The sequence below is a fragment of the Lathamus discolor genome, chromosome 2 (assembly GCF_037157495.1).
Source record: "Lathamus discolor isolate bLatDis1 chromosome 2, bLatDis1.hap1, whole genome shotgun sequence".
Taxonomy (NCBI): Eukaryota; Metazoa; Chordata; class Aves; order Psittaciformes; family Psittacidae; genus Lathamus; species Lathamus discolor.
This window is the reverse complement of record NC_088885.1, coordinates 153546817-153690995: the sequence shown is the minus strand read 5'-3', so window position 1 is coordinate 153690995 and position 144179 is coordinate 153546817. Positions and strand designations below refer to the sequence as shown.

General features: G+C 40.2%; 1 protein-coding gene across 5 annotated transcripts; it reads right to left on the bottom strand.

The window, feature by feature from the left end:
* Positions 1-46249: 46249 nt before the first annotated feature.
* KHDRBS3 (KH RNA binding domain containing, signal transduction associated 3) lies at positions 46250-134655 on the bottom strand. 5 transcript variants are annotated; one of them, XR_010610300.1, is made up of 12 exons: positions 133646-134156; positions 108474-108592; positions 95815-95931; positions 92728-92874; positions 87247-87386; positions 81709-81819; positions 80144-80336; positions 69066-69148; positions 54393-54451; positions 50850-50999; positions 49414-49470; positions 46250-46987 (listed from the first exon to the last, which is right to left on the bottom strand). XR_010610300.1 is itself a non-coding variant. In XM_065669010.1 (10 exons), the coding sequence occupies exons 2-10, from the start codon at positions 108519-108521 to the stop codon at positions 50908-50910; spliced, it is 990 nt and encodes a 329-aa protein (XP_065525082.1). In that variant the 5' UTR covers positions 108522-108592; positions 134367-134655; the 3' UTR covers positions 50386-50907. The 5 variants fall into 5 exon arrangements, 4 of the variants coding, with proteins under 4 accessions (XP_065525082.1, XP_065525079.1, XP_065525080.1 ...); XM_065669010.1 differs by lacking the exons at positions 46250-46987; positions 49414-49470; positions 133646-134156 and adding an exon at positions 134367-134655 and having other exon boundaries at positions 50386-50999; XM_065669007.1 differs by lacking the exons at positions 46250-46987; positions 49414-49470 and having other exon boundaries at positions 50386-50999.
* Positions 134656-144179: the final 9524 nt, after the last annotated feature.

Here is a 144179-nt window from a genome sequence, read left to right as displayed (position 1 = left end):
TCTCCCCATTAAGGAAAAGAGGGCTTCTTAGCACTTTTATCTGGGAGACAAAGCCATCTTCAAGAATGACTTGTAAATCTATATTGCACAAGACATGAATGACCAGTGCACTTTGCACAGACGTTTTGCTCTCACATCCTTTAAGCATGTCTGAATAAAACCTTTCATCTTTCTATGAGATCTGTCCTGTCATAAAATGTCACAGAAAGAACTTCAAGATCTTGAAAGGAAGGCAGTATGCAAAGTAAAAATATAATTATTGCTTATAGTTATAAGCATGTAGATTTTCATTTAAATTCCTGGGGCTTTCATAAGAAAAGGTGGTAGGAGGGAGGATTGGCACGTAACATAGTACAGGAAAGATATGAATCATAGAATCCCAGGTTGGAAGGGACCTAAAAAATCATCTGGCCCGACCTTTCTAGGCAATGAACTTCCAGCATGATCTCCCAGCACCCCATTCAGCTGCATCTTAGAAGTGTCCAACATTCGGGAATCCACCAGTTCCCTGTGGAGATTATTCCAATGGCTCATGGTTCCCATTGTGGAAAATTTCCCTCATATCCAATCAGCATCTCACCAGGAGTAACTTGGGCCCATTACCCCTCATCTTTTCCATGTGACTCCTTGTAAAAGGGAGTCTTCATCTTTGTAGCCACCATTTAGATACTGGAACATGGGGATAAGGTCTCCTCTGAGCCTTCTTTTATCAAGGTTGAACAAACCCAGCCCTCTCAGACTTTCCTCACACACCTGCCCAGTCCTTGGATTACGTTTGTGGCTGACTTTGTATCCAATCTTCTCCACCAAGTTTCGCTGTTCTACTTACAGAGGCAAAAGGGAAGATCCTGGCCTAGAGCATCAAACATCAACAGCAAAACCTATTTACTAGAGAGGGAATTTCCTTTTTGTTTTTCACTTTCTCTCCATACTTTTTTCTTAATAAAACATCAGACAATAAAAGCACAATAAATACAAAACCACATTAATAATACTCCTCCACCTCAGAAAATTATGTTCTTCAAGCAATTTTGGATTCCCACCTGTCTTTATGATGATACACTGAATAGCTGGTTTGGGCTGAATCTATCGTACAAGCTATTAAAAAGCCCATAAATCCAAATCTCATCTTAAAATATGCATTTACCCCAGGAACTTCAACAAGACTAAGGGGAAAAAATCTCTTCTTCTTTCTCTTAATCTATCTCAAAGTCTTTACTGACATGCATTCTCTTTTCTCCACTGACTTTACTGACAGGCAATTTTGATAGGTTCTCTTTTTTACCAGCTTTCAATATTTCATGACAGTTGTCAAGCCAGCATTGACACAGTGATAGGATTTGATATGACCACCAATACTTTAAAGTAAACTTTCTTTTGGAACTGATAGCTGCTATCATTTTAAACAGATACGCAGTTCTGATGTATTATAACTTCTGTGTGCAGAAGCTGAACATGATGCTAGGTCACTGAAACCTTTGTTTTGTTTTTGGGCTTTTCCTCAAGAAAGCAATTGTCCTTTTCATTCTTTCCTATGTATTTGTTTATTTCCCCAGTGCTACTATAGTAATACAGATCATAGAACAGCTTGGGTTGGAAAGGAGCGTAAAGATCAGCCAGTTCCAACTCCCAGCCATGGTCAGGTACTCCAGCATGACACTGAGGTGACAAAGATAGATTTCCACAGTAGCTGGGCCTCAAGGCAGACAAGGTAGAAGCTATCATCTGTGAAGTACAGTGTCTTATAGCTCCTGTCCCTCATGGCCTGGTGTCCTCATGGCAAGAGGGACATGACAAGATCTGGGAACTCCCAATGGCAAAATACTGCAGACCTTGTCTGAGAGGCTAGATCACCCCATACTGGCCAAGTTTCCATTGCCTCATTTAAAGTTCCTTTTCAGACAGAAAACCACATTCTGGCACTCACCCATGGGAAGTTTGTTCGCTCCCCTACATAGCCTCATTTTATAAGTGAAAACATGGTATTTAAGAGCAATGCATCTGCCCAAAGTCAAAAAGAAAGTCTGTGACAGAACAGAGAAGCAAAACAAAGACCTTCAAGACATTCTTTAGGGACAAAAGTAAGACATGGGATCTCCAAGAACAAGGCAGTCCTGAAACATCCCTCTTACAACAGCTACAGCAGTATAGCGCTGTGACCACTTCCCTGGTGAGCCTGTTCCAGTGACCCACCACTCTCTCAGTGAAGAACCTTTTCCGCATGTCCCATCTGAACTTCCCCTGTCACAGCTCCATTCTGTTTCCTCATGTCCCATCCCTGCTCACCAGAGAGAGGAGATTAACACCTCCATCTCATACCCACCTTGAGGAAGATGTAGGCTGAGATGGGGTCACCCCTCAGCCTTCTCTTCTCCAAGCTCAACAGCCAAAGTGAACTCAACTGACCCACCTGTGTGCTGACCTCAAGGCCTTTCACTGTCTTGGTGACCCTCCTCTGGACACCCTCTAATAGTCTGATGTCCTTATCCTGAAGCACCCAAACTGCAGATAATACTTGAGGTGCAGTGTCTGTCTTGTATTATGGAACACATTTTCTGCAGTCAGACCATGGGCTGATGAACATTCCTAGTGGTAACAGTTAGGATCATTTGATGCAGTATGTCTGACACTCTGACACTACAGTTCTGCATTGTCCATACCAGCAGATAAACAACTTTTGTACGTCTGATTCAAAATGTTAACATTTAAAACCAGCACCCTGAGATCTAATTCTCCCCTTACACTCAGTGATGCACAGAGCAAGTTCTTTCACTTTCTTCCACCAGACCAGTATACATCAGGGTGTAGTAAAAGGCTACTAACAAATAGCTCTTGCCACCTTTGCATAGGTCTTAAAATACTTTGTTCATATTTTTTAAGGTGCTCAAGCACACCAGCTCCAACAAACAAGATTTGCAACTTGGAAAACAGTGGCCTCTGGAGAAAACATTGTCTTTTAAGAAAGTAAAAATCTGTTTCCAGCAAGCCATTATTACCTTGTTCCTACTGAATGCAACATTAGGGAGCTGTCTGAATATTAGCTCTACAGTTACTCATAATAACTAGATTCCATTTAAGACTCTTACACAGCAGACTTGACAATAACCATGTTATTACTGCACATCAACACATCTCTATGGCAATACCTTTTGTTTGGGTACCAGAGCTCCTCCTCTTGTTTAATGCATCCTACCTCAGATTGCTTTCATAAAATAAGGAAAATGCAGTTATGTAGAAGTTGAACACAGAAACACTGCAATGACTTACATGCAAAGTCTATGCCACAGATAATGAATTACACTCCAGAATCTAAACTACAGCACTACTGTAATTTCCTTCCCTCTTCCATTAAACTGCATTTGCTTAAGCCAGTGTAGCAGCAGATACCCTGTGCACATGAGTAGTGTTGCATTAAAGTCCTTCCCTCTTTGCTAGTCACAGACTAACAGAAAGTGGAATGGCAGGCAGCTTATCATTGGACTCAGTCAGGTAGGAATCACTTGAGCTACCTTGAGCAATCTGTACTATAGATATCTGCTATGTCTGATCATGACAGTGCTGTTTCAGATATCCTGGATATCCCCTCTGGCTTCTCACAGCTGGTCATGAAGTCTGTCAGCCCATGAAGGCAGTCTCATTTCAGATGTCCTTCAGACACCTGAAGCCATCTCAGGTGGCACTAGCTGAAGCCATCTCAGGTGGCACTAGAAGCCTGTTCATAAGCAACTGAATCAATCTCTATCTTGAATCCAGCCAGCCTCATCGAGTTCAGTTGGTGCAGAGTCACACAAGGAAACAATGACCGTCTTTCACATTTGGCTAGTCTTCTCTTTTAAAGCCATATTCACTGCCCTCTCTTTGCATGATCAGCAATTTTGTACTACAGCAATCTTTTAATGGTCCTCCTTCCATGGGTGTAAAAGTGTAATCCCCAGCAACCTAAAAACCAAAATCATTTCTACGATTTTATGAGGTGCCTGTTTGGAGGAGGTCAGGAGAAGGGGCTCTAGAGTTGATTATTAGCAACTGGAAATTTTCAGCTACTTTACTGCTTTTTGCAGTTCTTAAGTTTAATGTATCTGCTTAGGGAGGGAGGTAGTTGTATGAATTATAACCTGACTTTAAGCTTAAGTACACAATGTGAATCACTTGATTGATGGCCCATTTGATCAGCTGTGCAGTCAGGGTCCTTCCTCTGCTGCAAACTTAATTACATGGCCATACCACAGCAGATATTACAGCATCCTAGGCTGGCAGGAGGATTCAGGGTCAGTAGTTGTACTATAATACAGCTGGCATCCTGCCTATCTATCCCCCTCACTCTGCCTTTCACTGTTCATGTAAGAAATCCAGGTCTGGGGTCTTTCTTCTGTCCTCCATCATTTTGCTCTTGAATTTAGCAAGGCCTTTAACATGGTCTCCCCACAGTGTTCTTATAGCCAAATGGATATGCTATGGGCTAGGTAAGGGATGAAAATTTTCAGTGCATCCTGTACTGAAACAGCCCAAAACAGTGATGAACCCTGCTACGAAGTCCAACTGTCAACCAGTTACTACTGGCTTTCCTCAGGGATCAGGATAGTTAGGTCATCTATTCAGAATCTAATCACTGTATCCCATTCCTATCCTATCCTATTCACTATATAAATAACTCTCCTTGAAGGACTGGAATTTCTATTTAGCAACAGATCTCCAACTCGGACTCGACATCACAGCATCTAAAAAATGACAACTTTAAGCTGTATGTCTTGAGCAACAAGATCTAAAACTTGATGTCCTTCCACTGCTCTCAGTTTATATCAGCTTCAGGGCTTCTTCAGATTTCTTTTGATCTATTTACCAGAGCCATCCAATGCATTTTGAACTGTCTCTGCATTTGTTTCATTTTGCTTTTTACTTTCATCTTTATAGCATCAAGGACGTTATTTCCAGGTTTATTCTTGACATATACCCAAACTATTAGAGACATCACTCTATAACACCATTATGTCTTACCCTAGTGTTTTCCTTATTCTGTCTTCTCTGCAGTCTTGAAATTCTCTGCATACCTTCAGCCAACTAGTTTTTAAGTCAGTCTGTTTTATCATCAGGTTTTGCTGTTCTCCACCACTGCTATCCGTATACCAATGTAATGTGCTCATTAGTCCATATATGCTGATTTCATGGTTATTCCTGCACATACAGTGAATCAATATTCAGGAAAGAACAGAAATCACTTTATGCAGTAGATTTAGAGGTGGAGGAGGTTCAAAGTACTGTGGGAGGTTAGTTATCAAGAACAACCACCTGGGAGCAAGAACCTAGAGCAAAGAATGCTTTCATATTTTATACAGGAAAAATGTACCATGAAAATGAATAGTTTGCAAACCACATCACATCCCTCCCCCTCTCCATTTCCCACCAGTGATTTTTCCCCTCCCTTTGACAGCAAAGATGTTCTCTACTTTAATGGTCCCTGTCTGGTAAAATTACTCAGGAACTGGGTAGAGCTCCTCAGGTTCAAATGGGGAGTGGAGTTTGTTACTACCATATTCCCTTCTCTGCTCTTCCAAGACAGACAGGAACAGACCATATCTACAGGCAGAGACTGGATACCTGACCACGAGGCTAAGATGTGTTTCATTGATGGATCTCCCAGACACTGATGTTTGTTTTGGTGTTTAAGCTTGAAATTATGTAAACCAAATATTATATAACATTGTTATTTCTAGACGATATATGTATAATATACACAATACATTATATGCAATTTGTTGTGAATGCCTCAGATACAGTGTTCTATATCTATGATGTGTGTTACCTGAAATTCGTAGCTATTTATATGCAGGCATTACAGAAAGTGGTTTTTATAGTTATCCAGAAATGTGTTTATGAAGTTGGTTATTACATAAACCCACCAGCAACAGCTTCTTGAGGAACCCAGTTCTGTCACAGTATGTTAGGGAAGATCTGGAACACTGTACAGAGCTCCTCGGGAGACATCAGCCTCGTGCTTCCTGACTGCATTTAGACAAGAGGTAGGGGCTCAGAGGGGTCTGCTCTGGGCCTGAGGAGATTTGAAGAAGCAGAGTTCAAATGCCAGCAGCCTTCAATGGCACCTGAAAAAGAGTTGTGGGAGTGTGATTTTGGAGCTAGACACATCAGTCTCACTTAAGACTTTGCACTACTTGTCTGCATCTTGTCTATATCCATGCTCAGATCAAGCCCCCCAGGCTGGGAAGCTGATGGATAGCTTTATTCCTGAATCTTTCACTGATACGCTATTTCCAGGTTTGGTCCCATGGTTTCTTTTCAGGCTGCACTTTCCCAGCCACTCCAGTATTACTGAATAGCCATGTTTTGAGTCAAAGCTCAGGTAGCAGTTGCCTGATGTCACTGGATGAAGTATCTATCTCCAGAAATAAAGTTCCATTGCTTCATCCCAAGCCTCTTTGTAATCACTGGAATTTATCCCACTTGCTAATGTAGAACAGGGAGGGATGAGTAACAGGAAAACACTTAATATAATAGATTATTGCTCCTTGGGGCAATTTGTCACAAACAGTTGGGAAGGTTGTGATCCACGTTCACTCCTGCGAGATCACAGCATGGGAGGGGACGAGAGGCAGCAATTTCTGGCATGAGGAGCAGGGAAAGGGTGCAAAGAGCAGGATAAGCAATTCTCAGAAGCTCTTTGGAAAAATATAAACAATCTGGTAAGAGGGAGGAGGTGTGGGAGCTGAGCAGAAGCAAATTAAAAGGATAATTAGAAGAGGGGAGAAAAAAAAGGAGTTGCTGAGTACATTTTAGCTGGTGAAGCCAGGGATTTCAGATGTATTCACAGCAGACAGATGGTAAAAGAAGGGGGGAAAAAAACACCAACCAGCAGCACACCCTATAATCAGTTCCTTAGCATGGATATTAGGGGAATTTAGTTAAGGATAGGGAATAAGGACTTGGCAGCCTTAATACACAATTATTTTGCTTTGTATCTTTGCAACAGTGGGAGAGGGATCAGAGCAACCAGAGACAAAAGCCACAGCTCTGGTTTGCTGTGGGGTGTGAGCTGGAGCAGTCTAATCCTCACCATTCACCTAGACTGGTATTTTAATTGTAGTTTTCTCATTTCCCTTTGTTAGTGGTTGGGACTACCTTTTTTCTTGGACACAAATGCCTCTGGGTTTAATGCCTGGGAGTTTAATTAATGAACATATGAGATATAGAATCATAAATGGTTTGGGTTGGAAAGGACCTTAAGATCATCTAGTTTTAACTCCCCTGCCATTGGTAGGGATGCCTCACACTAGGCCATGTCACCCAAGGCTCTGTCCTTTTGCCACATCAGTACATCTATGTCTATGATGCATGTTACATGGAATTCACAGCAATTTTTATGCTATGGAAAAACACTGAAATATAAGCCAAATGCCCCATATCCCCATGCTCTGATAACATCAAATAACAGAAGCTGCAATAAGCAAAACAGGAAAGAAGTAAAACCATCTCCCCAGCATGCTGAAGAAAGTACATGTCTCCCCAGTGCAACAGGGTAAAGGACCTGGATTTACAAGCAGCTCTGACTGTACTACACCTTCATGTCATGGAGCAGAGATCAATGCAGCGAATTTCTTTGGCTCAGCACCACAAATGCCATTGTCTTACTCTGGATGCATAAATGGCCCATACAAGCCAGCCTGGAGATCTCTACACAGTACAGTCCAGAGCCTTGGATCAACATCTTAACCCTCTGAGGCTAGGTGGGGTGTCAATTTCATGGAATCATGGAATGGTTTAGGTTGGAAAGGACCTTATGGTCAACCAGGTCCAACCCCGTGCCATGGGCAGGGACATCTCACACAATCTGGGTTCCTTCTCTTTTGTAGTGGCTGAACAGGGATACTTCATATACCATCAGCTTTCTTGAGGTAGGTACTTCAAGAAGTAATTCAGTTTAGGCTAGACCTGTCTGGCCTAAAACTGAGCTCAACCAAGATGAAGAGTCCTCCTGCAGGAAGATACCCTGAAAATATTAAACATCTCATTTAAAAATCCAGTTTCCTCCAAAATTACAAGCAGAACTCCCACTGATTCAATTAAAAGAAGACTCACGTGCTTATAGCCCCCAAACCTGCTAATACATAAGGACATCTGACTCATGAGGACAGTGACCAGAGGCAAGCTGTTCACACACTTTCTTATTCACGGAATCATGACAATGGAAAGGAAAGATAAAACTAAATTGACTTTAAATATAAAAGAATTCTGATGGACGGCTAAAACGTTGGGATAATTTTGTGGATTTTAAAAATACCGAATATTTTCATTGCCTTGCTAACTGGGGAGGTTTATGACAGAGGTATTACTCAAAGGAGCAAAGGGTTTGGGACTTTTAATGTTTCCTTTCAAAGTGAAATGGAAATTAAATAGGAATGAAAAAAAACCCAAACACAAAACCACCACCACAACTTTTGTGATTCCTCAGGGTGATCTCTCTTATGAAGATTTGATTTTTACGTGTTGTAATATGCACATTATCATAGAATCATAGAATGGCTTGGGTTGGAAAAGACCTTAAGATCGTCCAGTTCCAACGCCCTGCAAGTGCTGTGTTCTGGTCTATTTCTCCATAGAATAATTAGGGTTGGAAAGGACCTTAAGATCATCCCGTGCCAACCCCCAGCCATGGGCAGGGACACGTCACACTAGACCAGGGCACCCAAGGCTCTGTCCAGCCTGGCCTTGAACACTGCCAGGGATGGAGCATTCACCACTTCTTTGGGCAACGTGTTCCAGTGCCTCACCACCCTCACAGTAAAGAACTTCTTCCTTATATCTAACCCGAACTTCCCCTGTTTAAGTTTAAACCCACCACTCTTTGTCCTATCACTACAGTTGCTTATGAAGCCCCTCTCAAGCATCCTTGTAGCCCCCACTTCTGATAGTGGAAGGCTGGTTGGAATCACACTGTGTTTTGAGTGGATTGGTTCGTTGCTGCTGAAGTACTGCAATCTTTATTAAAAAAAATTAGGATTTTCCTAGATGTGTATGTCCCACCTGGATGTGAGATCAGGAGGGAATTATCCATCCTAACCATGGATCTCCCACATTTCCCCTCACTCCATGCTGCTCATGAGCTGTGAGTCTCTGGACATGGTATGGCTACAAGACCACCAACTCCAGGAGAGGGCTGCAACCTTCCCTGCCCTGGCCAGGGGGCAAGTAGAGACCAGGTAGACTCACCTTCTCCATGGTCTTTGCAGACAAAGTCCATGCTGTGCAACAGCTTTCCCAGAAAATCTCAGAGGAGCTTCCAGCCTCCCTTCTCCCTCCAGGCCACCAGCACCAGTCCTACAATGAGCTGCATTAGACATCCATTATAGGAAACTTCTTGCAACAGATCTGATGTATTTTTCCCACAGCCTCCTCTTCTCCCAGCTGCTGGATGCCCCAAATCCCTTTCTGTGCTACCCAAAGTAGGGAATAAAATGACCTGGAGGACCTGACACAGAAAGAAATGTCAGGATACAGTGGATAACACTGTATTCAGTTTATTCACTTCCTTTCAGAAGGATTTCTGAAGAATAAAAGCCTCCACTTCCCCCTGGCACCAGGCCTGGCTTTGCAACAGCCTATTTCCGTATTTCCATCTTGAAGGGTGTGACTCCTTGATAGATCAGAACTTACATCACTTCATCTCCCACTTAACTGATTTGATGAGGAAAGTGGAACTGCTACAGTGGCAATTTAAGTGTATTAAAGAAAAAAAAAAAGCTAATGCAAAATTTTGATTCACCAAATTTAAAGTCCATTTCCATTACATTTAATAAGTTCAGCCTCTCTTAGTTCATCTGTACTTATCTTTAAGTCTGCATGGCTGGGTGGCATTAGAAATAAGATTATTCATAGTAGGGTGCTCTGCATATGAACTTTTCCTTAGCTTTCAGTCTTTGCTCAACTGTAGATCATTTCATAATCACATGAGTGGTCGGCTTTTCTGCTCTTGTAAAATCAAATCTCACACCATCAGCCGGAGACCTTTCAGCAAATACAAAGAAGGGTATAATTAATTCAAACAAAGTAATCATTAAAGTATGAGGCTAGTCTGACGCATGCTTTTTTATTTCCCTCCAAGCATACACGAATTATGAGATCCAAATCACAGCTCTTGCAAGAGACTAGTTCATGCATTTGTGTAGGGAGAAGGGAGGAACTTGCTACATGAATTCTCACCCTTTCACTGTAAATCCATGCACAAGCTATTTGGGTTTTAAGGCCTGAATCGTGATGTAGTACACCACATCAAGGGGAAGCAGGCGAGGAAGTAAGCTCAAGGAAAAATCTAAGGGTTGACATTAACATGATGGGGAGGAGTATGTTAAAAGGCTGCCTCTGGGATGGCAGCAGGTGCTTAAATTCTGAAGGATATAAGGAGTGATTGGGGATGGAGGAAAGTGAAAGGAAAAGCTTCCGTACACTTGCAGCAGCAGCAGCTGGTGCTTCCCTGTGTGTGGAGTCAAGGAGAAGGAGCAAAGCCCTTGGAGCCAGCATGGGAACAGGCACTGCTGGTAGTTGCAGCAGACGTTCCTTAGCAACAACCTGGAGCAGATGGAGCCGGGTACCACTGCAAGAGACTCAGCAGCAGCCCCTCATCCCCCACAGCCTCTGCCCTGCGCACAGGGAGGTGAGACAACACAGCAAGGTCTACCAGAGAGCTATTCTCCAGACAGAAACAAAGGAGATCACCTCTGCTTGTGCCAAGTTGGAGCCCAAAGCATAATGAACAATTTAAACCAGTTTCATAAGTACTAACAACACTGGTATAATGACATAATAGTGATAAGTAATTACAGAAGTGTTACACATGCATATTCTTTTATTATGGCTGAGTAAATTGGATTTCTAGGGATGCTGAGAAATCTTGGAACATGCCTATGACCAAAAATATCTTAAGGTGATCCCGAACCACACTTGGGGGAGACAAAAGAGGAGGAAAAAACCAAGGAAGATACCAGGTCTTAATCTGCATTTGAAGTAAAATGTAAGGTGATGGATGATCCACAGTTAAAAAGGTTATTTGAAAATGGATAGTTCACAGATGCAGACGATTTCAGGGAAAATCTGCATTGGCAGATGGATCTATCACCAAATTCAAGAAAACAGGAACCTTTCTTGGGTTAACTCATTAATCTTGTACATGCAGAATGTGAAGAATCATCAGGTTAAACACAGATAACAGCAGAGGTAGAGCTGCCTGCAGAGAGTGTTCATAAGCCTGTAACAGATATCACTAAGTTACATAGATAACCCTTTTTTCTTCAAGATCAGGTGTGCAGAACTGAGCACTCGGATCTCTTGCATTATGTTATGGTATATGCAAATATTATCTTATTATCATTAAAGGAAAATAAATTCTGCCTGCCTGCATTTGATTTGGCAACATGCCCTTGAGACTTGGTTGTAATCTGTATGCAGAAGCAAGGGGGAATAATAGTACAAAGGCCATAAAACTTCATGGTCAATAAAGAGCCATAATTGTCTCTAGGGGGAAGGACAAAAGCCTTCTCTTCAGAGCTGGTACATAATAAGTGGTGGATTTCTTGAACCTTCTCAGTGGCAGGATGTTGTCTGAAACACATCCATGGCCAAACTAGGAGTATAGCAACCAGATTTGTACCCTAAATGCCCTTTTTCTATAAATAACACCATTGCTGAAAACCTGATAGATTAATTGATTTATCTTGGTTGATTACCTTGGTAAATCAGGACCTAGGTGAACATCTTCAAAGACATAGGAATAGCTCTGTAGCCAGCAAAAGCAGATAAACACTTGATTATGTATTCTGGTGAGTCAAGCTCACCCATATGGAATCTCATCTCCTGTGTCTCCATTTCCCTTCTGCTAATCTAACCTCTTAGCAACATTTTAGCAATTCCTGTGGGTGATACAAGCAGTGAATAGAAATTGGAAAACTACAGATGAGTTTGAATTTACTTCCATTAAAGCCAATGGATGCTTTATCCCATTAACGTCAAGGACACTAGTCTGAGTGATAATGGTGTTTAATATTACTTATTTGGCAATGTCTGGCCAAAAGAATAAGTCCTTTCTTTCTGTAGTTGTACAGATCAAAAAGAGTGTAATCAAAAGAAGGCTGAATTTTCTTATTAGAATTTGCTGATTAGCCAGAATGGTCCAATTTTGAGGAGATGGTTTTAAGCCTGCCAGTTTGCCTATTTCAAACCTTTCAGTCCATTGATCATCCAACAGCTTACCACAGTTTCTGATGATTCACAGTTTTGTGACAGCTCCAAACAGGACAAGATGAGAGCACAGAGCCACTTTGTGGATCCTCAAGAGCCAAAACTCCCTGTCTGCTAACTAGTGCAGACCACTGTGCACTCAGGGTCCCACGGGTTTCCACAGCTCCTGTTCCCCACTGCCAGTTAGGGCCCAATGCCCTTTCACAGGTAATTTTCTATTGTTATTTTTCCTCTGAGAAGCAATAAAATCAAATTTCAAAGTATCAGATTTTATATGAAAGAATTCCCCACCAAGACCCCTTCATCCAAAACCATTCACAGGATGAATTACACTTCTCAGCTAAAAGGGTGGAAACCTTCAGCCAAAAGGTACTAGTCATACATTACTCAAATGTAAGCCCACGTACAGATCCAGCAACACCTTTAAGGTGATTGTGCTGTATTTATGTATACCTGCATCAATTTCCCTACAGTACTGCAAATCAGCAGTGCTAGCGTTTCATAAGATACTATTCCTTAATGTGAAGTAAGTTTGATTCAAATTGATGCAGGAGTGTTCACGCAGGAATTTGCAGTAGTTTCATTATGGTGATCAATACTGTGTCTTCACTTAAACAACAGCTACAAGTAGTGCCAGCAGGCAGGTAAGGTAAAATAAGGCAAAAAAACAGTGGCATTATTGCTGTTATTTTAGTAGCGTGGCTGCAATCTTTCTCCAATCACTAGCCACAATTACAACTTACAATCTTCTTGCTATCATCAGGTAACTGTTCTCAGTGTGGTACTGGCATGGACTGAGGTTAGTGAGCAAGGCCCGTATAGAATCATAGAATGGTTTGGGTTGGAAAGGACCTTAAGATCATCCAGTTCCAATCCCCCTGCCATGGGCAGGGACACCTCACACTAGACCATGTCACCCAAGGCTCTGCCCAGCCTGGCCTTGAACACTGCCGGGGATGGAGCATTTACCACTTGGGCAACGCGTTCCAGTGCCTCACCACCCCCACAGTAAAGAACTTCCTTATATCTAACCTGAAATTCCCCTGTTACAACATCCCTGCCTCAGCTGCTGCCAGCATGTCCATTTCCCTTTTGTTTCATTAGGCAATTTCAAATAGCTTCTCCCACACCTTTTCACACCCTCAGCAAAAGCCACTCCTGACATTTCCAAGACAAGAATACACAGTTTTGTGTTCTTTATCATTTTCTCTTCCATCAGGGCTGATTCCTTTTACTGGCAGGAGAGCCATCATCATGTTTCATAGAATATACCCTTTTTTTATGCAAAGCATTAGCTAGAATGAAATTTCAACACTGATCCTGAGAAAAGGACATTGCAAATTGTCTTTATGGTGAGATAAATCCAGTGTAGCATGAAGAAAAAAATTTCCAGTGCATTTCCCATTCTGATTATGTATCTACTTGGAAATCCAGAAAGATTTTTTAAATCACCCATCTACTGGGTTCAATGCCATGGAAATTGCAAAGAAGTTTTGCTTTGCAGGGCCTCCTGTACTATGTCTTGTTGAACAAATCTGAATGTGTCTATGTACAGAGCAGAGAAATTCAATTGTGACACTTCTCTGTGTGGATTGTGTCACTTTTCATCCTAAACTGGCTTTTCCAGGCTTCAGTTCAGCAGGTTGTGTCACCCAACTCCAGAATAACTGTTTTGAAACAGATTGGGTCTTTCTTTACTCCCATAGTAAATCAGTTCTGTCTGGGGGTTTGAGCTTTGGTTTGGGTTTTTCATTAAAGGATTCATAGGATCCTTTTTATAAAGGATCCACATCTTGTAGTATTTACTATAGTCTTATTGTGCAAGTATTCTTTCAAGTATATACTTTTGTTTTTCACTCATACAAGTAATAACATGGGAAACAATTGCTTACTTTGCTTTGTGAAGAAGATTCGTCCTTATCTAGAAATTCCACTGTTCTGGCTAATCTCTAAAGAGGAAATTCCCCTCACAATGATACAGGCACCAAATAGCATGTGATGCGTTTCTAGTGCAATCACTGTCATTGTCACCAAGCATACAGACGGTGACCTGGGGGACAAGAAAAATCTTGGTGCAGATTTCCCTGACAAACCCTTTGGCTTCCAGGTTACTTTGCTTTGACATGCTTCAAATATTACACAATGTCACAGTGTCGTGGTTTAAACTCTGTCAGCCACGCAGTCTCATTCACTCACTCCTCTCCACTTTCCTTGCCCCCCACCCCCCCCCGCTCCTGGATGGATGGGGAGGAGAATCAAAAGAATGTAACTCCCACGAGTTGAGATAAGAACAGTTTAGTAACTAAGGTATAACACAAATCACTGCTGCTACCACCAATAATAATAATTATAAGAGAAATAACAATAGAAGGGAATACAATACCACCTGCCGATACCCAGCTCGACCGAGCAGTGAACCAGCCCTTCCGGGTAACTCTCCGTTACATCCTGGGCATGACATGCTCTGGTATGGAATACCTCTTTGGTCAGTTTGGGTCAGGTGTCCTTTCTGCTTCCTCCCGGCCTCCCCCCCTCCCTGGCAGAGCATGAGACTCAGAAAGTCTTTGGTCAGACCAAACATTTGAGCATTAACTAAAAACATCGGTGTTATCAGCGCTGTTCCCAGGCCGAAAGTCAAAAACACAGCATGGCACCAGCTACTGAGAAGCAGAAAAAATGACTGCTACTGCTGAACCCAGGACACACAGTCATTACAGGATACACTGAGGTCAAAGCAAACAACCGCAGAAGAAACTTACAGATTTGACTCTGCCTTAGAGGGAGAAGGAATCGGATCTCAAAACCGCCCTTTAAAAAAGGCTTTCCAAGAAAAATAAAGCCCAAGCTGGAAGAGATCATTCTTGGACATGTTTTTTTTTAGCATTCTGATACTGTATCGTTATTTCATTCCATGTTGGTTTTGATACTGAAAAATCCCATTAGATGAAATTCCCTGTGTTTCACTTAGCACTAATAGCTAAAAACAGCAGTCTTTCAGTGTGCTTTCATGGCATTTCTTTAAATATACTTTTATTTCTAATTTTAAAAGCTGTCTCGTGTTAAATATTCAGATGTTCTGACACACTTATTCCAAGCCTCCTGCACTTCCCCAGAACAACTGAAGGACTGAGATGCAGCTTTCGTGCAGCTCATGCAGTTGCCTTCCAGCTCCCCCGTGTCAGCTACCCCTGTCCTTGTTTATCGTTTCTGAAATCAGTATAATGCCACCTTCATGGTACAGGTGTAGATTAGCAGCTGCCTCTTAATTACTTGTGTAACAGTTATCATCTCTTGTGCATGGCAGAGACAAGGACCAACATAAAGCCAGCACGCTCAGGTTGGAGGATAAACCATGTTAATCTCTCCAGTCAGCATGTGACATGGCCTGGAAGAAGACTTCACATAGAATCATAGAACAGCTAGGGTTGGAAAAGACCTTAAGATCATCTAGTTCCAGCCCCCTTGCCATGGGCAGGGACACCTCTGTGGTGGTTTAAACCAATCCACACAGCTTGTCCACTCACTCCCCCACTTCTTGCCCTCCCCCTGCTCCTGGAGGGACGAAGAGGAGAATTGAAAAGAATGCAACTCCCACGGGTTGAGATAAGAACAGTTTAGTAACTAAGGTATAACGCAAATCACTACTGCTACCACCAATAACAATAATGATAAAGGAAATAACAAGAGGAAAGAATACAACACCTCAACACCAGCTGACCAATAACTCGCCCCACTCCCCCCAGCCAAGCACCGACCCATACCTCATCCAACCCTGCAGTCCCCCTGCCCTTCTGGGTAACTCTCCGTTACATCCTGGGCATGACGTGCTGTGGTATGGAATACCTCTTTGATCAATTTGGGCCAGGTGTCCTGTCTCTGCTTTCTCCCAGCTTCCCCTCCTCCCTGGCAGAGCATGAGGCTCAGAAAGTCCTTGGTCAGACCAAACATTTGAACAGCAACTAAAAACATCGGTGTTATCAGCACTGTTCCCAGGCCGAAAAAGGAAAACATAGCACTGCACTAGCTACTAAGAAGGAGAAAAAACTGCTACTGCAGAACCCAGGACAACCTCACACTAAACCATCCCACCCAAGCCTTCATCCAACCTGGCCTTGAACACCGCCAGGCATGGAGCACTCACAACCTCCCTGGGCAACTGATTCCAGTGCCTCACCACCCTAATAGGAAAGAACTTCCTCCTTAGATCCAACCTAAACTTCCCCTGTTTAAGTTTGAACCGGTTACCCCTTGTCCTATCACTACAGTCCCTAATGAAAGAGTCCCTTCCCAGCATCCCTATAGGCTCTCTTCAGATACTGGAAGGCTGCTATGAGGTCTCCACGCAGCCTTTTCTCCAGGCTAAACAGCCCCAACTTTCTCAGCCTATCTTCATACCAGAGGTTCTCCGGTCCCCTGAGCATCTTCATGGCCTCCTCTGGACTTGTGCCAACAGTTCCATGTCCTTTTTATGTTGAGGACACCAGAACTGCACACAATACTACAAGTGAGGTCTCATGAGCACAGAGTAGAGGGGCAGGATCACCTCCTTCGACCTGCTGGTCACGCTTCTTTTGATGCAGCCCAGGATACGGTTGGCTTTCTGGGCTGCGAGCGCACACTGAAGCCAGCTCATGTCCATTTTCTCATCGACCAACACCCCCAAGTTGTTCTCCACAGGGCCGCTCTGAATCTCTTTGCCCAGCCTGTAGCTGTGCCTGGGATTGCTCCGACCCAGGTGTAGGACCTTGCACTTGTCATGGTTGAACTTCATAAGGTTGGCATCAGCCCACCTCACAAGCGTGTCGAGGTCCCTCTGGATGGCATCCCTTCCCTCCAGCGTATCAACTGAACCACACAGCTTGGTGTCATCGGCAAACTTGCTGAGGGCGCACTCAATCCCACTGTCCATGTCAGTGACAAAGATGTTAAACAAGACTGGTCCCAACACCAATCCCTGAGGGTCACCACTCGTTACTGGTCTCCAGCCGGACATTGAGGCATTGACCACAACTCTTTGCATGCAGCCTTCTAGCCAGTTCTTTATCCACTGAGTGGTCCACTTATCAAATTGTTGACTCTCCAATTTAGAGAGAAGGATGTCATGTGGGGCAGTGTTGAATGCACATAAGCAAGAGCTTCTCACATCTGACTTGTCTGGGTACCACTGTGGTTGTAGATCCATTCTGAGCTCTCTTCTGGACAATTTACACATGTAAGACCAGTCAACCTTCCATATTTTCCACTGAAATATTACTACACTCTCACTCCCTTTCCTTAGAAGAGAACTCCATACATGTATCCAAGCCTCTCACTATCCCAATACTTTCCCCATCTGCACTTCCATCACCAATACAATGCTCCCTGCCGCATCCTTCCTTACCAGCTGTTTTTCACCATTTCTCTCAGCTCTTAATGGCCAAGCATGCATTTAGATAGAAGTGCATGTGTTCCTACCCCTCAGCTCAGCTATAGCTCTTTGAAGAAATCATCAGGTGCAGATGCCTTGTTCCTTTGTGTTTGCTTGTGCACTATCAATGGCACACCATGCATGACAAAGGCTAGAATAAAATTCCAGGCTCCAAAGCTGCCCATTTATCTGTCTTTTGACTAAGAGTAAGATTACTTAAAAAATAAAGCAACATAAATTCTACTAAGTAGAAGGAGATTACCTTTATTTGTTGCATGTCTAAGTAAACTGCATAAAAATAACAAGAAGACTATGACAGGAGATAACCAAAGATGGTAAATTTAGGCTGACATGTTGGCCTTAACTTGAACTGTTCAACAAGAAAGTATACAGTAAACCCAGAGATTCAGTCTTAAATCAGATTCTCTTGGGATGAATCATTGTGCTGCATGCTTAATATATTTTCAGGTACTACCTGAGCTGTTAGATGAGACAGGAACACTGGGAAAATAGAAATGCTGAAAGACCATCACTGGGGATCAGAGACTCTTAGGACCAGATGCTGTAATCCTAAATTGCAGCAACTGAGTCCCTGCCCATGCAACACAGAAGTTAAATGCCAGAAGGGATACAACAGATGAGCCATTCAGACAGACAGAGGGAGGAAAAAGGAGGCCAAGCCTTGGCGGAGTGGACCTGGTAACAAAAAGAACAAAGGTCAAAAGAAAAAGGACACAGCAGTTACTCACACACGTGGGAGTTATGGTAGGGAAAGCATCAGCAAGCTTGAAGAAGAGTTCACATGAAACACGTGGTGGTACCTTCTGTTAGTCATCTTGAACAGTCTTTTGGGTGACTGTGAGTTTCTGCAGTCCAGGTTGAAGCTAAATGTTCTGAGATTAAAACCATACAACAAAATACCTTAAATTGTAAAATGCAAAACCATAGCAAGTTAGACTTGGGACACTTGAGGAAAAAAAGTCTCATTCTCTTGACAAGTCAGACTGCTTTCCAACCAGGTAGCCAATGTAGGCGTTTCAGCTCATATCTGAACCCAACTGAATCCTTGTTGCATTTTTCTTTATTATTTAATAGATACAAATAGTCTGTGAAGCTCAAGGGGGAAAAAAAGCTAAATGAATCCTTCTAAACATGATTCCCTTCACTTGACACACTGGGATTAACTGTAGGCCACAGTTTTCATTTATAATCTATGTGAAAATATACTCAAAACGCAAATAACGATGTGTTCTTAGCCTCAGGGTTGCCCCTTGTAACCGATGTAATTGTTCCAGAAACTGCTTCCCTAGCCCTAACAGTTGGATACCTAACCACTGGGACACTAGTAGTGCCTGGATCATTTGGTTACTGGAACTGGTGGCTTTTATTTCTGGCGCTGGGAAACAAATGGAAAACTTGTGGATGATTTCTCAAAGACACAAAGTCTCACACTGAACACCAGTGAAGCAGCCATTTGTCATCTTATGGTTCCCATCTACCTCTGAAAAAGAAGGGGTAGAAGTGACCCATGCCGACTAAGCCATCTATCTTCCAGCCTCAGGGACAAACTGTTGTGGTTTGGGATTGGGCAGCTCAGCACCACACAGCCATTCACACACACCCCCAGTGGGATGGGCAAGAATCATAGAATGGTTTGGGCTGGAAAGGACCTTAAGATCATTCAGTTCCAACACCCCTGCCATGGCCAGGGACACCTCACACTAGGCCATGTCACCCAAGGCTCTGCCCAGCCTGGCCTTGAACACTGCCAGGGATGAACCATTTACCACTTCTTCAGCCAACCAATTCCAGTGCCCCCTCACAGTAAAGAACTTCTTCCTTATGTCTAACCTGAACTTCCTATTTTATGAATTTCCTCCATGCATTTTATGTTTTCCATCACTGCTCTCTGAGAGGGATGATCAATGATCATAAGTTCTTTTCCGTTCTTGTGCTTCATGACTGCATCACAGCATCACTGGGATGTTACTAAATCATGCTCACTTCTTGCAGCAGAATGAGTCCCATCTGAAGAGCCAAACACTTCTGGTGAGTGTTCACAACACACATCACAACTTCCTCCCAGCATCTGTAAGAAACAGTAATGCCAAATAGTCTTTTAAATCAACTGAATTTCTTCCCAGTCCTATTTGGAACATGGCAAAACTTTTACTACTTGAGTAGATTATTAAAATAATAGGATTATTAAAACAATTTTGGTAGGTAACTTTGTACATTTCGACAGTATAAGAAGCTACAATCAGTTTAAATGTGATTTAAAACCAAGCCACAACTGTAGATGAATTCCCTTACGAGCGCTAACACATAAAGGCTTATTAATTTTTTTTATTTAATTTTATCTTTCCTTTTTATCAAAAAGTTTTTAACAGCTTTTTTCCACCTATTTAGGGCCAGCTCTGATTCCAAGGTAAGATGTTAGGGAATACTGTATCACTGTGTAAAAAATACCAAAACAAATTGGTAGTTCAGCATGACAAGACAACAGATCACTGCCCAGCTGGGATGCCAAGAGGAAAATCAAAGCAAGCACTGGTGTTTGTAGGCTCCTGCACAACGTGACAAATGTACATTGTGATCTCAAGAGAAAGGAAGATGAGCTCAGGAAGTGTGTAATGAATGGCGCTGTGTCTTTGAGAGTCAGCAGCACAAGGAGCACCTGTGGTTCCAGCAAAGCTCTGCTACCTTAAACACTACATTGAGCTGTTGATAATCAATAGCAGTAACTCCTGTTCCTGTATATTTTACAGGGAAGACTCCACACAGGCCTCCTACAACAGGTTTGTGGCTGACAGGAAGCCTTGGAGCCCCTTCCGAGAGTCAGCACTGAATAGCAGAAGCTATTAGTTGGGATCCAGAAAACCCAGAAAGCCAACCATATCCTGGACTGCATCAAAAGGAGCGTGACCAGCAGGTTGGAGGAGGTGATCCTGCCCCTCTACTCTGCTCTTGTGAGACCTCACCTGGAGCATTGTGTGCAGTTCTGGTGTCCTCAACATAAAAAGGACATGGAACTGTTGGAACAAGTCCAGAGGAGGACCACGAGGATGATCAGGGGACTGGAGCACCTCCCGTATGAAGATAGGCTGAGGAAGTTGGGGCTGTTCAGCCTGGAGAAGAGAAGGCTGCGTGGGGACCTAATAGCAGCCTTCCAGTATCTGAAGGGGGCCTATAGGGATGCTGGGGATGGACTATTCGTTAGGGACTGTAGTAATAGGACAAGTAATAATGGGTTAAAACTTCAACGGGGAAGTTTAGATTGGATATAAGGAGGAAATTCTTTCCTGTAAGGGTGGTGAGGCACTGGAATGGGTTGCCCAAGGAAGTTGTGAATGCTCCATCCCTGGCAGTGGTCAAGGCCAGGTTGGACAGAGCCTTGGGTGGCACTGTTTAGTGTGAGGTGCCCCTGCCCATGGCATGGGGGTTGGAACTGGATGATCTTAAGGTCTTTTCCAAACCCTAACTATTCTATGATTCTATGATCCATCTTGCTTCATCTGCCAAGAAGCAGCTTTATCTTCTGCAGGCCTGTGAGAAGTGATCCCCCATTTCCAGTGCAGAGAAGCAATAGGTATTTGGTGGATGTCTACTTGCATCCTAAGGTGGAGCTGTTAAGAGTTCTGGCGCACTGGTGGGATGTGATTTTGGTTAAAAAGGGAAGGAAGAAGGAAAGAAGGACAGGGTGGCATAATTCATTTGTACCTTTCCTCTTGAGCTATGCCAATGCCATGAGGCCCCTGCCTGTCTCAGCCTCCCCGTGCAAAGAGATAAAGGAGCTGTCACAAATTCAGTTTTACCCTGTAAGAAGTGTCTGTGTTCCACTCAGAGGAAAACATGCACCATGTTACTCAGCTGATGACCAAAAGGGAAAGAGGGGTGCCCGAAGCGCCCTGTGCTGCAACTGACCCTGGGAAGGCGCAGGGGAAGTGGGGAAGGAGGCTGTACCTGACAAAGAGCAGTTTCTCTCCCCATTCTGTGCAGCAGCATGACATAAGCTCCTGTGATTGAATGGGGGCCTGCACATAGATATTACTAAATAAATCCAAATCTCTTGCACAAACATGAAAGCTGAGAGTGTTTAATTCAGGCTTGAGTGCTGCTTTCTTCTCCGCACCAAGACTAGACCACTGTGATATAAAAGAAGCATTGACTCTATTAGGTTTTAGCTATTTACCATATTAATCATAATCCAGCTCACCTTTCAAGAAGTAAATAACATCTTTAAGATTATCAGACTCAGTTTCAAGCAACATTTTTCTTATTAAGCAAGCACAGAGGACTGGGAAAAATCAATAGGCGAGTTAGACTAGCCTCCACGTAGAGGGTGTTTGTTATCACCCATAAGTCACTGTGAAAGATGACAAAGCTGCCACATCATGGAGAAAAGTAATTTTACAAGGCTCAGGTGGGTTCGAGTTTCCATCTTCTTCCCTCCTGTAATTCAGTGTATCATGTGTTTCCACCACCAGCTAAATGAATCTGCTAGCCTGCTGCACAGAGACGGTCACCACAGTGACAGAGCTCAGTGTGCTCATTTCCATTCTATAGACCATGTTTCTTTACTTTTGCTCTTTAGCAGTAAAGGACTCTAATTCTTCATGTACAGTGGTGTAAGCTGGTGTGACTGGGTGAGTATCCACAGCTGCAGGAGGTGGCTGACTATATCCATCTGTGGGAAGGATGGGATTCTCCTTCCAGTTAGCAGGAAGAAACTTAAAGAGAGACCACCACCACATTCATCACCTGGGGGACACAGTCCACCTGCCTTATTGTCTATTCACCCCCAGTAACTGCCAACAGCAATGTAAATTCAGTGACATTGGTGTAGTTTAGACTCAATTTGTTATGTATAAAATGACATTTTAGTTTCCAGACAGTCTGATTTTTCTGTGCAGTTTCGTAAATATGAACTTTACTTTAAAAATTACCAGTAATTTTTTTTGGGGGGAAAGATGTTTATGGGTTTTATTTGCTATTAAGGGAGGAGGTTGTTTTTTAGTACAGTGGAAGTTCACCTTAAATCCTTTCTCGGTAAGAGCTATTATTCAGTTGTTTTATAATAAGGCTTGCAGCTGCAGTGGGAAGATCAGTCAGAACAAGAGGAGGTAAGCAGCCATTCTAGATACATGTTTCTAATGCAAAGAAAAGGTGATATAAGGAAAAACAGAAACCGAGAAGGATTAATCAAATCGCTTATGGTTTTAGAGCATGGCTGTACCAGAGGGAGAATCCTTATTATCTGCCTTCCGTTTAGTAAACTGCTTGTAGTAGGAGTTACTATATATAGGCGACAACAAACATGTATGTGTTGGATGTTAAGGACAATGAGAAAAACAGTAATAGCACTAAAAAAAAATACATGTGTTTGCAGTAGTACCCACTGTGGCACTAATTTCAGAAACACAAAATCCTGCTTTTCCTTCTCTGCCACTCCAGCTACTACATAGGTAGAGTAAACCTCTGTTCTACCAGTGACTTTCAAACATTCACTTCTGCTACCTAGATTAAAGGGCTATTATTTTCTGTGTCTTACTACCTTTGTTAAATTTGACTCAAAATATGATCAATAGGGCCTCTAATATGCACATATTTACATTATTAGAAATAAGTCATGCACATAACTCAGAGCTGAGGGTTTACTTTGCAAGATGTGTTCTCCAGGCAGTTTCATACCCTTCACCTCTCCTCTACATATACTTTGATAACCAGTATTGAGTGACTCTCTAAAGTGAATACTGTAACCTGTACCATGAAATTAATCAATATTACTTGCTATCCTTGATATTACATTCTGGGGACATTTCCCTGTACAACTCTGGAGCACAGGGTTTTTTTAACTATGTTTTCATATTAGTAGCTGCTTGAAATGAAAAACAAAACTTATGTTCCATTTTAATGATATAAAAATTGGTCCTTATTTGATGGAATAGAACTTTTAACACAGAACTGCACATTTCATGAAAACGGAATTACTTTGAACTGAAATTCTATGTATTGAGCACATTTCCTGCCAGTGCACTGAAACCAGTATAGTTTGCAATCCGATTAAGATCATTTTAAGCCAACATCTGCATTTGGTATCAAAGCCATAACATCTGTATGAAAGTGTGGTTGATGCACACCACAGGTAGGCTTCCACTACAAGCAATCACTACACAAGAGTGAATACATGGTCACCTGGAAAAGCAAGATGTGCTTCTCCAGGTCCTCTGAGAGAAGGATAGGTCTCTGCCTGAAAACACCTACCATCTGATTAGACAAAATCCCATAAGATATAGGCCATTTGATTCCCATAAGATACAGGCCACTTGATTGTATCTATCAATCCTGATAAAGCCATATGTGATTGTTTCTCAAAGACAATTTGTGTTTCCACCTTAGGCTGATCTCTTGGCTTAGAGTTTCTTGTGAAACATCACTTGGGAGCTCAGCACTGTGTTGAGAGGTAGTATCTTCAGTTGGTATTCAGTTGGATAGCTCTTCATTTTGGTAACTGAAGTTACCAAACTTCAACCGTGTAACTTCAACCACGGAAAGTAAGAAGTCCCCCTGTCCCTTTCTTACTCATTATATACCACCTAATTGCTGCAACAAGCTATTTGCCTAGGCAGTGGGGCATTTTCACTACACAGTCCTGATTCATCTGTGGAGCAGGTCCAAGATATACATGCAATACATACATGTATTTCCATAATCAATGACTGGAAGGTAATATATATTTACCAACAGCACCAATTCAGCTGTCACAGAAAATGGCAGCTCTAGTGATTCCCAAGCTGCGCTACACATTTTAAAAGAACACCCAAGTTTAAGAACTAAGAGTAATTGTGGTTCCTTTTAGGTAAAGAGGAAAAGGGAGACACTGCTGTTGGGTTACAATATGGTTTGATAGTTATGCTACATGTGCCTGGGATTCTTTGGCACAGATTGGCCTATACCTGTACTGTTAAAACTCCCCCAGCCTGCAAAACACAGTGGGCACATCCAAACTGCTAACAGGGAATGGTCCCTGGTCTCTGCTGATTCCTGAACTCTGTCCAGGATGCATTTGGGAAAGTGCCAGCTGGCTGGGGCCGCAAAACTGTAACAGGAACCATTTAACAGGACAGGCGATCAAGTCCCTGGGAATGTTCCCTGATGTCATTCAATTGGTTGGGATAGATGTGGTCCAAAAGTCTAAACTAAATTATCACAGAGACAGTAATTCAGTGGTGGTGTTTCACTGCCATATGCTGGCATCTTTTGGGTCTGGAGAGAAAACAAAGCCATCTTAGGAAAAGCTTTGCCAAAAGAAAACTCTGAAAGACGACTGCAATAAAAGGGAAGAAACTTCAGGCATCACTCTTGACACTGCAAGTGGAGTGAACATGAGCAAAGGAAGAAAAGACAACTCCATAGGAATGGGGCATGATAAAAACTCACAGGTGATTTCGACAGAAGGGAAATATAGTGAAGAGCTGAAGAAGCAAAATACCGAGTTACTTAAGATGTGCTGTTTCATTTCAAAAATACCCTTTTAATGCTGTGTTTGCAATACTGGATTACAGTTAACTACAGCATGTTCCATAGGGAGAGCTCAAACCAGCTTTCATTTAAACCACATTTCAAGATCTGGTATCCCAGGGCTGTGTCCTGGACACGGTTATTGTGAGGAACATTTATAAGAAACAGAAACACTTTAAGAAGTCTTACCAGGAAAGTGTGACACATACATGCTGGGACCTTGTAAAATTCAAACTTTCACAGTGATATTGCAATTGTAAATAATAAATCCCTCCTCAGGATGAACAAATATGAATGTTTTAGAAAGCAGTACCAACTAGTCCTCCCCCAGGCATGGATATAGCAATGGGGAAAACGAGATGAAGTTCTCTACTTGCCACTGTTATTTGGGGTAGCACATGCACTGGACTATGGAGAAGATCATACTGTGACATTCATTTTACCAGTGACCTTAGATCCAGACCTGCCAGACTTCTAGGGCCAGAAAGTGTCTGGATCATGGGAAGCCACTGCATCGCAAGGAGGTGATCAAGTAGTGCAAAGGCCATTTCTTGCACTATGGGTCTGCACATTATAAACTCCAAGATATCCTCTCCATAAAGGCTGATTTCCAAAAGTGGACAAGGAAGGCAAATTCCCTTCATGTTTACTGTGACACCAGCTGGGGTATGACAAATGTCTCATCCTACTCTAGTTAAATGGAAAATATCTAGTGAACACCTCCGAACACAGCCTGATGATGCAAAGAGGACTTGTTATAAATACTGTCTTGCTGAAAATGTACGTGTAAGACACTATGGCCACACAAAATAACTTGGTTACATCTCAACAAGTTCTCCTTTATCTGGATAAATACAACATTGGCTTGAAATGACTGCATCTCAGATATGCCTCAGCGCTCAGTATCATCTTGCTATAAGGACAAGTTGTCACAACATGATATATATACACCCCATTAGCTTTTACCAACTTCCATTCACTAAATTGCAGGAGATGGATAAAGGTCAATTGGTGGCTGAGAAAATTGAGTTTAATCACAAGCCACCTAAGTGAGGAAAGACATTACCATCTGGCATTATATAGTACATTAAACTGAGTCTTCTCTGGCCTGTAAAGGTCATTGTACATTGTATGGCAAAGGCTGTGCTGTGGAAATACTAATTCATTTCTAATACTGGCTGCTGGTTTTCCTGTAGAGGGTGTCAAGTGCCTCTTGGGAGCATTTACTAACACTCATTCCCAGTTCAACCATAACTGCAATCTCATACCATTGAAATTAGGTGGATTTCTGAAGTGAAGTCCAGCAAAGCTGGAAAAGGACTAAGGATAGAGGTAACAATCATTAACTGCCACTGAATGACCAGACCACCTCCATCCAAGCTGGGTAATACGTTTGCATCTCTTATCCAGAAAGCAAGATAACCCCATCCTCTTCCTTATGTGATTCACGGAGGGAAGGACAAGTTACTGTAATTCACAGAGAAGGCCTGAGCACTTGGTGCCACAGCCACAGGGTTTTAAGTGGTTGGTTCATATTATAGTTTCACTGACTTAAATGTAAGTTAAATAGCTCAATATTCAAATTACATTAACAGACTAGAACAAGTTCAGTGGAGGCCACAGAGATGATCAGGCCTGGAACACTCCTGAGGAAAGGCTGAGAGATGAGCATTGGTCATCATGAGAAGAGGCGGCTTTTAAGGGACCTTACAGCAGCCCATGGAATCCATGGGAAGGTCATCAAGAAGATGGAACTAGTCTTTTCACAATGATGCGAGGTGAGAGAAGAGACAAGCTTGAGAGCGTCAGACTGGATATAAGGAGAAGTTTGTTTTTCCCCCATGAGGACATCCAGGCAATGAAGCAGGTTGTCCAGGTACTTTGTGCCTTTTTCATCCTCAGAGGTTCTCAAGACATGAATGGATAAAGCTCTGAGCAGTATTATAGGGTTCCATAACTGACCTAGTTTGAAGAGGTTGGCATAGAGATCTCCTGAGGTCCCATCTGACCCAAATACCTGTTGATCCTACGAAATGGGTACAATTGTGCTGGATACACCCTTCGTGTGACCCATTTGGGAGAATGGACAGATGGGAAGGCCTGTCGTTCTCCACATCCAGCACAGAAATCACTGTAAGTCAAATGTAGTTCCAGCAGCTTCTTCAAACACCTCCCAATGAGTGGACCAGCTACTTTCCCTTCTGAAGATAGCTGATAAGTTTGGTATTTGCATACATGTCCAATAGCCTGTTTGGTTTGTTATCTTCAGTGGCATGAAATGTATTTGGATCATACACGGTTAAAAAATACATAAAAAGTCCAAATCTTCCTAGTGCCTGTTAGTTTGACAGATGCACTTCAAGGAAACCCAGAAAGAAAGAGAAGTATGAGATTTGGAAGGATGTGGTTGAGAGGGCTCTACTGCAACAGACTGCTTGGCTCACAACAATGGGCTGCAATGACAGATGAAATCCCTGGCAGAGCACTGGCAAACTTCTGTGTTTGCAATTCCCTCAGCTGTAAAATGAATTCTGGAAGGCTAATCATCATCTGTATTATACCACTAGTATGCAGGAATAGCCACGATCTGTGACAGTAGATGAGAGAAGTTAATGGCGAAAGTACTTAAAAAAAGAACCAACCCCAAAATAACCCCCCAAAACCAAACTTTCATTATTTCAGAACTGTCTATTTCCAGAAAAACAAACTTCAGGACTTACTTTAAATGGTACTTACAGTAGTTTAAACATCACTGTTTATGTTCAACTTGTCACAGCTTTGCAAAATGCTCAAAATGAGAATACAAAGCAAAGAAAGCCACAGAACAAATCCAAGAAAAGAGATGAAAAAGCACTACCAGGGCTTAAAAGGAACAGAGGGAAACAAAAGCCAACTCGCTCCCAGTGCAATCCAAGCTCCTTTTTGTCAGATTTGAAGGATTTCATCCAATTACCCCATTAATCAGCTGATAAAGCAGACCCACATTCTGACATGAAGCATAAGATAATGTCAACATTATTTGCAAACTGCTCCATTACAGTGACAGCCTAATGTTTAGGACTGTCAAATTACTGTCATTTTATTAAAAGGACCAAAAGAGCTGGCTTTGCTAAGCACAGCTCCCAGTCCCACCAGAGCAGTGGAGCTGCTCCCTCTTCCCCTGTGCTGCTCTGTGATGGAGCACAGCACATCCATTCATCTGCTCAGACAGCTCTGAACATGCTAGCTAATGAACAATGCAGGGAATTCTAAATACCAGGATACCTTTTTATCCAGATCACCTGCTGGGTTTTGATAGGTTTTGTGTTGGGGGTGGATTTCCACCACCACCACCAAAGCCTTCATAAGTATTACCAAACAGCTTGTTCTCCTAACAGCTATTCTCCCTGTAGCATATGTGTTGTTAAGGCCAGACTCTGCTAATCTTAATTTGAAAAGTTTTCTCTGCTATGTCAGTTCTGGCACTTGTGAAGTGACGTGTCCTGGGTTCAGCAGCAGCAGTCATTTTTCTGCTTCTTAGTAGCTGGTGCAGTGCTGTGGTTTTGACTTTCATCCTGGGAACTGTGCTGATAACACCGATGATTTTCGTTGCTGCTCAGTCATGTTTACTCTGGCCAAGGACTTTCTGAGTCTCATGCTCTCCCACAAAGCAGGGGAAGCCGAAAGGAAGCAGAGACAGGACACCTGACCCAAACTGACCAAAGAGGCATTCCATACCACAGCACATCATGCCCAGTACATAAACTGGGGGCAGTTACCGAGAAGGGCTAGATCACTGCTTAGGTCAGGCTGGGTATCGTTCAGCAGGTGGTGAGTGGTTGTATTCTCTTCCCTTGTTATTTCCCTCATCATCATTATTATCGGTGGTAGCAGCAGTGGTTTGTGTTATACCTCAGTTACTGGGCTGTTCTTATCTCAGCCCGTGGGAGTTACATTCTCTCCATTCTCCTCCCATCCCTGCAGAAGCAGAAGGTGGGAAGAAAGAAGGAGCTGGGGGGGGGGGGGGGGCGGGGAGGCAGGGGTGCAGAGTGAGCGAGCAGCTTGCGTGATTCTGAGTTACTGGCTGGGCTTAAACCACGACAACATGCTACACAATTTTAGGGAAGATACCATTGGACCACCTTCTAGATTAGCACTGACTAGTCAAATAGAATGTAATATCCTCATCAAAGAATGTAATATCCCCATGAACTATCCCTTTCTACTGTAAAATGAGGATACTTGGTAAACAGATTTCTACTCATTCTTTCCATAGGCTTGCACACAAACACCCTAAACTTTATTCTGACATTGTTAACAAGGGCATAACAAGAGCTGGAAGCTGGAGGTTGCAAAATTCAGCCTGAAAACCAGCACTGAATTCCTAGACGTGACACAATGCTGACACATAGAAAGGAAGGATAAGCCCTGTCTCCTGTGGCCTTTGAAACAAGGTCTGAGATCGCTTTACCCAGCTTTGGAAAGAATGGATACATGAGCCTTCTCTGCTGAATGGCTATGGGCACTAGTAGCAGGAATGGAATTTCTTGTGCTCAGTGCCCTCAATGCATTCATGACACAGTGGTTTAGCTAAGGTTTAATAATCTCTTGCAGTAGAATTTAACGTGTCAGATTATCACCTACAAAGGTCAGAAGGATTCAACTACATACATAGAAAAAAAGGAAGAAAAAAGCATCAGATGTAGATCTATTGCACTTCACTGGTTTGGGTCCACAGAACTATTACACTTGGTGTGCCCTTTGCCTCCAGTGTTTGTTTTTACAGTTAGTAATAAGCAAACTGCAGGCAGAGTTAGTTCAAATCAGAGTTTAAATGATCATTTAAACTTCTCAGAACAAAGAAAATAAACCCAGGACATGCCTCTCTACACCTGGGTGAACATACTGCAGAAAAACACATTAAACAGCAAGTCCCATAGTAACATACTTCATAGGAGAGGGGGGAAATAGAAGTTAAAAGCTTTGGTTGTCCCTGGAAGATAAATATTCTTAGCTAAAATACTCTCACCCCTCAGTCCAGCTCAGGGTCCAAACCAAGAACCATTCATCTCATTGAGTCTTAGTAGCTAATTTCCAGATAGGAAACCAACATTTGTAGGATTAACCACTGCAAACCAGAACCAAAAGAAACTTCAAGAAATTTGCACAAGATACTTATGCCTCCTTTCATCACTTCTCACCTGTTCATCTCATATCTAATGACTTTTAATATATTTATGTGTCTGCTTTATCTGGATTCATTATCTGATGTCCACCATTTAGGGAAGAACTCCATCGCATTCTCAAAGCCAGTCATGACCATCTCGTGTCTTGTTCATGAGACGCAACCCTCCTCTCATGTCAGATACCTATTCCACATTGCTGGGATTCCTCCAACCCCTGCTTGCAGCGGTCCTTACTTGGAGAAAGCAAGGCTGCTGAGATTAAGGGGGCTACGGAGATTACAGAGAAGGAGAATTCCATATGCACAGAGATCCTTTGTGTGAAGAGTGTGCTTTTTTAGGTGAGCTGCATGTACACAAAGACCAATCCTGAGGGTCTGGGACATCAGCATCCTTAAAGCTTGGAGAAGACTTTTTCAAGTTGGCTTGGCTTATACTGACAACCGTGAACAGCTCGTGACCGGATCTTTCTCAGCAATAGGAAGGAGCAACCCTTCATAGAACACATCTAGAGTCAGCTACCTGCATGTCAAGGTCACTTCTTCATTGTCCTCATTCTATGTTATGCAATATTGCTGAGACAGTGCACCTTCCTTCTCAGAAAAGATATACATTTGGTGTAGAGTTGTTTTTTGGAGCGTTTTCTTTAACATCTCATTTGCATCATGGCTTGCTTGCTTATTATTTCATTTTACCAGGGCACTTAGGTCAGATGTTCTTTTGCTGTAACTGTGGAAATCAGCCTGAAAACTGCAGCAGGAATAAACACAAACTCAAATTAAGTATAACTCATCCCCAGAGCAGGCAAAAGGAGCACATCTGGTAGAATCTTAAGGCTATTATTTTTTTCAATTTCAAATACAAATGACCTGCAGTACTCTGAAATTTAATTGCAAACATTCAGTCTGATTTACTAAGCCTGAAAGTCTAGCTCTTCAAGAAGAGATCAGTAAATTATTTCTCTGGGTGGGGGGGAGGCAGAAAGAACTTGTGCTGTGCAGGAGTATAATTTAAGGACAGACTCCTTCCAATCTCCAAACCAGAGCCCTTAAATCTGCAGATGTCTGAGAAAGATTTTAAAGTCAAATAAGGCAGAAGATTAGGAGCTCTTTACTCCCAGGAAATTTCACATGCTTGAAGAACAGCAATTGCTTTGTCTTCTGCTGAAATGCTGCTATCTCTGGGGTAAAGAGAAGCAGCTGTGTAATACCACATAGTGATGCCACACAGGAACTTGACAGGAAAGGAACGATGGCACGTGAAAGCACAGCAGCATCAGGAACTTCACTAGAACAACTGTGCAGTCATTACCCTTTCAGATTACTGGGATAGAGATGGGAATCAGGCTTCCTGTACCATAGGGCCTTTAAATACTCCTATGTGGTACAGTTTGATATCTTATTTGAAGCCTGGCAACCACCACCTCACAGGGCCCATATTGCTGCTGCGAGTGTTGTTCTAGTGTCATCATGGGAGACACATTTTCATTCAGGAGCAGCATTTGGTTACAGACTGAGTTTGCTGGGACTGGTTACAAAAGCTGTGCAACCCCTGGAGTCAACAGGGGCCTGAACAGAGGTAATAGATACCTGGCTCTGGATGAGTGTTAGAAGGTTTAGCAATATGGTCCACTTGCTACTCAAATGGGAAAGTGCAGGGTGAACAAGTAATGAAGTGGCTGGAAATGTAGCAGCTTCTCCAGAGGCTTAAGGGATGGTGATGAGTTGGCCCGTGATTTTGCTTTTTACCTAAGTAAAGCACTGCTAAAAATGAAAAGGCATCCAAAGAAGGAATACTGAAGCAGTTCTTGTGAGGCTCACAACCTGCTGCTATGAGCAGGCTGGTGATCTGTTACCACCCTCACAAGTTTTAAGCCAACGTAGAGATGCCAGTTCTGCCTTTACACAACCCATTTGGATGGCAGGAGTGCACCGCCCTGTCACTAACCTATGGGCCTCTTCAGAGGTGGCCTTCACACACAAGATTTAGGCTTATGTGATGAACTGAGATGAGGTGAACAGATGCTTTTGAGTCCCAGGATGCCAGACCTATACCAGCCATAAACCCACCATCTACCACAACATACAAGTCAGACCTCCTCCTCTCATCCACTGTCTATGGACCCAGGCTCTGCCAGCCCTAAGTGCTGAGGCATTCACATTAGCCATTTCAAGCTTTGCGTGGTAAGTAATGATTATATATCTTAATCATCATACATGAGATAGTAGCAGCCCAAATGAACTTCACCTTTAGGTCGATATCCCTTACATGTTTTTTCAGTTTATGTAATCCCCAATGTATTATTGCAGCAGAGCACCATGCGCTGCCACAACAGTACTGGAACAGCACAGAACTGATCCTGGAACACAGCATGCCAGGAAGTAAAAGGAACTCGTGATAAGGAATCATTTCATCAAGTTATGACGGAGACCCCAGAAATAAAACACGGCCCCAGCGCAGGACCCGGCTGAGCCCCTCAGCCAGGCGGGGGGCACGGGGGCAAAACAGGTTCCAGGCAGGGCCAAAGGCGGCGCAGGCAGAGGAGGAGGCAGCCAAGGAGGGAGCAGCAGCAGCGGGACCCGGAGGCAGGGCGGATGAGGAGGAGGGCGGAGGCGCTGCAGGCCCGGAGCAGGGATCCCCTCAGCCCTGCAGAGACCCCTCGGGAGCAGAGACCCCCCCTGCAGCCCGGGCAGGGCCCCACGCCGCAGCGGGGGGGGATTTCCTGCAGGAGCTGCGGCCCTGCAGAGCCCCGGCGGGAGCGGGGGTCCCTGAAGCGTGCGGCCGGGAAGGGCCCGCACTGGATGGAGCAGGGGATGCACGGAGCCACAGCTCCCCTCAGAGAAGGACCATCATGGGAGGGAGCCCATGTGGGGGCAGGGAAGAGCTTGAGGGGTTGTCCCGTCTCGGGTGGGTGTGTGAGGAGCCCACCTTTTACCACACTCCGCACCCTTCCGCGAAGCCACAGGCCCTCCAGAGGTTGGGAAACGAAACACACATTAATTTCATTGCAAACTTCCCTAAAACTGGTTAAAAGGAGCAAAAACCTTGGCGAGTTCTTGTTCTTATAAAAGATCCGAAGTAGAGGAAGGACAAAGGAAAGAAAACAAAGAGAAACCAGATCACCAACCAGCGACGCCTTCTCCCTCAATGTATGGAACCCCTTCCAGTTATGATGCTTGTGGCCAGCAAGCCCATGTGTCCCATAGTGGATGGGCACCCACCGTGTACTTCAGCACTGTTATCATTTATAGGGTCCGGGGTCTCCTGGCCCCCTCCCACAGGCATGACGTGTGGAGAAAGGACTTTACAACCAACCAGCCAATAAGGCTGTAAAGTAGGTATGTCTATTCAGCGCTGGGCGGCACGGGGGTCATCCACCAAAGCCGTTTGTCCTCTAAATAGGTAACATTGTGGTTACATGTTCATGAGATCGCCTGTACGTATTCATAATCTGTCTCCGCTTCGTATGATAATTAATGTTTCCATAAAACTCCTCCCACCGTGCTTGCGCAGTGCCTTTTCATGGTGGTCGTAGGGGGTCGTAGGGGGTCGTGGGGATGAAGGCCAACGGCTCCTCTTCGTCACTGCAAGTAATCTTTTGGTCTCGCGCAGGCTCAGCTGCTCCTTGGATCGTGCGCAGACCACAAAGCTGGTTTCAACCCGTTCTTTTCTTTTGCACGGTCTCAGTCTCTCCTCGGATTGGCTGATCTTATCTCAAGAGTTACAAATATAGCTAACTTATAAGCTTTAAGTCCCGCGCTTTGGTAACCCTTAGGCTGCACTAACAATGCGATTAAGGTATATCATCACTAACTGCATTAATAATGCGAATTAAGACTAATTACCCAACCAGCAACAAGTTTTCAATCTTAGGATTCCCCTATCTCAGGCACACTCCTCACACGCTGCACATGTGCCAGGAGAAGTTCTGGAAGATTCCAGGCAGTGTCAGGGGTCTCTGGTGAGCCCCGGACCCGGTACCCGCTGTGCCTAAGGCACTGGGGGAGTTGTGCAGCCGCTGAGGGGTCTGCAGCGCTGGCTCCGGGTTGATGTTGGTGACCTCGGGGCAGGCACCGCAGGAACCATCCCGCACCGCGGGGCAGCGCATCCCTGCTCTCACCTTGTCCATGACTGGCACCACGCTGCTCACCAACAACAGGCGCTCTGCCTCCCACAGCGCCTTCTGCCTTTGAGTGGGTTTGAGACACAAACAAAGAGTCTCTTGATCATCACAGTGTGAGGAGGAAGGAGTAGTAAAGACAGCGATGTGGTGAACTGAGCACTTTCCCATTCCTCATCTTCTGTTCTGCTTGGTAGGAGGAGGTGAATAAACTGGGAGTGAAATTGAGCCTGGGAACAAAGGAGGGGTATGGGGGGAAGTGGTTTTGGATCTGTTCTTGTTTCTTATTGTCCTACTCTGATTTATAATGAGAAGAAATTCTTTTCCCCAAGTGAGTGTGCTTTACCCCTGTTGGTAACTGGTGAGTGATCTCCCTGCCCTCATCCCAACCCACAAGCCTTCCACCATATCTTCTCCTCCTGTCCAGTTGAGAGGGCAGTGATAGTACAGCTTGCTGGGCACATAGTGGCCAGCCAGGGTCAATCCACTGCAGTTATCTCCTCGTCTTTATCTTGACCTATGAACTGAAGGGATCTGCTTTTCCTTGATAAATACAGCAGCCCTGATTTGAGCCCAAATATGACCCTAACGGCAACATTTTTAACTCTGCTTGCCTCAAGACTGGCAAGTTGCATGAGTAGCTGTCTAAATCAAAGCTGTACATCTTTTAAGGCTTAATCTCTGTACTAATCAAACTGTATTATGCCCAAGGACTTAAAATTCTGACTGTTGTTGGGATACAGATGGACCAGGAGGCTTGTCCTGCGATATAGCTGAGGCTTGTTTAAATTTCAAAGCTAATATGAACAATACATCCACAGACACATGAACTAACAGAATGTTGTGTTCCACCCACCAGATGTGAAATGTTGCAGGTGCTCGATAGAAAGTAAATAATAAATTGCAATTTGCTTGGGTATTTTTGTGGTAATTTTGGGTTTTCTTTTCAATACTTAGAAAAGCTTTGAAAAATAAATGCTGCGTATAATTGAAAATGTTTTCTGCTCTCTAGATGTACCTGTGGTAGAACAAAAGATCTGCAGCAATGATTAATAAGTAGCACTGTTTCTCAGGTGCTATCTGATTAACAGCATTCCCACTTGAAGACTCCACTTGAATTAGCAGAACAGGGTATTGTCACTGAATGATAATAATGGGTCTGGTGGTGGAGCAGCAGAAGGAAGTCAATTCTTTCCTGCTAACATATGCTGATTATCAGGAACTTATTTATAATCAGCTCACTTACAGTCTGTGTTTGCGCAAGAGAGAAGATAAAGGAGGGAGCACAGACTTCATCTTCAGTGTGTTTATTCATTACTAAATTAATTCTATTACTGTATTAACAACTGCAATTGTTTCAGAAACTGTCCATGTGGGTCAGTAAGGAGGTGTCGGCTAACCTCAGGCAACCAAATGAGGCTTCTAGCATAGAAAAGTGCTCTCATGTTCCTCAGGCTATCCAAATCGTTGCTGGCACAGCTGTCTCTCTCTTTCTTCTATGCCTTTCTATCATAGGTGTCTATAAAGGAACTTAGGAAAACTACAATCCAGACTTAAGATCACATTACGTGAGTCCAATATCCCGAAAACATGTAAGCGTCCATATATACTGGAGGGATTTACACTCTCTGATGCTGTAAGTTCACATGTGCTTATACCATCCTTCAAAACCACACTGAACAAACTCTTGTAATGGTCCCAGAGCCTGTTGGTTGAAGTTAAAAAGGAGATGCGATCTTTCTTCTGCCATGACCTATTTGAGAAGAAAAAGTAGCAACAGGAAAGCATGTAGTATATTTTTAACCTCCTTTCCATGTAGTTTTACAGAAGGGAAAGGAAGAAGGACCTCTAAAGGTTTAGCTTCCTCTCAAGTACCTTCAGTCAGGTAAATATTAACTAACTAGTCCAGTGTACAAAGTAATGAAGAATACAGGAAGATTTGGAGGAATATATTTTTTTTAATGAAACACACATAATTAAATATAAAGCGAAAGAATGCTGATATTGATGCATGGATGTCATGTCCATCATCAAGAATAAGGACCTGCAGAACTACAAGCTGGCTGGCCTAACCTTGAGAAAGTTACGGAGCAAACCCACTCCAGACACAAATTTCCATGCACACGAAGGAGAAGGTAACTGGGAACACCCAACAAGAACTTAGCAAGGACAAGTCATGCTTGACCAGCCTGGTTGCCTTCTGTAGTGAGTGGCATTGAGGTAAGTACATGACCTGGGGAGAGGTCATAGAATCACAGAATCACAGAATCCCAAGGGTTGGAAGGGACCTCAAAAGATCATCTAGTCCAACCCCCCTGCAAGAGCAGGGCAACCTAGAGTACATCACACAGGAACTTGTCCAGGCGGGCCTTGAATATCTCCAGTGTAGGAGACTCCACAACCCCCTTGGGCAACCTGTTCCAGTGCTCTGTCACTCTCACAGTAAAAAAGTTTTTCCTGATGTTCACATGGAACCTCCTATGCTCCAGTTTACACCCATTGCCCCTTGTCCTATCACTGGATATCACTGAAAAAAGCCTAGCTCCATCATCCTGACATTCACCCTTTACATATTTGTAAACATTGACAAGGTCACCCCTCAGTCTCCTCTTCTCCAAGCTAAAGAGACCCAGCTCCCTCAGCCTCTCCTCATAAGGGAGATGTTCCACTCCCTTAATCATCTTTGTGGCTCTGCGCTGGACTCTTTCAAGCAATTCCCTGTCCTTCTTGAACTGAGGGGCCCAGAACTGGACACAATATTCCAGATGCGGCCTCACCAAGGCAGAATAGAGGGGGAGGAGAACCTCTCTTGACCTACTAACCACTCCCTTTCTAATACACCCTAGGATGCCATTGGCATTTTTGGCCACAAGGGCACATTGCTGGCTCATGGTCATCCTCCTACTCATCAGGACCCCCAGGTCCCTTTCCCCTTCGCTACTTTCCAGCAGATCAACCCCCAACCTGTACTGGTACATGGGGTTGTTCTTCCCCAGATGCAAGACTCTACACTTGCCCTTGTTAAATTTCATCAAGTTTCTCCCCGCCCAACTCTCCAGCCTGTCCAGGTCTCGCTGAATGGCAGCACAGTCCTCTGGTGTGTCAGCCACTCCTCCCAGTTTTGTGTCATCAGCAAACTTGCTGAGGGTGCACTCAGTTCCCTCATCCAGGTCATTGATGAAAATATTAAACAGCACCGGTCCCAGCACCGACCCCTGAGGTACTCCACTAGTCACAGACCTCCAGCTAGATTCTGCCCCACTGACCACAACTCTCTGCCTTCTTCCCTTCAACCAGCTCTTGATCCACCTCACTACCTGGTCATCGAGCCCACACTTCCTTAGCTTATCTATGAGGATGCTGTGGGAGACAGTATCAAATGCCCTACTGAAATCAAGAAAAAACACATCTACTGCTCTACCATCATCCACCCACCTAGTTACTTCCTCATAGAAGGCTGTAAGGTTGGTCAAACATGACTTCCCCTTAGTAAAACCATGTTGGCTGCTCTTAATGACCCCCTCATCCTTGATATGTCTAGAGATGGTGTCAAGAATAAGTTGTTCCATCACCTTTCCAGGGATGGAGGTAAGGCTGACCGGTCTATAATTACCCGGGTCCTCCTTCTTGCCCTTCTTACAGACTGGCGTGACACTTGCCATCCTCCAATCCTCAGGCACCTCTCCTGTTTCCCACGACTTACCGAAGATGATGGAGAGAGGCCTAGCAATGACCTCGTCATGTACTTTCAAGTGTAGCAAACTTGAAGTCAACTGAAAATACAAAAAGTGATTGGATGGACTCCATTGGAACTGGAAAACTAGGCTGTAATGAAAAAATAGCTGGACATCTAAAAGGGAGGGCTTAACCTTGAGGAGTTCCCTTGGACAATGTCCCGACCAAAGGGGAGAGTCCCCGACTTCAGCCCCACTGCTCTGAGGAGGAGCGACTCCAAATGGCTCCCAAGGGGCTCCATGGCTGCCCTGGTGGGATCTGAGCTGTGGTCAGATCTCGTCATGTACCCCCATGGACTCAGGACCCAAACTCCTGCCCTTGCACCTGCCGAGCACCACCATGCGTGTGGGACAAGAGTCATGATTCAGCTGTTTTCCTTGGAATGGTGGTAGTCACCTCTTGCCTCCAAAGTTAAAACGGATCACAGTCCTGATGAGCCTTAACACTCACTGTGGATCATCATTTCCCAATTATTTTACTGATCTTACCATCGCATGCTTAATAAAACTTATCATAAGGCAAACTTTGGAATGTGAGGACAACAGTCATCTATCAACAGATTCAAACCTCCACATACACCCTTTCTTTAATGTTGAGGCTTCCTGCCACACTTCCTGCTGGCTTCTTGGGGTGCAGTCTCACCATTTGTGGAGCACAGACCATCCTTGACAATGTCCAAATCCACTCTTAAAGGGTTAAAGCACCATTGCTGGGGTGTCTTTCAGTCTCCTCCCAGCAGTTCCACTACTTTCCAGATGTGATCGGTGGGCAGATGGTGCCACCCTGCTTGGGGTACCCCTCACAGTGACGCTTTCCCCCAAAGCTCATTCCTTTCTGAACCCCTAGCCCATCCCAATCCGGAGCATTCCAGGGTGCTGATCATGCTCCATGGCCACTGGAATTCTCTCCACAAGAGACTGAACGGGTGCAGACCACAAGCATGTGTGTGGGACAAGAGCTGAGCATGCAGGAGAGTTCTTCTGGCATCTTGTCTGTGGGGGGAAGCTTCCACGGACCTTGGTCAGGGCTTGGTCAGGGTGGGTGGACCTGACACAATGCACTGTAGGGCATGCGTTCTATTCAGCTAGACCATCACAGTGGCTTTACTGTGTTCCAGAACCACCAAATGGGTGAGGTTGGAAGGGACCTGTTGAGGTCATCTTGTCCCCTCCTCTGCTCAAACAGAGCCACCCAGAGCAGCTTGCCCAGGACTGTGTCAATACAGAGAACTACAGTTTGAGAGTGCCGCGGTTGTGTCCTCTTTTTCTTGTTTCTACTTTTTGTTGTTTTCTCTCCCAATTGATTTTCTCATGTGTTTTGAGTGACCTGGCAACAGGAGGCATGTCCTGAATGTCATGCTTTAAACATAGACATCTTAAAAACAAAAGTTTTGAGAGAACTAATTTTAATACATCTGTCCCAAATACATGCTTTCCTGCAAAACAGCTTTTCTGGGAAAATTTGAGTTTCTGAGGAATATTGCACCAATGATAAACTTTAGGTCTGATTTGGCTCTTGTTCTGTATGGTGCAAAACTATCTGCATCACCTCTTTCTTAACACTGTTTGGAAGTTAGTGAATTCTTTAAATGTTAAGAACCACGGAAGTATGAAGTTTTAGATTTCCATTAGCAGAAGTGCTGCGTATTTTCTGATTCCTAGTTAAAAGATTTCCTGCAGGTATTCCAAATGAGAGAGAAACTTGCTTCTACAGCTCTTGATATCTGGATAAGTACACTGGAGGTATATATTTTCCTTCTATGTGGCATTTAGTGCCACATAGAAGTGGCATTACTAGTGGGGGCTTGATACTGATATTTTAGACACTAGTGTGAAACAGGAAATCTTTTATTTCCTATTGTTCTAAATATTTATGCATAGAAACTCATCTGCTTTTCCTAGTTTCTAGACTTCCCTTCAGCCAATCCTGTTTAACTTTCCCCTAAGCAGCAACTAACATAACCATAATTCCCTCTTGTACAAGTCCTCTCAGCCAGTATTGTAGCTAATCATTAGATTTAAGATGCTTACGGGCAAACTAAATCATGTAGCCATGTCTAACAAACATCAAGTATGCAAATGTCCTGATAAATACATGTGCTAAGAAGGCAATGACCCAGGAATATCTGGAACAAAAGCCACCGTAAGACAGTCTGCCCTTCTTTTCTGCTTACAATGAGCAGTACGTAAGACTCTTGCTGAAGGAAGGAAGGAAGGACAGAGAGAAGGACAAACAGCAAGTAACAAGCATGGCTACATACACATCTCGCTTACTACTACCTATTTGGAATAGTCCCCTGTATACCAAGATATACCTCTGTACCGTGTAGCAAACCATACCTTGTACACAAGTACAAGGTATGCTATTGCTATGAGAGCAGCCCTCAGCGCTTTTCTCCAAGTACCTATTTCTTTCCAGACCCTTCAATTCCTGCTGTTTTCAAAGTATCAACAAGGCTGGATTTGGAACAGGAACGTGGGTGGGATTCATCACGCTTCACTTCAAGCATCCAAATACATTTATCACCCACATGAGTCAAGGGGGAAGAGCCAGGTCTTTCAGAGGCTGTGACGTCTCATGTCAGTGTACTTCTGTGTCAGAAAGATCACTAATCTTTGAGCTTGTTTCTCAAAAACAATGGGCAAGCAGTCAAGTTTGTCATCTGAGTTATAGGTACATAAATCAGAACTGAGAAATCCAGTCTGTTTCTTTAGAGACTTCTGTTAACTTAGTAAGTAGACGCTGTTCTCAAAAAGCACAATTTGAGTTCACCACAGCAGTATACACTGAATGCTGCTTGCACGAGGAACAAGAGTTGTGTTGGTACGTCAGCATCAGTAAACACTGACTTGCATTGCTTTCATTGTGAAGACAGAAACAAATGCATTATATATGTAATATATACACAGAAGTGGAGAATCCATCCTTGTTAAGAAAATGTATTTTGGTCATCTCAACCCACACAGATTACTCTATTAGCCTCCAAATCAGGAAAAACAGAGCTTTCTTGTGATGGTTACAATTATACAGTAATCACTGATCCACAACTTTCAAGTGCAGACAGTTGCTAGATCATTCAGTCTAGTCTGCTATATAGGAAAACAAAGAGAAGCCCATTTTTCTGTATGTAGCTTGCTGCTGTGGTTAATCACTCTCATCTGAGCCTAATTTCTCATCTAGAACTGCAAGCATTAGTTCTTACTTTTCTCCCCCTACTAGGTTAGAGTCATTTAATACTTGTTATTTCTCTCCCTGTGCAGGCAATTATAAACCATAATCAAGCCTTTCAAGTTGCTCACAGTAAGATATCATCTTCTGTCCTTTGAATTATCCTTCTGAAGAGCCCTTACCAAATACATCAAATTCTGTACACATGCATGTAAATATTATTCAGGAGTACTTGAAGTGACCTTTCAAAAGAATATTGATTGTGGCATTTACAGAAGTTATCTGCTTATACCTTTGAAGGATATCACCGAAAATTGATGAAGTTATTTCTACGGTGTGGGGGATTCCAATGCCAGACTAGCTGGAAACAGGTTAAAATGTTAGTTATCATAGACCATAGCTGTGACCTATGTTTCGCTTACCCCTCAGAGCTAAGACACATCATTTCAACTTCCTAAGACCAGATATACCTAATTCAAGAGTGAACTCCAGGAAATAATTGGAATAAGTCTATGCCAAACAAGAAATAGGCTATGCCAAAAAAGAGGACATTTTGAAGATTAGCAGCTATTGAATGACTTCCCAATCTAGCCCAGGGAGTATGGGGGCTTTCCTCTTCCATTCCCGAATTTTAAATCCAAACTAGCCTTTAGTACTTAGATTGCTTTTAACACAGAAACACAGAATGGTTTGCGTTAGAAAGGACCTTCAGATCATCCAGCTCCTCAGGGACACCTCACCCTATCCCAGCACCACACAGCCACTTGCTCAAACCCTGCTGCCCCCCGCAGGCGGGATGGGGAGGAGATCAAAAGCATGTAAAGCCCATGGGTTGAGATAAGAACAGTAAGAACCAAGTAATATACTACTAGTACTGATAATAGGGGAATAACAAGAACAGAGATATGAAACTTAAAGGGGAAAGGGAAAAAAACCCAAACGATAAACACAAGTGATGCAAAATACAATTGCTCACCACCTGCTGACCAATACCCAGCCTGACCTGGGCAGCCATCTGGGCCTTCCAGGTGACTCCCCCCACTTTCTACGCTGGATACGATGTGCTGTGGTACGGAATACCCCTTTGGCTGACTTGGGTCAGGTGTCCTGTCTCTGCTCCCTCCTGGGTTCTTGTGCCCTTCCTCACTGGCAGACCATGAGACTGAAAAGCCCTTGATCAGGGTAAGTGCTACTGAGACCAACCAAAGCATCCCTGTGTTACCAGCATTGTTCCCAGACTAAAGCCAAAACACAGCACTGCACCAGCTACTAGGAAGAGAAATAACTCTTTCCCTGCTGGAACAAGGACACTTCCCCATCACCGATCCTGTTTCTTGTTGTGTAATGTTTTCCAATTTTCATTTCCTCCAATCTGTAACAAGTGTAATGATAAAGTAAATGCAAGTCACGATCACCGCCATAGAACATACAGCAAAACTTTACTGCAATCCCTTACGCATTTATCCCCCTGTTCCTTGGAGAGGTGGAACTGCCCTAGGATCATCTCTGCTTTCTTTATACTTCCTTCATACTGTCAGTGTTAGAGGGACTCTATTTCTGATGTAACAGTAATGCAGTCTTCAAGTGAATGATCAAAAAACCACACACACTTTTCTTATTAATATGCTGTATGAGAAAATCATCCCTGGAATATTTTAAATATCTAAGGGAATTTTGTATTCAAACCATTTCAAGATAGAGCCTTAAGTGCTCAACTGAAACTTACACTAAACAGAGTAAGGTTAATTTCCACATGTGGATAATTCTGATTCATCAGATGATTTCCAATGTGCATGTAGGCAGCATTCACCATAGCTTATACTCAGGCTTCTCATTTGCTTTCAAGCCTGTAATTAACTATCCTGAGAGGTCTACTGAATTTATAAAGCAGCATTTATGTTGTGATATGAACATTGCAAAATGATTTAGTAAAAGCCCAAGGTCCATGAATGTATGTTTAGCAGTGTAATTTGTAGCAGTCTTGCTGGCTGAAGCATTTTCATCCATGGAGTATTGAACTGGTATTTGCATTATCAGAAGAATGATCTTAGAGACAAAAGCATTCTCCTTTCTTAATATATCCTTGAGTAGTGGATTCTGTGAGATAGTCCACGCTTTCTCTCAGTGAGAAACCTACGGTAACCAGCTACCTCCATGTTAAGAAACCCCAGCTTTTAATAGAAGATTGAAGAAACAAGGCACTTTATCAGATTAAGTGTTTTCATTTTCATGAGATGTTTAGGGGCATCAGGATCTTCCACAAACAGCAATAGCAGAAGTCACCACTCACTCTTTTGTCATAGAAGACAATGCACTATTCATAGGTTGCTGCTTGAGTAAGCATTGGAGCAGTCCACTACAAGGAGAAAAAACCCAACCAAAACAGCCTATGGAGGTCAGTAAAACACCAACACCTTCCCTTTATCTTCACAAAGGGTCAGCATGTCACTTCAAGTGAAAACTTGAATTTTCAGTAAGAACATAACTTGAGCTATTTTAAACCAAATAGTTCCAGGCACAAAGAGCTGGTGAAGTGTTGAGCTCTGCAAAGGCAGAAACTCAGCTCCAAGGACTCATTTACATTTGATTTCTCTCAGGGTAATAGGAGCAGAGCCTTGTTTAGTCAGGAGCTGCAGCTCAGTAGCTGTTTCTCTTGAAAGAGCATGAGTTATTTTTGATCCCTGGGTATAAAGATTCCTGTCAAATTTTGTCATAAACCTTTATTAAATCTAAATTATTTTAATTCCATAATTTTCAAGTACGTCTTTGACTGAAAAGAAGTTTCCATTAAGCCCATTCCCTAATTTGCTATTTTCAGGAACGTCGACATTTCATCCTTTAATGCTTTCCCAGTGAGGAACCCCAAAAAGAACACACAGCAAAGCAGTTTTACTTCTGCCCTCGGCTACAATTTCTAAGCAGTTTTAAAAGCCAAGTTTGCCAGAGATGTCCTCTTGACTAACAGTGCAAGATGAAGCCTGAAGACAAGGGTCAATGTACTGCAAAACTCATTGAGGATCTGAGGCTGCACATTTATCATCTTAGCGATATGTGCTGTAACACTAAATACCTTCAGTAATTTCCATTACCAAAGGGGGTTTTCTCCCCATTAAACAAATGTAGTTATCTTGAGCAAAAACTGCTGAGCTTGTGAAAACAGCTCTCAGCCCCTTCAGCCAATTAGTCTTTATCATAAAGTCAAAGATACTCTGATTCTTGGTGTGCATTTACTCAGCCACAATACTGAGATTTTGGACATTGGTAACCTAGGATCCTACTACAAGTTGGGCATTCTACATCAGGAGCCTGCTACAAAAATCCGCCTGTAAGACTGAAGTAGTTCAAAAAGACTGCAAATTTGTGTGGAGAAATCAAAGCAGAACCATTCAAGAGCAGATCTGATCCTATCATCAATCACTATATATATGTATTTTAAAGTTTAACACTGCATTTTGACCTTTAATCTTCAGTTCCTTTGCCTAGAAGAATGAAGTTCCAAGTTGAAATGTATACTTTGCAACATCATTTAGAAAGATAAACGACCTCAAGTTTTAATTCATGTAGTCACAGAATGTTATTTCATACATTTATTATGTACCTAAATGTGGAGACATCCACATAGCAGGATAAGCAGTATTGGAAAGACTGTGATGTAGCTTGGAAAAATTCATATGAAGCAGCAGGCTCATGTCCTTGCTCAAAATCTGTACTCAAGGCAATGTCATGTAGAACTGGTGTCAGACAACAGAGCATCAGCACTACATCCACAGTGTAGGTTGAAGTCATCAGTGACAGCACAGACAGGATGCACGTATGTATATGTGGTCTCTTGAAGTGAATGACCAAGTTATTCCAATGGGACCCAGACTTCACTCAAAACACAGTCACAAGAAATAAAAATCTCTACCTAGTGGCAATAAATCCCAGCAGAAATGAAATCCTGGCTTCAAAGCATAAGAACAGTCAATCCTCAAAAGCTTTCAGTGAAATAAGCAAAGTACTTGCCAGAGAAATATGTGGATAGTCTGCAGTCAACCCGCTTTGACTGGACCTTAACACATCCTGTGTTAGGCCACTCAGTAACCAAACAAGATCTCAGGAAAGCTACTAGGTTTGCTGGATATTTCAATGTGACTATAAAATACAAGTCATACCAGCAAAATTTGACAGCAAGAAGCTGTTGTTCATGACTTCAGAGTGGAAGCCTTGATACTTCACTCCTTAAATAGTTCATAGCACTCCTCAAATGAGATTGTGTTGGTAATCCTGGTGTCCAGTCCAAATTACAGCAAGTGAAATTGCATTCTGCTTATCTGAGTTCCCCCCACAGCATCCAGATACAGTTTTATACTTAGCTAGCACCTAAAGTGTTAGGTGCAGTTCTACACCAGAGGTTCCTGCCTGTCAGCCTAATTATGCTTTTACTTATTTTATTAATTTAAATTAAATTCATTAATTTAATAAAACATTGCAGAAATGCAGTTTGAACGCAGAGAGACCATGGCAGGGAAAAATCTTCCCAAATTGTGAGACTGACTTATAAAATTACCTTAAATATTTGAAGGTTAAAAATACAGATTTTTTTTACTATTAAAAGTGATTCCTTACTCAGGACACACTGAACAGCAGCAGGGTTAACAGCAATCTGCAATAGTCAGTGTATGGTATTAGGAGTTAGGAACACATGTCATGGAAAAGGCGTAAAGCTATTCAGTGTGAAGCTATTCGGTGATATTGCTTATTTACAAGGCAAAATAAGCAAGACTGAACCAAACTACGCTTTTCTTGGTATGAATTTGAGATTCAGTGAATAAAAACCTCATTTCATGGAAACATCACTGAGAAATCGTTCACTCGTACTCTGCAAGCAGTATTTAGGAAAGAGAACACAAGAAATTAAATTATCAGAATTTTATTTCTGTTACAAATTATCACAATCACAATTAATATAAAACAGAGCACTGAGGAAACGTGACTATTAGATACAAGATTGGTCAAGGTGTAAAAGCCTCATCCAAGACTACCACTAGAAAACCTGTGGCTGTGTATTAAACGTTTCTATGCATCAAACACAAAGTGAAAGAGAATAAGCAGCAGAGTATAATTGACAGGGATTAAAACGCCTTCATGTTATGCAAGTTTCTGAAGGAAATGGAAGTTAGAGCATCATTTTTACCCAAGAGTCTTGTTTTAAGTAGACCTTTTTACAATTAGCTATTAGGAAAAGCTTCAGCATAAGATACTAATCTTCGTTTTAACTTATCCATGTTGTTCATACATTAGATAAGCTACTTCCCAAACCATTTTGATTCTAGTCATGAGACTTCACACGCTCTCTTACACTTGCTGCGTAAGGCTAAAGAAGTCACTGGAGGAACATGAGGCTGCATTATTGCTTTGTAACAGGAACTTTGATGAAAAGTCTTTATTGAGCTCCAAATAAAACGTTGCTGCATCACTCAACAATCAGGATTTTACATGTACAATTCTTTTAAAAGTGTACACTGTTACACACTTTAAGGCTTTATACAAGAAATACAGGAATTTCATACTCTGTAGCCCATCTGAGCGTTGTCTGGGCACACAGGTAAGTTCAATGATCTAAGCAGTCCATAACTGTCATGGCAGAAGTTCCTGAAAAAGAGGAAAACATCATTTATTTGTATACATCCCAAGAACAGCACCTACGGATACTCTTTAAGATTGTCAGAATGTAAGCAGTAGGACCAGGCAATTACATCTATATAATAAATGTATGTAGATTTATGGAAAACATTGCAGAAGCTACCACTGAAATTCAGTGCAAATGTGATAAAGCAGTTCAATAAAGACAAATTAATGATATGATTAAAATCATTAACATTACTTGTTTAACAAGTTACATACAGTAGTTGACCAGTGTAAGAATACAAAACCCCAGTGAAATGGCAAAACAATTCAAGGTTAATTTGTCACAAAAGAAAGGCTGCCTTCTACACTGATGCATTTTAAGTCTAGCAACCTTATTATTTTTCCTTCTGTTCAACATCTGATGGATTTCATTTCAGAGAACATAACATGCACTCGTGTTCTGCTATTGCATTTGTGGGGTTTGGGGGGAGTTATTACAGGTACTGCCAAGAGAAGTTCTGTACTGCAAATACATAGTTTCTAACTATCTAACACCAGTAGTTTGAACTGATGTAGTTTATTGTACACACATGTATAGAACATGAGAATTGATACAACTTTTTATAGGTCATAAAAACTCATTTTCTTAGGAAAAACAATGTGGAATGCTTGAAGAAACAGTACTTATAGGATCTGAGAGTCATTTGGGTTGGAGAGATCTTAAAGCTCATCCAGTGGCAACCCTCTGCCATCGGCAGGAACACCTTCTACCAGACCAGGTTGCTCCAAGCCCCTGTGTCCAACCTGGCCTTGAACACTGCCAGGGATGGGGCACCTAGCAGATTCAAAATTAATACCACTATTATGCTCAATACATGGAGACTTTTAGATATATCAAATTCAGATCTTGCCAATCACTGAAAAAAAACAAAATTGGACACAAACTTTCACACCAAGACAGGACACAAGTACCTAATGGGAGCACCACATGCATAAAGGGATGCACACCTGGCATACAACCGAAACAACCACTTCAACCATAGGAGGAGAGTGCTCTCAGGAAGGTGATTTTCATTTACACGTGACCTGCAACATCCAGTCTTATGCACCCTGTAACACAATGCTGCACTCAAACAGCATCTGCATGACCTGACAGCACACACTTTCCACGCCCCCCAGAAAGGGAACCTGAAGTAACTTAAGGGTTTATAGGACTTCAGGGCAGAGTAGCGGAGAAGCAGCACAAATGCATTATGGTATATCCATCCTCCATGTAGTAGACACTAACATGGCATATAAAACCCCTAGAGTTGAATAAATATTACAGAATGTTTGAATTCACACCTGATTCACTTATTTGTCTACTAGTCATCCTTGCTACTAGATATTTCAGTTTCAACCCATCAAGTTTCATTGTAGATGGTTAATATTAAACCTCATATTTGCAAATAAAAACTTGTCATGTCTGAATGTAACTGATCATGTGTGATTTAAGATGGGAGGTATTTATATACTCAGTTTTGCCATAGCAGTCCCAGCAGCTGGTATCAAATTTTTGCCGTTTGAGCCAAAGAGGGCAGAAATCTCTGAGTTCTCCTAACCTCAAAAGGGGCCTACGCTAAAGCAAATCATTATAAATCCATTTTGGATGGACATAAAGCTCCTTTAGTCTGTAACAGCAGTCTCTTAAACTTACTGTGGCATACAGGGGCAGTGCAATGTATGCAGTATTTCAAAGTAGAGAACTTTTAAGTCATGTCAACTAAAGGCACTGAGATCATGAGGTTCAAAAGAAAAGCTACCGTTCCAAGTAGAAAATAGAGAAAAAAACCCTGTTCTATTAAAAAGAAAAACAAACCCCAAAAAAACCCCACCAAATCCCACACAATCTGAGCATAAATACAATGTTTCTTCATATATTGAATCCACTGGAAAATGTGGAGCTAGCTATTTCTTCAGCTAATGTTTCTCAATGGACTTGTTCTCCATCTGTGCCAAAAATCAGTCTGCTCCTTGTGCAGAAATGCTCGACTTATAAAGTAATTCTACAAAATGCTTTCTTCAGCTTTGGGAAACCCTATTAGAAGTATTTGCTGACCAGATTTGAGTTTCAAATTCCCATTTGAACACTACCAGCATAAAAATCACACCCGTTTTCATTCATCTTCCTCTGTCCAATGAAATACTTATTTGGTTGACATGTTGTCAAAGCTACGTATACCTCTCAATAAACAGCCAGAGGACATTGTCCACACACTGGGACAGTTTAATGCCCTGTTTAATGATAGCTTTTCACATCAGAACTGAACAGAGCCAATGATTTCTGCTGACCTACAACTTAGTACCTGCAGTGATTACATAAATTAAAGGCTTGTGTATAAAGACTTAAGGACCAGATCAAATGCTCCATTACTCATGTGATAATTTCACAGATGAGTGAAAATACCTACCGAAGCATCAGAAGATTCAGGTTTTTGTTCTTTTGGCTGTCCAAGGCGGTGGGTTTCCTGACAAGAGAAGAAAAAAAGATGTTTTTACTAATTTTAAAAGGCTTTCAACTAATAACTAAAGAAAACAGTGTAAGTCAAACTATAATTAATAGAAACTTCATAAACAAAGAGCTTTAGGTAGCATCTGTAATGTTTAAGTTACTAGAATTTATGGGAAAAGAATAAATTACAAGCTATTGGTTATGAGGTTTTACAGTTGTTTAATAGGGAATAGTTTGACCAAACTAGCTAAGCTAAGGCTTTTTAGACTACTGATACAAATTAAACCTTTTAAAAGGAGAATTTAGGGGTCCTCAAAGTCTTTCCTACATTCTAAAAGGAAACTTTCTAAGTTGCAGCCTCCCTGCTTTTATTGCTTATATTAAAGATAAATTAAGTGAGATTAAAATCTGATTTGATTTATTTACCTTTGCAAATGAAGACCGTTTTAAGGGTTACACATCCTCTGCCTCTGACGAAAGCGACCTCAATTAGTCAAGTCAGAAAGTCTTTAAAAGCTTTGTGTTTATTGCTTCCAGCACGGAACGAGGTGGTCATTAAGGTACCAAAATGCTCTTAAAAATTCCAAAGTTGCACTAGTGAAAAAATGCTCAACAAGATGAAAAACTAATCACAGCTTTCCAGAAAATTCAGCTATTTTAAACCATTTTTAACAAAAAAAAAAAAAAATGAAGATTTTGATTTAATGTGGCACTCAAGCAGATCCATACCATTTGGATACTTTAACCAGCATTTAATCTACTGTAAGTATATATAGATAACATTTAGGTTTATACCATTGTTTTAAAGAAGTGGTACAATGTTTAAGGTGAGCCTTTTATGGTGATCGCTGTTAAACACTTCTCCCTGTTTACTACTATTTATGGAGTTTTATTATCAGATAAAGCATAAAATTAATCTCACACACACTGATTTTCTTTCAAAAGTTTATTTAGTATCAAGCAAGGGCAAAACTTTGCTTAACACTACAGAACATTTCAAGACTTGAGTTACAAAATACCACATTATTTGCATTTGGAATTGGCTTCCCTTTTTACGCATGTTTGCAAAGAGAGAATCTAGCAAATGGCTGAAAAGAAAAGCTAAAAACTAAACTGCTCAAAACCTTTAAAATAAAAGGTTACGCTTCTGTTAAAAGAATGGACTAACAGATTTAGTAAACCTATTTTTCTGTTTAACACTAGTTAATCAAAGGTTATTTTTTTGATCACCTATTTTGTCTCAAATACAGTTTGGAAATAACAAAGTTCCTCGGTTTACATTTCTTTCTGTCCAGGTTGTTCTTTCAACAAAAGATTTTAAGGTTCAGTCCATCCATTCAGGTTTTTTTATGAGCTTTGAGTTAATAAAAAGGGATTGTTCATAGAAAAAATTACTTTGAACAGTATACAGGACTGGTGGAGATTGGATATTTCACAACATCAGACAGTACAATCAGTATCTGGCATATGGCTGGTCTCTGTAGACTCCTTTTGTTGTCCTCGCAGGAGGTGCCTTGTGTCGTGAGTTGGTCCATTCTTCTTGACCTACAAGAAGGGAAACAATAGTTAGACCCCTTCCAGTGTTCTCAGATGACGTATTTATTTTGTCCTTATTCAATTGTGAATTAAGTAGCAATATTTCATTTACAAAGTCTAACAATTGACCAACAAAATCTGGGTACAACACATAAGCTACCCACAATGCACATAACATCAGGGAGTGAGACAGGCTAATAGCAAAAACATATAGGGCTCTGGCATTCAGATGGACCTGCTTGTTGCAGAAACACAGGAATGTCAGCTACAGTAGCAGACCTAGAAGTAATTATGCTCGGATTAAATGAATGGAGGATATAAATTATGCATAAGCAAATAAGCTACACTAAGTTCCTTGCCATCAGTGCCAATTTAGGCTTAATTCAGATACGCAGTCCAATAGAGAAAAGCCTCCAGTATCACCAGAAACACCTGTAGCTTCCAATAATCTAGGGGTAATACCCAGCCTCACTGTAAGCATACACTTGCTCTAAAATGCAAGACATACAAAGGCAGACTATACAAGTATTAAGAGCAAGGAAAATCGCTTCTTTGAATTGACAATTAAAGAAGTTTTTAAACAAACTACATTTAACACTTCATAATCCTATCGCATTTTAGTGGTAATAAACATTACCAGAAAGTAGCAAAGTGTTGTCTTAATTTAGGGTCATACTCTCCCAGGTATTTACAACAAGAGGGAAAACACAGGACCATATGAAAAGCATAATGAAACAGCACTTGGGTATTTATATAATAAATTAGATATATGATTTATATATATATATATAAATAATACATAATAATAGATATATCATCCCTGAAGAAAAAGGCAAAAGCCCAAGTGTGCGCACACACAATAAAACCCCAAAATAACAAGAAAACCCCAACTAAAAAGCCAGCCACAAACACCACCCCTCCCCAGATAAAAAGCAAATACACCTGAAAACAGTGCTAGGTATTTCCTTATGTACTTGGGAAAATTGCCCTGCCCTAAGCAGAGAGGTGTCCAAGTGAAGCCAATGCAATCTGGAAGCTAAGGCTGGAATCCAAACTTACTGTAATCTAACACAAAGGCATCACTTAGTTTTTCTAGCCCATCAGAATAAATAAAGTTAACTTCAAAGAACCCTCTACTCTGAATGGTAACTTGCTCAAATAGTTGATAGCTGAAATTAGGTGACAGGAATCCCCAAGTCAAGGGTCCAATTTCACAATTTCTTCATAGAAGTCTCGTCCTAACTACCTTAGTTTTAAAGCTGTAGGTGTTTGCCTGCAGAGCCCAAGTTATACATCACACCTTTGTGGCCAGAACATTTGCCTGAGAAGTAAAAGTTCAAACTTGGTGTAAGACTGGAATAAGTAAGCTTGTGCCTCCAGCAAGTTGCACAGGAATCTGGTAACAGCAGCATACATGAGAAGCAACCTCTTGTGCTGCTTCATCACACGGAAAGCGAGGCTTGTATTAAGCAAGGAGAACCCTAGCCTAACAATAATGGCTAGGGGTAAGAATTAAAAGATATCCCAGCTTTTAAGTACCACTGCAAGGAACCGTTTAAGTGTAAAGTTGGTTACAGTTTAAGGGGAATACTTGCTCCTTTTCAAGCATTTGGCCCTATCTCTGTAGGATAATGTCACCTTTTTATCAGCTTTCATTTTGGTGCCACTCAGGGATCCAAATCCTAAAAATGTTGATATTCATCTCTCTGGACTGGCAAGTGAGCTTCTCAGGAGGAAAAATTTAGGTACTTCCCGGGAATCTCTGTCTCCTCTTGGCCAGCACTAGGCAGCTATCTGCTCACTATGCAGACTTATGAATTTCTAGCTCGAGGCACCTACTGCTCTTTACATACTGTAAGTATGGTTGTTAGTATCTAACTCCGCATTTAAGGATGCACTTGAAGGTCAGCTATTTAAATAGAGTGGATAACCATTTGTATTTGCAAGAACTTCCATGGCTGTAACCCATAATCATTCTTCAAGATATTTATAGTCTTCCTCTCAACTTCAGTAAATACATCACTTAATATTCCGAGTGGCTGTGCTTCGATAAATACAAAAACAACTTTAAATGCAAAAGCAATGAAAAATCCATATTTTCAACCTTAAATACCACAGCCCACATAGGCTGATGGGGAAACCATCTACATGAATCAATTTCATATATTTCCTCCCCATCAAATTTACATTCACAAAATAGTCTTAGGAGTCTTGGGCTTATAATGGAAAATATTTTAATGCTGAAATAAAGATTTAAGCTATATATATCTCAATATATATATCAATATATCAATTGATATATATATATATATCAATCAACACCAGTTGAAAGTGCTGGGGGATAGAGGAATTTCAAGTGACCTCTTTTGATGAGCAGACTTTCCCTTTAAGCAAAATAATTAGACTAAGCAGACAACATTGAATAAACTTCTGTATGAGTTGCATTTATCACAACTTAGTTGAGGTCATTAATTCCCAGCAGGAAGCATTTTAAATGGAGGTCAATAAATACACCATGGAAAACTAAATAGAGCTCTAAAATCACTGAGGCACCCATAACCCAGAATCACAACTCCTTCACGCTAGTTACTAACACTCCTCCAGTGTTTGAGATTTGAGAGATCTAGATTAGATTTCTCTGATCTCTAGCCAGACATTTGACATTTATCCCTTAAGCAAAGGTGCCTTTCAATATGCTTTATGCTCCTAATCCATAACAGATTTCGTTTAATTAAGCTGTCACTACCACACTTCTAGCTTAAAAAAATGTGATCTTTAGCACTGGCATATGTTTTTTGCTTCATTACGCATTGTTTTGTCTCCATATGGGTAACCCGCTGCCCTCATGTCTGTTAGCTACCTAAAGTACCTCCATAACCTTTACATAACGACTCCCTGCTCGATTTCCCAACACTGATGCATGAAAGTTAACTAACACAAAAAGACCACACGAGTCTAAGATGCACTCAATTAGGCCCTGACTCAGCTCAGAACTTCAGCATGTCCTTACCTTGTACTAAGTTTCTTACCATTAGCAAGTGTGGCCAGTTGTGCCACACTAGCAGCATTTGCTTTCAGCCACAAACAGCTCCTGAAAAAAAGCCCTATCCCAGTGTTTTTCCCTTAAATCTCATTGAACATGACAGGAAAAGGATACTTGATTCAGACTCTGATCTTCTATTTCTTTGATTTTAGTTTCACACAACTATGTTCATGAGAGAGCACAGACATCCCCTTCAGTATTTTTCTCCATAGCCACACAAAGACCAGTGTGGCAATGCAGGGATCCCTGAACAGCTGTTAGCCAGTGCAGAGCTGAAGCTTGCCTTATAGAACTTGTTCTTTGATTGTATCTTTCCAAGAGTGTACTACTGTAGTCATTCAGCTTACAAAGCTACTCACCATAAGATTCATATGTTTCTTCACTCAGTCCATGGCCATAGTCATAGTAATCTGCTCCACTGTATGAGAGGAGGGAACCAGAACAAGAAAAGCAGTTACATTTTAAGCAGTGCTTATCATTACACATTCTACCTTTGAAAAGAAGAAAGCTTAAAGGATTATAGACATGTTCTAAGACAAGACAGGTAAGTATGTATGTGACAATGAGAATGTAGGCGCTATTTGGTCATTAATTAGAAGAGAAACTATATTTACTTTCATTAGGATATTTTTCCATGACTGAGCCCGTGGTTCACAGTGTAAATGTGGATGTGGGAATTTTATGTTTAAAATCATACAGCTGGGAAAGCTGAAGATCTTATAATTGCCAGCAAAGGAAGAGTAGAAGGTGTAGGTACCGAACCAATTCATCTGTCAAACTTCTTTTCATTACCTACTGTTGCCTAGTATTTTGCCTTTGCATCTTTGAATTCACTGATAGAAATGCAATAAAGGACATAGCAACTATACAAATCTCTGATCAGTAAGTTAGTTAAGTGTCTTCAAGACAAATTCCTAAATGTAAATGCTATCGTTTTAACAGGCAGGTAAGTAACAATAGGAACTGAGTTAGAAGCAGGAATTTGAGATTGTTAGGATTCAAAAGTCTGAATGCCATTAACCATACCAAAAAGTCATTAGTTTCATGACAGCATTTATATGTGTATCAAGACCACTGAACAGAAACTGAAGAACAAGTCCTGTTACATACTGCCTTCCCATTATGCTTTCGTATTTCATGTAAGTCTAGCTATGTGTAGTTTTTTTTACACAGTTGACAGAAGTCTATTAGACATGTTTGTGGGACATCGAAAGCAAGTCTAATTGTTTCTTTCCTCTTCTAACCACAGCCAGACCCAGGGCTGATAATACCAGGAAGATACTCCAAACTGATGCTATAAAGTCATTACCTTGTGAGTGAGAAGGAAATAGCTAATATACGATTACTTGCAAGTAATTACTAATATTGACAAAATGTTTCTAGCATTAGATTGATTGCTAACAAATTAAAAACCTGAGAGAAAAAAAATTATAGCCTGAACATAAATTAGCAATAGTTTGTTGCACTTGGTTTATTGGGTGTTTTAGTTCATTTTAACTACAAAGTTTTAAATCCCACAAAATAGTCAAGGCCAGAATCATAGGATGGTTTGAGTTGTAAAGGACCTTAAGATCATCCAGTTCCAACCCCCCTGCCATGGGCGGGGAAGCCTCACACTAGACCACATCACCCAAGACTCCTTGAACACTGCCAGGGATGGAGCATTTACCACATTTCTGGTGTATATCTAATGTGTGTGCAAATGTGTATCTGAAAAGTGTGGCTGAGTATTCATTATTGCTACTATTAGGCTTCCTAAACAAAAACTTAGCCAGAATGCCCTATGAAGTGCATATAAAAGGTATCTGTATAAGCCTTAATGTTATCTGTGGTTTGTCAGTCCCGTGCTGGGGACCCCAGAATAACAAGGTCAAAGTTTGAAGCATAAGAAATAACAATTTTGCCCTGCAGCAGCTTCATTCTGACAACCAACATAAAACTGACATTCACTATCCTTCCACACAGCACTTGATTATTTAAGGCTGTCATCAAGTTTAGAAGCCTATAGCAGCTGAGCCCTATCCCTGTATCTGTTAAACCTGTCAGAATGAGTTTTGTAGAGTTTCATTTCACAGAAAATAGCTACTAAACAACAACAAAAAAAGTCATTTTACAGCATATAAACTGCAAAACAAATATATATAAGAAAAAATCTCTTATTTATACTGGAAGCCTATCATCTCATGACCCATCTCTGTTAACAAACCCTTCAGAATTAATAATCCGTCCAAAAAGCACACGTTACAATGGGAAGACAAGTTGCCTAGTGCAATTCAATATGTTGACTGCTTTCATTTGTGCTCTGCTAACAAAGCCAACATTCTCAGTCCAACTGTATGTTAAACAAATGCAAAATTTCAGGTAAGACAGCTTAAAGATTATGACCCAAAGAAAAGGGTACATGCACATGGGTGTAAGGAGTTCTGGGTAAAAAGGAAACCTTGAAGATTGCTTTATTTCTAACAGTCTGAATAGCTCATGGAGTTCATAACCAAGACCAAAGGTAATTGTGCTTTTAGAGGAATTACAGGAAAATCTGGTACTGTATAGTAAGCTACAGCTTACAAAGCTTGTTTCCTTTCCAAAGCATTCGCCCACTAAAAGGAAAGCCAGTCAAAGGAACCCGCAATACCAAGCTTCTTCCCAGACTGTACGTTTGAAGTCATTAACTGAGATAGCCAAGGTCAATTCTGTTGTGAAGAATTAAGTGGTTATATTATGTAATTCTTCCTCTGGACAGAAGGCATGATGCAAAAGCATCCTTGACATTTATAGGAATTTTATATAGGTTCTCCAGCAGCTTAGCATTCTGACCAACTATTCAAATGGCCTCCTTTTAATGGATTTATTCTGCAAGGAAAGCCCTTTTCTCCCTATTGTTTTCATTTTGGCTCACAGAAAAAGAGAACAAAGCATTTTCTTTACCTCATGTGCCTCCCTCCTTTCAGAACAAGGGAAAGGCATTCCATGGTTCCTATCCTTTTTAACTCAGCAAGACTAAACCTGGAGTCTGCTTTGAATTCCTGTGTTTTCTTATGTGAAATGTCTTGAGGCCATTTTCAATTATCTTAATTTTTACTTCTGCAGTTATTTACTTTGTAGATGGATAACCGCATTACATGCTCTAGTCAGGTAAGTTTTCAAGCATCTTCCTAACCATCAAGTAAACAGTACGAGTGCAGTCAACACTGGAGTACTGGCTGCAATTCACACCATTTGTACATAGAGCCCTTGCTTTTATCTCCTCATATTTAACTTCTTTTGAATCCCCATTCCAGCACAGTGCTGACACAAGAGAAGACAGAGATGGCAAAGTAAAACACACTTGGATTTTCCATGTCAATATAAAAACTTAGAACCACCTGATGATATGGAAGGATTAGCAAACAACAATAAATTTAGGTCTAATTGCCGAGGGCTGGCCATTAATCCTACAATGTTTAGAGGAAGTGTGAAGCGAGGCTTAAGTAGTTTAAAGCCAGGGGGAAGCACCTCTTCTGTGCTCAGGAAACAGCCTGAGAAGAGCAGCCTCAGATTTTAACACTGCAACACTGATAAAGTAAATCCTTCGAGGAGCTTTTTTATCTGGTAACAGAGAGGACTGGGAAGCTTCCTGCCGTTTCTCTAGAACCACTGTGCTGTGAGAAGTGTCTTAAAATACTGTAATTTAGAGGTATTCAACATAAGCCTTCAAAGGTCTTATGAAATGACCTGAATTTCTCAGGCTTTTCTGCTAAGCTGATTGTTTCTGGAAATATCTTGACAAACCATACTAAAACCCCCCATATCTTTATGAAAAACAACCCCAATAGCAGGAACTGCTCTTGACATGATGGTTAAGTCTTAAGAACTCTTACTTTTTATACTGTATTAACTATTAGCTTATTCTTTCCAGACAAGTTAGAATATTCTCTTGGCACAGGTAACAATGGTAGAGTTTTGACCTAACACTCACAAAGGTATCAGAATAGGTCACTGGGCTACTTCTGGGACACTTGTAGAACTATGTCAAAAGCATAGTGCAAGTGGTCAGTGGCATTTCCAAAGAAAGGATAAAGGTGGTCAAAATACAAGGTGATTAATAAATGCAATTGCCATGGCTCTTTAGATGTGATACAGGCATCTTTTAGCATCAACATTATGCCATTGCTGTGTTTGAAACAAAAGTAGTATGGCAGGGAGCCTGATGGCAAACGGGAGAGCAAAAGGTCTCTGAAAGCTCTGAGTTTACTGGATAAGTTCAGACTTAAGCACTGACAAGCCTGGTTACTGGATTTAAGCACTGAGGAAACTGAAAGTTTCTTCATCTTCATGGATGAAAAACAGGCTTTGCAACCAGTTCAGCTTCTTGTCATGATAAGTAGAGAAAACCAGAAAACAACATGTGCTCTCTTTTGCACCTGGGCATCACTTTGTGACTGATCCCTTTATACAGAAGCCAGGGCAGTTTCAGAAAGTGATGAAAACCCCCTTCCAAACACCAAGGTTTCCTTTTGTGCTAAGAGGAGCTCCACAAGCATCACCTTTGTCTTTCTACACACTGGTCACATAGAACAGGAAAGCAGAAAGTACAAATGAGGATCTCTAGCAAGAGGAAAACCCTGACTGATACGATCAGCTCTGAATAGAACCCTCTCACAATGACAAGCTTCTTTCTCTCAGGGCTTCATGCTCAGCTGCTTCTGGTATCACAAAGCATCCATCAACAATAAACAGGAAGAGTGTCCCAAATGTTATTGTCAAGACAATCACTGTAGTGAAGCTTCTTATCATGCCATAATTGTCTTGAACACCGAGTTAAGTACATTCTTAATGCTTTTGTGGATCATTAGAACAGCTTCTTCTGTAACCCAGCACATAGCAGGATAGCATAAAACCAGGTTATCAAGAGGAGATCCACATCTTTCATCTTGCAGATGGATTTTTAGTTAATGCCCAGTTCTGCTACTTCCTAGCATGAGGCTTTGGTACATACTCTAATCCCTACATCTCAGTTTGTATCTGTAAAAAGAATGATCTTAATGCAGCTGACGTATATGAAAGCTTTTTAAAATAGAGAAAAATGATGCAATCTTCTCCCTAACATCCCACTGTACTCATACAGACAATACTCATAACACATCCATTACCTATTAAAGATGGCCAGAGTGCCCCCTCAAGGATTCCCTTAGCTATCACTACATGGAAATTACTTTGTATGGCATAAATTGTAATAAAATTCACTTCTAAATAGTGAAATGCCCTCAGAGGCATCTGCATTCTGGTGCCCCCTACCCGGCACAGAACTGGATCTACACATTTCTAGCAGAACTCTACACAGCTCCTTAGAGCTAACAGTTTTACCATCTGAAATGTCATTACTGCTGTCTAAACTCATTTAGTCTTTTTCCCCCACTCCACCCATGTCTCATCATTCAAAACAGGAAAGGTAAATGGCAAGTAGCAGAGGTGACTGAAGCATAAAGCACAAATAAGGCTTCTCAGGAACAGCAACACCAGTGACATAGAGCTTTACACTGAAACTATGAACAGAATCATAGACATACAGCAACAATCCATTCCTAGAGATCAGAAATGCTAAATGTCAACATTTTGCCACAAAAGCAAAAGGAAAGAAAAGCACCAGCACAAATGAAAGAAAAAATAAAGAAAGCACCAGCAGAAACCCTAAAAAATTCAGGCTGTGTAAACATCAGCATTTTGGTTTGGTCTGTGAATTAGAGCTGAACCCCAGCCACCCTACCTCACATTTGCCTGGTTTGCAAAGCAGTTGGGGAAGTGAACTATACTGCTATCAGGAAACTAAACTGGAAATGTTAAACTATCCAGGTGTGTACCAAATGTGTTCCAACTGCTAAAGTGAGAACAGAGACGTGAGGCAACATTAACATTAGAAAAAGACACATTTTCTCCCCATGCGTCAACTGTGCCGCATGTTCTCTTTAAATAACTTACATTCTAACTTAAGAGTCATCATAGAATAGTTAGGGTTTGAAAGGACCTTGAGATCATCCAGTTCCAACCCCTCTGCCATGGGCAGTGTCCTGGGTTCAGCAGTAGCAGTCATTTTTCTCTTTCTTAATAGCTAGTGCAGTGCTATGTTTTGCTTTTTTGGCCTGGGAACAGTGCTGATAACGCCGATGTTTTCAGTTGCTGCTCGAATGTTTGGTCTGGCCAAGGACTTTCTGAGTCTCATGCTCTGCCAGGGAGGAGGGGAGGCCGGGAGGAAGCAGAGACAGGACACCTGAACCAAACTGACCAAAGAGGTATTCCATACCACAGCACGTCATGCCCAGGAGTTAACGGAGAGTTACCCAGAAGAACTAGGGACTGCAGGGTTGGATGAGGTATCGGTCGGTGCTCAGCTGGGGGGAATGGGGCGAGTTATTGGTCAGCGGGTGCTGAGGTGTTGTATTCTTTCCTCTCATTATTTCCTTTATCATTATTATTATTATTATTGGTGGTAGCAGCAGTGATTTGTGTTATACCTTAGTTACTAAACTGTTCTTATCTCAACCTGTGGGAGTTGCATTCTTTTCGATTCTCCTCTCCGCCCCTCCAGGAGCAGGGGGATGTCAAGAAGGCAGGGGGAGTGAATGAACGAGGTTTGTGGTTGGGTTTAAACCACGACAGGCAGTCAGTCAAAGGAACTTCAGACAATCCACTGCAATACTGCAAAGAGTTGTGGGTATTGTTCCATTGAATTCTTGGTTATTCCTTGAGTTCTGCCTAAGATGCTGTTAGATAACCGCCGATGTTCCTTGTCACAGATTGGAGTACACAACAACACTGCCCCTAATACCTCATCATCCACAAAAACTGCACAGATGGTAAATCACTATTCCATCATTAGAAGCACTACTAAGGCATACATCAACCCTATTGTCTTTGTAATTTATTGAAGGGACAAGACAACTTTCACCCATTTCCTATAAATTTGATACCCTTACTCATCAGCTGAAATTGAGGAGCACTATCAAGAAATGTATTTGGTTAAAGATAGATTATATTTGATTGTTTCCAGGGCTGTATAACCAGAAGAATGCCAGATCTTAAAAGCAATGCACTACCACATTGAGATCTTTCCTAAAACACCTTACATTAGCATGGTCCAAGCTTTGCCTCTGCAAGTGCAGTAAGTCAGATTTCTCGTGTCGAGGGCAAAGGCAATCCATTTTGACTTGGCTCCTGGCGTTTATGTGGGCTCTACTACTTCTACCAGTGTGTTGCAAGTGCATTACATACAATTATCACCTGACAATTACACCACGATAAACCTCAAATTCTGGCTGTTATTAAACCATGCTTCTCACACCACCTGAACGATACCAAAACTGTGCTTAAAAGTACAATTTACAGCTCTCTTTCTACTAGAGAAAGAGGAGAAACGAGACCATTTTAAGACTTCCCTGCAGCCATCTCCCTTTCTTAATGTTGCCCAGTTAAGTAGATATTTCCTTACCAAAGAAGCAATACTTTTATTCTCTTGAAAGCAAACCGAGTACCACAGGATAGTTTTAGAGAGAAAACCACAATTTTCATTACTATTAGTAAGCCAACATAGCATGTTGACTGTTTCGTAAACATTTAGGCATAGTTATTACATTTAATAGGAAAGCCATGAGGAAAACCATGCATTTTTTTGCATCTAAAAAGCATTTTACCAAGTATAATTAGTAAAAATGAAAAGGAATGCTAGCATTTCTGAAAGGGATATAATCTACTAATGTCAATGTGATGAGGATTCTTAAAAGTCTTTTCCAAGACTAAGCACACCATGACATACAATACTCATTAGGGTTTTTTCCACCACTGCAACTACCTTAGTCTTACTCCTGTTTACTGAGGTTTCAAACCAGGTTTTTGTAAAGAAATTTAAGGAATTTAAACATCTGCACTTGGCACACAATTAAACCTGTATGTGCTATCGAGGCACTTCTAAATCATGGAATGATTTGGGTGGGAAAGGGCCTCATGATCATCCAGTTCCAACCCCCAGCCATGGGCAGAGACACTTCACCCTACACCATTTCACCTGAGGCTCTGTCCAGCCTGGCCCGGAACACTGCCAGGGATTGAGCATTCACCACTTCCTTTGGGCAACCTGTTCCAGTGCCTCACCACCCTTACAGTAAAGAACTTCTTCCTTATATCCAACCTGAACTTCCTTTGTTTCAGCTTAAACCCATTATTTTATTTTGGCACATTTTAACAGGTAAAAAAAAAAAAAAAAGAAAACATCTGAATATGAATAACTACATCTGAAAAACGTGGCAGAAAACCTCTTCCTACAATATAAACATTCAAATGAAGCAGGAAACCACATGGCAGCGACTTTCAGATCAAAGATACATTAGCTTGTTTATGCTAATGTTTTTGAGGTTTTATTGGCACAGAATTATAACCTCTGATAAGCTCATACACACCAGGTGTGCACAAGCAACAATTACAGAGTACTAGCCATGTGCACTCCCCTCCAGGAATCAAACTGCTGTGGATTGATTTGATGTACAAGTCAGAACACAAAATACAAACAGCTACTAGCAGTAAAATTGAGAGAATTACATCTTGAAAAGCTACAGTAACAGACACTGCTTTGCATATAATGCATATTTATACATCCTGGAAATGCATGATTGCTGACAAACCTAACAATGTAAATTTAAAACACTGAGCATCACAAACAAAGTGTTAGCAATTAACTTTCAAATACCAATAGCAACATCTCCATATGCCAATCTCAAATCCATACACTCAGCTCTTTATGAAAATCCTCCTCCTATAAACAGCAATGTCACCATCTTTTGTATGGCTGCTAAGCAGTTTCAGAACACACCTGAAAATTTGAGTTCCTAATGGAAAATGAAGGTTTTGCCAAGAACTAAATACTGGCAATCAACTTCCCTCAAAACTGAAGGGCACAAACCCAGGGATTTAAAGATTTGAAGGATTTTAGCAAACCAATTTAGTTCTGTTATTTAGGCATCAGTTGAACAACAGCCACTGCCAGATTTCAAAGCGTTTTCTCTTTTCAACCTGATATCCAGTTACTTAGTTCTTATGTATGTATTACAAGCTACAAAGCTCAACCTTGCATAGTCTTTGATGAAGTTTAATGGCTTAAATCACTGTTGAAACAAACAGTAAAGAATGCAGCCTCACAGCATGGTGTGCACAACAGTGCATTTTCAACATGCTTAGGACTTACCACGTAGGTAGTTATCTTTTTATGCTTTTAGATAAATGAGTTGAAATAAAGTCACAGCATGTACTTCTCTCTCCCAGGCATATTAAACAATAAACAGAATAAATTAGAGGCACCAAATAAACATAGGTATACTAAAGAGAAGTTGCCAGTTCCCTCAACTCAGACTAGCTTGACCAGGTGGCTCTAAGGCTTACAGGCTACTTGCAGTTATTTGAGTGTATCACATTTTGGTATGATTTGAGATGGTAGCAATTATATTCGATATGCAAGAGCAGCAACTGAGAAACAGTGTTTAAGCCAATGGCACAGTGGTGGTTGCCAAAAGAAATCTATAGCATTAACAGGCAAATGTGGACAACAGAAAACATTGCAGGAAGCTTCAGTCAAAGCCAGCAACTGCCTTGAGTACTCATCTTGCCCCTTTTATATCACTGTTTAGATTAAATTCTGCAACAGAATAAAGGTGAGATCGCCCTGACTGAAGATCTAAAACAGTTTTATAGTTAAAATTTAACACTAAATGACTACTGTATGAAGGACTTGCCCCTAAACAGACACAGGCATATAGTTGTACATACTATTCCTCTTATGGTCAGGACCGCTGATGTATGATGTATGTAAAACAACAATGAAGCTAGACAAAAGCTTCTTGTCTCTCTCTAGGAAAAATATCAAGTTTTAAATGCTCACAGACAAGCTTAAAGAAGTTACTTGAAACTCCTGAGTGCCATGAAACAGCCAGATGGGACTCTCTCCACTTATTTTTTTGTACTACAGTAACTGTGTTAGTCATTCCCTTTTGATAGCGAACTTAAAAGCACACAGTAAACCTTCAGTGCTGTTGGAGAGGTAACAAACCCAGCCCCCCTTTCTCAGCAACCTTGTCACATAATCTGAATTTCAGTAACAAACCTCATTCTCTGGCATGTTAACTCTCTGCAGCATCTGTCACTGCTATGAATGGTTGATCATAAGTACCTCTGTAGTCATCTCAATGCTATTAAGCAGATGGCAGCGCTAAATCCGAATGATGTAGTACATCTCCCTGGTGGACTTTGTTTCCATACACTACCATTATTCTACAATTCCTCAGTGATAAATCTTATGTGTTCTAGAGAACATTAAACACTGAACTGACAGTGACAATTGATTTATTAGCACCCATTTCCCTTCGCTGTATTATTGTCTTCACAAACACTTGTGTGGATCATGTGTGGAGCCAGTAAGGGACAAAACCACTTTTGCTCAATTTGAAACATATTTCAGAGACTCAAAATAAATAGATTTTTTTCTTCATGCTGAAAATGTTTAAACTTATCTATAAATTTAAATGAAGACCCAACTAAATGCTCCTGATTCCTCCACAATAATCTTCTTTGAGCTTTCATAGTAGAATTGATGTAGCATTAACATCAGGCCATTAACACACTACTTCCTGCAGTAAATCCAAGTGAAGAATTACAGTTCTACACAGACTTGGGGAAATCCTGTAAGAGTCATCTAGGTTGTGAAAGGATGCATACATGCTGGTGAGAGAAGCTGACAAGTCTACATGCATCTGACAGGCAATCAGCACTAGGAATCACAAGTAAGGTCTTTCACACTTCTGGTATACCATGAACTGCAGAATTCCAAGGAAGTCTGTTGTGCGACTGCCCATGTTAAAGTACTACATGTGTCTATGGAAGAAGTATTATGAAAGAATTGCTGACTGCATGTGAAAATTTGCCCTGCACAACTGTAACATTCAGTCTAACCTTGCTGCTCCCCTTAGCTAGGCCTTGAGTACTAACCATAAATGATCACAGCTTTTGACAGCTCTATTATGGTAAAACTGCCTCAGCTACTTTAGAATCATAGAATACCAGGTTGGAAAGGAGCTCACGGATCATCTGGTCCAATCTACCTTGGCAAAGCATGACCTACACTAGGTGCCCCAGCACCCTGTCTGGCTCAATCTCCAGTGTCCGACACTGGGGAACCCACCATTTCCCTGGGAAGATAATTCCAATGGCTGACTGTCAAAATTTTCCAGTGCCCAAACCAGAATATCCCAAGGAGTAACTTGTGCTCATTACCCCTTGTCTTTTCCATGTGACTCCATGTGAAAAAGGAGTCTCTATCTCCTTTGTAGCCACCATTTAAATACTGGAACACAGTGATCAGGTCTCCGCTAAGTATTTGCTACCCTTAGTATTTTAGGATTTGAGAACTATTTTGTTTTGTGCTATTATAACAATTCTGAAAGCCCAGCTGATGAACCATCCCACTTTACCCTGGTATAAATATCTAACAATCCTCCGCAAAACACTATACACAATTTAATTACGTCTCTTCTAAAAATAAATCAGTTAAGATGTTTAGTCAAGCTTAGTACAGCTCCAAGGGATATTCTGAAGTCTTTTTGTCCATGAAAAATAATTCTGTTAAAACACATCCTCTCTTTGAGGCTTTGTTCCACAAAAACAACTGCAGACAAGAAAATGTTTTAGAGGAAAAACATTTTTTTATAGGATTACAGGGCATTAAGATAGATGAGAACTTGGAGAACACTCTGATGTTTCTCTCCCTATTAGTGCTGCGATAGGTTTTATCTGAAGCATCAGACTGCCACACTTAAGCAAGAATAATGTCTCACACAACATCAAATAAAACACCATTAAACTTTTAAGTAAACATTACTTGGTAGCAGCAGGCAGTTGGGTTGTAGAAAGGAAGTTTTTGTAGAGGCATGTGAAATCTCAACTACCGCAGTGCACACAGAAATAAAGAGTTTGCTGGGTTTTGTATCTGAACATATCACCCATCCTAGTGAATCAGATTTGATTGTTTCTGGGAAATATTCTAGAGATGGCAAAATTGCAAACAATAAAGGAGGGTCATGCTCTGTTGTACTGAACAGTCAAAGTTGAAGCACGTATTCCCGTAAACAGGTATCATAGATGTAATGCAATGGCATCTCATACATTTAGAAGATTTCTAGAGGCATTTCCAATTCTGAAATTTTCCACCTTTAACAGAAGAATCAGTATCAGCAAAAGCTTTTAAACAAAAATGCGTATTTCAACTGTCTTTACTGTATCACACATACATTGTACACAATGCACATGTGCGAACATTAACAAATTTTATGAAGTGCAGGAAAAGGGTTCACATACTGAAAAGCTATTGTGAATTTGATGAGCAAACCCTCTTTTCAGTTTACTAGTTACTTCTCAAATTCCTCTTTAATACATAATATCACAATCTTCTAGATTAATAGTATTTCTAGTATGCCTTGATATTAATTTATTAGGATTACTACTTTCAACTTAAAAATAAAATAAGTTATTTTTCCTACGCTAGTCACACAAATGATGTATTTTAAACATGTGAATGCCCTCTATGTGCAAATGCCTTTTCCTTCCATGCCTTATGAGGCAAAATATCCTGAATGATGTACAGCCAAATGATAAAAACACTCTTCCCTAATTTCCTTCACAGTAGTAAGGGCATTGCAATGCACCTACATGATAAATCTCTCAGTGGTTACAGAACAACGGATTTTGCAATATGGGTTATTTGCTATTCAGATTCAAGATAGGAATGCTGTTCTAGGTAGCTCAGATGGCTGTTTATAGTTATTACTTTCTGCCTGCCAATACAACCCCAAAAGATTTTTGCCAAGCCAGAAATTATGCCAGAAAAATCAATGTCAATACCCCATGAGAAACATACAAGTGAATCATTTCTTGTTTTCTTTTACCATGCAACACTTCATAAAGTTTGGGGAACGGAAGGATGAACTAATCGTTCAGAAGCTCACAAATTCAACACAATCTAGCAGTATATGTATTGTGGTAGAATACATATATAGGTAATTATACAGGTAAAACACAAAGAGCGATAACTTTAGGAAGTATCTCCTTCCAGATGGCTAAGCATACATAGTATATCTAAGATTACACATATCCTTATGTAGTAGTCCTTTACAAGAGCAATTTCAATTTTCAGGAGATGTGCTTTTGCCAATTTCAGTTCAAAGGAAAATTAGTGAAAACCTTAACATGGAAAAAAAACCCCAGATCCAAGTAATGTTTAGTTTTGGCTCAGACAAATGACTTTGTAATGAAGTCCAAATGTTTGTGTGCAATAAACCCATTTACCAACACTAGAAGCAGTAAAACAGAACAGAATTGCCAACATAAAAGTTGAGGACTATTTTGGTAATTTTCTTTCTGGAAAAAGTCCATTACCAACAGCTGCTCTCTAAATGTAACATTCTACAGAGCCTCATGTTTTGTAGGTCCTACACTGCTGCTTTCTTAAGTCATACTATTCTTATTTGGTAGCTTGCAAGACTCTGTTAGGAGCCAAGTATCAGACATAAAGGTATTTTCATTCTGTTAGTTCTCAGCAATAATGACACTTGAACTTTCCACTAAGCTTTTTCACATTAAGTTACTGTATACAGGAAAATATTAATTTATAGAACAAAATTTAAGCTGGGTATATCAACATTATAGCAAAGCAGATGTCAGGTGTAAACAGCTTTGTTCTCAACTTTACTGTGATCAGTTCTGCACCATTTCAGATAAAACTACACTATAGAAATCTTAAATATTTAGCAGAAGGTAAAACACTAAGTAGTACCTATTTATCAACATCACAATAGCCACCAGGATTACAGAATCATAGAACAGTTTGGGTTGGAAAGGACCTTAAGATCATCCAGTTCCAACCCCCCGTGCAATGGGCAGGGACACCTCACACTAAACCATCCCACACAAGCCTCTGTCCAACCCAGCCTTGAACACTGCCAGGGATGGAGCATTCACAGCTTCCTTGGGCAACCCATTCCAGTGCCTCACCACCCTTACGGTAAAGAGCATCCTCCTTATATCTAACCTGAACTCCCACTGTTTCAGTTTAAACCCGTTCTTCCTTGTCCTATTACCCTTTCCTACTGTCATTTTCCCAGTGGGCAAAGTTTGAAGCTCCAATCACCCCAAACCACCAAAGCAATAATGCAGGACTATAGTAATTTTAACAATTTTCTCAACATTCTTACTTCAGTCATATTAAGTTCATTGCCATACAAGTTTCAAGAAGTTCTCAATGACATTACAGAATCTGCTACTGATCAAACCAGGAATGATAGGTCTAAGCAAAAAAGAGTGACGATAAATTATAGCTCAGTAATAGGTGCACAAAATTCCCTTTCCAGACATGCACATTAGAAGAACCCAACAGTGGGGAAGCCAAGCTTCTAAATGTGTCATGTGATATTTGCCATTAAGTTCAAACTATCACCTAACACAAGTAATTCGTGCTACACAGCATTTCCCCATAATTAGAAATGCATTAGTATTCCTTGTAATTCATGGAGTTTCCAAATAGCAGCTCTCTTTAAGGAAACAAAATGTGAAGAAAATAAATCACAAGTGCTTAAAAACACTGCTGAGAATGAAGTGGGAGAAGGAACACAGAGAAAGATTCAGATTTGTCACAAAGACAGTTCCACAGAGGAGTAAAACAAAAGGATGCATTTTTTTTTACAGCCAAGTAAAGGCAAAATACTGGAATACAGCCATGTTTAAGCAGCAAGAAAAAACACAATCAGCTCTTGTGTTTTAGATTTATGATTTAGCATCACTAAAACTGATTCAAGTTCTCATTTCTGTTTCTCTCAGTAACTTGACTGATACGTGATACTAGAGAGAAATCTTATAAAAGGCTTATTAGAGATAACATTTAGTGATTTCTTTCTGGTAAAGATGAAAGAAAAAACTAACTTCTCAACTATAGAATCTTTCAAATATAGATACAGCAGATTAAGACTTACCTTTGTGCTTGAGTGCTATAACTGTTATCATAGGAATCATAGGTTTGTTCATCATAAGCAGTTCCATAGCCATCATCATACTCCTGAAATGACATAAAAGAAAGGTAGTATTAACCACAAGCACAGTCCAGAAGCATAGTAACCTAGATCTAAATAGGATGGAATACTCTTCTGAAATGTATGAAATACATACACCATAGCGTGGCAAAATGTTAGTGATAGTAATAGAAACTACTCCCATTTAGGAGGCCACACACATCTAAGACTATAGGTTTTAATTACTGGCAGTGTGCATTGAAAAGATTTTTTGTTAACACTACCTTATGCAGAGATAGCAAAAATACTTCACATCTCCATATACTTGAATTTAAGCTGTGTGAGCCACCAACCTTCAGGAAAGCTCAGGGGAGCATCTCAAGAATCAAAACATCTGAATAGATATTGTGCAACTGACTTATTTCTGGTCAATAAATGCAATGCTCTACATAGATAACAGATGGGAAAGAACTTCCCTAGAGATAACACTAGTAAGAATTATTGTTTTACTTCTCTGAATGCCCTCTATATAATTTTCAACCTGAGGGAGTTTAATATGCATTAACAAAATAAAAGCAAGCATTTCTTACTCCTCCCACATTATCCACACTATTTAAGTATCCCCAGTAGTAACACTTTTCCCAGAATAGCACTGGATTTAAATAAAGTTGAACAAGCCACTAACACCAGCTACAAACCACACAAGTTTAAGATAAAAACCAAGTGACAATGATACCGGGTTTTTCCCAAGAAAGATGAACTTCAGAAGTCCAAAGAACTGTCAGCAGTAAGTTTCATCTAGTAACAGATGAACATATGGGAAGTAGAAACAATGCTTCCTTTGTACTAATTCCTAGGAGATCCTAATATCCAAATCCTATCCAAATATACCAAAGACCCCTAAATACCCATTAAGAGGTCTTGTCCAGTATTGCCTGATCAGAATGACTTAATGAGAAGATACTTTGAAGATATAAGGACCAAGAGAAATTAATATCAGGCATTATCACATGCTTTCAAAATAAGTGTGTACCAAATCCTAGCAAAGTAGGTAAGAGTCTCATGAAAGAAAAAGCTCTTTACCAGGAAAGGGAAGCTTCAAGAACCTTTCAGTGATGACAAAACAAAAGCTGACTAGCTGCATCAATTAGGTAGGGATGACAAATGATGCATTGTCGAACCCCAGCAAGACACATCTCCTACATTTGTAATTGACAGCTTTCTAGACATTGGAAGGAAAGCTTTCTACAGCAGAAGTCAATGACATCCTCAAAACAACTGACAGGAAACTGAATTTGCAGAGAGTCTTTAGCATTTTTTTGAGGAAAACCAGGCGATCTGCCCATCAGCTGTTTCACAACCACTAGATCAGTGAGCATTATTGTTTCCAGGCAGTGTTTAGTAGATGGGTGTCTACAAATATTTGCCAGTACAGATGAGTGACAGCCTATTCACAGAGCTGGAAGAAGAAATGAAGATTCTTTCAATTGTCTGTTGTAAAGAGATCCATGGATACAGTCCCACTTGAAAAAGAAATGCATTATTTTTTCTTTCAGTAATCCACTGTCCTGAAATTAAAAATTAAATCAGAGTCCTAGTATTTTATTTGCCCATCTGATATGGATATAGATTTCTTGATAAGCCATACACTAAACCCACAAAACCACTGCCTCCTGGCAGTTATTACAAACAAGCACTTTATTACTTATTGATGCAATGCACAGACATCTGTTAACAATACAGGCACTGATCAACAGCAGAAGCTATCTGAGCCAACCTACTTGCTCTGCTCCAGAACATTTACATGACATTTTCTCTCCTCTCACAGAATCTCCCAACTGTGAACCAGCCATCCCTAAGAGGAGCTCCCAAACTCCAAACCATGCACACCCAGCAGTGGCAACAAATGAAGCAGAGAACTGAAGGTAACCTTCCAACATGGTAGAAAAAAGCTTTGCCATGAAGGAATCATTGCTTAAGCAGTCAGTCCTATTTACATTCACTAAGAACTGATCATGAAAGAAAAGGGGAAGACAGACTACTCTGAAGTTATGGTGTATCTATAACTTCTTGAAGACAAACGAACAAAGTAAATGTGAAACAGGAAGACCCTTAGTAAGACAACTAGCAGAATAAAATAGGTTTTCATGAGGTCCATGCTGTTATCAGACTTGAGTGTTTCTAGTATCGGCATTTCTTTTCCAAAGAGGTGTTGCCCAGAACTCATTACTGTTCACCATGTTGTGTTAATAAATTGACTACTGCAAAAATTAGGCCCTGCATTATTACATTGTTGAAGGTGGCTTTGATTGCTTTGAAGGGTAAGATGTCTGGTTTGTAGTTTATATGTGGGACTCCTGTCACTTGGCATTAAAAAGATCAACTTGTGCTGTTGCAATTACTATAATCTGCTTAAACAGATCAACTCTTCCATTTTATTGCTGTATTTACATTTATAAAACAAAAAAAATGCATTAAAGTCACAATAAACATGGGGAACATGCTGCAAAAATCAAACAAGCTTAAAGAGCTGCTCTCAATGGCTTGTTCTGTTAAGAGATAAGAGATTTTAATTCCAAAACACTTGTTTACTGTGCACTATTCCCTTGAAGTAGCAATTAGGCAGGGACAGCTGAAGTATGCTTCAGAGCTTTCCTTGAATTATATCTGACACTATTTTCTTACAGTATTTAAAACCTCTCTTTCAGGTTACAAATAAGGTTGGTCAAGGCAGAATGTTTTACATTTCAGATTAAATCCACACCGAGTACTTTCTGTAACAGAACTCTTGTGACTTCAATAAATGATTTAGTACCGGGGTGACATATCCTTGGCCATCTTGCCTGCTTCTGTACTGTAAGACATCATGCTAACTTAAAAATACCATGCTTACACAGATATAATGAAAATGGACAAGACGGAACCTAAATATGGCTATCCTGTACTAAAGTACATCACAGCTTCACTGACAAGTGTTGTTACACAGACTTCAGGGTATTATACAAGAATGACATCTTCATACAAGTATTTTAACTGCATCTTTCCTGCTGATTTTTTAGGATGTTTCAGTTATTTATAAAGGAATTCATTTTTGTATTTAAAGCTGTAGTCTTACCCGGATGACATCATTTGTGTTCCTACTACCATAAAACGCGTATGATGGACTTCCCTCTGTACTCCAACTATGGAAATCTACAAATAGGATTTCCTGAAAGTACTTCATAAACAAAGTTTACTGGTGAAGCTGTATTTCCTCTCCTGCTCAAAAAAACCCCAAAAATAAACCAAAGCCCAAGCAAGATCATATTCTCCTCCCATGAATGGGAGCATTGTTATTCATTATTCTACTTTTCAGGCTAACCTAGAAAACTAAATCTCACAGATTTAGTCTCATCAAGAGCCAAGTGTGCTGTACAGTTTGTGCTTACAACAAAAACGTAGAACAAAGTAAGCTGAAAATGCTGAAGTCCTCTTAAACTACGGGTATTTTCCACACAACATACAAAACATCAGCAAGGAAGATAAAGAGCCATCGAACTGACCTTTTCATTTTGGTCTTAAGAATCTTCCTCCAAAGTAACAGAAGAGGTAGAATTACAAGACACCCTCTGAAAATATTAAACTATTCTGTAAAATCTCAAACTTTATTAGCACCAATATTAAGCCAGCCTATAAGCCAGAATCACACTACATTTCCTCTTAAAGAGAGCTTCTGCCTGGAGTCGTGTCATTGATAGTGCCTGCAGTTGATATAAATCCACAGAGCAGCACTGGTAACAGTAATTGTTCAGTGGGAAGTGCAGAAATTGTTCATGAACAAAACCAAAGGCAATGTGTAAATATGCACCCTTCAAATATATTAAATACTAAGTTACTAGCACTGGTCAGAAGGTGATAAAAGCAATGCAAGCAATCTTTGCTAAAACCTCTTCAATACCCAAACCATTATAAATCACACTAAGCCTTCCTCATCAATGTTTCTTTCCAATAATTAAGTACTCTAAACATAGCCTTATTCATGGGGAATAGGAAGTAGTGGCTTTAAATTATAATCTCCTGACAGTGACAATGACAGACTGGTGTTTGGGCCCTCTTTAGGGGAAATTAACAATGTTCTGAAGAGAACAGGCCAGAATCAGAAAGAAAGAGGGTAAAAAGTTCATTTTAACAAAAAGGCCATTTGCAGTGCTGGAAAACAAATCCTGAAAGCAATAAGAAATCAATTTTCCAGCTCTCCCCACCTAAAGAAATCCATCCAAGGGAAAAAAAAAATAAGGCGGTTATCACTACAACTAAAAGGTTGTTTCTTTTCCTCATCATTCTCTGAAATTAATACTTGCACCAGTACTTCATCACAGAATACTAGAGGAATGACTTCTTTTTAGACAGACTACTACACTCAAAATGCTTGTGCAGAGATTAGCTTGGGGAAAGAACATGAGATGACATCAATGCAGTGCAATGAAGTGGGCTTTTTTCTGGTAAATTACAATTGTAAAGGGAACAGCCGTTTTGTTGTGTAGAAATAACATCTCCCCATCATTTAATCAACAGGGAATATGGGGCAATCAAAACAAATATGGGCAGCTAAAGTCTGGAGTGATAACATTAAGGACATTAGCAGGAAACATGCACAGACTGTAAGCTCTCGTTTTGTACATTTTCGTCCATTTTCATCTAGACGGAGCCTAGTGTATATTCAAGCAGAACAAATAAGGTTCTCCTGGAATGAGAGATGCACTTTCACATCTTTCATGTACCTCAAAAAACAACCCAGAAGAATTGCTAATGAACATAAGCAACAACATTTAAATCAAGTTACAAGCAAGGCAAAACAATTCTGTCTTTCAGCATACAGCAGAGCAGTGTCGGTATCAGGAGGACAACTCATGCTCATTCAAAACTATGAAGTCAGAATGTGGTCAACTTAGATAAACAGCTTAAACTAAGATTTAATACGCACATTTTCAATGCGCATTATAGGTGAACTTTCAACTTTGAGACAGCCAGCTGGAAAAGCTTTTCAGCTTTTCCTCCAAAGTATTCTACTGTTTCCACAGCCAAAGTCACCTGAGTTCCCCCCCAAAAATGTAGGTTTTCCATGTTTCTTTCCACCTCATCTTGAAAACTCAGGAGAAAGCTAATGTAAAAGATTCAAAATAAACACCCTAAATTAAGGGACTTAAACCTTTTTTACATTTTATTCTTGTTTGTTCTATTCAGCATGATAAAGAACATTGGAATTGGCAAAAAAGCCAAGAAATGATGGTTTGGTAACAGCTTGCTTTCCAAAAGTCCTACCTGAATTCACCCTGACTTTAGGAAGTCTTCACACTCCTGAGAAGCCAGAACTCAGTAAATAAATTGCTTAAAAGGTGTAATACCTAAGTGGAAACCACAACATTATCTACAAAGGGGAACAGAAACACAATCTTTTGTCTATTCTATCTCTTGTTCTCAGAAAATTAAGCTACCTTAAACCCTTCTCCAAACCCTCAGTTATTTTGAGTCACATTCCAAATAACTAAGCAAATAAAAGCATTTGAAATCAATGTTGCCTGTTATTAGGGAGCCATCAACATTCAGAAGACCAAGACAAATTAAAACATGGTGTGACTCATGCACAGTGAATTACAATTATACAATTACACTTGAGCTTTATGCAGGGAGAACTTAGGTTATTTTCAAGTCTTATGTCATCTGGACTGGCATTGCCTAATATTCTGCTGCTTCAAGAAGCATTAGGAGTTTTCTATTAAGAAGTGTGGGCATATTTTATATGGTATACAAGGATTTTTGATCTTTTCCCCCAAAAGATCATTCCTTCAACATGAACAGCAAGCAAGCAAACGAGCACTGAGAAAAATGTCAACTTTAAAACCAGTTCATCATGCCAGCAATTGCTTTCACATAATCATAATTTTCAGTTTTTCAAAATCTAAACTAAATATGATTTCAACAAGGTAACAGGAAATCCAAACTCAGTGCTGTCAATCAAATCAAGAGTTAGCACTAGCTTTCTAAGAAGGTACACTAAGTAATAGGCTGTAAGTTATTCAGCTGAATGGGCTCTCACCTCTAAATTAGACTCTGCATTCATTCCTTTCACTAATGGATACATACATGCATCTTTTGTAATCCCTGCACCATGTACGAATGAATCTTAAGTTAGAAATCCTTAAGCTTTAGGATCTTCCAGAATCAGGCAATAATTAAAGCTGGATATTAAAGAGTAGATTTTGAAGCTCAGTGTATTTTTTGCATCCCAGTGTTCTGTATGTCTTCTATAGTCGATGAGAAAATGAAGATGAGCCGGTTTCAGTGTGCGCTTGCAGCCCAGAAAGCCAACCGTATCCTGGGCTGCATCCAAAGGAGCGTGACCAGCAGGTCGAAGGAGGTGATCCTGCCCCTCTACTCTGCTCTTGTGAGACCTCACCTGGAGTATTGTGTGCAGTTCTGGTGTCCTCAGCATAAAAAGGACATGGAACTGCTGGAACAAGTCCAGAGGAGGCCACGAGGATGATCAGGGGACTGGAGCACCTCCCGTATGAAGACAGGCTGAGGAAGTTGGGGCTGTTCAGCCTGGAGAAGAGAAGTTGCATGGGGACCTCATAGCAGCCTTCCAGTACCTGAAGGGGGCCTATAGGGATGCTGGGGAGGGACTCTTCATCAGGGACTGTAGTGACAGGACAAGGGGTAACGGGTTAAAACTGAAACAGGGGAAGTTTAGATTGGATATAAGGAGGAAATTCTTTCCTGTGAGGGTGGTGAGGCACTGGAATGGGTTGCCCAGGGAGGTTGTGAGTGCTCCATCCCTGTCTGTGTTCAAGGCCAGGTTGGATGAGGCCTTGTGTGGGATGGTTTAGTGTGAGGTGTCCCTGCCCATGGCAGGGGTGCTGGAACTAGATGATCTTGAGGTCCTTTCCAACCCTAACTATTCTATGATTCTATGATTCTAAGTAGCCTGGATCTGTATCTTTAAGTTAACACATTCCTGGCATATCATTCTAAATGGTTCATAATGTTCTTACTCAAGTTACAATCTACTTAACATTAGAAAGGCTCCCTGGTAGACATTCTATCTCAATTCAATTTCTTATTACACAAAAGAATCTCACTGAAGCATTAATTGCTAGAAATTATACAGGCAGTCACTGCTTTAGAAAAATCTACCACTGAGATAACCCCTTGTTCAAATACAAGAAAATATCAATAAAAACACCAGAAAGAGAACTAAAGCTCTGCCACAACTTCCTCCCCCCAAACCCCCCCGCATGGAGGAACATTTAGATCACAATGCTTTCTCCAAAGCAGTGTTGAAGGAAGTCTTGGCCATAACTTAACTAGATTGACAAGCTTTGCTTTTCAGTGCAGACATTCCACACTGCCACAGCAATGGGTACAAACCCATGTTTCATGTCAAATTCTTAATACCTAAATATCTGATTATGAGCTCACTTCACATTTAACACATCTAAGCAGCCAAAACAAGACTTGACATGGCATCATCACAAGTATATTCATAGAAAATACAGAATATTTACAAAATGTTTTCCTTTCTAAAAGGAAAATAGCAGCAAATAAAAATCTAACCTAAAAAAGCTTCAGTCCCATTGCTGGGTTACTGATTTGGAAAAACCTACAAGTGTCTGAAGCCAGTAAGAGAAGGACAACAGGAAGAGGCACAGAACAGCAAACTAGACAGTGAGACTGAACAGTTGTGTTCTAACCTATTTGACTGAGCATTACTTAAGTAATTGATGCTATTGAAGAGTACTGAATTGCTACCATACTGTTAATTTTCAATAAGCAGGAAAATATGTGAAAGCTTAAACTTTCCAGCTAGCAGCTTAACACAATTCCTATTTCTTATCTTAATGGACTAAACTGTCAACCTCCAAGTTCTCTACTTAGAACAGTAAGTAGAGAAAAACTCTCCATTAAGAGAATGATGTCCCTGAAACTATCTGGAAGTGCTTCCATAAATCTAGCAAGACCTAGTATGATCTCCCTTATCCAAGCATTGTAAAAATAATCCTGGCCATGCTTCACATGTCACACTAGGCTGCCTCCTGACCTGAGTGGTTGAGGAGATAAAAACAGGAGGTGTGTTAACCTTCAGACAAAGTTTATCACACCAAACAGCAGTGAGGTTAGAACTGTGATTATAAAGCTAGCTAGTTGTAGAGACCTGAAGTTTCCCTACCATCTAAACTGATGCTACAGCTATTAAAGGGACAATGTTCAGGGAAAATAAGGGGCTGTCATTTCCTGGGTTTAAAAACTTCATCGTGGTACTAAGAATATGGTGAGGTCCCAGGAGGAATGGGTCTTAGGGCTGAGATACACAGAAGTGAGACCAGCAACAGTGGAGTGGGAAAACTAGTTATATTGAACTGGAAAAAGAGTCATAACATATCAGAGTGGCAGGAAAATCTTCACTTCTGAAGTGAAGGCCAAATCAAGCATTCAAAGTCAGCACCACAAGTATCCCAGAAAGATGTACCTCTGTGTACAGCTTTCTGCAACGGGTAAGTTCCTGACAGCTTCCTATGGGATTCAAGCACAGGACAGCAATGGTCACCTAGTTCTGTTGATCAAAAGCCCATCTTAAATTGAAATTAAAGATTTATAGCCTGCGACATGATTTTCCCTATGTGAGATACTACCTACAGAATTAACCCTTCCAAATTTTCAGAATGAAAGAAGTAATCCCCTTTCCATACTGATATTTTATTTTAGAAAACAGCTTAATCCAGAGGAGGAAGGAGAAAGATTATGATCAGCATGAGACAGAATCAAGTTCCTCATAGATGTTAAAGACTTATTGGTCCCAAAGACTATAGAAAAAAGTTAGCAAAGGGAGTGAAGGAAAAAGGAGGCTGTTTGTGAGTCAATGTTTGTGAGTCATCTGCTGTCACCAAGTATACAGTACACTACAGAGGAAATGGGCAGGAAGTTTATGTATTGAAAGCCCTGCATCATCTTTGAGATTTTAAAGTATTACAGAAGCAAACGGCTGAAGACTTCCATCCAGAATATATTTTTGCTTCTTTCTCAACTTGCATGGTTTCACATTATTTCAACAAGAACAAAGCAGAGCAGAGGCTTGTAAGTCCAAGGGCATGAAAAGTTTGACCCTGGCCATGCACAGGTGCCCACCAAAGCTACTCTGTCACTATTGTCCTCAGCTTCCCATGGCTGCAGTTCTTCATGAACTGCTCCAGCATGGGTTCCTTCCCTGGGGTGCACCCATCAGGAACAGACTGCTCAGATATTCATGTTGGCAAACCAGCACTTTACACCAGATATGGCTAAGCAGCAATTAGTAAGGACAGGACAGAAACAGTACTGACTCCTACCATATTACCTTAACCCATAATAGATACAGTTAAGTCACTTCAGTAATGTACTACAAGCAGGCAGTTAAAATACAGTGCATTAAATTAAGCCCTTAACATCAAATCACAATCAACTAGATTGGAAAAGACCTTTAAGATCATCAAATCCAACTGTTACTAATGGTTCTCGTCCTACCAAAACTTTATTCCAGTGAATCTCCATTATGGTAATTTTAAAACAGACCAGCTTTATCAATTTCACCTCTAAGTATGTTTATCTCTGTTAGGATATCTTGTTTTGAAGGTAAGTGATCCAGTCCTACAGAACATTTTTAGAAGTTACTTAGCACAGCACTGTTTCTTTACAGAGCTATTTCCTAATTACTCTCTCTCAGAAGTAAAGTCTGCATCAGGATACTGATCCAACAGCTGTCATCTTCACACCACTTTGACATACACATGCTATAAACAGCAGATATATCTATAAATATGAAGTTACTCAAATGTTTTTTCCTACTGCATCACCATGTGTTCTTCAGTGTATGCCCTAGAAACAGACTCTTTAAGGAAGACTAATTCCTTTGAAAGCCTTGTGAAAAAAAAAAAAATCACTTTCTTGCAATGCCCACCTTAACCAGCCAAGTCAGGCATATCCAGGGGACATTCACATATGTTGGTCAAGTACTAGTTCTCAAATATTAGTTTCTTCTGAACTGTTCAAGTATGTGTATAAACATTTGTACAAACATTACACTTCTTTCTGCATAAAGCTTAAGTGTTATGTAGAAAATTAGGTTTCTGATCAAAAGGACAAAGGTTGAGATTTGATTCAGAGGATGGGCTTTTTCTGGTGGTGGAACAGTGAAAGAGGAGGGGAAAACAGTAAGTAGAAAGTTGAAAGTAGAATATCTAAATAGCAAAACCATTTTCTGGAACTCAGGAACTCCTTTTTCACTAGTCTGAACAACAGAGACAAAGTCCAGACAGACCTGGCTGTAAAGAGGGCACACTAAAACCTTTAAGATACATAAAACATTAAAAGCATTGTCCTTGAAAGTGTTATTTTTCTGTACGAGTAAATCCATTTTTATGATGCTGGTTTTGATTTAACGAGCTTTTCCCTTTATCTCACTGCTCTGCAAGTTCAATTTAAATTAAGTTTACCCTAACAATTCATAACTGTCTATAATTTTCAGTCATGTACAACAAAATACTTTTATATGGTTTTAATTTTTACTACAATAAAATTAAGATAAACATGTATGGCTTATTGAGATACACTCTACACTTAAAACTTCAGGACCAGTTCTGAACCTTTCATAAAAACAGTTTAATTGTCTCTCCATTGAACAGTTTCATGACCACAAAGATAGGTTGGGACGAAGAGTAGGATATTATTCTGAGAATTAAGAAATCCATTGACATGTGATTTTTCAGATTTCTGTAAAGCAGAAACTAACATATGTTTAAGAGGTACATAAATACTTTACCAAATGCACTGTAAATGCCTTTATGATAGTACGTATCACCTGAAGTTGCATTAATATAAAGCAGATTAAGTCTGAAAGGGCAATGAGAGATGACCACATGTGCCATAGATTTATTAGGTGCTAATTAAAGAGATTCTAGTAGTTGTAAAGTGACAGTTTGTATCATCCCAGCAAAGTTACACACTTTATGCACAGCAGCATCTCAACTTACATATTCACCATAGGTCTCCTGTGCTGGAGGCGGTGGAAGGGGCCGGTAGCCTGTAGGTGGAGGTACTCCTCTTGCTCTGGGTGCTAGAAGCCCACGGCTCCGACTGACTGGTCCTCTACTGGGAGGCACTCCTCTGGGTGCTGGTGCCCCTCTCGGTACTCCTGCTGGTGGTGGAGGCACTCCTCCACGGCCCCTGTGAATACATGGACCACTCACCATTAACTACTTCACCCTTGGACCTTCAACAGATCCCTCCCCTGCTTCACAATAATTCTGCTTTGCTACAGCCAGAAAATGTTTAAAAGATTTACAGTGTGTCATTTTTTTCTGTATGCTTTAACCAAATTACACACATTATGCAAAAAATGTTAAGAGACACAAACTAGACATGATTCAGTGATGAACCTCTCACTAGCTTGAGCCATTCTGGCATACACAGAGATACCCAAACCAATTCACTGGAGCAGTCAACTTCCCTAGAATTTGACTTTTAGTATGTGAAATCACAGTCAGAGTAACAGGTTAATTTGAAGCTGTCAGGCTACATCATACTCAAACCCTGCACAGAGGAATCGGCTACAACTGCATTCTGATCATCCTGTGTAAGCTTCTAAATGCAATCCAAAGATCACGCTGCATGCAAGTGACTGGGTCAGAAAACATTAGATTTTCTTCTGGTTCTAAAGCGCAGACTTCCAGCTGTTGCAGGAAGCATTCAAACACGTAACAAGTGTGCAGCGTGATTATACAATATAACCTGATGCTTTAGATGTATTTAAGAACAAGAAATAACAGTATTTTTGGTCTTAAAACTCTTGACAGAATAAGCATTAAATTGCATTCCACTGCTTTGGACACTTAACGTATGAAAAACCTGAGGCCTAAACCAAAACACTTTTGATCTTTAAGGTCTCTTCTAACCCAAACCGTTCTATGATTTAGAGGTGGCATTTACCCCCTCCTCCCTATAGTAAAGGGAGAGACTTACAGGTACAACCTGGGAGAAATTTGCATCATTTATTGTCTCTTACACTGAATGTTTAAAGCATTGCTAATAGGCACCTCCTTTTTAAAGGAGATCATTTCACCCCATGAACTATAACTGAGTTTAAATGACTGCTCTGTAGGCATATAGACATGTTCCAAGGCAATCACACCCTTACTGAATATTGTAACAGATACAGAGAAGAAAGCAAGCACAAGCTCTACAGCACCTTTCTACCTATCAAGCCATCTAATTAATCTGAAGAGTACTAACTGAGTAGAAATACACTGATTTCAGTAGAAATATCCAATTTATTATAAAGTAAGATCCAGATTTGGCCTTAAGACTTCCTACCCCTTTTCAAATAAATCCTATAATCTCATTGGTAAACTTAGAAAAAATATAATCATTTAATCACAATTAGTATTTGAAAGACTGCATCACTACATGATGAATGCGAAGATGTAAACACTTGATACAATCAAGATAGATTTTATTAATTCTAATTACTGATAAAACACAGTCACAAAGTATTTTACACAAGCCTAGAGAGTAAGTGATTTAAAACTGTGTTTATTACTTGGTTTTGGCTAATCTGTAGAATGCCTCCTCAGGACAGGGTACCAGCTGCTTATTTGACTTCATTGCAGTGGGGGCAGGGGTGAGCAGTGAAGTTCCCAGACACAGCCTGCTGAAGTAATATAAAGAAATAGCAAATGTGACACTTTCCAAGTGAAGCCAAAGAAAGGGAAATGAACCTATTGGCATAGACAATGGTCAATACCAAGTTTAAAAAAAAATAGTGAAAAGATTCAAGAATCACTAGCTATAATCTTCATGGCATCCTTCAGACAGGGTGCAAGAGAAAGCAGCAGGAAATGGGACATGCTGAAAACCATGGAAAAACATATGGGGGGAAGGAGGGAAATAGTACAGTTTTTAGAGCCAGCACAGATTTATTCTTGAAGAGTAATCAGAGCACCAGATCCACATAAGGTTTTTTCTGCACTTCAAAACCAGTTAACAGGGCTGAAGTGGTGATGGGTGGAAAGTAATGTCTCCCATATTAGGAGACCATTTAAAGAGTTACTTTAAGAAGAGTAAATCTGAGATATATTGCTCTGTATTAGCCATTATGGTTAATTATTAACCATTATTAACTATTCATAGTTACTGCACCAGGCTGGAGGAGACTAGGAAGGTCCAGATATAGGAATCCCAGTAACAAGACAGTTCAAGTACCACCATGCAGATTTGAGTCATAGCAGGGTATGATGCTAAGGGCAAAGTTTTAGAAACTGTAAATTATTATTTCATTAAGTTACCAGGGAGCTAAAGATGCTCAACTGACATGAACAATGAACAGAAACTGACTCTGTATCAAGGAACCACTTGAAGAGGCACCTTTACATACCTTCACAGAAACAGACCAGTTCTGGTATTGCTTAATTTGGAACAGGGCAGTTATATAAATTAAGTTTGAAAAGATTTAAAAGTAAAATGGATATACACAATATGGAAAGCCATTTAGAGAAATATTATGGGAAATCAGAGCAAATAAAGAGCAATACCAAGAAAACAAAAAGCTTGAGAAAGGGCAAAAGGAGCTCAGAGTAAGGTTGGAACAGCAGGGTAACAAAAAGTATTAAAGGAGATACCACTTGAAAAGCTGAACCCATCTCTAACCTCAAAGGACAAATGCTAATAAAACAGTGTAAAATACTCAGAAAAGCAGGTCAGGAGTAATGTAAAGAATTTGTTAAAAGCCTAAACCAAAAAATATAAATACTTCAAACATTCTGGAATCAGGAAACCTGCCAGAGTGAGGCCAAATCACCAGTGAAAGAACAGCAAGATATGCATATTTGTATGCATACATTACAATTTTTGCTACGCAATCAAGACACACTGGCTAAGGTTCTCATGGTAGAACCTTTCCTGATGGGGAATGCATTGGATAGTGCTATCAACTGTCTTTTGACTAAAATGATAGAATAAAAGGATCTTCCAGTTCACTGTCCCCTGAAAACTTGCCAAGGGAACACTCAGCTGCACCTTCCAGATTACTAATGAAGTTAAACAGGACTGGACCAGTACTGACCCCTGGGTTACACTGCTTGTCAGTGACCTGCAGCTGACTTTGTACCACTCGGCAGCACTCTCTGGGCCTAGACATTTGGCCCAATTTCAGTGCACTTATCTCCTCATCCAGCCCACACATCAAAAGCTTCTCTATGAGGATCTTATGGAGACAGCCTCCCTTGAAGGCACAGCAGACAGTACTCACTACTCTCCCCTACCTACCACACCAGTCACTTCATTACAGAATGCTGTCATGTTGACCAAGTATGACTACATCTTTGTGAATCCATAGTTATTCCTCCTGATGACCTTTACGTACCTGGAAATGGTGTCTAGGATTAGTCGCTCCGTCACCTTCCCAAAGATCATACAATACCAGGTTGGAAGGAACCTCAAGGATCATCTGGCCCAACCTTCCTTGGTAAAAATCAAGGTGAGGCTGAGCAGCCCATACTCAACAGGTCCTCCTTGCCATTTCTGAAGGTAGGTGGGACATTTACTTTTCCCTGGGTCCTGACCAGGCTTTGCCAAGCTTTTCATGCTACACGATCTTTTGCAGTCCACTATCCACATGTTCTCAACAGTAAGTTATTCAAAAAGAAACCAGCTGATTCCATACATATGGCAGAAGAATATCTGGAAGTTGGGAACACACTACAGCACTGACCTACATAGCCTTGTGTTACTTCTGACATACCAGACAGCAAATTCTAACCTAAAACTTCTGTAAGTTTAATTTTTCCAGAGCTGGCCTGACAGTCATTCAACCATTATGATCCCATCCACACATACACTGAAATATTAATAAGAAATAAATGAAAAAAAAAAACTATGCTCCTACAAGCATAAACCGGAATTCTGATGTTTTTTCAATTAGACTACTCCTGCATGTTGGCTTTGAGAAATTACTTTTTCCTCCCCTCATCTTAGTGAAATCAAAATACCTGCTTTCAAACAATTCCTCATAATTTGGGGAGTCAACCCAGCCAGCTCTCCCTTATTGCAGCCTTTCAATACTTAAAGGGGGGTGAGGTGTGTGTGCTTATAAGACAGATGATTTTAAACTGTATCTTCTAGTCAAAGAACAAAGGGCAACAGTTTTAAACTGTAAGAGGGTAGATTTGGGCTTGATACAAGAAACTCTTCAATGAGATGGTGCCTAGGCACTGGCACAGGGTGCCCAGAGAAGCTGTGGCTGCCCCATCCCTGGCAGTGATCAAAGGCCAGGTTGGATGGAGCTTGGAGCAACCTGGTCTAGTGGAAGGTGGCCCTACCCGTCGCATGGGGTTAGAACTGGATGAGCTTTAAGGTCCTTTCCAGCACAAACCATTCTATGATTAACTGTCTAATCATGACACAAATTGGTTTCCCCTACTCCACGCTTTATGCTCTAAAATTTCACTTTTCCAATACATCTTAGTTTGAGCCAGAATTCAGTCATCCTTAAATCTTGTTTTTACTTATTCCTAAAATAGGAATGTGACATTTTAGAGAAGAAACTACTCAGGTATATATTAGCATGTATGTTAACATATGTTTATTTGCACACTTTAATCAGTAACTGGTATGATCCTTCATTTTATATAGTCACCTCCCAAATAAACATTTAACAGGTGATGAGAAAAGAGTCCTAAAGGTAAAGCTGAAAAACTGCAAATTCAGTCTGCTTATCCCCCAAAACCTTACTTGGCTCTAGACTCAAAAATTTAGTGAAGTCTGGAACAAGCCAGAAACATGAGAATAGGAAATTACCAAGCCACAATCACTAGGAAATTACTTACCATGTATAGAAATAGCTGTGCACAAGCTAAAATTGTGTCTGCAAGCACAAATGTTTTCTACAAAGTAAGATTTTAGTACAGAGCTAAACATATGTAACAAGTCTTAAAAGAAAGGACTTGAAAAGATGCATTATCTCCAGTGTCAACATGTCTAATAAGGAGTAAACAAAGGTATAAATTAGTACTTTTAAGTGTAGCTATTTAGGAATAAAGGCTTAAAAACTGGGAATTTAAACACTCAGATATTGCATCCTCAACAGGATTGCATCCTCAACTAGTTGTTTCATTTACCAAGACTGATACCTTGAAAATACTCTATAGATTATAAAGGGAGGTTAGGATTGAGGTTCAACTTCATTTTACAAGTTCTCAGGCTTTGCTTCAACCTCTACTGGATCTCTCAGGGATGCTTGGTATAAAAACTGTTTTATTTAACACTAAAACAAATCCTTTAACAAAGCTCTCCTTCAATGCAAGTACCACTGAAATCAATTTCTGCTGAAAAAGAGTCAGAGCATTACAACTGAGATATTTAACTCAATGGCTGTGGTATCTCAGCAGTAATAGCACTGAATTTCACTTACAGAATATGCTAAGAGGGGAAATTCAGTCTGAGGGGAAGTTGTCTTGGGGTTCAAGACAAGTCAAACCAAGAACTTCTCAGCTTTCTTTAGAATATATGAGAAATGGAGATGACAAAACTTTTAGCTGTCATCTCCAAATCAAATACTAACATTTAAGTTTAACCTAAAGACACTTCAATAGCTGTAGGCCAACTACAAAGGATTCTGAGCTATAACAGTGTATGCCTTGCATAAAATTAAATGAAATACCAAAATACAGAGGATTGAACTAGTGATGTTAAAAATTCAGTACTAAAAATGGATTATGCATGCACGCTCATAGTAGGTATCAAGTTCTGGCAGCAAGATCAGAACAATGACTTGTGTATTGCAGAAGCACTAACTTGACATGAAAAATGAAGAAAATACACAACTGCAAGTGTCTCTGTGTACTGAACCTCTGTAGCAGAGCTGTTACAGGTATCTATGGTGAAGTTAAAACAAATTTAAGGACTGAAGTAAAATTAGCAAATAAAATCCCCAAAATGGAGATCTCTAATTTGTAAGCACTTCTGTATGGCTGATTTCAGTGCTAAAGAAGTGACCCTCGGTATATATTTAGCACTACTCTGAACAATATTAAAATCACAAAACAGATATTATACAATGTAAGAATAAAAATCTGCTGATTTAGATAAAATTATATTGTTACAGGACACAACTGGAAGTGTAAATACTCTTAAGATTCATTCTGCATTTCATTTGCTACTGTTACCAGGATAGAGAGCTGCATTTATACAGTTCAGTGTATAAATGCATTAATTCCTCAGTATTTTTTCTTCTAACATCTGAGTTAAAACACTTCAAAATATTATTCTGAAGTTTTAAAAGCTGAGATGCAAGATTCAAGCTTGCATTAATAATAACTATAACCACAACTAAAAGAAAATTATTTACCATAGGAAACGGTTAAACTTGGCTGCTGCAGCCACAATTTCTCTGTACTGTAGCAGAAACAGTTAAACTCTTTATTTAGGTTTTGTTTTCACACTTCAGGACTCAGAGGAGTTGAAGCTGTCATCTCAGTATTGCAAGGAAGATGGGGGCTGCTAGGGTAAAAATAAAACATCTCCTGTGCCAAAGAAAAATAAAGCAAAAGCAATAGACTTGCCTATTCCTGCAAACACAAGCTGCTTTTTAATGAAGTAATGCCACTCGGATGAGACTAAAACCATATTCTACCTCCAAAGCACTTCTGTAACATTTCATTATGACTGTGAAACTTAAGACAGTAAAAAAAGAATGTGTATTCTGTGTATCTAAGAAATTGCTCTGAAATTCCTATGTCACTCAAGGCAAGACAGATTTATCAGTTTTCAAAGCTGTGAGCTACACAGGGCCCATACACAGACCCTACATGCACCTAAGGGGCAACTTTAAAATTCAAGGCAAGCAGTTGCTCACAATAAGATTAAACACCTTGCCTGATATACATTGCTTAACACAGGTATCATTTAAGTTTCATTTATAAAATAAAATCAGTACCATTGGTAACTCAGTTTAAATTATTCTATGTTCAATGAATGGAGATTGATCCTGTTGTACTCTGAGGGGTGAGGTGGGAAGGGGTGATGAAGGAAGAAGCTTAAAATGTACCTCCAAGTGAAATTCCACTACAGCTGAGATACTTACCTGGACAAAGCAGGAACTGGTACTCCTCTTGCTCGAAGTGATGCTTTTCCACGGACCACTGGAACTTCTGCATTTTCTGAGCCACCATTTAAATATGTTAACTCCTGAAGCTGTGCCTGTCTGATTTCATCGTTGTAGTCCTAAAACGGGGGGGGGGGGGGGGGGGGGGGAGGGCAGAGATGAAAACTATCAGGCATGTTCTTTTCCACTGCATGTTACCTCCATGTAGCTTTACCAATTAAAATGTGAATGTTAAAATGCTGTAGATAGGGGTAACAAAGAATAAAGGTCCCATATTCTAAGCAGAGATCTGGTTTGTAGTTCCAACTGTACAATGACTGTGTTAAAAGCAGCAAAAATCCCATTGCCTGGTGTTGCAAAGCAGTAAAGAACAAATATGCTCGTGAGAACAGTGCCTCATGAAGAAACAGATAGTAGGATCTACACTTAGAATCAAGAGTTAAAGTATAAACAAGTGAACTCATTCAATAAGCACATGCACTATTATCTAATAAAAAGAGCTAAACCAATCAGTTCTAGAATATGCACTGGTAAAGAGGCTGAGGACACATGCCTTGTTTCTTATTCTGCACAAACCCTCTCAAGATCTATCAAAAAGAAAGCTGAAGTGATCTACATGGAATTAATACAATACTTCTCAAATGCACAAGAGTTTTCAGGGACCTTGAACCAGCCTCCAAAACAAGAACATCACAGCAATTAATAGAGACGACAATGAACTCCTGAGCAACATGTTTTTCTGTATTTTTTCCTACATTTAAAGTGAGCCAAAGAATGCATCTGTAAAGCTGAATCAAGAACTATTTTATGCAACATGTATACATGCAAAGAGAATCAAAATATTACTAGGTCCTCTAATAAGAATGAAGTGATACTTCTGATACAGCAGCTCTGATCTTCTGTAAATCCCCTCATTTCAAAGAGCAAAGATTTGTTAAAATACCACCCATTTTATAATTCAATCACAAAATAAAACATCTGCATCTCTCACAGGAACCTGTGCTCGTTATGTTTATGTACTAGACAGACCAAACGACCATCAGGTAGCCTTGCAGACAACTGAATAACTGAATAGAAAGGCGATTAACACTTCCATGAGTTCAAAGATCTCAATTATCCTTGAAACTAGACTTGTAAGAACAGAAGGAAGGAATTTTTCCATTACATCACATTACTAAAGATAGTTACTACTATTAGGAAGAAATGTCACTACACAAGCATTTTGTCTTATCTACCTTGACTGTGCTTTGAAATTTAACTCACAACTGCCCATCTGAGATCATCATCTATTTAGCAGCAGAAATCAACCAGCAAACAAGGTGAAGAAGAGTCTTCAAGACCAAATTAACTATTTTAAACTCCATAATTGAAGCTTTTGAGAAAGATATTACATTACAGAACAGCTTAAACCTAATACACAACCGAGCCATCCTAGGAAGAATAGAAACAGGCAACTGAACACTATTCTAGCCAACAACATACATACAGCAACATTTAGTATAGCAACATATAAAGTATACATTAATAATATACAGTACAAATACTTAATATTTATAAATTATTGCTAGACCAAAACTGGCTACAAATGGAAATTTCTATGTAATATATGAAATAAAGCTTCAGTCTTTAAACAAAATGCTAAGGAACTGTACCACAAACACACAGGTCCCAGTTCTGACATGGTATTTATCAGATGTCCTCTACAACTTCTCCACAAGACATTCTCCTCAAAAGGGCTTCTGAAAAATACCTGTTGTCATCTAATTTAATTTCTTCAAAGATGTGCTTAGGTTACTACTGTGCATGTTGGATCCTTTTTTTCTCCCTGATGCCTTCTCATTTTCCGGTAGCAAATTATTAGACATACCAGCAGTCTTAGGTCACAGACAAGGACTCCACTGTGCAAAGGCAAAGAACAGAAATACGGTCCTTATCACATGCGCCAGAGGCAGCAGGAGGATACAGAGTGAAGGAGCAGTACAAGGAAGCCACGATAAGCAGCAGTGTTAATTGAAGAATCCATTTCAGAGTCTAATGGATTAACAGATGGCCAATTTATGAATACCCACTGCTGGAAAGCAGCACACTTCAAATCAAATTGAGGAAACAATCTCTTCCTCACCTAGAAGAGAAGATGGACACAGAAACCCTTTAGATTATGCTTTTCCCTGTACAGTTTCAGCAGAGGTGACACTAATTTCAGTCAAATGCTGCTGCTGAATTCCAAGTGAACAGATGTACTTTCATTTTATGAGTACTGCCCATCCTGACTACTCTTCTCAGAGCAGAGAGGGTGTTTTCTACCCTAAGAATGACTACACCATCAAGATACATTCAGGGTAGTTTCTCCCTACACAGAATTGCTTACATGATCCAGCTAAGCCACAGTTTCAGTTTTATTTGCAATTTTGACCCTGCCCTGATCAATACACATAAGACCTTATTTTGATTTATCAAACTATTAGTAAAAAGTTAATGTTCAGACAGACCCATGCAAGACACTATGCAGCTCTGCAAAAACCCCAAGCAGACCTTTATCCTGGCAGCGTGCAATAGCTGTCAGATTTCCAGCATCCTTTATGCACGCACACCCACCCCTTAGAATTATTTGCCAGCTTGCTTAAGGGAAACCATATGAGTTTCTAAAGCCTATTAAGCTCTTTCAAATGCCATTAAACACTTTCATCACCACAGCTTAGAAACTGAGCAAGCAGGAGGCAAGGCAGACTATGGGAAAAACTAATTCTGCTCACACTGCAAACTGTCTGCTACAGATTCTCTCAATATTTCTATACCTGCCGTTAAAGCAAAGGCAAACAAGTAACCGGTACCCAACAGCAAAGCATAATTAATGCTGCAGCTGGCAGAAGAATGATTGTCACTGCTCAAAAATTAAGCAGAATAAAGTCCTATTGGCCAAAACTGCACTAATACAGGAGGACAGGGGGAGGTGATGGTCCTTTCATCCCAATTGCCAGAAGTAATACTCATAATATTGGATTGCTAACCAGAAGTTCTGGCCAAACAAAAGGGACTGGCTAATTTAGAGGAGGATAAATTAATTACACTTTAATTCTGAAGACACAATTCTACCTGCAGAAGACAGGTGAGAGTCAAGCCAACATAAGCACAGCCAAAACCCCACAAGTCAAGGTCCTATGTCTTGGTTTGAGTTATACCAATAATTTAAAGGAAAGTACACTACTGCAGCTGACTGAGGCTGAACTTAAAAGGTGCACACATTATGGATCTATAAAGATATGAGAAGAGAGACTAAGGCATTTTTGGTATAGTCAGCAACTACAAGAATATTTTGTACCCTACATTCTAGGACCAATTGCTATTCAATATTCAGGCCTGCTCTGCAAACTGCACCATGACCATATTCATAAATCAGCTTAAGCATCAAAGGTTGTTGGAAGGCAAGGTTAGCTTACATTGTAAGGAGAACCAATTATGACCATAATCTTGCATACTGATAGCAGGACTTATTTCTTAAAATAGTGATAATTTTAAGAAAGTCACAATAGACCTTATAGAAAATTAACCTATCAGTAGTTCTATGGGAGGTGGGGGCAGAAGAGATGAAGGCATTGAGAACAAATCTCACGAAGTTAATTTTCCTGTGGCTTCTCAAATGTAAGACAGCATTGGCTTGATCCCATAGCTCAGAAAAAATTACGTAGTGTCAGTTCGGCTCAGTACAAAATGAAATGATCAAAAATTGAGATGAGAAGTGCACAACCAATGAATGGCATTGCTCATTATAAATCTGTAATTCTAGGGACTTAGCAGTAGAGTCATGGCTAGGTTTTGATATACTTCATTTATTACGGTATTAGGTGAATCAAGCTCAATGAAGAAAAATAAGACCTCTGATGAAGGGGCAGCAGGATCAGATTTATCCTCGACACCAGTGCTTGCAAAAACCATTTACCAAAATTGAGCATATTTCCATCTCAAAAGAGAGCAGCTGTTTGCTCACTGGAATACTCAATTCTCCCTTATCTCTTCACACACTCAAGTTATAAGTCATGTAAATACAGTAACCTTTGACTTCATGACAGCCCAGCATTCCTACAAATATTCTCTGGAGTATCCCAGCATTCCTACAAATATGCTCTAAAGTATCACCAACCTAATCAGTTAGGATGTGCAAGCAATAGTATATTTATTTGCCTCTTCATATGCATTTGGAACCTGCAAAGTTATAATGTGGTGCCTGCTTTATAACACAAGATGTGTTATATCACATCAGCATGTATTCCTAAATGAGCTTCCTAGAGATCATCACTTATCAGGCTTTGGTTCACATCAGGGGGTAGTGTTGGAGCATATGAAATAGCTTCCAGACAAAAACATATCAGAATAAACACTAAGGAGCACACAATCAATTCTAGACACTTGGGAACTTAATTTCATGGATCTAGACTAGGTTTAGAATAAACTAAAATCCTCAGAATGCATACAGTAGCACTGCCACATCATCTGTACCAACTGGTTCACCTTGGAGTACAGCCAGCAGCTCTACCCACAACAAGTTACAGCAGCATAGAGACATCCCTGACTGGTCCTGAATACAGCCACACTGACTACACTCTTAAACATTTACGTGGTACTGTCAGACATACACCTTAGCAAAGTCTCCCTCAGCTTGGTCTCCCACATTTCCACTGACATGAATCAAAACTAGCACTTGAATAACCTTTTCAGCAGTAAAAATAAACACAAGTCAGTGTACCTTGAGAATGTTTTGCTTTTTCCTTTCATTTCATTACCAATAAAAAGAGAATATCCACTGAAAACTTAATACAGATAGGAACTTCACACACAGTAACACCTTCTTAAATGCCCCAGCATGAGTTTACTATCACAAAACAATCAAGTCTCATCCTTACATGGGAATCTTCCCTAGAAAGACACTGGAAACCCTGCAACACCATTGTCTACACATACCCCAACCCTGGAGTACAAACTTACACTGGAAATCACATCTCATTTTATATATCCATACATTGCAAGTTGAAGTATACATAAAACAAGTATAACCCATGTGTCACTAGCTACATGATAAAATGGTGTGGATTCTCAGCACTGAATGCTAAACCAGGATTATGGGTAGGAGCAATACTACAAATTTATTCTTAGTGAAACAGAACCCTATGCTGATGCTTCAGATTTAGCAAAAAGACACAGAAAAGCCCCACGTTAAGCAGTTATTTTTCCATACTTAACAGATGTTCATTATTTGTACAATTATCATAAGTGTATGTGGACACTTATCCATTCACCCAATCACTGCCTATATCAAAAAGGAGAAGTATTTGTAAGCATCACTTCTTTCACAGGTGAAGGAGATTACATAACATGACCTGACCAATATCATTCACTAAGTCAGTTTTAGAGACAGTTTCTCACTCAAGACTACCAGAATTTCCATTAAAAAGTTACAATACTAACAGGGATGAGGAACTTCTTGATCTCTTCCAACGCATGTCCCATTCTGGCATATGCTTCTGCAGGCGGAGCAAATACTTCGATTAAAACATGCAGGTCATCATTTAGGTGGAAGTACTTTGCCTCTCCACTTTTTCTCAATTCTTCCTCCTAGGAGATAAGAAAAATGTTGGGGTTTTTACCACCTTCTTTAAGCATATTATAGGCCAAGTATTAAAGTTGCATCAGAGGCATTTGCACATACTGTTTACTCGTGTTCTGATGTCAACTAAAAAGGATAAAAGCACATACTTCTGATACACTTAAACCCAATCTTGTGGCTAAAATATCAGAATAGTATCAGTTTGCTTATTAAGCATAAGCAATAACCAATACAAAATAGGACCCATTGACTTCTGCTGACATACAGAAACTGTAGCACAAGGTAGAACATGCACCAGTTTCATCTAGGAGACGCAGAAATAAGTGAACTTGAAGCCTCTCATCTTAAAATTCAAGTCTTCAGAAACAGGTTTTATCTAATATTCCACAAGATTCTTTTACTGATATTATTTCAACCATAATATTATTGCACTACTCCTAGTTCTTATTTTCTGTTCTCACTGGTATTTCTACCCCATGAGTACATCCTTCACAGAACTGTGCTACTTGAACATGAAGCTAACAGCATTATGAGAAGGGAACAGGAAATTAAAGAGTTCACTAGCTATTTCAGAAGAGTTTATTTCTTTTATTCTGCTTCACCCAACCAACTTGAATACAACAAAAACTATTTCCAGGGAGTGGAACTGAGCTCACTTCCCAAATACTTTCATTCACATGCGAACAGTTCACAGACTTAACGGCCATATGTTATTCTCAGATAGGCTGCTTCTCATCCCCATCTGAAAGGTGCTTTCCAAGAAGCTAAACCATCATTTAAAGTAATTTCATTGCATTACCAAATAACAGAACTACTAAGAATCTGATACAACACTGTCTTAAAAACAAAGCCCTAAGAAATCTCTCCCATGGCTTATCACATATGGGATGCACCTGGTAAGCATTTAATTCTATAGATTTCTAAACTTATTGGTTCAACAATAGTGGAAATCTCCCATGCACACCCCTTAATTATGGGTTAAGGTGTGCAAGTGACAAACCATTTCTGCTTCTCATAAAATGTCATTCATGTCATCATACTTCATGTTTGACTATGGGGATGTTTTAAGCCTCACAGAATGTAGTTAGCTGTTACAGCATCCACAACAGGAACATGAAAAGGTCAGCATCAACAAGATTAGACTTTGCCATCAAAACTGTTTTCTTGTCAATACAAAACAACAAATAACAGAGTAAGAAGCAGCAGTAAACTAATAACTACTACAGATCCTAATAATTTAAATTGGAACTGTTTCTCAAATATATACTTAAAGCAGTTATTCAAGATATATGAACTAGCATCTAGCACCAGAAGCTACATGCTTTCATTAGTGAAGTTCCCCATACACTTTGAGATTTAGTATATATGCTATCAACCATTCCCTACCCTTAGAAAAATCACTGTCAGTTGGGATGTGCAGAGAATTGAGAATTCAGAAATTTTCTGTGGTTATCACTCAGCTTGCCAGCAAATAGCAACATGCAACAAAAAAGTCTTAATTTCATGTGCAGTGCTTGGTGAAAAAGCATTTCAATCAGCAATTTTTACAAAAAAAGAATTTCAGAGCAGGTTGTTCTAAAATCATTCCCCTGAAAGCTTTTAAAGTAACTATCTTTTTTCTCCTGCTTCACTTGCAAAGTTCACTTTGATTCCCCTACCAATTCTGTAACATAGCTCGGCAACACACTACTCTCCACAGCAAATCACCACACAAAGGATAATCAGCTCACCCACTGGCCTACATCTCCCAGCCTTGGACATATTTCAGGATCTTTTTATTCCCCACAACGACCAACAGAAAAGCCACAGCTTATTCCCACTCCAGCTTCCCTCACTGACACTCATTTTAGCTCCCACAAAATCCTCTGCCTTCCATTATCTGACAGTACATACACCAGCTAGGCTGGGCCAAGTGCATGTGGATGCTGCTTGGCTGGCTAAAACACTACCTTGGATTTTATTCCTCACTGCAATGGAGACTTGAGGCTACTGAAAGGATGAAAGCAAACCAGATGTGGAACAAGGGAGCTAAAGGACAACAAGGTCACCACTTTTAAGACAAGCTGTCCTTTAAATCTCCGTTTTCTCATGTATATTTAGCACACCAAATGGTCATGGTTTGGGCAATCTGGTTTAACTTCATGTTTTCAATAAGCATCCCTGCAGTACTGTACACCAGGAGCCTTATGAGAAAGCTTACCCTATTTGCTTTGTACTTTGGTCCTGTATTTCATCCCTTCACTGTCCAGAACAAAACAGTACTAGCACAGCTTATGATGCATAGCAGCACAAGGCATCTGGCAATATGCCTAAAGACAGTAAATATACTTCACCTTGTAGTAGTTTATTGTTCCTGTACAGCCTTTTGCTTTTCATCCTCCTTGTCAAGCTATCAAGTAGCAGCTACCAACCCCTGAAGTCTACTGCTTTAAATCAGAAGCTGAACAGCAGTATTTATAAGAACCTGCTCATAGTACCATCCATTTTCATCTTTACTACATCACCAAAAAGCTGTGAAGTTTCTTCTGGTTGTATTTTACCTCCTTCCATCAGCTCTTTTCCTTTGTCTAGAAATATTACGTATTAAGTGTTATGTGAACATGTTTGGAGGAATTTAGAAGCAGGGTCCCTTCAAAAGTGGGAACATTGCCATGTTCATTTGGGCATTACTCATTATAACCTATGCAAGACCAATTGCAAACATGCCACTGGTAATGCCCCATTTACACACCCAAGGACCATATTTTGGGATCCTACATACAACTCGTGGTACCTTCAAAATACTCAGAACAGACTCAATAGAAAGCAGAGCCCATCTGAATCTAACCAACATGAGGATATGGCTTTTTCTTTGCTCCCATTTTTGGCAAGACGTTCGTTCACCTCTCCAAAAGTTTTAGGTAAGCTACAAAACTCAGGTATCTAACACTAACATACTCAGGTCTTACCTTTGTCTTGTCCCTCATAGAACCTTTGCCCAAAATAGACATTTTTGTCAGTGTTTCTTCCTGTAAACGCTTTAGAGAATTGCCACGTGGACCCAAAAGCTTCCCCACAAAGTTGAACTGTAAGAAAACAGAGCACCATTAAGCTCATTGGATTTTTAAGTCTAAATGAATAAGCATAACGGAATATTTTGCTGAAGTAACTTTTTTAGGTGCAAAAAAGTATCAGATCATAAATTACAGTCATTAAGTACAACTCTGTAGGACATTTAACAGCATGAAAGTGACTCCACCAGGTGTCAAGAGAAATACAGAAGTACCTGAATTCAAAGAAATCAGGTACTTGAAAAGAGAGCTTTGTGTTTATCCCACTCAAGACTGAGAACAGATGTGCTCAAACTGCAATTCAGTTTTTCAACAATTGTTACCAGGTACATAACCATAAAAACAAAGCTGGCAGCAATCTTGCAGATATAATACCAAAGGTCTCAAGAAAAAGAATACTTTGATTGCCTTATCCTCCCTTGAAGATTTATGAAGCAATCCATATAACATACCCTTCTCTAAAACCCAGGAACAATCAAGGAGCTAAAGCCACAGAACATAAGCATATAAATTCAGTCCCAAACTAGAATCAACACTTACCTTCTCAACTGCCACTCAACCCCCATTATGACTGAAGTTTACCAAAGCCAGCTGGGATTCATAACCATGGCACTACACCACTAAGATAACTAGGGAGAAGGAAGTGGTAAGCCTCAAAACCCAAGGAAGACAAAGAAAACAAGGAAAACATAACCCTTGCCATTGATAGAAAGTACCAGAACATACAGCTGGTGCCCTTTCAGCCCAGAAGATGATTCAAAAGGAAAGCTGGCTAAAGAAAACAGGTATCAAATCCATTTTTTGAAAACAAAGGGAGAATTTGTCTATTGTCATTTCAAGGATGCACAACTGGACTTAGGAAAGCCAGGAGATGTGAAAGTTCTCATGAGCACTGCTCCATACAGCATGTATTCCCAATCACACATACTGGGGTGGGGCAAAGCTGTGTACAATCAGCAGTCTCCTTCTGTATATCACTGCACTGTATTCTGGAATGCATATGAAATCTGAAGGATGGTGACAAGAGAAAACTTGAGGATTCTATTAAACTATGCAGAGAACTAAAAACATCTGTGCAGTACTTAGTTAATGGTTGGGCTTAAACCACAACAATCCGTGACCTTCTGGGGGATCCACAGTGGAGCAGTTCCAACTGTAACCTGCAGGAGGAATCCCAGGCTGAAGCAGAAGACCACGAGGAGGATGGAACAACAGTGGTGTTGAGCCAACAACCCCTATTCCCTATCCCCCTGTGCCACTTGAGGGACTTAGGTAGAAGAATCAGAGTGAAGCTGAGCCTGTGAAAGATGGGGGGGATGTAGAGAAGTTATTTTTAATTTCATTTTATTTCACTCTATCCTTCTGTTACAATTAATTAGCAATAAATTAATCTTCAAGTCGAGTCTGTTTTGCCTGTGACTAATTGGTTAGTGATCTCCCTGTCCTTACTTCAACCCATAAGCTTTTCATCTTTCTCCCCATCACTCTGCTGAGGGAGGGAAGTGATAGAACAGCTTGGTAGGCACCTGGCAGCCAGCAAAGATCAACCCACCACAACTCCTGTCCAAATAATAAGGCAATAGAGATTATTTTCAACAAAGTACTGTCCAGGGATATTTATTACCCCCAATGAAACTGTAAAGCTAGAATATTCATACTACTGGAATCTACAGTGACACAATCGTGTTAAAAAGATAGTTAACGGACAAGTAAAACAGTGAGGCTAAAGAACAAACAGACTAAAGCTACTTGTTTGTGGCCTCACATTTATGAAACAGATTTGAGTGTTGCTCTACTACTGTGTCACTGAAGGGCCTACATGGGCTTCTCCTATAAGGATCTCTCTATTCCCCTGAAGGAATTTCAAAACACTTCACAATGGGATAGTGCAGCTCAAAATCCTTAGTTGCAACATCGGAAGTGCTGATAGAAAAAATGCCCAGCTACAGTGCCCTACAGCACACTGTCTACAGCTCCAGTTCATCTAAGTCAGCTATAGACAAAAACAGAAATGCAAGCATTAAAAGCCTGCCAAGTATGAAGACATGACTTTTACCTTCCTTAGTACCTCCAAGTTCAATCACCAACATATACCAGAGTTAGAACCAAGATATCATTGACCAAATTACTTATGCATCACTAGTCATAGAATCATAGAAGAATCATAAAATAGTTAGGGCTGGAAAGGACCTCAAGATCATCTAGTTCCAAGCCCCCTGCCATGGGCAGGGACACCTCACACTAAACCATCTCACCCAAGGCTCTGTCCAACCTAGCCTTGAACACCACCAGGAATGGAGCATTCACAGCTTCCCTGGGCAACCCATTCCAGTGCCTCACCACCTGTATAGTAAAGAATTTCTTCCTTATATCCAATCTAAACTTCCCCTGTTTCAGTTTGAACCCATTACCCCTTGTCCTATCTTTACAGTCCCTAATGAAGAGTCCCTCCCCAGCATCCTTATAGGCCCCCTTCAGATACTGTAAGACTGCTATGAGGTCTTCACCCAGCCTTCTATCAAATTGATGTCTCTCCAATTTAGAGACAAGGATGTCGTGTGGGACAGTGTCGAACACTTTGCACAAGTCCAGGCAGGTGACATCAACTGTTCTACCCCATCCATCATTTCCATGGCCCCATCACAGAAGGCCACCAAATTGGTCAGGTAGGATTTCCCCTTAGTGAAGCCATGCTGGCTATCACCAACCACCTTGTTTTTTCCATGTACCTTAGCATGCCTTCTAGAAGTCCATAGAAGCCACTAAATTTAAGGCCTTGGTTTTCTGATGTTAACAGGCAAGTTCTCATTAAATCTGTAGGCACTTCTAAGTTTGTTTTACTGGGTATATTCTTTTTTTTCCTTATAGGTCCTAAGATATAGCCAAGGAAAACATTCATCAGAACCAGCCTGCCCAGCAAAATGTTAGAAATCTCCCTCGCTGAGAATATTCACTCTGACCCATTGATAGGGTATTGTGTAACCTAATTTACAACTATAAGCTCAACAGAAGGTTGGACCAGATATTCCCTAGAGCTCCCTTACACCTTGGACTTGTGATTTTATTATTTCTGGAGGTATAACTGCAAGGAAAGCAAACAAATTGGAACAATACATAACAAGACTGAGCTTCTAAAAGTCACTAACTCCTTGTCAACAGTTTCCTTAAATAAAGGATCATAACTATGAACTCCTTTCATAAGTAAAGCTCAAATGAAAGCTTTCTTTTAGTGGAATACCACATCATTTTTTTTTATGCATTACTCAAGATTACATATATTTACTTTAAAATAGCCTTGCAACTTAGAAACAAAACCAAACACTGCAAACATATAAAAGGAGAGATTTTTCCATTTACAGTGAAGTATACTGAAGTTACTTCAGAATGTTGAATACCTGAAGTCTGATCAAGTCTAAATTTCCAACAGTAAACTTAAAAGAAAGGTGAAATTTCATTCACATTTTGACTGTAATTTAGGAGAAGGCAAGCATATATTTAACTATACAATGCATAGCTTTGAACATCACTTCCTGGCTGGAACAAAAACTACCTGACAATTAAAAGACAAACTACAAATCATAACAAATGGAAGTGCATACCTACAACAAAAGCGAAATCCACTTTGAATGTAATCAAAGTTACTAAAAGGCTTCAGTGCTCAAAGACAGATTGGGTGTTCCAAAGCACATTTGTTTACTCCAGCTCTAGTATTTTAATTAAAGCCAAATGTTTAGTCTGTTGTGCATATCTAAAACATGACCTACAAAACTAATAGCACCAAGAGCTGTCTTCTCAAAACCAAAACAATATTTAGCATTGAAGCTGGATGTTGTGGTAGCTATACAAGTAGATACACAAGCCACACAGATGATGTGTTCTAAACAACATTTAATGAACATAAGCTGTATCCTGAGATCCACTGAACTGTGCACTGAGGCTCCAAATATTAGATCTGGCAGATCCAAAGTCTGAGAAACCTGGTTTTCACAGTTGCAAGTCAAATCCTGCTGATTTGAAAACGTAGTACCTCCAGGTGTAGCTTCAGAACGCATCAACTTGGGGGTTACTACCAAATGGCTGACAGTGCAGTTCCAAAGCCTTTTTGCTCCAACATAAGAAAGCCAAAAAGCTCTGGAACATTTCAGTTGATTATTCCATAAATGAAGCTCATTTATGATACTGAATGAATCATTTCAGTAGAAATCATTTACTTTTAACAGTTATTGGTTTAGTCCAAACCATTTTTTTTTCCTCCCTTCTACATAAAACTGGAAACATCTGGGCAAAAGGTTAATTTTGAAATATTTCATAAACACACAAAAGATATAAGCCACTAAGTTACTATCATTACTGATACACTTAACCCTGACAATCAAGGAGCAGGAGTCATCCCCAAAGCATAAAGTCACCATAAAGACAAGTTTTCATTACAAAAATCAACAAATCCAAATCCAGCCTATCTGCTGGTGAAGCAAGCAAATAAGCCTGGCAGACTCAAGTTAGCTCTTAACACAAGATAGTTCATATACACATTCCATGGGTTCCATTTAGAGCTTATTTGCCAAAAAACCTATTTGTCATGATTTATAGTTTATATTTTAATTGTCAGGTAGTTTTTGTTCCAGTCAGGAAGTGATATTCAAAGCTATGCATTGTATAGTTAAACATATGCTAAATTACAGTCAAAACACAAAATATCACCTTTTTAAGATTACTGATGGAAATTTAGAGTTTACTTGCCCAAAAGAACAAAAAAAAAATCAGGTGCAGTATTTAACTCAAGCTTTTAAATTGTCTCTGAACTAGATGCACCGGATCCTACAAAAACAATGACATCGAAGCAGTTCTGTCTAAGTGTGACCAGTCACATTCATTAGGTCTGGCTCAGAGTCAGACATGCCAGAACCCCCATGGCACTCACCCTTCTCCCTAGTACAGCACAATCAGATCCAAACTGCTGTAAATACCTAAAACTGTCCTCAAGTTCACCAGCATCACCTTAGTTTTATTACAGTATCAAAGCAGTCACACTGCTTTCCAGCTCAAGCTGGTCTGGAAGATACTGCAATATTCACAATTCTACAGGATAGCTGAACACTGAAGAGCCAGCCATGAATGCTATTCTACACTGGATGACTTGCCTATGTTAAATCAAGGATTGTTTCTACATTAAGATAGCTTCTGATGGCTTAAGAATCAGTATGTTATAGATGATGGTATATAAAACAGAAGATAAGTGTCTACAACACAAAGCTGCTTCTAGACCAGCTCTGAAGCATATGCTATATCCAGTACATTAAGTGAATCATATAATGGTTTGGGTTGAAAGGACCTGAAAGCTCATCCATTTCCAACCCCCTGTCATGGTCAGCAACACCTTCCACTAGACCAGGCTGTTCCAAGCCCCATCCAACCCGGCTTTGAACACTGCCAGGGATGGGGCAGGCACAGCTTCTCTAGGAGATCTGTGCCAGGGCCTCAGCACCCTGACAGTAAGGATTTTTTTTTTCCTATTATCTTAATAATGAATGCTAAAATATTAAAATTATGGGAATCTCTGCAGAAGCAGCATCAAGATTCAGATTAACAGACCTGGAAGGAGACAACTGAATATTGGAAAAACTGCTACATCAGCTGAAGTTCAAGCCAAGTAACACTGCAGCAGTGATAAATGGTTCCCTCTATAGTCTTATTATAAAGTACCACCAAATATGCATTAGCTTGAGAAAAAGAATGCAAGATTTTAGGAGAGGTAATTTCCCAAACCCTCTGATCACTGAAAGCACATCCTCTCGCATCTATCTACATCTCTGGCTTTGGCGGTGAAAATACACCCTGAAGTGCTACAGCTCCTTATCAAAATCCTCAAATATGGGATTCTATCCCTCAGCCCTGGAATCTGTATTGCCCACAAATATTGATTGCCTATACAGAAAGCATGCCTATACAGAAAGTTACCTTTTTTGAGTGCTGTTTAACTAAACAACATCAAATTTAAGTTACATTTTAAAAGGAAAATTCTATTCCAATAGAAACAAAAATCAATTTTTTACTTGAAAACTGTTTCATCCAGATACTCATAAATCCTCATTTTAAGAAGCAATTTTGCAGATATAGTATAATGGAGATTATGGACATCACTGCTGAACACCCATTTCTTCAGAATCCCCATATCAAAACATGATTACCAGTTACCTAGAGATTTATGTCCTTACCAGATCACTGTCAGAACCTATTCCCTGAAAACAGTTTGGAGAAAACACAGCTAAAAAGAGTACACAAGCAAGCATAAGCATTCGATCTACAGTATGAATTTCAGCAGAAAAGGAATTAATGCCAATGCTACAGCATTTTTAGATGTATATATAGCAGAAAGGAGGATATAATAGAAGAAGTAATCCTCCTTTATCCCCACCAAGACAACTCTGCTGAGAATGGTTCATCCAGCTTAAAATACTTAGTGAAAGTACAAATGCTTGACCAAATGCTTCCCTGTAACACTCTAAACAAGCTATTGTCATTAAAGTCATAGAAAGCTTTCTTGGCATATTAGTTTTCTGCAAGGACTCCTCTGTGATAGGGTCACTAGAAAAAAATAGGTACATTAAGATTCAGAGCGCTTTCTTACAATGAAAGGGAAAACCAGGAAACTTTTTCAGGGAAAATAGGAAAATATCAACATTTTTCTTACTTTTCAAGAATATACGGTTTCTATAGAAAGGTAAGTACACCAAGCATCTACATTCTACCATTTCAAACTACTCCCCTTCACAAACAGCAGCAGAATCATAGAATAGTTAGGTTTGGAAAGGACCTTAAGGTCATCTAGTTCCAACCTCCCTGCCATGGGCCCCTCACACTAAACCACATCACCCAAGGCTCTGCCCAACCCACCCTTGAACACTGCCAGGGATGGAGCATTCACAACTTCCTTGGGCAACCCATTCCAGTGCCTCACCACCCTCACAGTAAAGGACTTCCTTATATCCAATCTAAACTTCCCCTGTTTAAGTTGAAGCCCATTACTCTTTTTTTTTTTTTTTTGCTTTAAACATTTATGCACAACAAATCATGGTCAGTAACTATACATTTGCTCAAAAGTTATCCCTGGTATTACATTCCATGCCTGTTGCTCCATGTAACTAATGGTTATACAACCACATTCTTATTTCTACTTGAAGAAATTACACAGAGCTAAGCTATGATGACAAACTGTTTCCTAGCTACTCACGTGATTAAAATAGTCATCATTCAATTACTTTACATAACGGCAGATCTATTATACATACCAACGACATTTTGAAATAGGTCTTTTCCCTTTAAATGTTGAGCTAAAAGACTTATATGGATACCAGCTCCTTAAGTCAGTAACTCTTGAGAGCATGTATCTCAAGTATTACTTCAGGGAACAGAATACAGACCATTTCTTACTGATTTCTGAGATTTACTCAGTATTTAAGTGTAGAACCATGAGCAATTTATAAATGGTAGCCTGTCACAAAACAAAAATAATTTTTCCCCATAGTTTTGATCCATCTCATGGAAAACCATCATCATTCCATTTATCATCCATGGAAGCTATTTCCCTCCAGAATTGGAACATCTGAGTTCCCTAAACTGTCAAAGCAAAATCAGATTCAAGACAAAACCACTTCACTAAGCATTAGATGCATTGGAAGGGGGTAACACCCTCCTTACTCACTCATATGTAACTAAGCTATGAAACACCTTTTTACACAGGCTGACATTTCATAGCAATGTCAGGACAGATCCAGAGTCCCTTCAAGACTACCACACCATGACCCTCCACGGCCAGCTCACTTTCTGCCTTCAAGTCTGTGTGAGTTTGAAGACTTTCAAGCATGAAATACAACAGAAGCATGGGTTTAAGGGTCACATTTTCACACTTGACAGAGTCAGTCAAGGTATTCAGCTGATCAAATAGCAAGGTGTATTAAATCACCCTGAACTCCATTGCCTGAACTGACAAGATCTCATTCCATTAACCACAATTTAGACATCCAACATCCACATGAGTTCCTGCCAATAGAGAATTTGATTTTGAACTGAATCATGCCTCAAAAAGTTGGCCCTTTTCCTATAAGCTTACATAAAAGCCCTAACCTCTCTAATCCTTGCTTGTAGCACATGTCCCAGTTACAATAAGACTGCAGCATTACCAAAACATGTTCAAGCCTCACCTAAATACCTCAGATTAATTTCCGTAACACAGCAATTCAGACTTCTGAGGTATCTGTAGAGCCAACCAACCTGAAAAACTTGTAAGATTGGATACAATTGGATTTTGTAGACTCGACTGGACCTGCAATGTACAGAACAGCTTGCACAAGGTTTAGTCTTAACAAGGAAGATTATCTGTCACCATATCAAGACAAATTCAGGGTTTTCAATGTACAGGAGTCTAAAGAACACAAATGAAATTAATTCAAATACATAACCAGTCTCAAAGAGAAACTGAACAAAACTCCTGGGACTATCAAATTATTTCATTAAGCAGACAAAATTCAGGCTGTCTTGGTTATTCTGTCAAGGTCCAGACACAAAAGCAGATGTAGGAAAACTGGCTCTAGCATGGGCCTCAACACTAAGGTTTGAGCAAGACAAAAGGTCCCAGCTGAAGGATATATATAGCACCATAATAGCAATCAAAAGCTGTTAGGTATGAGGCGAGTTAAGCACATCACCAGATTCAACTGTTTGCACATGAAGCAGAAAACCAGAAACTCAGTTTATTTCAGGAAAAGCAAAGACACTCAGAAAAGTGAAATCCCTGCTTCTGAATGAGGTCTGCCAGATTCTTTTCCAGTAAGAAACCCAGCTGCTCTGAACTCCACTTCAAAAACTTTCTGCTGCAGTTAACCTGTCACCTTCCAGGGCTGTCAGAGGTAATGAAGCTGAATCTGCACAGGGCTCAGCTATGAGCCCCTGAGAATGTATCTGACAGGACAGGTAATGTGAGCACACATTACAATGCCAGGCTGATCAGATCAGAGCTAGGACTGCCTGACCCTTCTTGAGGCGGCTATGATTTATTCAAGGAGTCAGACAGAAGTTTTAAACAGGGAAAGGGCAATGCAATACTTAAAGGAAACCTGATTAACCCTGTGCCAGATCTTGTAAACTGTCTGAATGGGGGTAGTCCTCTTGTCTATTTTGGTCCAGAGACATCATTTATCACAAAAAATTGGTTGATATTTCATTAATCCTAACTATATACCTAAACAGGAGAGGCATCTCTGCTTGCCAGTCATCACTGGCAAATATAAAGAAAGGAATAGTTTCTGCTAGCAAAGTCACTTACATTCATAGTTAAGATTTATTTTCAGATATTAAACCCTGTTAAAGAACTTTAATAATTTACTTTTTTTGATCCTGTTTAAAAGCAGAATTACGGATATAAATAGAATAGTGCTTCCCAAAAAAGCTGAAACAAATTTTTTCCTCATTACTTTCTGGAAACTGAAGTTTGCCAGATTCAATCCAAACCAGCACTAGTTTGACAGATTACTGTAGTGACTTGGTCAGCTTCAAATAGCTGATTCTCAGTTTGTTAACACAAAATAGACTATCTCCTGAAACACTGGAGGTATCCTTTTGTTCAAGATCTTGCACTATAGCTAACAGTATTAGTGTGGATGGCAGGCACACAGAAACAGATGCCAGCTTGCTAGGAGAGCTGCTCTAAATTCAATACTCACATGCAGAAGGACTTTTTGCACAGATTTCATCCATATTTAAGTCTTAAGTTTCATTCCTCTGAAGCATTTGTCACCAATCAGTGATCAGCAGGAAGGAGAAAATTGCTCATAAATCAGAACCAGATTTTTTACTTATTTTTCTGAGGAATTATCACTTGACACCTTCTACAGATGACACATTTGGCACTAATACTAACACCTCTTGCAGGCAAAATGGTCTAGGAAACCACACTTTCACAGGAAAGAACTGCACAGAGGCAAAAGCATTTACATGAGGCATCATTTCAGGTTTTATACACACCACATAATACTTTCTGCTTAAGTTCTGCAAAATCTGAACATATAATGCATGCATTTTAAATACAGCTCAGTGAAACCAAGATAACTGGAATAATTCTGTATCTACCCCAAAAGACTTGAGAAAGCATCTCTAAATTCTAAGCCCGCCTCTGAACACACGTAAAAGGATGGGGATTAGCCTTTAGCACAAACATTAGGATGCAAAAGACTTGTTCCCTTGTGCACAGGCTTTCAAAATTCATGTCACCCACTGCCGACTATAGTATGCCAGGATAAAGCTCTGCTTGCCATGCTGAAGCTATGTCACTTCATACAATGCATTTAAATTTATTACATCCCAGAAGTACAAGCCTGGTCTAGTAAACAAGTGATGCTAAACTGCAGTGACTGCTTGTGGCTTAGGGTAGGTGTTTCAAAGATCTAGAGTACCTGTCGTAAGTCTGAATTCATACTCCCAGAGTACTCTTTTCAATTCCTTTGGACTATATGGAATCTTTAATAAGCTTTATACATACATACACATATTTACATTACATCTATATGTAATAAAATGGAAATGAGCCCTGCTATATTGAGGTAAAAATATTCTTAGGTAATCCCTAGGATTTTTGTTCACCCTGGCAGAAGGGAGGTATCAGTAGAGATACCAGAATTCTGCTCTCTGTGGAGAAAATCTTAGACACAGAAACTGACACTGCAGTTGTATTCTGTGCCCCCTGGATCCTGGTGGTCTAAACAGAGACCTACTGGATTACACCAAAGCTCTATCTGGATATAAAATCAGGTTTCTTTCCATAGCATACACCAGGCTTTATTCTAACTCAAAGACTTCACTATGGACCAGAACTACTGAGCACACAGCAGAGCACACATGCCCATTCGAAAGACAGCAAGGACTTTCTACTTGTTATCCTAAAGAATAATTTCAGTGTTTCATCCTATAAAGTTGAAACAAGCTTCTTTCAAAAGGTACCGTTTCACTGTAGCACCTATTTTGCCCTTCTTCCCATTGAGTGCAAATATCTACATTTCAGTACCTGTAAGAAGCATCCTGATTACAAACGCTGACCATGTAACCTTCCCATGTCATTTCCATCTCATCATTACATTTCTGTAATGTTTTCCTATAGCTCCTCCTAGTCAAAGATGACTTTTAAGCCAGAGTTCCAAAGAGGTGCCTGCATGTAAGCGATATGCAGTCTTGAATTCACTGAAGCGGTATTTCATGAGACTTCAAACAGCAATAAAGCAATCCTTGCAAATTACCAAGCACAGTCTTGTAAGGAAAAACACTGATAGTGTAAGTGGGGGAAAAAACATTGAGAAAAAGTATTCTTAAACTAATGGAGGAATTAAAGAATTCCTTTCCTCCACGAGCAGAAATAGAAGCAGACTTGAACTCAGTAGTAGGAAAGAGCCATTTCAAGCAAATAAATGTTAATCTTATTTTCATAGGATCAACTTTAATTTAAAGAGGGACCAAAAGAATACAGTTCCACAGCTTACAGGATATTGAATAAATGCTTACAGGTAGCAGTATTTTAGTGCAGGAAAATACTTGGCAGTAAAAGTTAAGAATTCATGGGGGTCAAATATTAACAGAACAGTCCCTACCCCTCCAGAATACACTGCATCATTTACTAGTGTAGAGCTAACTAATTCAAGACTAGCAATGGCTGAATTCTAAGATGATAAAAATTGAGTTTACAGTGAGTTGCATAATGATGCATGTTAAGCTGCACTGCTACCTACAGTAAGGAAGTTTCAAAGCCTTTCATTGGAGTCAACTGAAATATATCTTATTCTTTTTGACACTGAAGAGAATGATCCTATCCTGAAAATAGGACTCATTTACCAATAGTTCTCAATATACTATTTTGTGCAACCGATATAACTTTTCTGTGTATTTATTCCAACACGACCCATTCTTATCTTAGAACTCCCACAGAACAGACTGTAGGACAGCAACTGTAGAGGAATTTTAAATCATAGAATCATTTAGGTTGGGAAAGACCTTTAAGATCATTGAGTCCAACTATAAACCTAACACTACTAAGTCCACCACTAAATCATGTCCTTAAGTGTCCATACATGGCCTTAAATTACCCTCAGAATAGCTTAGAGGAATTCATTACTTTTATATGTCACTATTCATTAGTAGTATTCATTCACCATGATAATCACTTAAACATTAGGCCAAGGCAATTTAAAGTTGACACAGCTTCAGCTTCGTATCACCCCTGAATATTAATGGTAGTCAGATGTCAAAATCTGTTTTAAGAAGTTATATCCAAATATAGTTTCATCAAGTCTTTACTTAACCTTATACACTGAAAGTAAACCACACTACCTGTACCTCTGGATAAGTCTATATTACACCCTAAGGCTTCAATCTACAAATAAAGTCACAGCCATAACACACAGAAAGGCATCAGAAGACAAAGGATTAGAGCACTATAATGCAAAACTGTAACAGTTAAAATAGCACAATAACTTCTACAAGCACTTAGATTTAGCAAATATTAAAACAGGGCTTACCTTTGGGAATTGTTTTACTGGAATCAAAACTTTTTGCCCCAGCTTCATATTCTTATTGATGACTACATCAATATACTTTTCTTCTTCCTTTCCTTCCCCTTTCTGGAATTTTTCAATTTCTGTTAAAGGGAAAAAGTTAGTTACTTTCTCAGTTTAATGCAACAATCTAAGAACTAAGGATCTTCAAAATCAGTATAAATTGAAAACTTTAAAGCCTAACACTATGGCACAATAAAACCTCCTGGGTTCAGCAGCAGCAGTCATTTTTCTCCTCCTTAGCAGCTGGTGCAGTACTGTGGTTTTGACTTTCGGCCTGGAAACAGCGCTGATAGCAACAACTACAAACACCAGTGTTAAGTCACATTTACTCTGGCCAAGGACTTTCTGAGCCTCATGCTCTGCCAGGGAGGAGGGGAAGCCAGGAGGAAGCAGAGACAGGACACCTGATCCAAACTGACCAAAGAGGTATTCTATACCAGAGCATGTCATGCCCAGTATATAAACTGGGGGCAGTTACCCGGGAGGGCTAGGTCACTGCTCAGTCGGGCTGGGTATCAGTGGGAGGGTAGTGAGCAGTTGTATTCTCTTCCCTTGTTATTTCCCTTATTATTGGTGGTAGCAGTAGTGATTTGTGTTATACCTTAGTTACTGGGCTGTTCTTATCTCAGCCCATGGGAGTTACATTCCTTCAATTCTCCTCCCCATCTCTCCAGGGGTGGGGGGAGGAAAGGAGGGAGTTGGTGAGAGAGCAGGCTGCATGGGTTTTTCTAGGTTGTCAACTGGGCTTAAACCACAACATACACATTGCACATTATGTAATTAATGCATGTAACCGGTTATGTAGGTCAATGGGATAGATCATGTTTTGCTTTTTCAAACTTTAATATTCATGTTCATATCAACACCTCTCAAATCATAATTCCAAGCATTTTAAACATTATCTTTTAACTTAAAACTTATGATACATTAATATTTTATATGGCTCAAGCAGTAAAAACTTGGATACCTCTGTTCATTTTTAAGTTCAAAACCTTACAACTGGGTTAGTACAGAGTCTGGAGCTTTAATGAGCAAATGTCCATCTTTTGACATTTCAGGGATGTAGTTGAGCCATAGATCATACCCAAAAATCTGATGAGTTATACCAATGACAAAATAATTAGCAATGAGATTTAGAAGCTCAAACCCAGGCTGCATGAGTGGGCTTGTCATTAGAGGGATACATACAAAACTGATTCTTGATTATAATTCTGTCCAAATACTGACTCTCCAGTGTACTAATGAAAAATTGCAGGTTTCACTTCATTAGTGGGAAAACATGACAAGCATACAAGGAAACTAAAAATGAAGTACTGCTTGAAGCCTTTGCTGGATCACATCCAGCATGCTGTGGGTTAAACATGTTAGCACAAGACATACCAAAATCCAATCAGTTTCAGAAGTGGAACAGAAGTTATTCTAACTAGTCATTTGTCCTCAACAACCATTTTCAAATCTCAGTTTTTCACAAGAAACATGCTTCTACTCTACCATTGTAATGTCAAGGTTAATGTCATTTATCCTTGACCTTTTTTTTAGTAGGAATGCGAACTTGCAACAACAGGAGAGAGTAACAAGAACCTGTGTTCAAAAGAAACCAATCAAAAATGTAAGAGAAAGCATCCTTTAGGTACACTTTAAAAGACAACTTAGTTTCAAATAATTTCCAATGAAAAACAGAAGTGGTAAACCAAGCACAGTTCTTACTACTGAAAAATCCACTCAGCTTTAGAGAACACCACTCCATTTCCATTTACCACAACAGAAGTGAAGATAACATCTTTCCCTATAACAAGCTCCAGCCTTCCATGAAAGCTTTTGCTAGTGAGCACAGAACAGGAAATAAATACCATTGCATTTATTCAAGTTAGTGCTAAGTAACTGAAGATCTAAAAGCCAAACTAGCCTCAGACTAACCTGAGGGCTTCCCCAGCTATACTGTCATATCTTGGCAAGTCCCTAGGAAGTTTTTGATTCATATGGATTCTAGTAATGTCAGCATTTTGGAGAAGCCCTGTGAAAGCAAACTTCCTCTAAGCGTCCTTTACATTGCAGCATGCTCAGAGAAAACTCCAAACCCCTCAGCCCACAGGCTGACAGCTACCAAGAAACATACTAACAGCTGAATCCAGGTAAAAACTTTATGGACTAGATAATTATGGCAATAAAACTGATATAAAATTACACTGAAGTTTATTTCCAGATGAAATTAAGACTGAAGTTTTACAGGGCATGATGTTCCCACCCAGAAAGCAGGTGACTGGTATTTTTTCGACATCCAAGTTCTGAATGTCCTATTCAAATTTTAGTATAGTACTATCACAGCACTCAAACAAAAACTACTTTTAATGCCCCTGCTTCCTGATATAACAGGAGCAGTTGTGATGAGCCTCTGATTCTCTTGGACATCAGGACACTTAAAGGTTTCTATGTTTTACAAGTGGAAAACAAACATGACACTGCTTTTCAATGCTGTTGTTGGTTTACACTATTGACAATATAAGCACTCAAAGCTCAAAACTGATCATAAATACAACATTCATCAGAAATGTTTTACACCAAGAAATATCACATTAAAACTGTAATACATCCATTTTGTTATGACTAAAGCAAATGCAGTTACAATAAAATGTAATACAACATTATTTAGTAGTGACTTTAAATGTTAAGACTAGAATTTGTTCGGAATATTAATGCACTGTGCTATTATTTTGAGAGAGATCAGTGCACCAAAGGCTCCTAGTGGGCAGATTGATGTGAAATCCTTAGTCTGCAGTAGCTGTAATTACTGTTACAGTGAAGGACCTTTTTCCTAAAGTAATCTAAACTCACAAAATAAAAGTACCTTTAACATAAAAGGCCACCATGGTCTTCTCAACTGGTGAAGTTAATCAGTTTTATACATATGCACAGCAGCCCCCCTGCCCACCTGCAAATTTAATACCATAAAAAAATTTACCACTAGAAGTAGTAAAGAATTTTAAATTGGAGCCATAAGCTTATGAATGAACAGCAGTTTAGGGACCTTCTTCGATATTGCCAAGAAATAACATTTAAAAGTGAGTTTTGCTTCAGGAATATTCAGATGTCTGACTTGTCAAGGTTAAAAAGTATCTGAAGAGTTAAGAGCCAGCTATATAAGTCCCTTATAACACCAATACATCATTATTTGTATTTCCTAAATATTTTAGCTTACAGAATGTATTTGAGTACAGTTTTTGAAGGACATGATTGCAACAACTTCATTAATGCTGGATACACTCAATACTATAGTATTTTTAATAAGTTAAAAAGGTGGTAGAAAGAGTATTCCCTTCTTGTCCTAATAAATATTAAAAGAACTCCATTCATTACTCTGAAGAATGGTTTCCCTACCCCAAACAGCTACATACTTTTTATTGACCATTTTAAGAATAACAATGTCTTTGTTCTTTAACTTCCACTATTTAATTGACTTTCTACTGCCTGAAGCTACCAAGACCCATAGGAAGCCACCAGCAAATGCTCAGTAAGATGGATCACAATTTTCCCCATTATTTTTTAAGTCAGATGACTTTTTTCTTACCAGCTCATTGTCAAAACATTACAGAATAAGATAAAAGATTTTTTCCTATTATGGTCTAAAGTTAATTACATTGACTTTATGCATATTCACTATCATTGATTTCAATTTTGAATGAAAGTCAAGGACACTGAATTACTGAAAGTTTACCCTATATTGAGACCACTTTTTGTCTCAGATTTTTGGGTGGGCTTTTTGTCATTTCTTTGCACTCAAATCTAAAATGAAATAAAGTTAAGCATCAGAATGTTATCCTACCTGCACAGCTCATTCAGTACCTATCATTCACATCTAGCTTAGAAAAAAAAGCATGCCAGATTACAAGGGAAATCCAATCAGATTTTCAAGGTCAGATGAATAGGGAGATTTGCCTTTTCCTAATCCTTGGATTACATTCTATACTGCTTAGCTACATGAAGCAATGACATTTCCTAGATCACAAATAGAAAAACATGTGATTAAAGCTTTTCATAATGCTAAAGATTAAAATCCCATTTTCTGAGACCAAGGATGCAGCTAATGCAATAGTCCAGGAATTTAACTAGATGAAGTAATAACCACATGATTTTTGTCTTTACATTTAATCATAGCAGAGAGCTCTAAGCAACGATTACTCCTCAGTTCACCAAATAATGTTGCTAGATACATCACATAATGACAAAGAAGAATAGTTCCATGTTAATCTGTAGGTAGAATTAATCTTCCTGTGGCAGAACTACAAGCCAGGATTCCAGCTCCCTCTCCTAAGACAATATAAATACTTGCATTTAATGTAAAATAAAGTGATGCTCTATTTGTCTGCAGTAAATCAATATAATCAACATAAGATCAAATGTCAAACTCAAACAATTGTTTACTGCATTTGTCCTTAATAGAGTGTTCCCAGAAAAACAAGATCAGGAGAAAAGAATCAGGTAAATTTGTCTGCAAATCCTTAAGAAATATTCTACTAATTTTTCTTTAGGTTCAGAACTCTTACCAGACACCATAGAAAATCCAAGTCATAGAACGGTTTGGGTTGGAAAGGACCTTAACATCATCTAGCTCCAAACCCCCTGCCATGGGCAGGGACACACCACACTAAACCACTAAAGACTCCATCCAACCAAGCCCTGAACACACTGCCAGGGATGAAGCATTCACAACTTCTTGGGCAACCTGTTCCAGTGCCTCAGTACCCTCGCAGTAAAGAACTTCCTCCTTGTATCTAACCTGAACTTCCCCTGTTTAAGTCTGAAGCCAAATTTCATTTCATACCTTTTTTCTACTTAGGACTGAAGAAAAAGTGAAGAACCCAAGGGTCAAATTCTAAGACATCCAAATGATGCCCATCCGAACTGCCCTGCTATTTCACTAGAAATAATTTCCACTTCAATTTTGAAACCCAAAATATCTTAAGAACAACATTATGTTTTATGAATACTCTTAACACCTGAAACACTATAGTGGCTTTGGAAGCTGCTGAAACTATACAACAGCAACAATATGTTTAGCTCAATTTGGACAACTCAAATTTTGGCAGCTTGTAGCTAAGAGAAAGATATCAAAAGTTAGATCAAGTCAACCAAACAAGTTTGAACTACTGAAGCATGTCCCAATAACAATAGTATTTCTCAGTAAATTCTCAAGGCTTCATAGTTTACTTGGAAAAAACACACCATCTTCAATTCAAAAAGCTCTTAAGTGAAGGCTGTGGAAGTATCTTTATATACTTCCTTGTTCTTTTACTTCTTGGGAAAAGTCACTACTATTGGCTGAAAACAGCACTGAGCTAGATTGATACATGGTCTGACAGCATGATTCCTTTTGGCTCCATATTAAAAAGAGTGACAGCGCTACAAAAACATTTTAGCTAATTAATTATAAAGATCTCCTCTAACAAACACACCTAAGCTTTGATAAGAGACAAGCTTCCAGAGGAGGGCAGGGACTCCAAGCTAGTTGTGGAAGAATTTCAGAATAGCTTTTCCTTAATGGAGAAAAAAAAATGTCAACAGTATCAGTTTCTTCAAACTTCCTATAATCCTAATTGAGATTATCAGGAAGTACTTCAGAAGCACTCTTCAGGATTAAATATTACTTCTCCAGCATTCCATACTGTTTCTTATTTTAAGATTTTCATTGTGGCAAAAATCCGTATTTTATTGCAAAGCACATTTTAAGCACACCTATTCTGAAAATACTGGGAGTTACAACTTCTCTATGGGTTGGCTTTGCTTGCTAAACTAGATATTGATTTAATGCTCACAGTCCTTCCACGACTTGCTCTGGTAAATCCAAAGTGCAGTAACACAGGACAATGAACATAATGACAGTTCTAATTTTGATGACATTGATGAGAACTTAATCTCATTAAAGTCACAGTAAAATGGTCTCAACTGTGCTTCAGATTATACATCTCTTCCATTGACTCCTTTAATCTCTAACACACTAATTGAGGGATTAAAATTTAGAATCATAGTTAGGGTTGGAAAGGACCTTAAAATCATCCAGTTCCAACCGCCCTACCATGGGCAGGGACACCTCACACTAAACCATGTCACCCAAGGCTCTGTCCAACCTGGCCTTGAACACTGCCAGAGATAGAGCAGTCACAACCTCCCTGGGTAACCCATTCCAGTGCCTCACCACCCTCACAGTAGCGAATTTCTTCCTTATATCCAAACTAACCTTCCCCTGTTTCAGTTGTAACCCGTCACCCCTTGTCCTGTCACTACAGTCCCTAATGAACAGTCCATCCCCAGCATGCATATAGCCCCCCTGAAATATCTGAAGTAGTACCTTTCCAACAAATACGTGTCTTTTCAGATGAAAACAGTACTGCACAACATGAACTATAATCAACACACTGAGGCTTTAATACATTTCAAAATGCTTTCTGAAATAAACACCACAGATTTCCTGAAAGCAGCCTCTAAGAGACCTGCTACTCACTACCCCTGACTTCTTAATTAGCATGAAGCCAGACAATGTTCAGCAAAAAGTTGAGTTCTAAGTGATATGAGGCAACAGGCATGAACTAAAACAGGACATTCCACCTGAACATAAGTAAGAACTTTACTGTAAGCGTTGCAACACATTGCTCAGAGAGGCTGCGAAGACTCCTTCCCTGAAGATATTCAAGAGCCATCTGGACACGATCCTGAGTAATGTGTTCTGGGACACTCTGCCTGAGAGCAGGGAGGTTGGACTAGATTCCTGGTGGTCTCTTCCAACCTCAACCATTCTGTGACTGCAACCCTCCTAATTCTGGCACTAAACAGAAGAGGTAAGCTTAGCCTCCTGCTTTTTTTAAAAAATATTTAGCATGCCTTGTTAGCTTTAAAGCGGTTTCTGCATATACATTCACAAAACATAAGCAATCCCTCATTTTGAGCTGCATGTAGCATCTCAATGTCCTAGGAAAACAAAACAAAATCCACAATTAAAAGCAGCAACTAAACATTTCCTGATGTAAGGAAATGCTTGGACAAATATCCCTTTTTCCACCCACACTATATTTCCAAAGCAAATACTGATTAATGCATCTTCATGAAAGAGACAAATTAGGGAATTAAATATACATGGAATGGCCACATTTAAATCCATCCTGAATGGGTCTGAAAGACTGCCTCAGAAAGATAATGAAATACACTATTTTTAGTGCATCTGTTCTATTACTATATGCATTCCCCACTCCTCTGTGAGCTTCAGACAACTTCACTTATCCTCCTTAGCCATCACTGTGATACCTTAAAAATCACCTCCACAGTAGGTCCTAATTCTGAACTGGCATAAAAAGTGATGTATTAAAAATACAAACTGAGCATAAGAAACACAGGAGTGTCTCAACAAATGCACATTATAACAACAGTTTAATTCAGAATAACTGTCTTTCATATGCCACCTTAATTTTGTGGGAGCAATTGACAATGACTCTTAATTTGAATTTACAATAAAATGAGTGGTTCATGCTATAATGATGTCTACAGCATTCAGCATCCTCAAATTAATAATAATATCCCTGCTTAAGTACTCAAACCAATCTTTATTTAAATTGCATTCACAGGCATTGTAAGTTCTATTTTACAGTCTGTCTGCACTGATCTGAAAATACATTTCAGTCACCAATATGACAAATATTTTGAATAGGCCTTTTTATTTAAGCAATTCAAAACCTATTACCTTCACATCAAAAATGACTCCACTTGAATCTATTTAGACTGATTAATATTAGCAATAATGTAGGAAGTACCAGAGTAGAAACTGTCAAAAAATAGCATATACAATATTAACAGATGTTCAGTCAGTCTTGCTCAGGAAAAACCCAGGATGTTAACACAGACTTCAGTCCCATTTACCCACCCTGCTTCACTGGAAATTACTATTTCTCACTGTGAGGGGAGTTTCTGAACTTATACCAAAGTGCTAAAGTTTCCTATATGGTTTATCTACTGCTAAGCTCAGGAATCCATTAACTGCAAAAAATGTCAACTCATCAGGAACTTAAATCCAAATGCAATTTAAGCATATATGCGGAAAACCAGCACCAAATAGCCTACACTCAGCTACTTACTTCAATGCTACATCCTATCAGGACTAACACACTTGACTGCCATGTTCCTCCCTGCTTCAGGAACACCTAATGTTGCTGCTTAAATGGGAAGAGCATAGGAGCATTGACTTTTCCCCTGCTTTGAGCAGGACACTGGACCTTCAGGGGCTTCTTAAAGGCTCAGACACCTTATGATCCTTTCTATAAGCAGAAGGTGCCTGGAAGGGGACCCTTACTGTCTTGGTTTTACCTACCATATCTACCATGCTATAGCCTGTAGATAGATTCCTTTTCTGCAAATACTTTTTATGTACTTATATATGACAACACAAGTAGCCCAACAAGCTCCAAAGGCAAAGCTCTAAAGCCCTCTGAACCATTCAAATGTTATGGTAGGAACAAAATGGAGGAGTTGGTGCCAAGTGATCATTATTTTTAGCAGACATTAGGAAGTTTCAAACATGAGCCTAAAGTAGTTCCCTCATAAAAGCAGCATGTGCAAGCATGACAACTGACAGTATAGGTATAAACCTACTTTGAATTCAGATTTCAAAAGTAAAGCCATGATTTTATTCCAGGAGGGGATCCAACAGAGAGATCATCTACTATCCAGGGCACAGACAAAATGAAGTTAATTTTTTGTGTCAAGAGACCTTATAAAAAGCTGTTCCATCTTTCACTATAGGAACACAATCAGGTAGCCTTTACACAAGATTTAGCTTGTCATCTTGGTGAGTCATCAAGAATGGTCTGTACCCTTCCCTATTAAGTACATAGTACTACTCAAACTTTGTGAGACTCTTAATCTGCATATGTCACATTTAAAACTACTGCCAAGATGAAATACTAGCCATAGCACACCCAGTTACTGAACCCTGCAGCAGATTTGAGCAATATTAAGAGACCACACGTAAAGCATTAGGGCACTACCAAAGACAGTGTAGCTTAAAAAACCTGTCACTAGATTTAAACAAACCACACTTAATATTGGAAGGTACCTGCACTACCAAAGCTCATCTCAGTAGGGAACCTTCCATCCCTGTATTTTGTACAATAGTTACACAACAGTGTACAACTGCTTACCAAGCATTATGAAAGCTTTATGCAGCTATCAGCTAGACAAAGCTGAGTTATCTTCCCCTGCTTATCTAAAAGTCACTTTGAGCAACTCTGGAGCTTTGCCAGTACTCCCCATCCCACATGATGGAGCCAGGGTATATCCTCACACTGGCAATCCGTAATTCAGTCATATCACTGTTGATAAATCCTAAAACGCAATTCACACCTAAGTCACAATTTACTTGAAATAATCACTAAACCAGAAACTTCAGCAAACACCCACAAGTGCTGAGGGAGCTGGTTGATGTCAATGACAAGGCCACTGTTTTTGAAGGGTCATGGTGATTAGGGGGAACACTGACTGTAGGAAAGCAAGTATCAGTCCTATGTTCAAGATCGAGGGAGATCTGAAGAACAACAGGATGGTAAGACTAACCTTGATTCTTTGGAAGATGAGGCAGCAAGCAGCCCTTGGAAGGCCATTCCCAAGCATAAAGGACAAGGTGATTGTGAATAGTCTGCATGAATATACGATAAGGAAGTCAACATACCAAACTTCTTAGAGCCTTCAATAACAAAACAACATGATTGCCTCTTCAGATGAGACAAAAGCAGCAAATGTTGTCCTTCTCATCTGTACTAGTGCTTTTGATACTATTTCCCATAGCATCCCAACAAACTGATGAGGTACAGGCAGAAGAAATGGACAGTGAGGTGGACTGACAACTGACCTGCCTGGTTCAAAGGGTTATGTTTAGTGGCATCACCACCAGTCCAGCTAGGGACCAGACACTAGTGGTGTGCTCCAAGGGTCAATTCTGTGTAGCATCTCCATTGTTGACATGGATGATGGGACAGAGCACAGCTTCCACTAGTTTACTGGTAATAGAAATACAGGAGAAGCGATTCAAACACCTGAGGGTTGCACTGGCACTCCAAAGTACCTTGAAGAACCAGAAAAATGGGCAGACAGCAGTCTCATGATGTTCAAAGGGAAGTGCAAAGTCTTGTACCTGTGAATGTTCGACCCCATGCAGGAGAACAGACTTGCAAACAGACAGGAGGCAGCTTTGCAGAAAAGGACCTGAGAGTCCCAGCAAGCTGAACACTAGCCACAAATATATGCTTGAAAATGCCACCATCATCCTGGACTATACTAGAACAGCATTGCCAGCAATCTGAAAGGGATCCTTCCTCTCTACTCAGCACTGACTGAAGTGTTACCAAGCCGACTGTTTGATTTCTATTGTTTTGCAGAAGCTTCAAAAAGATTTTTTTGAAGCAAAGATTTATTCCATATTTATTTTTAAAAACACTAGTTCTGGTGAATCCTACCTCTACTCCAAGATTTGCTACTCATGAAATACTGTAGCCCAGAAGAGATTTGTTACCTGAAACCACGCTAGAAACTCACATTGCAGCATAGGATTCTGCATGCTTAAATAATGCAGAGGAACAGATTCAGACAGATCCAACACACAGCAGTCCATTTCTTCCCTCACCATATCCCCACCCTTATTCTCTGCACAGCTGGAAGTGTATACACATTCTTCCAAAGTTACACATCTCTTCCCACTGCTTCCAGAACACCATGCCCTCCAAAATACATTTTCTGTCCAATAAAATTGTATAATTGCTCCTGTTTTACAGCATTAGAGAAAGAAACTGACATGAGGCTACCACAAGTGTTTGTGTCTAAATCTTTATACTGAATTCAGTAAAACTCAAGAGTTAGCACCACTGTTAGGATGTATTAAAACTCATAGCTGCAACATAACCATAACCTCCCTTACTGAAGGAATTAAAGAGCCTGTATGTTCTGTGACACTGCACTGGTCAAATGAACCATGAAAATGAACACCACCACTGCTCTGGAGCCTGTAAAAGATTAACTACTGTAAACAGTTAATTCAACCAACTGTTCATAATTTTATCAGCCTGCTGATTCTAACACAAGTTTTCCGGTATAAATTGCTCAGGTTCCCAAGACTTCATGTCTGCAGCTTTGTTTACTACAGCACATACTACTGATATGCAAGTAAGCTGTATGAAAAGGTAAACTCGTACAGAAAGAATATGAAACCACAGGTGAATATGAAGGAACGTAACACTATTGATGGTTTGCATTTTAATGCACAAGCCAAAAACATAGCTCTAGAAGTTGAAAATACGCTTTCAGAATACCTACAAAAAAGGCAGCAGCCCAGCCTAAAGTATTTGTGTATTCTGATCCAGAGATGCACAAAACAAACCTGCAGAAGTTATTTGGTGCATGCAGAAGGAACTACTTCCAGAACACCATTCTGGATTACTTTAGCACACCTCTAACCCTTCAGAAGGCGATCACTCCTACTGCCATCAGACAGAGGCAAAACACTATTGATACAATTATTGTAGGCAGCGCTTTTAGTATTTGTCATCCATTACAGTCCTTGGCTGCAGTAACACAGCTTGGCAGGAAAAACACACGAAGGCAGCTTGTTCATCTACCACCCCATGGGAAAGTGCAGCCTAAAAAAAATCATGTGGAAATTATGTATGAGCTTCAACAAATTGGATGTTAAAACTCTCAGCTTCCAAGTTATTTTTTAATTAGGAGATGGATAACATTACTATCCCTTCCACATGCTCAATAGCAGGTGAATCCAAATCTCTTTACTGTGTATGAAGATACCTCTTACCCAGAGTTAAGCAGATTACTTACACATTCAGCTGTTCTCAAATATTATTCTATTACACTAGATGGAACGAGATGATCTTAAGGTCTTTTCCAACCCTAACAATTCTATGATTCTATGAATAGGTTGCCCAGGGAGGTTGTGAATGCTCCATCCCTGGCAGTGTTCAAGGCCAGGCTGCATCTTGTGCAAGATGGTTTAGTGTGAGGTGCCCCTGGGCATGGCAGGGGGGTTCGAACTGGATGATCTTAAAGTCCTTTCGAACCCTAACTATTCTATGATTCTATGATTTCATGTAATTTTAGCTCTAGATCACACTTCCCTACAACTGTGATAAACCCTGAAAGATCACCTTATGGATTCATTCCAGGTGCAACTCAAGGGAAAAGAACCAACATCTCTTGCCAGCAGACCAGTTTCTGCAGGAAAGGAGTGAGATCAAAGTCTGCAGTAACCTGTGTCTTCTGCAGTACCTCTGTGCTTATCCATGTAGCACCTTCACTGAGGAAAGTAATCTTCCAACTTGTGTGGCATCTGTCAAAGAAAGGGCTGATTTTTTTTTTCCTTAAACTAGTATTTCTAGCATTAACCTGGTAGAATATTATTCAAGTTTCCAGCTTTAAAGAAAACAAAACAGACCATGATTTATACCTGCATAAATATCTGGAAAAACTACCCAGTTAACTTTAAGGTATGTTTTGGTAAAAGCTAAAATATACATGTTTTAGTAGCACTAGTAGTATGGTTTACTTGCCATAGGAAACAGTTACAAATGACATTTTTATCTAAATAAGGTGTTTTCATGTTTAGCTTAAAACTAAACACTTCCTTCTAAGTCACATATTTCATGTTTGTAAATGCGTTTCCAAGAAGCATCTTCAGTAAAAAGTCTTTTAAAAAGCCCAAGGTCATGTTTCTCTCCAACAGACATAGTTGTATTATAGCTGCAAGAAGCAGAACACCTGCATGATGTTCTATGCAACTGCTCAGCAGTCAAGATATTACAAATTCATTTGTCTTACAGATTTGTTTTGAAGACAGCTTAAAATTGAATGCTTATATGGAAGTGGAAAATGTGATGCCACTGTTTTCCTGCAGTTTCAGAAGCCACATCCTCATGTAGTCACGTGATGAATTCATTTTAGAAGCGTTACTGGTTTAGTTTTAACCCAGCCAATTTCAAACCCCCAGCTTTAACTTAACACTACTATTTTTTCCCCAATGATGCCTGTGTGTGATGAACTTTATGCAAGTTAAGTAGCAGATTTCAGTACATTTCTAAAGATTTTGCACAGAATAATCAACTACTACAAAGTACATGCACAAGGCAGTTGGCATACTGCATCTACAAGCACAGAACAATTCATGACCAGGGAAGTACACCTACATTCAAGGTGAGACAGTAAAGACAAACCTGAACTGTTCATACTGAGATTAGTAGTGCTGGCAAAATGCAGAAGCTGCTACTACTGCTTATGCCTTCATAAGCCCATATATTCAAGTTTCTGCTCCATCACTTCTGTCTGCCAAGAAACAGTAAGAAGAGTGCCAACACCAAGAACCCGAGGTGTCATTACTCCTTGGTTCAGTGACATTTGAATTGCTTCTCTATGGGAAAAGAAATTGATGCTCCATTTTCCAGAAATACTGAATCAAGTTACCTTCTAGATGCAGCAGAGGACAAAAGAGATGCATTTAAAAAAAAAATGCAGCTGCATAAGTAATTTAGGGTCTGGGTGCCCAAACCAAGGACAGCTGAGTCAGCAATAACAACTTAATACTGCACATAGTTTATATTACTCCTTGCTACTAGACAGAAGCAAAGCATAAGTGTATGTGGGAAGAACAAAAGGCCAAACCAGTAAAAATGAGTATCTGCGTCCCCACAAATAGCCTTCCTATAGAATAACAATCATAGACTGGTTAGACTGGAAAGGACCTTAAGATCATCCAGTTTCACCCCTCCTGCTATAGGCAGAGACATCTCACCCTAGACCATGCCATCCAAGGATCCTGCCCAACCAATAAATATATGTATATATTAGTTTCAATTCTTACTTCCCCTTCTTGATCCATTCATTTTCTAAGTTCAGGAATTAATTACCTAGTTCCAAACAGAACCACCTAAAATGGAATGTGCTACTTTCACATAAAGCCCCAAAATAGAGGCACTTAACTGAATTGAAAAAGATCTGTCTGTCCACTAATAATAAATCTGTAAAGAACATTTAACAAGGGAAAAGTTAAACTCTTCCTTGAGCCACCAAAAGAACTAATTTAACATATTCCAAATCATTATAGCTGTATCTTAAAAATACAAACTTAACACTAAATTATCACAGAGCTGGAAATGAGGAAAACCTTCTCCCCCCCCACCCCCCCCAATAAATTCACACAGCTTTTATTTTACCCTTCCATAATAACTATCTATTGACAGTAGGTCTTGACAAGAGGCAAGGAATTAACTATGTAGCTGGGCAGGAGCATCTATTTTTTTTAATCTGTTTTTCTTAATGGGACATCTGCTCTTATTTCTTCCTTTCATGGCCCACCTTGAAGCCACATTCACTACTCTGTCAGCATTTCAATTAGTTACTTGTAAAAATTTCAGGTCAGGATAGCTGTCTTGATAAAGTACAGTAAGGTAAAGAGGGAAAAGGGGTTATTAGCAGAAGCCGATTGACTATAACTGACAGAGCTCAAATAGCTGATTAGTCATCAATAAAATTAAGGGAAAAATAATGCTCTAACATTTGTTTTATTACAACACAGCTTGACATCCATTACTGGCAAGCACACGCAACCATGTTTTAGGGTGCCAAACCTGAACTGGTTTGCTTTCTGCATTCCCTGCACTCAGCTTTTTTACATGACTCTGCAGAAAAGCTTCAAATCTCACCTTTGATAACAGTACTAAAACCTTCCAAATGAGGCGGCCAAAAATACCTCATGCAAATGCTGACAAGACATGAGTAGCATCATTTACAGACTTACAAATACTGAGTAGTTAGTGCTGAAAAATTTACTACAAACTACAGGTTTGAGCTGCACCCAGCTACTACTCCAATACAACTAAGCAAAGGATTCTGGAAGAACTGTACAGAATGAAACCTACAGCTTCACATCCTACTTCAACCAACTGGGAAGGGAAAGTACTTCTAATTCAAGTTTTTTTCCTATCTATTCCACTGTTTTCTCCAGCAGAAAGACCAAGCAGGAGGCTATCCAGCAAGCTGAGTACTTTATTTAGTGCCTAGAATACTCAACTTCCCAGCATCATGTTCATGCAAGCTATCATAATAGGTGGCCTTCTAGCCTAGACAACCAGTCATGGAAAGCTTTGCTCATTGCCATTGACAAACATAAGGGATCAGTGCCTTGAGGACCTACTCAGAGGCAGAAAACATTATGTTAATATAATGCTCGGCATATCACTGAAGTCTAAAGAAACTGTGATCTACAGGTTAAGCAGATCACATTTTCCTCTATCAGGGTATCAATTTAAAAAGGGTAATTTGTCTAGAGCTCTTCATAGAGCTGATTTCACAGCCAGCTACCTGCCACTTATGTGATAATGAAATACACATTGGCATTTTTAATTAACCTTATATTGAACTATGTGAACTATTACTTTGTGTTCTAAATGAGGCCTATTATTTCTGGAGATTTGTAAATTCTGTAAATGCATCTCTGAACAAATGATTGATAAATAACACTAAATGGAGAGTACAGGGAAATTACCATAATCAGCTGTATGCTATCTTCTAAGAGGTTCAAATGTAAAAGCCTAGCAAAGGAATTGCTTTAAAACTTCACTGAGGACTTCTCAAATTTGACAGACTGACAGCTGTCAAGTTCAAGTATAGCTCAAGAACACATTAAGAGAGCAGTACAGGCCAAAGCTATTTCAGGTCCCATCTGCATCCCAGTTGTATCTGGAAAACAAACAGCCACAGCAATTCCATCTATATTTGAGTTTGTGGCCAAGGTATGAGCCATACAGACAAATACCTATGAGATGGCCAAGCAGAAAGATGCAACCAATGCTAATTTCAAACTGTCCAGTTACCAATTAAACCCTTCACACCTTGAGCATCAATTTTAGATGCACACAGTGAAACTATGAAAGTAACACTGACAAAATTATTCTCTAAGCACTAAAGCCACGGTGATCTGTATATTGGCTTTTGGAAGGGACCTGTATTTTGAGCTGCAGAACACATCTGGCCGCAAGCGAAAACCGATGGCTCCCCAACAACAGCTTTCCTCAGGGGTCTGGCACCCCTTCCCTAAGATCCCGCTTCCCGGCAGGGCTGGATGGGCTGAGCGCCGGCTCCCCCTCCTGACACAGCGCCCGAACTGCAGCACCGCAATGTGCCAAACGAGCCCAAACCATGGTCGGCAAAGCCCGTCGGAAAAAGCCCAGAATGCATGATATACTAATCGCTAATACTTAGTGACCTATCTCTAATACAACAGAGTTCCCTGACACAGAGCAACCAAAGGCCTTCCTGGGAAAGTCAGACTTACAGAATCTCAGCATCACTGTATTTAAGATACGCTATAGCTACATTACAGGAAAACCCGTTGTGCAGCACTTCAGCTTTTTCCACAGTGTGCTCATATTAATACTTAATTGCTTGAAATCCCCAAATTCATCAAAAATAAAGCTGGAAATCTTAAAAGGTCCTTAATTCCTTCACAAGCACTTCATAGATTACACTTAGGTTATTCCCAGCATTTTTTTCACATGGCTTAACAGGTTTCTGTGAAGACTTCAAGTGTCTGCAGAAAAAAATGCCTGAGCAGATACAGTAAGCTTTAAAAGCATGATATAGCTTCTGTTGTATGCTTTTATACAGTAGGACAATAAAAAAACTAATCATTTTTCCAGACCATGGATGCATGGTTTAATAAAAAAGTCAAGGCTGTAAGATAAGTGAAAAGAATCTTTAAGCCCAATTTGTTGCACAAGACAAACTGGACCAAAGTAGTCCTCTCCAGACTGAAGATGTAGTACTAAGGCACCACATTCCACCCTGTAGACAAGTCAGCCTAGGATATCATTAGGATAGCTCTAGAAAAGAAGCAGTGATTAACTAGAGCTCAAGATAAAGCTGCAACCCATCTGCTGTGAAGCAGGAGAAGGGAAGCAGATTAGCTCTTACATTTACACCAGGATTTAAATGGAGAAACTGAGTCAAATCATTAGTAATAAACTCTTTTACTTTGAGAAACTCTTCAACATGCCATGAAAGCTTGGGGGAATCCCAGTAAGGAAGGTAGAACCCTCAGCAGTGACACTACCTTTTTCACTGGAATTAGGACTTGTTGATCCTGAAAAAAGCAGGCTGGAAGTGGTCATGAAACAAAGTGAAAAACCATTCCAGGTTTCTGAACTTCCATGAGCATACAAATGGACCAAAACATTGAACTGTGTGAAAACTCTAGAAGGAAAACACTTTTCCTGCAAGCTCAAGAAGGGTTATAGGGTTTATTTAAGCATAACAGAAAGACATGAAATAAGATAGACGTGATGGACTTCACGCTTTTCACTTTTGCAAAAGGGAAGTTAATCATTTAGGATTAGTTTGGAGGTGGGCAGAAAGGGGAAATTAAATTTCACTTTACTAGTTTGCCTCATAGAGCTGTATCACTCAAGTCTACATACAAGGGATCACATCATTTCTGCTTGGTAGCCGGAGAAAAGCAACAGAAAGCTCCTTAGCCCTCAGATAATGAGGATGTGATCTCAGGGAGCAGTAACTCTGCTGCTGACCACAGGCACACCAGGATTGGTGCTTCATCACAGCCTCCAGTTAATTAGGACATTATGAACTAATAATGAAAAACTTTGTCCATTATCAGTAACCAGAAAAGGAGACACATGAAAGGAAAAACAGATGCATTAAAAGCAGTCCTACCATTTCTACATCTTTTAAAAACATCATTATTATCCTGAAGTATCGGGAAAACACGGCTGAAAATATCTCAAACCTTTTGCTTTCAAACATATGTGCTATCCAGAGTACTGTTACTGGATAACCACAGGCAGTAAGAGACCACAAATGCAATTATGCTTCAAGCACTCAGTAAGTGCAGAAGCAGTGTCAGAGCAACAGAAGGAATTTTTACTTATCACTAGATTTTTTTCGTCCACAAAAAGGCACCTTCCTCTATTCCTTTGATACAATACAAATGCATTAATAAAGCTGAAAAAATAAATAAATCAGCAAATCCTCAAAGGATTTGGAACCTGTCACTACATTATACCAAGATCAGCACAAGCAGTTGTAACAACTTCTTGGATTAAGCACAAAAACAATAGGTTTACTGAAATGATTTCTAATCTTTTAGGTTTCAAATTATTTTGTCAAGAAATTCTTCCTAGGAAATAAAGATCTATAGAAGAACACCTATAAATGCCAAAAAAAAAAAAGTGAAAGATTTACCAACTACAAGAATTAAACTGACATTTGTTTGCTGCCTTGCAGCTTTGTTGTTTGTCTGCTACCTGAAGCCAAAAGCCTGATAAACACATCAAAATAAGAAATGGAAGGCAGCCAGCAAAACAGCAACTGGAAATGGAGACCAGGAAAGAAGGATAAACCATCTTACTTTCTAGTTTCTTATTATAACTTGACAATACAGTAAACTAATGAAAAATGACAATACAAAAGTGATAAATTTCTATTTATAATATGAGTTCCAGCAAAGATATATTCTGAAATAGGATAAACACACAAAGAATAAAGCATGCACTGCTTATCTGTTGAAATACTCAAAAAATACAGCTTTCTTCATTCCACACCTCCAGTTACTACTCCAATTTACTCGTTGTCATAAATAGCCAGCTTACATCTATCATGTATCCCAAGCCATTGACAGATCTGTAAAGAGCCTAATGATTTAGCTGAGGTCAAATACCCAGAACTGCATCCTGTTTTGAATCAAAGATGGGAAGAGAAAATCTACCAGCACTTAGATTTAAGAGTTAATCATCTGTTGCTAAAGCAGCATGCTTTATTTTACATTTGCACTTTTTGGCCAGACATATCATCAGTTTAAAGGGCCTATTAGCCCCCTTACTGACCTCTGTGATAGTAGTAGGGCACTCAGACCACCAGTTAATGATCATGGTCACAAACCAATCAGACCAGCAAGAGGCATACAGACCTCCAAGTTTGCAAAGCACCATGTTTTTAATATGTTCTTCTCAAAGGTTAAGATACATGGACTTTTATAGCTAGAATGTCAGGAAAATTAAATTCCCTAGGCTATATGTCCTCACAGCTTTAGCTTAAGACCACAAAGATATTAATTTTTTACCTGGTGTTGTACTTGGAAGTCACTCAGCTAGCAGTACATGGCTCTAAAGTAACTCCCAGAACTACCACCCCCACCATGCAGCTCCCATTGAGCCCTGGCTTCCCAGGAATCAGGGGTAGATAACCCCACTTTATCAAGATATTCCACTTGCCCAGTATGAACATCCTGTCCTTTACCTTTTCTTTGCCAAACAGTATTAATAATGTAAGCATTAAGCTTGCAAGATTTCTGCAGAGCTCAGCTAAGAACAGTTTGTTAATTCACCAGAAAATATTAGGTGTGTCAGTTACCAGTTAATCCATTTAAACATGCTTTTTACTGACACTGCTAAATACTAATTAAAAAGTTATGCAGTGCCACACCGAATACTTTCAGAGGCTACTCTGAACATTGATATCCAGCTCTTTCAAATCAAAGCACATCTTAAATCCTTTTGTTTCTTAACTATACTTGCAGTTGGGGGGGGTGGAACTCAGGGCAGAAAGGTCACACACATAGATTTTAAGGACACATAAGCCCAGTCAAACAAGCCACAGGCCACCAGAGCAGCCAGTCAGTGCTGTGACCTTCTTTCTGATTTCTCCAGTAAATACATACTCAGAAGGTTACAGTTTTAATTTGCATGGCTGGTGTCGAAAAGGATTGAAAGTGACAAACCATGCCAGTCTAAATTTGAAACCTTTAAATTCGATCTCTCTCATTGACTGCCAAAGTAAGTGTGCAAGTGAATTAGAAGTCAGCTTCCGACTAAATGTGATCATCAGTGAGTGGCTGCAGGCTAGAGTCATGCTTCAGAGCAGATGAGCCTAGGGTGAAGTATGTATGATTATCTTCAGCTGCATTTCACAGCAGCCCTGTTAACATGACCAGAATATCTGATAAATCACTTCCCCAGCCTTTTAAGAGAGCAAGCCTGGAATCTAATTGTTAATAAATCTTATGACTTTCCCAATGCAGTTTCACTGCAGTAAAAGCAAAGCACAACCATCACAAAAACATGAACTTCTGAAGTGTTACTGAAGAAGGAAAGCTGAAACATCAGGAACAATCTGTGAAATACTCCGTTTTCACTCCAAGTCTTATTACTTCTTATGCTCTTTCAAGAAAAGAGCAACAGGACCAAAGTCAGCCTTCCCTGTTTTTATGGTGCTGCCACACCATACCATTCCTACCACTGTCACTTCAATTTCTCATCACACTGAGCCTGCTGAATGACCAATTGCACCCACACATTTTCGTAGACTTTTATCTTGAAGTCTGACTACTGGAAGACAACAGAAAAGTTCATTCTTTGCAGTTAGCCTCTAAGAATGACAAGCTAGTGACCTGCTGTCTGAATAAAGAAATCCATCCGAATAGTATATCACAAAATTTACCATTTTATTCAAATTTATAACCTTAAAAGTAATCTTAAAACTCCGTAAGTTTTCTTCGGCTATATTTGCTTTACAAAGTACCTGTGACCTTCATAAAGCATTTTGCCAGCCTCCAAGAGCAGGACACTTGGAGCAAGCACTGCTCATATGGCTGAGACTACAATGAGAAGGAGAGTTTGAGGTGACACAGAAGGGAGTACACATTACACCATTAGGGACTTGGAATGCATGGCATCACACATCTGTTCCATGCCATGAAGCACCTGCCCTCAGAGGAAAGTGGATGATTCAGTAGCAAACTGATTAATATCATATGTATGTCACTTTACTACATATAATCAGATACATCTTTCAGATTTGTGAAAAACTAGAATTCCATTTGTGGCAAATTAAAGGAAATCCTTCCTCAGTGCCCAGGTGTGCTTGCATACCAAGAGAGATTTATTAAAAATTAGTAACATCTATGGAGCCATAAGTCACTAAGCTCCTACTTAAAGGATTTTCATTAAGCTATCCCTTAACTGCTATAAAAATCAGACAGTTAATACCCTCCACAATGCAGAAAGTCAGTACACTTCTGCTTACACACCATTCTCCTTGATACTTAGGGAGGTACTAGTCTATTTGATTACTGAGCTACTCAATGTGACAAGAAACAGCAACCCTCTACCAATCACTACTAGACACATGGCTCAGTAAAGTCAGTCAGCATACAGCTAGCATATACAGCCATCTACTGATAGGAAGGCTTCCTATTCCTGTACATCTTGTTGACAATTTAAAGGACACCTCACCAATTTAAGATATTACCTCAAATCTCTTAAGTAGCTAAAATGAGCCTGTAAGGAAGAATTCCACAGGTACAGTCTACACAAGTAAGAATTGTCATTCATAATGGCAACAGGACTCATCTTCTGATATGAGGATTCCACCTGCTCTAACACTGATTAGAGGGCTCTCCTCACCCAGGTATTTAACATTACACAAACCAAACAAGTGCCAGGCATCCGCTTTAATGTCTCCCCTGTCTGTATCAACATGTTTTATTTACAGTTAGCTTCTTCAATATGCAGTTTCACATACTTCACCCAGCATTCACAAAATACTTGTCATCAATCAATGCTATGCATAGATGTGAAAAGAAACTCCTCTTGCAGGTCTTTCAGTATTTTTACAGCATCACTCATGAACCAAGTTATGACAATCAATATTACACTCACATTTACCACCATTTACATACCAGCCGAAGTGCAAAGTCAGCCTTCAAAATAAAGCTCTCAAAGGTTGAAAAGCAAAGCTGCTCAGTGCCTCAGAATGATAAACACAAAGAACCAGCCTGCCTTGAGAACAAGCATCACTTTCACATACAAAAACATTTTTCAGATTTTTGCATAAAGATGAACACCTGAGAGATGCAAACAGGAAAAACAAATACACATGGACTAAGCTCTTACTTCCCAGAGCCTCATCTTCCCTGAGGCTCTTCAATTACAGAACTTAAGATATTAATTGGACATAATGTTACACTCCCCATTGTCTGGTACCAGCTGCAAATTAATCCTACTAGCATGGTTACCTTACCACACATGCAAAAATAAGGATGCTTCCAATCTATAACATGTGTAAAGGTTTACAGGGAGAAATATCCCCTTTTTAGAATGGCTTAGTGTTCAAGTATACCAGTAAATCATCTTAATTAGAACAAAGGATATACTCTGGTCTCCTAGAAAAGGTTCCTATTGTTTTGAACTTTAAGTAGCATCTGAATGTTCCAATGACTCCTTAAAGCAAAATTTAAGCAGTCTTGCAGTTGTGTCCCAAAGAGAGAAGTTGTCAAATACCTGAACAATTTACAACAGGAAACATCAGCACTTTATGTGCTGTGCAGGAACAATGAAGGACACAGATTTTAATGCTTTCAAATTGCTTAAAACAAGGTTTTATTAGGGCAAGAGAAGATGCTGACATCTCTTAATTCTGAGATACATTAATAATACTGCCCACAGAAGTGTTCTTGCAGCATCTTACTTATCACCACATTATTCTTTCTCAGCTGAAAGGCTGCCCTGGAGCTCAAAGCATGTCAAGCTCCACTTTTTCCTGTATCATTTAGAATTATGCCATAAAATTATATCATATCCAAATTATAATTTGTAATTACAAGTATAATACACAAATGTGTCCACTTCCATATGAGAACTACAATTAACAGATTTTGGAAGTCAAACATAGGACTCCTTAGAAGCCAAATTTCAGCATGGATGAAAATTTGTTGGTGATTTGGCTCTTGTCTAAGCAGTACACACACTTCAGCTCCTTCATCATCTCTGAAGGATTTACCAATTCAACCACACAATTCTTACAAATCAGTCCTGAGTTTCTAGAGAAAGCTGGCTGATCTATAAGCATTTTGGTTTGAGTAAATACAGCAAATGTAATGCTACTAAGACATCGAAATGCTGTTACATAATTAAGCTGGCTATTTTAAGCACTTAAAAACCTTTGCTAAGACATTCTCACACATACCTGGAAGAAGCCAAACTTTGACACGCATTTCATTCTCACTTGAGAAGCTAAACAAACCCTGTTTAAAACATGATAAAAGCCCTTTCATTTGCTTGCTCACTGAACTACCAGAGAAAGAGCTCAGTGGACCAGACATACGAAGTACAACCCACAACTATTACATATACATTTCCACTAATAGTTGCCTTCATCTAACTGGACAGAATTATCAGTAACTGTTTTTTCTTCTGAATTGTAGTCAAGTCAGTGCCATGACAGGATGGGTTTGTGAAGTATCTCCTCCTGAAGCCACTCAATTCCCACTTGTATTATACAGTCACTTCACCTTACTTGGTTCCTTGGTGACTCAACTGCTAAATCATCTATTTTACATGGATATTATGGAAATTTACATTTTAAGCTGCAGTTTGATAGTCACCCTGCTTAATCTTTTTTTAACCTCTCTCCAACATGTGAAATACTTAAGATTTAATGCAAGACTTGATTTTTCAAAGCAAGCAAAAAAATCTAGAGTCATAATAGAGAAAAAGAGCTTGGATTCCTGTCCATTACACTCTTTCACTGACAATGTAATTTATCATTGGAACTGAAAGTATGCATGCAGATACCAAATATTACATGATAAAGGCAAGCAGAAGTTTGCCTGTCCTCTAATTTCTCATTTCAGTGAGCACCTCAAAAGTATCATAGTCCTCAGAAGTCACAATTTTGGTAGCAACCATATAACCACATCTAATTCCATAAATGCAGGTTTTAAAACAGTAAATCAGATCTGTAACACCCTAAGGTAATTTACATATGCAATAAAGATTCTACACAATGTGGAGAATAACTTCACAATTTTCAGCCTTAATTTCTCAGCCATCAAACTGAATTTTAACAAATTTACAGCAAACAATAGAAATCTCTACTTAATACAATTCTCCTCCTGCTATCAATACCAGCACTATTACAAATTCAAAGGTAGGAAAAATATGCAAAATACCAACAAACCAAGGACATACAGCTACAAATCACAAGACATTCCACAACCAAACCTGACAGCTACCCAGAATATGTCAGACAACACTTGATTCTCCTGATTTAGAGATGGGCATTCACAGTCAATTACACATCAAAAACTACAACAATACATTAGAAGAAGCCACATTGATCTAGCCCAATTCCTGTTATGGGAAGTAAAGTACACTTGCAGAGCTTTTCAATCATGTCAGCTGAAGCCAAAATCATTTTAGGTGTCATCAAGTTATATTACAAGATTAGTTCGTAACTGATTTCACTTGACCATCCCAAGCACTGCACCAAGTATTCACCTCTTCAGAGCTATACTTGAAAGTTACCTGCCAATTGTACAACAGTTCCAACTGTATAATCATATTGTAAATCACACAGAATTACTTTTCTGTTCAGTACAGCATCACTAAAACAAAGAGCTAACACTTTAAAGCACATCTGACATGTCAGATGCGAAAGGGATAGGGATCAGTTGTTATCTGGAGTTATATAAATACAAAAAGTAGTATGTTTTGGGGTTTTTAAAATATTTACCAAATGCATTGATAGCTCCTTAATACATTAGTTAGAGCCAAAAGATTCTAGGAAAGGACATAGGTTGTAAGCTCCTTTTTATACATACGTAAGTAATAAACGATTTATTGTTCGGAAACGTATTAGTAGGGTTAGAAAGGAAACCCCTTCGGGGTTTAAATCGACTCTAAGCCCGGACTGAGTACATAAGACCCCTGCTGTTCTACACCAGGATACCACTTGGTATCACTTAGAGCTCAGGCTGTGAGCGGCCACCCCTTCGCTATTGTAAAACACCTCTACAGAAGCGGAGCAATTGAGGAAAGCGGCCCAGCGTTTGTTCCGGTTCGGTTTGGTGCTGGAGCCGCAGCCGGGAAGACTCCGGGATCGCCGTGGGCAGCGCAGACCCCCCAGCTCCTCCTCGGCGCACAGCGCGGGGAGCAGAGCAGCAGCCACAGACACAACCCAACCCCACGAAGCGGCGCGGAGCGAACAGCACCCCCTTCCCGGAGCATCCTCGCCAACTCCGGCCCGTCCCTCACCTTGGTTGACCAGCCGCAGGGCGTGAGTGAAGGACGGGTCCAGGGAGTCCTTCTCGGCCATCAGCTCGGGCAGATACTTCTCATCCATGGCGGCGGCGGCCGGGAGCGGCGGGGCGCCGGGTGCCCCCACAGGAAAGGGAGCAGCCGCGGCGGCGCGGGTCAGAGTCCCAAGCGGTGTCAGCGGTAAATCCTCTGAGGCAACGATTCCCCCCGGCCGCCTCCCGCCCGGGGCTGCGGGGACGCATCCAGAAGGAAGCGCCGCAAGCCCCTGGCAGGGAGCGGGTAGGGAAGGGACGCGGGCCGGGGGGACACCCCCCCACAACCGGACAAGGGGTGCGGAGAAACCCCTCAGCGGAGAGGCAAGGGGCTGGGAAAGGGGAAAAGACCCGGCTCGGAAGCCGCTGAACCAGACGGGACGGGACCCCCGCACACCCGCGCGCAGAGCAAGAGGAAACGCGTTAAGCACAGACCCGCACAACCACCGGAGCTGCGCGGACTGAGCAGGCGAGCCCCTCGGCGCTAGGTTTAAATACTCTCGCCGAGGCCACGCCCCCAACCGCCCCCGAGCCCCGCCCCTGGCCGTTGTCCCTCCCCCCAGCTCCTCCCAATGGGCTGTATCTTCCCGCCTACTCAAAGAACGGCTCCTATTGGGTGGTGCGCCTTGTCAGTCAGAGGCCGGCCGCAGCTTCGGATTGGTGGATCCGTGCCCCCTGCCACCTACCAGCGTCTGTCGCCCGCCCGCCCGTTGCCGGTGCGCAGGCGGGGTTGAGGTAATGGTTGTAGGGCGGCCGGAGCTGGGCTGGTGTGAGGCGGTGCGCGGAGCCGGGTCTCCATTAAACTCCATTAAGCAGCGGACCGTCCCCTGGGAGGAGAGCTGGTGCTGTTGCCATCGGCGCCGGCGGACCGGGGGGCATTCGTTCCCTGAGCTGCGGCGAGGCGAGGGGAAACGGGAGCAAGGAGCCGGCCCAGGTGTCCCGTCTCCGGCAGAACGTACTCAGCGGCTGAGGACTCGCTCCCCGCGGCAGCGGCGTGTGAGAGGGACCAGGGGAGCCAGGGCAGTGCCTTACAAAGCTCATGGGGCCGGGGGCGGGGGGAGCGGGGACGAGGAAGGGCAGGGTTTGTTTTTAAAGAGGAGAAAAACACCGGTCTTAACTTCCTTTTTTTCCTCCCAAAACAGGTTTACTCTTTATTTACGCAGCATTTTATACTTGACGCCTCCAGTAACACAAAGCACTTCATAAACACTAGCCAGAAAAATCTTACTTCCGTGGATTACAATGGGGCCTTATAAGTGGGTTTGTGATTCAGCAGCAGCCTGTTTTACAGGAAAAAAGGTTTAAAAGACCTTGCACAAGCCTATTTTCCTTTTTTTTTTCCTAGTAGATAATACATTAGATTGTTATGCACTTTGATCTTTGGCTTTGAGGTTTTACATAGCTTCCTTATTAGACCTCAGGTGTTTCATCAATGAATCTTTGGTGACAAAAGCCCGAAGGAAGCAAGATTGGTGATGCGCTTTAACACAGCACAAGGGCAAACCAGAGGAAAGTCGCTCAATCACTGAAGCCAAAAGTGTGATGTTAAGTAATATTTTAAACCAACATTTACTGGAAAAGACAATAATAAACCTTGAAGTGAAAGCTTCAGTTAAAAATAACACTGAAAATACTCATCAAATGAAGTTAATCAAATAAGCACACATTTACTTTTTTCTATTTAATGGAAAATAGAAAGAGATCTGCAGTCTTAATCATATGCCTCCAAGATGGGATAAAGAAGCTCTGAAAACAAAAAGCTAGCACGAGAAATCACTCAGAGCTTGGAAGCAGAGGTTAAGGCTCCCTTCTCTGAATTACGTGTGCTCTTTCACCCTTAAAATAGAAGGACCATATATTGAGGTATCTTGTTTCTTCTCATGTTTTACAGGCTGGAATATCTCATAAAACAATGTCTAATATGTTACAGTGTGGAATAAACTTGATTTACATTCTCTTTACAACCTTTCCAAATAAATCTTGACCCAGGATGAATAGAAACAAATTTACAAAGTTATATATTAATTCTCCTGCATGACATCGAGTTTGAGGGATACAACTAAAACATAGAAGCAACAGGAAGAATGTGGATTACGATGAGTGTTGTATTTCAACCTTCCATATACATCATCTCTATAAAAGTACTGAAATGCGGCCATCTGTTGTGAAACAGGCAGACACAGACAACTTTCACACACAACAGTACGTAGGAGTGTGATCTTTATTGGATGACCTGGAGCAAGATAATCCCTGTCTTTGTCAGTAAAGCAAAAGAAATGTATTTAAAGCCCCTTTACAGCATACAGGACCTTAGAGAGAAAAGTAGTTATATTATTAAAAATGCAGTAAAACACAATGTACCTTTCTTGGAAAGAGTCATATTCTCACTGGTAACTGATTAAATAAACATTTAGTGTTTAAAGAAACCACTGTATTTCTACCCAAATTATACCATTTCCGTCTGGCTTGCAACAGTGAAAGGCTTACTGGAAGTCTGAAGACTTCTTTTCTCACCAGGTCTATAATAGTAAAGGAATTATAAAATTCTCCACATTTTACCCTGTTTTTGAAACTCAGGCCTGCACGTAACAAGCACAATATATTGTTTTCTCCAATGAAATTCACTAGCATGTAATAAAACAGGAGGAGGACAGAAAAGATGGGAAAACATGAGCTTCAGGCCATAGAAAGCAGCCTAGGATGTGGTTAGCTGGGAAAAGCCTGCTGAGCATGATTCTTCCTGTTCAGGAAAGGCAGGAAACACCAACTTCTTAAGCACTGATTTAAAGAATCATAGAATCACAGAATGGTTTTGGTTGGAAAGTACCTTAAGATCATCCAGTTCCAGCTCCCCTGCCATGTGCAGGGACACCTTCCACTAGAGCAGGTTGCACCAAGCCCCATCCAGCCTGCCCTTGAACACTGCCAGGGACGGGGCATTTACCACTTCCTAGGGTCCTACCTTCTATCCTTTCTAAAAATGGCAGCAATGTTTCCCTTTTCCCAGTCACCAGGGCCTTCATCTGACTTCTCAGACATTACAGGGAGCAGCTTGGCAACTACATCAGCCAATTCCCTCAGGACTCCAGGATGCACCTCATCCAGTCCCATAGACTTAGGTATGTTCAGGTTCCTCAGGTGGTCTTGAACCTGATCTTCTCTCACCGTAGGAGGGACTTTGCTCCCCCAGTCCTTGCCTAGTAATCCATCCACTCAAGAAGTGTGGGAAGAAGGGTTACCAGTGATGACTGAGGCAAAAACATTGTTGAGCACCTCATCATCAATTATTACCAGTTTGCCAGTCTTGCTCATCGGGGGCATACGATTTCTTTCACCTTCCTTTTCTGGCTGACGTACCTGTGTAAGCCCTTTTTGTTATTCTTTGCATCCCTTGCCAAGTTCAGCTCCAGCCTTGGCCCATCTGACCCTATCTGCACAACTGGGCAGAGTCCCTATACTCTACCCAGGTTACCTGTCCCTGCTTCCACTACCTGTTCTTTCCTTCTTGCCCTTGGGTTTGACCAGCAGGTCTTGACACAACCATGCTGGCCTCTTGCCTGTTTTCTTACACCTGGGGATCAAGAGCTCGTGTGTTTTATAGAAAGTGTCTTTAAAGGTCTGCCAGCTCTCTTCTGCTCCCTCGTCCCTGAGGGCAGTTTCCCAAGGGGTCCTACTGACTGATTTCTTGAATAGCTGGAAGTTTGCTTTCTTAAAATTCAGGTTCCTGACTTTACTCTTCACCTGCCCCTTATCCCTCAGGACTGTGAACTCCACCAATGTGTGATCACTGCAGCCTCCAATCTTTATGTCACTGATTAGCTCACTTGTGTTAGTGACCATCAAGATCAGTATCATACCTGCTCTGGTAGGGCTGACTATTACCTGGCTTAAGTTATCCCCAGTGCACTCCAGGAGTCTCCTGGATTGCCTACAGCTCACCATGCTACTTCTCCAGCAGACGTTGTGGTGGTTTAAGTCCCCAGGACAATAGCAGCCTGCAAGCATGATGCCTCCTGTAGCTGAAGTAACAAGGCTTCATCAGTCGAATCATAGAATATTTAGGCTTGGCAAGGACCTTAACATCATCAAGTTCCAACCACCCTGCCATGCCCAGGAACACCTCACACTAAACCATGCCACCCAAGGCTTCGTCCAACCTGGCCTTGAACACTGCTAGGGATGGAGCATTCACAACTTCCTTGGGCAACCCATTCCAGTGCCTCACCTCCCTTACAGTAAAGAACTTCCTCTTTATGTCCAATAGTCTCCCCTTGATCACATGGCCAGTAGTAAATGCCAACCACAAGGTTGATTTTACCTAAATTACTGCCCATTCTTATTTATTTTTTCATATGACCAGTGTTATTCCATTTATTCAACGATCCTATCAAGCTGCTGCTGAGCATGGCAGACTTTACATGCCTCTAATGTAGTTCTTGACTCTGATTTAGCTCTGGGACCCTGATTTAAAGCTCAGACCACAACAGACTGTTAGAGAATCATTATTTATTTGAGACTTAAGCTCATTAAAATGCACACAGCTGAAGACCTATAGAAGCAGGGTCTATTTTGGGAAATAGTTTGTCACAAATACCACATCTAGTGAATATGTCCTTGACGTGACTCACCACAGTTCTGATTAGCATGTTGCTAAGTAGGTTGTGGCTGCCTTAGTATTCCAGTATATCACTTGCCAGTTTTTATTGGGTATATTGAAATTACAGTCACACTCCTTTCTCTAATATTACTGTGGCCATTTCTTTTTTCTTTCCAAACTTGCATGTGTGTGAAAGTATGAAAAAATACATATAAATAGTATAAAAAGAGTATACTGTCATATCAAGACAGCTATCATGAACCACTTTCAAAAGCTCTGGATGCTTCTAATATTTCATAGCTTTCTCTTTTATACCTTTTGCCCCATAGTTCAAAGGTTAGGCTATTTTTGTCCCTAATGAAACTTATTTCATTACCAGCTATGTTAAGTTTGTTTATTTTAAAATATTTGTTCTCTAATTTTCATATTTTACTCACTCTTCCTCTACATTTATTTTGAAAATAAACCAAGGTTTGCAGGAAGAAAGTATTTTGTGCTAGGAAAAAAAAAAAAGGCTTTCAGGCATGTAAGTACCTTGCCACCATATTTTTAGTCATTATAGAGTGCCATACCATCACATGCAGGTGTTCATCCAAATCTTCCATTTGTTTTATAACTTGATTTATGGTACTAAATATCAGAAATGGGCTGGCGGGAACCTCATGAAGTTTAATAAGGGGAAGTGGAAAGTCCTGTACCCGGGTAAGAATAACACAAGGCATCAGTACGTGCTGGGGGCCTCCCAGCTGAACAGGAGGTTGTCAGAAAGGGAGCCAGTGGTGTTACCAAGTTGAACATGAGCCAGCAACGCACCCTTGCTGTAAAGAGGGCTAATTGTGTCCTAGACTGCATTAGAAGGAGCACTGCTCACAAGTTGAGAGAGGTGATCCTTGCCCTCTAATTCATACTGGTGAGCTGTATCCATGTATCCAGTTACGGGCTCCCCAGCACATGACACACAGGGACAGTAGTGGATAGAGTGCAGCAGAGGGCCACGAAGATGATGAAGGGACTGGGGCATCTCTCCTATGAGGAAAGGCTGAGAGAGCTGGGACCGTTCAGCCAAAAGAAGAGAAGGCTGAGGGGGAGGTCTTATTAATGTAAGTATCTGAAGGAAGGTTGCAGAGAGGACAGAGACAGGCTCTTTTCAGTAGTGCCAGTGGCAATGGGCACAAACTGAAATACAGGAGGTTCCCGCTTAACAGCAGGACACCTTTTCTTTTACTGTGAGGGTGACTGAGCACTGGCAGAGGCTGCCAAGGAGGTTATGGAGCCTCCAATGCCTGGAGATGTTAAAAAGACATCTGGACATGGTCCCGGGCAACTGTCTTTGGTTGATCCTGCTTGAGAGGTGGGGTTGGACCAGATAACCTCCAGAAGTCCCATCCAACTTCAGAGATTCTGTATTGTAAAAAAGATATGCAAAAAATACTGTTTTAAGTATTGTGTGCCTTATTCAAGTTCTGCATTTGTATTTTTATAGTGTTATAGTGCTATCACTGAAAGAGTCAAAGGTTTCTGAATCTGAACTGATTATGTTTAGATTCTACTGTCCCTCTGAACCCGTATGTGTGATGAAAAAAAAAAAAAAATAAATAGTATCCACAAATAACTACTATTCGGATTTTACATTATTGGAAGGCTACTCTTCTGCCTGTTATGTATCAGCCTACGGTGTGTTTCCTTGAATGAGCTAAGATGCTACAGCAGAACAAGGAAATGACTAAATCTTTCATTTTATGGGAAACATCATCTGTGAAATCATTCAGACTGTATCCCAATACCATTTTCATCCTTCCCTCCCCAACTGGTCTAGACTTCTGCCTGTCTTAGTCATCCTCTTCATTATGTTCTTCAGCTCTTGTAAGAAGAAAATATTTTTACTTGTTTGAAGCACTAACTCTGGAGAGTTACATACATATCTATTCCTAGACATAACCAAAATGATTAACACCAGTTTTCCTTCTAGTATAGTAGAATTTTAGATGGCATCTCCTTGTACCTTTTCCCTGTGACATTAGGATTTTGCCATAATATTTTGTTGCTGTTGTTTCAGTATTGGTATTGAAAACAACTAATTCCAAACAGCCCTTTTTGTGTATCATTGCACCTTCCTTCAAAATCTCATATGCAGCAGCCATGATAAAAAACACTTTCTTGAACTGCCGCCTTGTAGAGAACTGAAGTGAGTTGCTGCAATTTGCCTGGCCTGAACTGTTGGTATCCAGGTAGAATACATAGTACATAGAATGTATGAGAACTGCAGAGAAAAAATATTACATCATCTGTAGCAGGTAAATTTAGCATTCCACCTTATTGTTCTTTTTAGGTCTGAAAAGCTAATGCACTGTATCAGCACAGTCTCACCAGTTTCTAGTGCAGTAATTGAGGGAATACATTGCAGTGAGTTCACCACTGTTTTCATTATATTCATGTATGCCATGATCTAAAGGGCTTTTTGCTTTCCTTTAGGCATTTTGCTAATGGCAGTTGTAGCAGTGCACATAGTCATGGAACTGCATGCGCATATACCTTGATCATATGATGTGCCTGTAGGCATCAAGATGAACTTTATTTTCTCTGCTCTGAAGTATTTTGTGAGATTAGAAAAGTCTTTCCTAACTTTGTTTTTGTTGTGATTTAAACCCAGCTAGCAATTCAGCCATGCAGTCTCTCTCTCACACACCCCACTCCGCCCCACTTCCCACCCCCCCCCCCATCTTTCTCCTCCCAGCTCCCAGAGGGATGGGGAGGAGAATCAAAAGAATGTAACTCCCACAGGTTGAGATAAAAACAGTCCAGTACCTAAGGTATAACACAAAACCACTACTGCTACCACCAATAATAATAATGATAAGGGAAATAACAAGGGAAGAGAATAAAGTCACTCACCACCCACCGACCGATACCCAGCCCAACCCGACCAGTGATCTAGCCCCTGCCGGGTAACTGCCCCCAGTTTATATACTGAGCATGACGTGCTGTGGTATGGAATACCTCTTCGGTCAGTTTGGGTCAGGTGTCCTGTCTCTGCTTCCTCCCAGCTTCCCCTCCTGCCTGGCAGAGCATGAGATTCAGAAAGTCCTTGGTCAGACTAAACATTACTGAGCAGCCACTAAAAACATCAGTTTTATCAGCGCTGTTCCCAGGCTGAAAGTCAAAAACACAGCACTGCACCAGCTACTGAGAAGCAGAAAAATGACTGCTACTGCTGAACCCAAGACAGTTTTAAATAAGGTGCAATATTTATACAGCTCCCTGCCACAGTATTGGCTTTGTTTCTGCATTTATTAAAAACCTAGATTTAGACATTTTCTCATATATACTTGCTAATACTTCATGTAGCTCTAATGATGCAAAAGATCAATGCTGTCATGATGGAAAGACTTTTTTTTTGTGTATTCTTTTTCTAATGGGTCATATTTGGATATAAACACTTCTTTACTACTCCTTTCTTGATCCTCTAATGTAGCTATAAAGGAATGTTATACTATTGCTAAATTCCTTTGCTAGGAGCTTTTGCAAAACTGTATGCTCTTTACTTTCATGGTTTCCTGAGTAGTATGCTTATTGTGATTTTCTTTGTGCCCTTTGTGACTGTCTTCTGTAATGCTGAACAATCAACATGTATTACAAACCTTGATGCATCTGGTAGTCCCACATACCTCTTTCATTTCTCTCAACGTGGGTGATGCCAAATCCAGTACACCCTTACCTTTGTTATACCCGTCTTCCTGGTTGCATCTCTTTTAGCACATAGTGTTATGTGCTAATGAATGCTCTCTTTTGTTCTTAGGACAGCTTTTTCCAGCATGAAATTGTTTGTTACTCATTTTTTACTCTTAAATTCAATCCCATTAAAAGCCTGTCTTTCACGGACTGTCTTTTCTAGCTACCAAGGCCTCATTAGCCATAACTTACCAGTTGTCTTAGTAAGACCTTGATGTTTCTCATAACATTTATCTTTGTATGGTGATGTGCTCTTTAAAAAGAAAGAGATATGGTAATCTGTGTTTTCCTGTCTGCTCCTGTGAGATTACTGGATACCTGAGCTTTGAAAACACCCCTGCCTTTTTCCTAGTTAGCTAGTGGAATGAGTAGCTATTCAGGGTGAAGAATATCATCTACTCCAACCCTGAAAAAAATTAATTGCTTTAGTATCTTCTGTATCCCACGATTTTCTGCATTGCTTTTCTGATCTACCCATGGCCCATTTCCTTCATTATTCTGCATGAAACCTATAGATAGTTTATTTTTTTTCTGAGACGATATCAGAAAATACAGTTGTTCAGGCTGCTCAGATCCTCAGAGAACTAGGGTAAACTAAAGTTGCTATATAATAGAGGCCACTTGGTTATAGCAGTTATTGCATTTGCTTTTAAACAGAGTTAACTCACACACAGTAATCATGAAGCGGTCTTAGAAAAAGCATTTCTTAAGCCTTTCTTATGGGGAAGAAGGGATAACAGTAAAATGTCCATTTAAATTTAGTTCTAATGGAACTCTTATCATTGTGGTTTTGTCTTATATTCTGAAATAAAATGTTACCTCACTTAAACTTAATTTTCTTTATTTTTTTTGCAATAAGGAAGCTAAGTATTACAGCTCTAAGTTCAGCATTTCTTGCTCTAGACAGTAAATAGACAGAGTAATTTCTATTTCAGTAACAGTCTGATTGCATTTTTAGGTTTTCTTTTGTATTAGAATGAACTGAGATTTAAACTGCCTGCTCTGCAGTATGGTACCACATTGAACAGTAATCGTGAGTTCTTTGTAATAATTCTATGGTTTAGAATCATTATATGAGATATGTAGCCATATATGTACTTCGCTATTTGAGATAAAGTAGCCTGGATGGAAGTATCAATTAAAATTGTTTATCAAGATTCATCCTCCCATTAATTGTCTCACTGTAGGAAGAAAACAATATCTGTATCATCCATTGATTAAATGCTGAGTACTCACAGCATCAGGTAGAATTGCATGGAGATAAGAGGAGAGAGATATTACAACAGTAGTCCCAACCCCTCATGTTAGTTTTGCAGTTATAAGGTGACATCTTGTTAGCACTCTTACAGCCTTCTTTATTGCGTGCAGTATTAAGAGTGTTTAAAGAGATTAGATAATTTCACCATTTCACCTTAAGAGATGAAAATCAGTTTTACCTGCCCTGTTAAAAGAAAATAAACTCCAGAAAGACAGGTAATAATCACAGATAATGTGTTGGAATTTTTAGGGTGTAACGAGGGAAAAAGCCTCACAACAGTATCCATTCTAATTAAATTTTTAATAAATACTTGAGCACTTATAAGTCCCAGGGGAAGGTGCTCTGGGAACGCAGTCTGGTCACTGTATATTAGGAGATTAGCTTTTGAGACTTCAAAAGCAATTCTAGAGGTTATCTCAGATTTGTGAGTCCTAAACGTGTCGTGGAAACAAGACAAGAACACACAAAATAGAGCAATATAAGAACTGTTGGGAGAGCTGTTGCTTTGCAGAGTGGTAAAAGAAATGTGGCTGTGAGAGGAGAAAGAGAAGCCACTGGCAGAAAGAAAAATAACCTGTTTCTACAAAGTGTGCCTGAGAATTCAGTGGGTGAAAATGACCCGATTCCAGAGTTTTAATTTAGAGCTCAGTTGGAAAACAGTAGTCCTGATATGTTCACAAATATCACAGCACTCTTTTCCACATATTAAGTTTTAGCAAAATGAGGGAAAATAAGAAGCAGGATTATCTCATTGTAGCTCAGTGCATAAAGTGGAATGTTAAGACAAAAATATGTCTTTGCTTTACTGCTACAAGATTTTAAGTAAATGTAAATGTAAATGTTTCCCTCCCCCAATCATTTTCCTTAATAATTTGGGATATTGACTCAATGCAGTTCAGTGATTCAAACTGAGAA

What these genes read in the sequence shown, in the direction of transcription:
- KHDRBS3 (XM_065669007.1), bottom strand. Translation starts at nt 133,733, where the DNA reads ATGGATGAGAAGTATCTGCCCGAGCTGATGGCCGAGAAGGACTCCCTG. An exon ending in CCAGTTCCTGCTTTGTCCAG is followed by an intron (nt 81,820 to 87,246) that starts GTAAGTATCTCA and finishes ATATTACTTCAG; the next exon opens with CAGGCTGTGTCTGGGAACTT. An exon ending in TATAGCACTCAAGCACAAAG is followed by an intron (nt 54,452 to 69,065) that starts GTAAGTCTTAAT and finishes CCTCTCATACAG; the next exon opens with TGGAGCAGATTACTATGACT.